The sequence below is a fragment of the Clavelina lepadiformis genome, chromosome 6, assembly GCF_947623445.1.
Source record: "Clavelina lepadiformis chromosome 6, kaClaLepa1.1, whole genome shotgun sequence".
NCBI lineage: Eukaryota > Metazoa > Chordata > Ascidiacea > Aplousobranchia > Clavelinidae > Clavelina > Clavelina lepadiformis.
This window is the reverse complement of record NC_135245.1, coordinates 13,708,715-13,823,430: the sequence shown is the minus strand read 5'-3', so window position 1 is coordinate 13,823,430 and position 114,716 is coordinate 13,708,715. Positions and strand designations below refer to the sequence as shown.

General features: G+C 34.6%; 9 protein-coding genes across 24 annotated transcripts in view; 3 read left to right on the top strand and 6 right to left on the bottom strand.

Annotated features, from left to right (window-relative positions):
• Window positions 1–7,009: 7,009 nt before the first annotated feature.
• Window positions 7,010–23,517, bottom strand: LOC143463297 (alcohol dehydrogenase-like). Of its 6 annotated transcripts, none has more exons than XR_013118284.1 (11): window positions 20,986–22,772; window positions 19,198–19,275; window positions 15,195–15,328; window positions 14,453–14,624; window positions 13,743–13,881; window positions 10,291–10,451; window positions 10,035–10,144; window positions 9,707–9,883; window positions 9,354–9,503; window positions 7,989–8,198; window positions 7,010–7,793 (listed from the first exon to the last, which is right to left on the bottom strand). XR_013118284.1 is itself a non-coding variant. In XM_076961751.1 (11 exons), the coding sequence occupies exons 4-11, from the start codon at window positions 15,288–15,290 to the stop codon at window positions 8,070–8,072; spliced, it is 1,134 nt and encodes a 377-aa protein (XP_076817866.1). In that variant the 5' UTR covers window positions 15,291–15,328; window positions 19,198–19,275; window positions 20,986–21,143; window positions 23,383–23,493; the 3' UTR covers window positions 7,010–8,069. The 6 variants fall into 6 exon arrangements, 5 of the variants coding, with proteins under 5 accessions (XP_076817866.1, XP_076817867.1, XP_076817870.1 ...); XM_076961751.1 differs by adding an exon at window positions 23,383–23,493 and having other exon boundaries at window positions 7,010–8,198; window positions 20,986–21,143; XM_076961752.1 differs by lacking the exon at window positions 20,986–22,772 and adding an exon at window positions 23,383–23,517 and having other exon boundaries at window positions 7,010–8,198.
• Window positions 15,771–36,553, top strand: LOC143463295 (lysosomal Pro-X carboxypeptidase-like). Of its 2 annotated transcripts, none has more exons than XM_076961746.1 (11): window positions 15,771–15,922; window positions 27,937–28,077; window positions 29,135–29,239; window positions 31,045–31,226; window positions 31,349–31,525; window positions 33,366–33,516; window positions 34,926–35,071; window positions 35,310–35,416; window positions 35,828–35,924; window positions 36,003–36,144; window positions 36,263–36,553. In XM_076961746.1, the coding sequence occupies exons 2-11, from the start codon at window positions 27,973–27,975 to the stop codon at window positions 36,326–36,328; spliced, it is 1,278 nt and encodes a 425-aa protein (XP_076817861.1). In that variant the 5' UTR covers window positions 15,771–15,922; window positions 27,937–27,972; the 3' UTR covers window positions 36,329–36,553. The 2 variants fall into 2 exon arrangements, with proteins under 2 accessions (XP_076817861.1, XP_076817860.1); XM_076961745.1 differs by lacking the exon at window positions 15,771–15,922 and adding an exon at window positions 25,346–25,534.
• A 3,717-nt stretch (window positions 36,554–40,270) lies between these two features.
• On the bottom strand, window positions 40,271–51,623 carry LOC143463293 (E3 ubiquitin-protein ligase synoviolin A-like). The gene is made up of 15 exons (XM_076961742.1): window positions 51,470–51,623; window positions 51,013–51,171; window positions 49,835–49,927; window positions 49,554–49,706; window positions 49,098–49,146; window positions 48,780–48,883; window positions 48,450–48,576; window positions 46,904–47,069; window positions 44,449–44,570; window positions 44,000–44,118; window positions 43,656–43,728; window positions 43,254–43,449; window positions 42,855–43,013; window positions 42,529–42,668; window positions 40,271–40,709 (listed from the first exon to the last, which is right to left on the bottom strand). The coding sequence occupies exons 2-15, from the start codon at window positions 51,145–51,147 to the stop codon at window positions 40,600–40,602; spliced, it is 1,746 nt and encodes a 581-aa protein (XP_076817857.1). The 5' UTR covers window positions 51,148–51,171; window positions 51,470–51,623; the 3' UTR covers window positions 40,271–40,599.
• LOC143463298 (beta-1,3-N-acetylglucosaminyltransferase radical fringe-like) lies at window positions 51,558–56,413 on the bottom strand. The gene has a single exon (XM_076961756.1). The coding sequence runs from the start codon at window positions 53,564–53,566 to the stop codon at window positions 52,523–52,525; it is 1,044 nt and encodes a 347-aa protein (XP_076817871.1). The 5' UTR covers window positions 53,567–56,413; the 3' UTR covers window positions 51,558–52,522.
• Window positions 56,414–56,547: 134 nt separating this feature from the next.
• On the bottom strand, window positions 56,548–64,391 carry LOC143463296 (zinc finger-containing ubiquitin peptidase 1-like). 3 transcript variants are annotated; one of them, XM_076961748.1, is made up of 10 exons: window positions 64,260–64,381; window positions 63,513–63,530; window positions 63,291–63,438; window positions 60,932–61,127; window positions 60,550–60,701; window positions 60,313–60,423; window positions 59,110–59,296; window positions 58,517–58,614; window positions 57,902–58,059; window positions 56,548–56,881 (listed from the first exon to the last, which is right to left on the bottom strand). In XM_076961748.1, the coding sequence occupies exons 3-10, from the start codon at window positions 63,385–63,387 to the stop codon at window positions 56,723–56,725; spliced, it is 1,158 nt and encodes a 385-aa protein (XP_076817863.1). In that variant the 5' UTR covers window positions 63,388–63,438; window positions 63,513–63,530; window positions 64,260–64,381; the 3' UTR covers window positions 56,548–56,722. The 3 variants fall into 3 exon arrangements, with proteins under 3 accessions (XP_076817863.1, XP_076817862.1, XP_076817864.1); XM_076961747.1 differs by having other exon boundaries at window positions 63,291–63,530; window positions 64,260–64,391; XM_076961749.1 differs by lacking the exon at window positions 57,902–58,059 and having other exon boundaries at window positions 63,291–63,530; window positions 64,260–64,391.
• A 109-nt stretch (window positions 64,392–64,500) lies between these two features.
• Window positions 64,501–67,562, bottom strand: LOC143463294 (putative cysteine--tRNA ligase, mitochondrial). The gene is made up of 2 exons (XM_076961743.1): window positions 65,741–67,562; window positions 64,501–65,605 (listed from the first exon to the last, which is right to left on the bottom strand). The coding sequence occupies exons 1-2, from the start codon at window positions 66,624–66,626 to the stop codon at window positions 64,908–64,910; spliced, it is 1,584 nt and encodes a 527-aa protein (XP_076817858.1). The 5' UTR covers window positions 66,627–67,562; the 3' UTR covers window positions 64,501–64,907.
• An 8,552-nt stretch (window positions 67,563–76,114) lies between these two features.
• LOC143463292 (spermatogenesis-associated protein 7-like) lies at window positions 76,115–93,019 on the top strand. Of its 6 annotated transcripts, none has more exons than XM_076961739.1 (7): window positions 76,115–77,110; window positions 79,708–79,797; window positions 82,169–82,278; window positions 85,084–85,640; window positions 90,190–90,279; window positions 91,682–91,807; window positions 91,941–93,019. In XM_076961739.1, exons 2-7 carry the CDS (start codon window positions 79,722–79,724, stop codon window positions 92,734–92,736), a joined length of 1,755 nt encoding a protein of 584 aa, XP_076817854.1. In that variant the 5' UTR covers window positions 76,115–77,110; window positions 79,708–79,721; the 3' UTR covers window positions 92,737–93,019. The 6 variants fall into 6 exon arrangements, with proteins under 6 accessions (XP_076817854.1, XP_076817853.1, XP_076817852.1 ...); XM_076961738.1 differs by lacking the exon at window positions 76,115–77,110 and adding an exon at window positions 77,170–77,574; XM_076961737.1 differs by lacking the exon at window positions 76,115–77,110 and adding an exon at window positions 77,587–78,044 and having other exon boundaries at window positions 91,685–91,807.
• A 9,596-nt stretch (window positions 93,020–102,615) lies between these two features.
• LOC143461556 (E3 ubiquitin-protein ligase pellino homolog 2-like) lies at window positions 102,616–112,895 on the top strand. Its single transcript, XM_076959312.1, has 10 exons — window positions 102,616–103,765; window positions 103,837–103,969; window positions 104,463–104,561; window positions 106,961–107,073; window positions 107,756–107,849; window positions 108,415–108,612; window positions 109,349–109,447; window positions 109,543–109,758; window positions 109,861–109,976; window positions 112,083–112,895. Exons 1-10 carry the CDS (start codon window positions 103,578–103,580, stop codon window positions 112,207–112,209), a joined length of 1,383 nt encoding a protein of 460 aa, XP_076815427.1. The 5' UTR covers window positions 102,616–103,577; the 3' UTR covers window positions 112,210–112,895.
• Window positions 112,896–113,037: 142 nt separating this feature from the next.
• LOC143461557 (damage-control phosphatase ARMT1-like) overlaps window positions 113,038–114,716 on the bottom strand; it is a 4,487-nt gene continuing 2,808 nt past the window's right edge. For 2 of the 3 annotated variants that reach the window (XM_076959314.1, XM_076959313.1), the window contains 5 exons: window positions 114,656–114,716; window positions 114,430–114,525; window positions 114,197–114,362; window positions 113,931–114,101; window positions 113,038–113,708 (listed from right to left, as the gene is read on the bottom strand). The exon at window positions 114,656–114,716 is cut by the window's right edge and continues 79 nt beyond it. In XM_076959314.1, coding sequence (XP_076815429.1) covers window positions 113,118–113,708; window positions 113,931–114,101; window positions 114,197–114,362; window positions 114,430–114,525; window positions 114,656–114,716 — 1,085 coding nt within the window. In that variant the 3' untranslated portion in view covers window positions 113,038–113,117. The remainder of the gene's footprint in view (window positions 113,709–113,930; window positions 114,102–114,196; window positions 114,363–114,429; window positions 114,526–114,655) is intronic. The other variant, XM_076959315.1, reaches the window with a different exon arrangement.

The following is a 114,716-nucleotide window of genomic DNA, read 5'->3' as shown; positions in this document are numbered from 1 at the left end:
AGCCTGGCAAGTTAATTCACGACGCCACCATATTGTTACGAGACCTTCATGAAAACGCGTGTCCTCGCGACTAGAAGTGTCTGTCTGTTTATCTCGATAGACTTTTAAATGGCGGTCGATCCAATAAATACCTTGGCCATTACTGTACTATTACGTGACGCGACACCTGATCGAAAGACACTTTATCGAACGACACTTAATCAAACGACAGTTTATCGAAAGACACTTAATCGAACGACAGCTGATCGAAACGACACCTGATCGAAACGACAGTTGATCGAACGACACTTTATCGAACCGACAGCTGATCAAAGCGACAGTTGATCGAATCGACTGTTGCTTCTCCCGCACACAGTCATAGCAAAACGTGGCGTACAGTTGCATTGTTTGCTGTAGAAAATTGAAATTTGGTGACTTTTCATAAAAAATGTTAAGCTATCTGCCCATGTTTGTTTGATAAAGTTGGATTTTGTAATTTTTGAGATATTGTGATATTTATATAATTTTGCTCTGTTTCCGCATTGAAGCGTATTACTCATTTACGCACCAATAACTTGACTAACTATTCTCTTTCGTTCTCTTCTCACAGCGGGGGCGCGGCGTAACAAGAAGAATTTCTAGAAATGTGTCACTTTTAGAAATACCTAATTTACACTAAATTCACTTTCTTTAGTTTTACAATTATGATGTATACAGGAAGCCAGATGATGTTTCTACTAACCTGTAAAAATCTCATCAGTCTACGACGCATAGTTTTCTAGTAATTAACGATTGCAAATGTGTGTGCGGGGTTGGCCACATCGAAGCCATTTATTTTGCGCTGTCGGTCAAGCTGGGATAAAGACTACTTTCAAGAAGCTACTTTGTGTAAAAGTCAGGCAGCGACATGCCCCTTGCTATAAAATTTTGCCTTCAATTCCTTACTCTTTGTATCTATAATGACTAGTCTAGTCTACTGTACAGACAATCTCGTACTTAGTAATTCTCGTGCGTATTCTTGTGATATCTTATTAATATGTGGGCGGGCCGGCCGCCATGCGAAATCGAACACTTTATGATACAAATATAAAATATAGATATAAAATATAAATCGTCAACTTTATGATATATACATCACAATTCATTAATGCACACCATTACAAAGACCGCACATCACAATGGCTCATTGTTTCAATGTTTGAGAAACACGCAAAAATCTTGCTTGAACTGTCGGTTCGATAAAGTGTCGTTCGATCAACTGTCGTTTTGATTAACTGTCGGTTCGATAAAGTGTCGTTCGATCAGCTGTCGTTTCGATAAAGTGTCGTTCGATCAACTGTCGGCTCGATTAACTGTCGTTCGATAAAGTGTCTTTCGATCAGCTGTCGTTTCGATCAGGTGTCGTTCGATAAAGTGTCTTTCGATAAAGTGTCTTTCGATAAGGTGTCGTAGTACCTGATATACGGTGTACCGACACTTAATCACGCGACACTTAATCACCGACTCATAATCACTTGGATATTTAATCACGCGACACATAATCACTTGGACATTTAATCACGCGACACATAATCACTTGGACACGACAGCAATTGGACGGCGCCTTTGTCTAGACTCTATAGCCTGTCGCTGTTGTGATTATTTTAATTTAGCGGACATTACTATGACTAATAAGACAGTGCAGTTTAGCTTAACATCGAAAGGGAAACAGTCGGTGCTGCACAAACAGTACGAGTTTGTCAAACACCGTGAGTACGCAAACGGAACGATTCAGTGGCGTTGCAAACTCTACCAGAAAAGTCGGTGCCAGGCTCGTCTAACAACCGAAGGAGACCAAATCATAACTGACGCTGATGCTGAACATAACCACGGCGGCAACAAAGAGTGGGCTTTGGCAACACAGGCTATCAGTCAAATGAAGGTGAATATGGGTGAACTGTCAACCAGTACAAGCAACGTCATCGGGTCTTTAAGCAGAGACTTGGAACCAGGTGTACTCATGGCGCTGCCAAAAAAGCAATCTTTGAAGCGGACCTTGCAGAGAAAACGTCGCGAACTGCAGACTGCACACTGTACGGCCGCTCTACAGTCTCCGATGGATACTAATTTCACAATACCAGAAACATTCCAGCACATGATTTTTCGTGTGTAGACATACAATTTTCGATACTGTAAATGTGTGATTAAATGTCCAAGTTATTATGTGTCGCGTGATTAAATGTCCAAATGATTATGTGTCGCGTGATTAAATGTCCAAGTGATTATGTGTCGCGTGATTAAATGTCCAAATGATTATGTGTCGCGTGATTAAATGTCCAAGTGATTATGTGTCGCGTGATTAAGCGTCGCGTGATTAAGTGTCGCGTGATTAAGTGTCACCAAACCCGATATAGGGCAGAGATATAATCATTAAAGTTTAAAAAGATTTCTAATTTCACAATATACTGTGCAGACATGGTAATTAGTAATAACAAATGCACAGTATCAGAACTACAGTGTACGCACAATTACAATAAGTATAGCGCTTTTCAAGAGGTTCTTTCCATGTGACCTGAACATCGACGCGTTATGTGCGTTAATCCGCCATGATGTATTAATTCAAAGGGTTGGGCCATGCCCGAAAAGTTGCCCAACGTACAAAGCAACTGAAAATTCACACCTATTCGCTATGACTCCTCGTCGGAGCGGTACTACGACACCTTATCGAAAGACACTTTATCGAACGACACCTGATCGAAACGACAGCTGATCGAAAGACACTTTATCGAACGACAGTTAATCGAGCCGACAGTTGATCGAACGACACTTTATCGAAACGACAGCTGATCGAACGACACTTTATCGAACCGACAGTTAATCAAAACGACAGTTGATCGAACGACACTTTATCGAACCGACAGTTCAAGCAAGATTTTTGCGTGTTTCTCAAACATTGAAACAATGAGCCATTGTGATGTGCGGTCTTTGTAATGGTGTGCATTAATGAATTGTGATGTATATATCATAAAGTTGACGATTTATATTTTATATCTATATTTTATATTTGTATCATAAAGTGTTCGATTTCGCATGGCGGCCGGCCCGCCCACATATTAATAAGATATCACAAGAATACGCACGAGAATTACTAAGTACGAGATTGTCTGTACAGTAGACTAGACTAGTCATTATAGATACAAAGAGTAAGGAATTGAAGGCAAAATTTTATAGCAAGGGGCATGTCGCTGCCTGACTTTTACACAAAGTAGCTTCTTGAAAGTAGTCTTTATCCCAGCTTGACCGACAGCGCAAAATAAATGGCTTCGATGTGGCCAACCCCGCACACACATTTGCAATCGTTAATTACTAGAAAACTATGCGTCGTAGACTGATGAGATTTTTACAGGTTAGTAGAAACATCATCTGGCTTCCTGTATACATCATAATTGTAAAACTAAAGAAAGTGAATTTAGTGTAAATTAGGTATTTCTAAAAGTGACACATTTCTAGAAATTCTTCTTGTTACGCCGCGCCCCCGCTGTGAGAAGAGAACGAAAGAGAATAGTTAGTCAAGTTATTGGTGCGTAAATGAGTAATACGCTTCAATGCGGAAACAGAGCAAAATTATATAAATATCACAATATCTCAAAAATTACAAAATCCAACTTTATCAAACAAACATGGGCAGATAGCTTAACATTTTTTATGAAAAGTCACCAAATTTCAATTTTCTACAGCAAACAATGCAACTGTACGCCACGTTTTGCTATGACTGTGTGCGGGAGAAGCAACAGTCGATTCGATCAACTGTCGCTTTGATCAGCTGTCGGTTCGATAAAGTGTCGTTCGATCAACTGTCGTTTCGATCAGGTGTCGTTTCGATCAGCTGTCGTTCGATTAAGTGTCTTTCGATAAACTGTCGTTTGATTAAGTGTCGTTCGATAAAGTGTCTTTCGATCAGGTGTCGCGTCACGGTTTTTTAAGGTGTTTAGAGGAACCAAAACGGTCTCTCAAATTTTTTCAATGGCATCTTAAAAGACTTAAAATATGATTCTACTAACGATATTAACAGTATTTCGATATTTTAGTTTTTCAAACTTTCTTACTGGTCACTAGAGTCAAACCTTAAAAAAAAACACTGTCCACGACAGTGTGTCGAAGACAAACATGTGTCGAAGCACAGGCATAACTCGATGTGGAGAGACGTCTTTAACGAGCGTTTGTGTGCCTCCATATGTAAACAAAGACTAAATCAAAATATGAACTGTGAAAAAATAGAAAAATAAAGACTTTTAGTCCTGCCGTTATTTAGCAGACAAGATGAGCAACACTACAAGGGAAAGACGAGATAATAAATGAGAATCAGAAGATAATAGTTGATGGTGACTCGTAAAACTCAAGTACAGATTTAAACAAAGTGGATTTTTCCAAACAGGACAAAAACTTGAAAACAATTAATGACATAGACAAATAGTAAGCTAGAAAATATATAAACAAGCATAAAAAAATTTAGTATATTTTGTGGTAAAAATGATGGCAAAATTTCCAACAGAGTTTGTCAATGGTATTGTATACGGTAATATGGTGTCATAATCTTTATTCACGGACTGAGGAAAGTCACTGCACGACTTAAACCCGGCAACGACTCCTCATCGTTCAAACCCTGTTTACAATGTGCAACTTCCGACTGTCACACATTTTTTTTGTTTTTTATTGTATTGCCCCTAATTTGAAATTGTTCGTCAGGACCACTGAACAGAAGTAAGCCTCGTTCATTCCTTGTCCATGGGTTTTACAAAGGTAATACCACTGGATATCGCCAACATATCCTGCTCGTTAATTTTGCCTGAGCATGTGTTTTATTGTGATGTACCGTAACTACAACGGTTGGCATCGTAACTTTTGCAATAAACAAGACAATACAAAAAACACGAGTCTTGTTAATGTAAACCCTGCCCTCTAACCAATCGGCTACCACACAGACAAACCAGATAATTCCAAGCGAGAAAATAAAAAGTCAGAAGTCGCCAGAACAAAAATTGATCCATAGGAATATTCTAAAACAATAAACCAGTAGGAGAAAAATGTTGGGAAAATTGAGTAATTCTAAGCCAAAGCAGCAGAGCCAGAGTATAGCAGATGCAACTATTTTAACTGGGGACCTTTGAAGCAGTGTTTTTGCTGGGAAACTATGAAATTGATTAATTTCATTACATGAAATTTCAGGGCACTGTAAAATACCGAAAAAGTGTTAACATATAAAATGCAAACTATAGTTTGCTGTCACTTTAAGAAACGTTTGACTAACCATCTTTTTACACAGACGGGTCAAGTCCTGACTTAAAAAAAGCGATGTTATTCCACTTCTTTCAGAAATACTGTATTTCATTGCGTAAATTGCGACCCGACAGAGAAAAGTAGCTTTGTGAAATTTCCCGTACGTTTAAATATGAAAATTCAATTCGAGGCGTTTATAAGCATTGTTTTTGGGTAAAGTCACGAAATCTTTGGACTCCTCTCCTCGACGCAATCCTTAGCGTGTGTTACACAATACAGTAAGAATAAAATAAAACGCCAATCTTTGTGTATTCTTATGAGGCATATTCACTCATATACGTGTGGTTTATTCAAGGACTAAGGAGGCACGTAAACAGTTACAAAATTGGGCCCCGTAGTATGTAACACCGGCCCTGGTTACGCTCATTTCTTCGAGTATCCTTTGCTGACATTCATGGCCGCTTTTAACGAAATAACTGCCAATAATTGAGCAATTTTTTTCTTTTGTCTTTTTGTCACGTCTGTATTAATGCACCATAAAAACAGCGTTTTTTTGCCTTTCCAATTTATTTTCGTTGTCGATTTATTTCCAAACAATTAAAACTGAAACTGAGTCGTTTCAAGTTCGCACAAACTGTTCAGATTCAAGCTGCAAACTTAACCGATATCTTACTGCATTAAAATCGTTCATTTTTTGAAACAGTTCTTAAAATAATGTGGCACTTGATCGGAAATCATTTGAATTGACTTCACATAAATGTAAAATCCTACACGTTATATAGGATAACTTCTCCCAATCAAATGTTAAGGCTTGTAGTCTTTATGTACTGCAAAATGAGTTTAAATGCAGGATAAACCAGAACACAAACTAAAGGACCTCATCTCGCCTACATGGTCGCCAACAGACGCTTAGTTATTGCGCTGTTGGAATACAATCGATAAAAACATAAAAAGTCGTATTTCTTGTACATTACATCTTAACTTTTGTGTAATGCAGTGGTTCCCAAACTTTTTCAGCTTGTGGCACACTAGAAAAATTAGAAAACGCTCGCGGCACACTTACAAGAGAAGAAATGTTGCTTTAAAAAATTACCCTATACTCTATCGACAATGCCATACTTGGTTTCATCGTCACATGTGCTTATTTCTCAGCTATTGAAGCAGCTAGAAAGCTTTTAAGTCGCATATGCTTGTCTGCATGCCTTATTTTAAATATTTATACAGTTTTTTTCCAAAATTCCAAAAAGATTCGCGGCACACCTGAGAATCTGTGGCGGCACACAGTTTGGGAATCACTGGTGTAATGGCTACATGCTTCCTTTATGGTGGCGTGACAATCAATGTGATTTGTAAATAAATAGGCCCCATGAAAAGTCATAGGCCCGACCCTTTTCAACTCTGTTTACGTCCAGTGTTTTTTTGGGGACCAAAAACAAAGTTTTAAATTTCACTAACGGTTCCTTAAAGTTTATACTTCTGCCACAACATGAAAAAAATTGCAGTTATAGTATTTAAAAGTCGCGGTCTTTTAAAGTTTCTTACCGGTCGCTTAAGCCAAATCTTAAAAAACCTGCTCACGGTCTCTCGTAATATTCTCTGCAAATGTTTTTACTTTTATCTCTAACATTGTAATCCTTTTTGTGGAATAAAATGTCTGAGAATTCAGCTATAGGATGCTATGTTAGTGTATTTGAATTATCTAAAGCCAAAGGCGTTAATTGTCCCTTAAAATTCCTTTTGTCTAAAAACTTTTGACTCCTTAACAAGCACAACATTCACAAAAGCCCAATTCTTATATTCCAAAAATATAGTCGTACTAATTAGTAATTACATGTTACAAGAAATCATGCATGTAGGCTACAATTTCCAAAACATACTGTTTAGAAGCGACATTTTATAAGAGCACTATTAGGCCAAAACCATTTGTTTTTATCGCCGTATGCTACAGCCAATCAGATTAGGCCGCCTGTTAAACGTCACATAAATGTTTCATTTTTATTTCTTTTTTAACCACTAACAATCTGACAACACTATTACGTCAGTGAGAAATTTCCAACAGGAAGACATACAAAATTCGTAACATTTTAAGTGTACTACAAACACTTCCCAAAACCACATATATTGTCTGAAATTCAGCAAACTATATAACTTTTCAGGAGTTATCGGATATATAACAACGTAAAACTATATATAGATGTTTAAATGACACGAATCTAGCCAAACAAAATACAACTTTCTTAATAACATGAACAATTTGTAATTTAATACGTCATTACAAATGGCACATTGGCAAACAATTTTATAGCATTTGAGTTACAGTGAAAATTAAAAAATCTGACTAAGTTTCACAACCTTCGCCTTCCATCTACATATTGCTGTGTAGCTGTAACATCATATTACTGATTAATTAATTATTTAAGAGAAGCTTGATTTCAGGAATTTGTATTCTTGAATGATTTCAAAATAACAACATCAGACAATAGTGTGGAACATCTTAACAAATTCAATCTTTCAGTATTTTATTTCATAGTTGCAATTCCACAGATTTGATCAAAAACCTGTTTAATAAATTTTTAGGTTCACTTGATTTTATATTTTACGACATTGCCGGCAAGTGAGGCAACTGTTTAAATGTCCGGAATGACATCTAATCTTAGAAGCCAATTAATGTTCCAGCATCCAAATGATAACAATGGTTCATAGGTTGTGGTAAAGCGTATGACTATTTGCACACAAAAAATTACAAAACTTACATTTGGATATAGGTAATTTACAAATTATGGCAGTAATCATCACCAATAAATTGGTATTTTTAGTACAATAAAACATTGCTGTTATAGGTGATGTGATCCAGAAGAACTGAAATTTATGATTCCACGCCCATTCAACTTGCCATCTTTTATCAGGTTTAAAGCATCTGTAATTTCTTCGAGTTGGAAGTATTTCATGGGGGGTGGGATTAACTGCAAATGCAAAATAACAAATTTAATTAACATGTTAAACTACTAAATGAAAAAAATTTTTTTACTAAGATAGAGGACATATAATATCAGGTAAAATACTAAAATTAGCACTATGTAAAGATTTGTAGGAAAAAAGAATTACATAAATGTAATTATTTGTAGGCATATTTCTGTAATGCCAAATTAAAAACTTCACAAATAACAGCATCAATTTTTTGGTTTCGATAAAATGTTTTGTAAAATCATACTACTGTAGGATACTACCTTAAACGTTCAGCAGCAAGGAATGTGCCTTTGCAAAGAAAAGGTTTAATAATAATCGTTGCTTCAACAATAATGCAACTGAACATTGAGGGCATAACTTTAAGCAAACTGAATGTTACTGAGCATCTCGCCCACAAACATTGGGCCCTTGTCTCATGTCACGTTGCCTCCATAAAAAAAATGGCGGGCCTGGTGGATTGAAGCTGGGACTGCTTCTCTACACACAGCAGCTCTGGCCTTAGTTAACACCACTACTGAGTGCTGCATGCACGATGTAGCAGTATAATAGTACAGGCCAACACCAAATGGAAACTGTTCTAAACGGTGATTTGGTACTGAGACTATATGTCACCTTTGTCAGTTAGTTAGTCGAAATAAAAAAATGAAGGACCAAGGTTTACTTCTGCTGTAACATGCTAGTAAGAAAATATTCATTTTCCAACCTTGCTAAATTATTGCAAAATCTACAATGAGTTAATTAATTATATTATTGCATTACCAGAATGAAGTGAAATTCACTATAGACATCTCATACGTAATTGATTTGGCAAAACGGAAATCATTATTTCTGGTTTGCAGAGCATACTTAAATTCTTCTTCTAAATCATTACCACTAATAAACAGAAAATATGAGACAAATAGAATATGTAAAACATAGATAGACGGAAGTTTTCCATGAGCTACTAGTCTAGTGTACAGTCTTGCATCGAAAAATCAAGTTGAGCAAAATCTTTTGATAGGTTGACGGCCACCTTGAAATACGAATAATGTTTATGGGAATCTTAATCGGAGTTTAACAGCTAACTTTGGCAAATAAACTCTTTTAGTATTAACCTCTGATTAACAATTATTTGACTTTCTGCTGCGAACAATTTGCTTTTGACCCATTACCTTCTCTTTAGCTACCAAGTTGATCATGTCTTTCATGGTTTGCAGTGTCCCCACAATAACACCTTGAACAGTTTTTGCTCCAAAAATCATACCTGGCAATGAATAGTTAGCTTGTCCACCAAATAATCCTACCATCACAAGCTTTCCTTCCTAAAGACCACCAAATTAGTAAAAAATAATTATAAACCCAAAAATTTTTAAACAGCAATACTCGTGCTTGTTTGTATGACAAAAACTTGTAACACTTATTTCAACAGCAGACATCATGCAAGTTACATATACAACTGAGATGTACATATATTATAAAAGAACAGTCATTAAGATAATTAACTGAAAGTGGTTACACAGCTCACCATTCCTAAACAACGAAATGCTCGATTAGACGTTTTGCTTGTGTTGACGAAATCAATTATGGCATCATAACCACCAATTTTCATGGCTTGTGCAATGGCTTCATTGTCTGTCAACGATGAGGGCCAGCACAATGTTAAATGACAACCATGATCTCTTGCTATTTGCAGTTTCTCTTCCTATTTTCAAAACAACTTAAAACAAACATACAAACAGTGCACATCTGTAAAAGTTACTTTACTGAACATTGGTCACAAAATAATCAGACTTTGAAAAAGAAATATAAATATATTAAAATTATTATCAACCAGTTTATTAAACTTTTCTTACATTAATGTCAGCCACAGTAATTGTGGTTGATTTTGGTAAGATATGTTTAGCCATTTGTATGCTCCATAATCCAAGGCCTCCAGCACCAATAATGAGAACGTTTGCTTTTCCTAGATATAAAGAGTTTAAAAAAGACAAATTCTCCGTACAATATCCTGTTGGAAAGTGCTGAGAATTTAAAAAACGCTGTTATTACTATGTCTTCTGTTAAATATAAAAATCTTAGATTTTTTAAACGTTGAATGCACATATTTACCATTGCGTGCTGTTGCTTTTTCTATAGTTAGTTTTGTTTTGATAACAGCATTATATGTTGTAAGGCATGAACACGATAACATACATGCTACATCTAGAGGTATAGATTTAGGAATTTTTATGGCAAATTTTCTCTCTGGAATAACAACAAAACTGGCATATCTGAAAAAACGAACATGCAATTTTGTGAGTGTCAAATAGATGTAAATTTATCGGCATTTGCTTCAATATCTACAAAAAATCCAAAATATTTTAAAATCTATAAGCTAAGTCAAATATATTTTTCTATAATTATGGGGAATTTAATTATTTTCATAAAAGGTCACATGATAACAACAAGGTTCGACCACATAACGTTGTTGCTCAATACACAAAAGCCAAAACATAATAGGTAACCATCAAAAGCTAATGAATGCATTTCAAAACATCAAAGTCAACCTAGGAAAGACAATTGACATCATTTGAAATTTATCAAAAAGGTCACATGATATCGAAATGATAATAATCATTGTAAAATATCAAGTATAAGTCACATGCTTCAGCAGAATTTAAGACATTTAGTTAAGTGTATGGTGAATATGCATGGGATGACCAAAATAGAGTCCAACTCTTTAAGGTCAAGTAACTGTCCTATCATACTTTCAGTTATAATTACCTGAAGCAACGTTTCAAACAAATCAATTCATGAATAGAAAACATTATCATTGTTGAATATTACACAAATAGCTGATGTTTGTTGTACTAATCTTGCCACTGGATAAGTCAATATTTCACCTGATTTTTCGGTCTATTTACTATATTTTTTTTGCGGTAGCTCGAGTGAAAATGCATTTTTCAAGATGTCATTTAAATCTCTGTCTAACAAGACATACAATGATAAATAATATAATTATTGTTACTAATCGTATTTTGTATGTGAACATGTGGTGGCTTTTGTTCTCCTTACTTATCACTGTGTGGAAGTAAATGGGTAAGTAAATTTGCTAATTATTTTAGATTTCGTGACTTTTTATAACATTTTTTTGTTGTTATTTTAGGATAATTCACGAAAACAATGTGGTAGTAAAATAAATGTCGGTTTCATGAAGCTTTGTCTTCTTTCACGTATTGGATTTGGTTTGGAAAAACATCTTGAAACGCAAATGTTATGCATACAGTTTCCTAATATGTTGGATAACAAACATATTTGCCATATTTATTCAAAACTAATATGATAAGTTGATAACATAGCAAAAATTGCATGTTTCTGTCATTAAATTATTATATCCCATTAAGGCTAAGTATAATGAGCTTTGTTAACCATGACATGAAGATAGCATGCTTTGGATATGCTATAATTTATGATGCAGCACTAATTTTTAAGATTTAGAAATTCAAGTCAGGCGGAGACTTAAAGAAAATGTATATACAGTGAGACCTCGTTAATCCGGACCACTTCGTTTCGTCAAAAAATGTCGGTTTAGCGGGGTATCCGGGTTATCGGAAAGTAAAAAATCAATCAATCTTGCAAATGCAGTACCGTGTTCAAAACGCAGTATGCACCTTACTCCAATTCTAAGTACCGAGTTTCTGGCTGGACAGCAACTAAAATAAAATTATATTTTTTGTATGATCCGACCCAGTGTCGAACCCCAGAACCACCGTATTAAAGACGAATGCTCTAAGCCAGAAGTGACGAACATGCGGCCGCAAATCGGTTTGACAACCGCTCTTGCATGGCGAAGCATTCCGGCGGGACCAGCAGTCTTGAACTTTCTTTGACCTGTTTCTAATCTTTGCGCAATGCGATATCAAAAGCTGATAGCACGATTGAGTTGCAGCAGTATGTCTTCAATAGATTGCCGCACTCAACCGATGTACTGTAGATGGTGGCTCTGATGCAAGCATACTGAATAGCACAGCTAAATTTTTTTACAAAGCGCAATGCTGTACAGTACTGTACTTTTGAATCAATAAAGACCGCAACGTTATTATGCGTAGATAATCGGCTATTGTTTCGTCAACTAACTACATACTGTATTAGGACAATCGTGAATCATTTTCGCTTAACTGTTAATATATAATTAATCCGGTTTATCGGATTTTATTGCTATTGATTTAGCACATTTGTTCCAAAACTTTTGTGTCGGAGTCGGACAGCGGGGTTTCCGGATTAAAGGGGTAAAATGCATAGGAAGAAATCCGTTCCCGGCAGTTTTGTGTCGGATAGCGGGGATTCCGGTTCATCGGGGTCCGGATTAACGAGGTCTCACTGTATAACAAGTGATGCACACAAAGTCTGATAATACAGGTTGACCTGTATAACCTGATGTTATGGAAATCATGGGAGCATGATAAGTATGCCCGTTTTTCGCTTGACTAAAAGCGCATTGAGTGGTGCATGATTGAAATACTTAATTACAGGTACACTGCACACATGTGGGTTGGCACAAGGTGATGACTTTTTGTTAATTCAGCAAAAAATCAATGGAAATGAATGATTCACAGATAACAAAAATAATTTTACAGGATGCTTCAAATGTATATGAAATGTGAATACAAACTACAGTAACATAGTCTAGTAGTTATAACAAACTTTTCAAATGCAAATGTAATTGCTCTGATTCAAATGCTAATGTATTTACCGACTATTACTGGTTTATTGCTGTTTTTCTCAATTTATTTCTTATTGCATTGCATTTTTATAATACCCTGCATATACAGTACATTCTCTTTGAAAAACTTAAGCAGCCAATCAACGCTTAGCTATTAATTAAACTAATTACAGTAACTAAATTGACATTTAAATAGCATTTGTTTTATCTAAACCACTAATTGAAAAAGTGTATTAATTAATCCAGTGGACCTGATGACTTGGCATCTAATTTTTCATTCATCTAGACAGAGCTTAAGTTAGATACAGATATGCTAAACACAACAACACTAAGCATGATGCTGCAATAGTAGTCGATTGAATGCGAGTGTTGGAAATCTGCCCACACTCGGTCAAGTAAGAATACTAGAGCGGTTTTTAATCGAGTAAATATGGTTGGTAATACATATCCTACAGATAAAAAGTAAGTTAAAATCTCAAAAGACATCAAGGAAATGAACTAAATTTAGTTATGTTAAGAACCAGAAATCACCAAGCATGATGAGTCACTCTAGCCTTGATTCTTCACCACAAGTGACATTCAGACTTTCAAGTCTCTAACCCTAAATTACCCTAAAAAATAATGATAAGATAAAACAGGTTCAGATTATCTGCATGCAGTGAGATTATCTTTATGGTGTGATTAGGTAAAGGATAGCCTAGATTGGGCAACAAAAGGACATGGGAAGTGATGGATTTCTTTAAATCACAAATGAAAATTTTTTACACTAAAACTCTTGTTTGGAAATTACACCCGACTTCATTACACAAACATTTTTACATAGTGACAATGATAACAACAAGTGACTGTAAAAACTTACCCTCCAGGTCTTACGTTGCCAAGCCACAAATGTTTACTCAAACAAAGATTGTTGTCTCCAAAGTTACAATAGTTACAATTTGCACAACCTATCCAAGGATATATGACCACCTCATCACCAATTTCTAGTTTAGCATCACCTGTTACCACACAATGGTCCATCATTGTTCAACATACAAGTATACACAACAAACGATATTTATACTTTCTTTAAATAACTATTTTACGAAAATATTCACATTACACAACCTAAGGGAGAGTTGATGTTGCAACGCACATTTATTGCAGGTTTTGTGCTGCAGTTTGCTTACCCAAAGCATGATTACATTACTCAAATAGGCTAATGTATGTATGTATATTGTTTGTTTGGTAAAGCAACATAGCAGTATTTGATTCGAGTTTTGGAAGAGTTTTCCTTCGAAGGCGCAATCTTTCAATGTGCCATCACAATATATTTAATATGAGGTGTAACTGCTAATTTACATAGTAAAATATGACGGCACAATAAAAAATATTGGCGGAGTTGAAAGCTTATTCAAACATGTATTCAAACACAAGTACAAAGTTCCATTCTTTTCTAATAAGACTAAATGCAAAATCAACATTGCTTACTGTGTCATGGGTGTTAAATAATAAATTTAAAACCATATAAACCACAATCTTATACTTTCCGAAAAAGTATTATGACGATCTATAGTAATGCTAGAGTACCTGTTTCACTTTCACTGCCCATTGAGTGCACTACTCCAGAAATTTCATGGCCTGGAACCACTGGAAGCTTGTAAAATGGGTTGTCTGTATATCGCAGTACACCTTCTGAACCTTGTCTAATTTCATTCTCCCACTGATGTAAGTCAGAATGACATATTCCACCAAATGCCGTCTAAGAGTATAAGTTTGTCATGATAATTATTGATCATGGGATGAAACAGATTTTTTTATTGCAATGATAAACTCTGTTTTCCACTAAAATTTACCAAAAATACTTGCTTCCATTTGACTTAAGTGGTCGTTTCATCTCAAAATGTATATATTTAAAAAGATGTGTTCAAAATAAAGTGGAAAAAGTTTCATGTAATAGAAATGTGCGATGTTTTGTTCTTATAATTTGCTGATTGCAAGTTCAGGCTAAAGTTTATCTCTCGTGTTGAAGGTAAATGCGAGCTTTTTAGCTGTTTCCCTTGATTTTCACATAAAAACAGCTGTAAATGTCTCAAATGTGTTCCCTACTTAATTGTTTATTTGAGTTAGAATTAGATAAGAAGGCAGACTTAGACTAAGTTTAGGTTTCTAAGTTATAAAATTTAAGTTAGGTTAAGAAGAAACTGTAAAAAATAGCTTGAAACGGAAGATTTTTTCTCAGTGAAATAGTGGCAGCAATCAGAAATCAAACTCATTGCCAGAAAATTTGGCTAGACCAGTGATATAGGTATCCAAAATACTGTATAGTTACCTTCACCACTAAGCCTTTTGGAGGTGCAACAGGAACCGCAACTGTATCAATAGCTAAAGATTCGCATGGCTTCAAAATCTGTGCTCGCTTCATCATTAACTTAGAGTTGATACAAATACTGTTAAGAGACCAAACTGAACAAAAAATACACTTGCAATAATTGCTGTAACGTAAATTGTTACAATATTCATTTGTTTTAATGACAACATTTACAAATTCCTTTTGACGAGACTACATTCCTACTAAAAGTGTTACAAAACTGTGTAACAGTGTTTTTGTGCAGAATTACTCGGTCTGCAACTTAAAAGAATTTTTTTAAAAGTCCAGCAGACAGCTCTAAAACACATATTTGCAGAGCTAAACACCATGAAACATTAGTTAATAATTCACGAAAAAGTATTTTAAGTTTAAACATTGTCTATATTATGAATTTTAACTACTATTTGTAATTTGCATTCTTAATGTAGCATTATATTAAGCTAATAGCAGCAGCATTTGCCATAAAGCTTAGCCACTGGAGCCACTTCTTTATCTTGATGTTTACAAAGTTTCTATATATATTTAATCTATCTATTAGTAAAAATGAACTATTTTTTAAATTTCCATTTGGCCCTAGTAACACCAGGATGTGGTATATTGGGTCAAGTATGAAGTATTAAAGACAGATTATTTGAACAACTGTCTGTGGTCGAGTGAAGTCAGTGAAAGTTCAACACACCTTTTACCAGGTCGGTGAAAGTTGTTTTAATTTACTTGTATTTGTTTTTGAAATTCTGTCTTTTAAACACAAAAATTGATTTTGTTTTATACAAAATGCCAAAAATTTAGATAATGTAGACGACATCAGTAGTTTTTTTAACTTGTATATTGAAAGTAATCAAGTAAATCGTCATAAAACACAAGAAGTTTTGAGCACATTAAAATTATATTTGAGATTATAAAATCAAAAAAATGTTGAATACAGACGAAATCGGCTCATCGCAATTTGCTGCGTTCCTGCCGAGGCACTGTTTAGTGTTTACATTTGTATGAAAGCAATCAGTGTAAAAGGTTGAAAAAAAAACAACAAAGTGAGACATTCTATCTTATCCTAATTTTTTTTGTGAAGAACGTTCAAATCAAATTGTGTAGTTAATATGACTTTCATCAGTATTTATGAACCAAACCTAAATATTAATAAACTAGGAATGTTACAATGTAACTAACAGGAGCTGAATATTGTCCAAAAAGTGTTTTAATATTGGTATACATGCTTCTTGAAAACAAACTAAACAGACTGTAACGATTAGCCTAAATTCACATGTAAATTTCTTTGATTTTTTTTGTTTTAAGCATAATGACACATGCGCTGTATTTCAACAGATAAGACATAAAATGTCTGAAAGTCTGGGGTATATGCCTTCTCCTGTTTTTCGGCCCGATTGCTTTGTTTTTAAAGGTATCCACGAGCGCATAAACTGAACACACCGGTTTATCTGGGAGTGACGTTTGTGTGGCTTTGTCAGAGAATAGTTTCATAGAATACACAGCCGTCTGTTCATGGTAAACCTTTTTTCTGGAGCATATCACTTAAATACATTTTTCGGATAATCGCATAAAAATATCTGATATAATGGATATGCGATTAATCAATTTCATCTGCATAATCAAAAAACAAGTTCTACAGTAGAAGTGCCTAACATGTGGCCCATAAGTGGCCCGTTGAGTACTTCCGGGTGGGCCCACAAGATATTTTTCAAAATTAACCTATACTACCATAGTGCCATATAAAATTTAAATGAAAAAAAATTAATTTTTTCATCAGTGTAGTCAGTCAGTTATAGTCAAAATGGAAATGAAAGTAAAATGTCCTTTGCCACATTGCCAACAGTCACAATTTATCTGCCATTGATTGAACAATTGCAGTATTACAGAAGAACTAGCTTTGAGTTTATTTGAACCTTTGTACATGTGCTGTGCTAAAAAATACCGTAAACAACTTGGGCATAGTACTACTTTCGTAGATGCAAGTCCAAAAATAGGTTTGGTTTACATGCGACTCTAGATTACACAGTTTCAGAATTTCATTGGCCACACCTACAACGCTCTTCCTATTCAAAACGTAACAGTCAATGAATATTTCAATTCTGTAGCACCCCACTTTATGATACAACTATTAATTATTGGTACCACAAATAAGAAGTTATCGTAACTACCAGCATATAAGCCATCTTTAATATGTTTCCATTCATGATATAAAAACTTTATTTATAAATGTATCAAACTTTGTGTCCTAGGTACCATTAGTTCAAGACAAGGGCGGATCTAGAAAATCATTTGGGGGGTGGAGTTCCGTTCATCTGAAGTTTTTAAAATGGGGATTCCCCAAGAAACGTGAATTTTGCCAAGTTTATTTGCTTTCATATCACCATCCTTGGGTGTATTGGTTAGTGAGCTAAAGATATATATGTTCTTTTTGTTAGAAGATTAAATCATTCTTAGCCTAGCCCATTCCACTGCTTGCTTTCCCTGTTGAGTTACCCAAACACCACCTGCAAATCTACAAGAGTCCATGGTTACCAGGGGTAACACGTTTCATTGAGTGCGATGCTTGTTGGTCATTGATACTTTTGCAAAAAAGGAATGCCTTTGTTAATGATGCCTGGATACATTATTCGAAAAGCAATAATTACATTACAACTCAAAACACTGCTTCAGTGCACACAGACATATCTAATTGCAAGGCTATATCTGTATTGCCCCATAACCTTTGATACAACGTGATTAACAAAACCAGGAAATAAGATAACGCAAAGGAACTTGTGTAGGAAAATCTTACTAGCAGAAAACAAAACACAAGAAATAGAGAGTTCCATATATATTGTTGTATGCATTATTGGTATTTGAGCAGCTTTTCTCTATTTGTGTTAGTAAGTCATTGTCTAGCTTAACCATGATGACATACACAACAATGATGCAAACTGTGAACATTGCCACTCTCGTTTATTAGCGCAATTAAAATGTTTCTTGTTATAGTTACACTCTGTGGACATGTCTAGTTTCTTTTCTTTGATAGTGGTTAGTGAAAACAAAGAGATGGCCGCTTTTAATACCATCAAGCGAAGTTTTTAGTTGAGAAAATCAAATAAACTTTTGCCCAAGTTATCATCATTATCTGTTAATTGATCGTGGGCAGCAGGCCAGATATAGAGGTTAATCAAATTACACAGGCACATGTAGTATCATAATTAAGATGGCAACACCAAAATGATATAATTGTAATCATTATATACAACGAGTGCAAAAATAGACATATTTTAATAATTAAGTGAAATAACCATGATACTAACTACTAACCAGATAATTGTATGGCAAAATGCGACTAATCGTGCTATTTTATTTCGTTTGTAATGACGAGTGCAGTTGCCAAATCTGATATATGTCTACATGTCCAGTACCACTATGTATTGTGTTTATCGTTTTTCCTGAAAAGTATTTTCTAAAGCAAAAACACGACCCAATGTGTAGAAGACAACATGGGCCACTGACATGCTTTGTGCAGAAAAATAAAACTTTAACTGCATTTCCGCCAGGCATTGTTGATAGCACCAATGCGGTTTTATTTGCCGCTATACAGCGCTTAAAGAAATTGCGAGCATTTCAAAGATACCTAAGAGAAAAAAATTGTGAAATTGACAGAGAGAAAGGTGAGAGGAGAAAACTGCTTGCTTCTTGCCATAAAAGTGTTTTAGAAAACGTGTTGTGTTGCATGCTAGCGTTGGAATGCATACTAGTTGTTTTTAACCAGCAAAAAAAATTTTAAGCAGTGTGTGAAAAAATTATTTTAACTGCTGAAGGTGTTGTTGCAACATCTTAAAACCCCGGCTGTATCCGCCCCTGGCACAAAGTTATGCAGCAAAAGGCATTAGTAAGTAATATATTAAGATCAGGTCACCCATTCAGGTAAAATAATTTCTAAAGTTTATTTCATATATATATATACTGTATATATATATACACATACCTTAGGAACAAATTCTTGAAGTTTGTCAGATGTTTTCACTATTACAAGAATATTGCTTTCAGTAAAACCTCATCTGTTCTGTAAGGACATGATCATTATTAATGAAAATGGCTTCCAAAAAGGAGGGTGACAAAACAAGCACACTCCTTTTTTTTTATAAAAGAGCAAAAGCATGAGCACACTCAATACTATCACCTATCATCTTTCTATGCTAAAATTTGACAATAAATGTCACCCGCAACTAAACACCAACTGGTACTTATGTTCATTTCACGATGTTACGTCATACTTTCTGCCATTTTTGTTATAATTAAAATAAAATTTGAGATTTGGTTTTGGTTTTGGGAATATTAGAAAATTAATCAATCATATTTTTCGTCATAAACAAGATGGGGATGTAAAAATAAAGCTGACTGTTATCAGCATGCATTCATAATGGGAAAATTTACAAACTGAAAGGTTTAAAATGTACAGGAAAATAATAATGGTAATTACTGCTGATAACAACTACAACAACCACCAAACTCGAAGTTAAACATGCACTGCTTCACTACCTGATGTAGTGTTTCTTCAACATAATTACTGACAAGTCTTCTGGATTTAAGCATATGTGTTGTTACATATAGTGGAGGAAGTGATTGCACTGTCACGAAAATTGTCTAAATTACTCACTGGTACAGCATTATAATCTTTATTCTTGGTCAGAGATCAAACGCATTATTAGCCAAATGAAACAAAAATCAAATGCTGGTTTGGATGAAATATCTTCTAAAGTGCTAAAATTATGCCCAGACAATATTTTGCTTGGGTTAGCTCACATTTTTAATTTTTCTTTGTCTAAAAGTAAATTTATAGATACAATGAAAGTTTCAAAGGTACTTCCTTTTTCAAAAACTGGAAGGCTGAAGACAGCAACAACTACCGACCCATAAGTCTATTGTCTTGCTTATTCAAAATACTGGAAAAATTGATGTACATACGGCTAACCAGTTTTCTTGACAGGCAAAATTTTTTCTATGATAATTTAATCAGTTCGGGTTTAGAAAAAAATATACTACAGCATTAGCATCCATTTTACTTATTAACAACATTACAGAAACTTTTGAAAAAAAACAGATCACTCTTGGAATATTCTTGGATCTTTCAAAAGCATTCGATACAATTGATCATGAAATTTTACTATGTAAACTAGAGCATTATGGTATTAGAGAACCAGCATTTGATTGGTTTAAAAGTTATTTTTACAACGAAAAACAAATTGTTCAATTAAATAACACATACTCATTCAATGAGTGCAACCTACAGCACGGAAATCTCCAAGGCTCTATTTTAGGCCCATTACTTTTTCTGATCTACAAAAATGATTTTGTAAGGCGCTTACAAAATGCGAAAGCTATCATGTGTGCAGATGACACGTCTATTTTTGTTCAAGGGAATTGCATAGATAAGCTAATTAAGAAAGCAAACATGGAATTGGCCAGAATAATTGATTGGCTTCTCACCAACAAGTTAACTCATAACGTAAAAAAAAAAAAATTTCATCATTTTCTCAATGAAACCTAAACATTCTAGCTCAATACCTCTAACAATGAATAAACAATGCATTGAACACATTAGCATAGTAAAGTTTCTTGGCATTCACCTGAGTGAAAACTTATCATGGAAATGTCATATGACCTCTATACTACAGAAAATAAAAACTGAACATGAGTGCAGTGATAAAAATTAAGCAATACTTAAATCGTGGCTTACTTATATTGTATCATAGTTTGGTGGAATCTCACTTACCTTACTGTATCTCTGTTTGGTGTCATGGACAAAATACTTTGATAAAGCATATGCAAAAAGCATGTGATAAGTTTCGTAGAATGATAATGAGTTTATCTTCTAATATCAAACACTCAGGCACAAGTCTTGATATTTGGTCAATAAATGGCTTGTTATCTCTGGAAACCAACATGTTTATGCACAGATACATCAATAAAATCTTGCCATCTGTATTTGACAACCACTTTAAAATTAACAAAGAAATTTACTCAATTGGCACAAGAAACAGAAATAAACTGTTTTTACCATACCCATACTACAGCCAAAGCACTATGCAGCAGACAATAAAATTTTTTGGTGGTAAATTTCGGAATGTTCTGTCTGATCCAATAAAAGGTCGTCATAAATTTGCATGTACTTTAAAAAGCCACTAACAACTACAACCATAAGCTGTTTTCTATTTTTTTAGCTTATTTAACATTGTTTATAGCCTATAATCTAATATAGCAACTATATACAGGTTAGCAAACTCCTTTTGAACGTTGACTGCCAAATTTTTATTTGCTTTCTATTGTTAGTTTTCATTCATTGTAGCTGCATAAAATTTCAATTGGGATGAAAAAATTTGTCTTCACAAGCTGGCACGGCTTTTTTATTATCATCGGTCAAATTTAGAGTGATCGTGGTCTCTGGTCGCTCTCAATGCTGGTTGTGGTCGTTCTGAATCGCGGATCTCTTACAAAGATGTTCTTTGAGCAAAATTGACTTGTGACATTTCTTTTTTCTGTAATTGTGTATTTTAATATGCTATTGTAGCATAGTTATCCTAATCACTAGTGTGTATACGCCATAGTCGGTGTATCCACTATTTATCACAAATACTGTAGTTGAAGGGAATGAAGAGGCATGATTTCCTAATGACATTATTATACTTTTGTTTGATTTGTACTGTCTATCTTTTAGTGCACTTGTAGTCCTCAATATCGTGCCCTCTCTTGGCCACAAAAACGGGATTCCGGTTCTTAGGATGGAGTTTCTTTTGTGCGGTTTTTTTAAACATCCATTTGTTTTGCACTTAAGATATACATTGTCATTTTAATCTAACCATGTCAGTTTATATATTTATTTCTGCTATTAATATACTTGTTTTTAATGTTTGGGAACATGTCCTCTACATTTTCCAACAATGTAGTTGTTTTGTTGTTTTTGTTATTTTGGCCCTAAATTTGTTAAACTTAAGAATTATTTTGTGGGTTTGGTGGCCAAACTAACCCACCATCTTATAGCACAATTGTTTTATTGTTATCTTGCATGTTTTAATCCCTTGGGCTTTGTCCCTATTTTCTGCTTGATAACTGTTCATGAGCATGTTTTTTATTGTGCTATAACTACAACGTTAAGTATCGTAACTTTCGCTCTGCACAGTTAATAACAAAAAATAAACAATACAATAAGTATAATTATACCTAATACTCTTTATTTGGCTGTAAGAGGAGTGCAGGAAACATGGTATTGGCGTTTTTTGCCACTTATTTATGGTAATAATTGCTTAACCAATGGATATTCTTAAAAATTCTTTCACCAGTAATATTTACTGACAACCACTCTTTGATTTAAGGCCAACTTGCTTTTGGACTTACCTCCCACTTTGAAGTAAACTTTATTTCATTTGGTCTATGTTAGAGAAATCGCCATAAGACAAATTTTGTATTGTGGCCTTAACCATAAGATTAAAACCGAAAGCATGAAAACAAGCAAACAACTTTTTAGAATTGTATGAATTCTGAACTACTCTATCACGTTGATCTAGTCATTCATTGCATAATATACTAGACAACCTTGGCTTACTGGTGTTTAGTTTAAATTGACTAATGACTAATAACTAGGGCGATTATTTTTTGACCTAAAAATTGAAACTTTTGACAAATTTTGACATTAAAAAACTTTTTTTTGACAAATTTTGACGTATGAAGAACTCAAGTAGTTAATTACGCATTGTTGTACAAAAATTTAAAATTTATTGTAGTCTAACAGAAGTCTAACAGAAAGGCAAAAATCTGAACACAGACCTAGCCTATTCTGAAAGGGGAAATGAGCTAATTACAAATCACTGCCAAAAAACTGCAGCTAAGACACAACAAAAACTGTTCAATAGGTCTACACTAAACTAAAGATACATGAAGTATCTAAAGCAAAACCGAAGCAAGAGCTGCACTTTACCTACAGCTGCCGCAAAATGACTTAGAACCTACCAAAAATTTTACACGTTTTGAGGTGTGTTGAGCATCACACCATATCAACCTAATTATTAAACTTACCGGTAATGGTTTATGATTCACAATAAGTAGACAATGGGCCATTTACAACAGTATAAAGTAGGTATTTTACTACAATGTGTAAAATGAAAAGTTCACTGACCTGAAACCTCTACGACACCACGACAATGCAGTTTGTAAACAATTTTGAATTGGTAAAAAATTTTGACAATTTTTGACTTAACGCTATAAATTTGACAAATTTTTGACTTTTTTTGACAAGTCAAAAAATAATCGCCCTACTAATAAATAATATAGGTTTTGGCTTAGGGACGTACCCTTACGTAAGATTATAGATATCCTATAAAACAAGGATATCTATGCGTAAAACAAGATTCAACCAATTCATATGATTCAACCATAGAATACTAATAACAAAGACTTTGTGTATATTAAGTATTCTATGGGTCAGCCATAGTCAAAATATTTTTTAATTAGTTCTAGTTCAAGCTAGCGAAAGATATGTAAGTATCAAAAGAGTGGCTCAAAAGGGAATTTTGCTATTTAAGGTTTATAAACGTTATGACGTTATTATCATTGTTGCTAATACGTTTAACGTTTTCGACCGTCAGTGTCAGCACAGTTTTGTAATGAATGAATCTTTAAGTATTTGTAGACAACTTCATAAACAAAGCTCAAATTTGTTTTTTCTATTCATATAAGTGATGTTTGACAGATAAACAAACGCTGATGACGTTTCTCAAAATTCCTAAACTTGTCATTGTTTGAAAGTATTGGATGGCATTAGTTTATTTTTTCAAAGTGTCCCACAACCAAAACAAAAGTTAAGTGTGCGGTGCACTCTCTGCATCTAGGCGTACACTGTTGGTGGTAGTATCTATACACCGACGTGAAGCTAGTTCCCGGTCCCCTGGTTACTTATTCGCAGTTCAAGCTGGTTACCGGTTCCCTGGTTTCTTGCAAATGATGGGTTTGCAGTTCATATACGTCATCCATAAAATCTTTTGCTGCCTCTTGTACAATTCATAATTTAAAATAAAATCATAAAAATTCAAGTAAATTGGAACAAATTTATATCGCCTTGTTTAAATTTATGTCAATTAAAAAATATACAAACAAATCAAAAGAAAGTTGTTTTATAATTTTATAAAACTTATATGATTTTATAAAAAAGTTAAACTTTTGGAATTGGAATTAATTTACGTCAAAGTAACTGACGTTGAAATAAATTCAAATACATCTAGAAAATCAAATACATGTAATTTGATATGATGTATATATAAAATGAGGTTGCAATAAACAATTTCTACACAGCCGAGAATATTATATTGCCAGCTATTTGCTAATACTGACTTCTACTAGCCCCGTCATCGAGCTCCGGATCGCTTCGCTTAGCACTACAGCTTTACATGGATGTGATTGACTTTTATTTACTCCCCTACAGAAGAAAACTTGTGTTTCTTGTATCAATAGTTGGACAGACTTTGCGTTTGTGGTACATTTGAATGTTGTGCTGGCAAACAAATCGCCCCACCTGTTGACACATATTGTAATTGCAAACCAGACGGTCTAGATGTTAAACTAATGAGCTATCAAAATGTTATGAGCGATTTCATAACGATCACTGATATGGTATGCTGTAAGCATTGTTACTTTCTATCCATTGGGTTTCCCTTAAAGTTTACACATGATCCAATGCATTTAGGTCTCATCGTGTGATACCTTTTCTTTTTGTAAGTTACGTCACAAAACATAGTGGGTTGGTTAACAAAGGCTTGTTAACAAATTAATTCCAAGTTATTGAGTTTAATTAAATTTTTTATAATTGCTTTGAATATATGTTTTTTTCAATTGACATTAATTTAAACAAGGCAATATATACTTGTTCCAATGTACTGGACTTTTATGAATTTTTTTTAAATTATGAATTTTACAACAGGGAGCAAATGATTTTATGGACAACCCATTCGAACTGCAAATATATAACTGAATAAGTAACCAGGCAATCGGTAACCAGCTTCATGTTTTTAATAAGTAACCATGGAATGGAACCGGAAACTAGCTTTACGCTGATTATCCATTCTGAAAGTAACTTAACTTTTGCAAATAAATAGACTTGTTCTTTAGTGATATAAGATTTTTACTTTTCCGAAAGCAATCTGACATTTGCAATGAATACTGGTATCCAACTACTTGGTATTTTAGTCGTTTTTTGTCCTGTGTTGATATCATGCTGGAATTTGCCAAGAAACGATAATTACACTTATCCAGAATTGCATTTATTTGAACAAAAGGTATTGAAGTATATCAATGTTTAAAAGTTTTTTCTTTTATTCTTGAGTAAACATATCTTGATCATTTGAAGTAGTGTGTGAAAAGATTACGTGTCAAAGAAATAAATGTAATCAATTGTTTGTGGCTAAATTAGGATATGGGCATGACTGTGTGTGGTGATACTAAGTGAAAATATAAGCTAAGAATTATTATAATTGTAATAATGTACAGGTAGCTATATAATTTTGCATATAATACACTATTAATTTCAGCTATTAATATTTTGTCTGCTTTTCTAATCAAAGTCTGGTTCAGTAAAGCATAAGATTTACAAACTTTGCTGACTTGCTTTTTGAGTTGAAAATAATGAATATAATGATAATAATTAATGCTTGATCAGAATTATAACCGATTTACCTGCTAATACCTAAGACAAAGCATATTTACTTACGTCCAACAATTTTTTGGCCTCAGTTGAGTTTTAAACTATTCTAACATTACATAGCACTTTTTGTAATATCACAACGATTTTTATGTTTGGCATGGATGATATGGTTAAACTGGGGCAGGATAGGCCTACATTCCTTTCAAAATGAGTAACATGCTGTGATTCATTCCATTACACTTGGAGGAGTGAGAAGTGTAAAGGATTTTCCCCGCAATGTATTTCTTACTACAGTTTCAAAATTTCAAATTTCTTTTTGTGGTGGCCCTCCCCTACTCCCACTTAAAAGTAGCGTTCATATCTTTCAGAGACAGTTATGAAAGACTGCAGTATGTACATTTTAAAAGCCAAGATAATTTTAGGAACTTAGTGATGCATGAGATAAATGTTCTTAATCCTGTAACTTTTTAGAGATTAATAATTTTGATGTGAAAAGTGAAATTATGATTTGATTTTTATCTCTTGATGTAGTTTGGAAAGCTTTTATATGTTTGCATATTGGGCATGTGTAAGTAGTGCAATCCAGTTACAATAGATGTAGGAAAATAGGGATGATGTGCAGGGATACACTTTGCACTTAGTTTACAAACTAGAATAATTTTAATGTTATGACTATGAGTATTTCCTTTTGTAAGACTGCTGTACCTAGGCTAATAACGTACTTGACCATAACAAACCCATGGTTTAGGACCCTTAGTAATATGTGACTAATCACTTATGTATGTAAGTTGCGAAACAGGTCCCTAATTTTTGGCATAGATATGTAAAATGCACAACACGGAAATATGTAACTACTTAGTACCACATAAATTGGCGTATAACACCCCATGATAATGGTATGTTGCAATCTCCCAAACATTTTTCACACCAAAATATATGTCTAGTGTATGAGCATAAATGTCCCTCCATTCGGTGTCGAAATTTATTACCCATGTGATATATTTTGTACTTATCTTTCAAGGCAGGAGAAACAGGTTTGTCCGTCTTTTTGTCTCTGTTCTTCTTTTGTTAAACCAGAACCTGTGGCCTTTAAAAAAATAAAGTATAAATGTCATTAGCATTGTTACCCCATCAACAATAGTAGGTTACTGTTATTGCTGTTGGTTAGTTTGTTTATCTTCAAATAGCAAACTAGTCAAAAATTATTTGCATTATATATTTGATAAAGGTTTTATTTTATTGTTTTATATTTTGGTAAGTATATATTTTGATAAAAGTGTTTGAATAGCTTTTAATCATACAAGTAGCAGTATACAAATAATATAGAGCTACAGTCTAGTTTTGATTATAAACCCAGGTATGTGCTTAGATGACTACCAAGGTAAAGATTTAATAGCTGCCAAAATGCATGAACAAAACATTCAATGATCTTTACATTTGTTAAAGCTAACCCCTGAGATGCTTGATTAAACCACAACCTTTTTGTGCAATTTGATAAACAGTGCTTTGTAGGATGTGGTACTTGTAATGGCCTATGCAACTGCTTGGTTTCACTGTGGTTGTGTCGTATATGGCCACATTATTTCAAATCTTTATTTAGTTGTATAATGCAAAATTGTCAAAACGACATGAGTAACTTTTTCACATGACGTTAATGTGAAAGTTAAATACAAAGAAGGCCAAATATAAGAAGGCAATGTTAAACTATCTTGAGGCAGTGTATGTACGTTATAATTACTTGATTTCTCTTGAGTCATAAAGTTTGATTTAGTTACAGCGCTAGTAATAATAGTTAAAATAATATCATACCGCCTCAAACGCCAGTCAAACTTTACGTTTCTGTTGTTTAGAATAAGACTTGGTATTTTGTTTATAAAACCATTAGTGCAAAAAAGCCTGACCGCAAGAACAAAATAGCTTGTAATTTTTAAAGTATTTTAAGTCTTGTTGGGCTATTAATGTGTTAGTTATACATTAATTTAAAATTGTACAAAAGCAAGATGGGTCAGTGATAAAAATTAATGTTTTTCAATTCAGCTGGATCACTTTAATCCCACTGTCAACACAACATTTATGCAACGATACTTTGTGTCAAATCAGTACTGGAAAAAAGGAAAAGGACCAATTTTTTTCTATACAGGGAATGAAGGTGACATCACAGCTTTTATTAACAACACGGCAAGTTTAAACTTACATTCTTTATATAAATTTGTTATTAACAATTCTTGGTATTGCAGAGGCTGATGCAGCAGCTGCACAGCTTATCTGTCTTAACTTGTTATTTTGACTTAGTATACCTGCTGAATTAATTGTCTGACTCTGTGGTTGCGTGCGGTTAGAATTCTCTAACCTCTTGTCAGCCGAAAGCTTTTATATTACAACAGATACCGTTTACCAGAAAAGGTCTTTTTATTGTAGGTACTGTACACGTTCCGAATAATACGCATAATCACAAACTTAGTAAAATCAATGCTTGAAACAGGTCTCATGAATTGCAATCACCATGACTAACGTAGTACGATCGTACAATTCTCTGTATCTCTCCGTCTGACCGTTTACTCGCGTAGAAGTTCGAGCTTATAAAACGTGGAGCGATGTGAGCGGAAATATCCGACAAAAAAACACGAACATTTCAGGACGTGTGAACGATAAAAACAATGCGTTGGCAATGGGGATTACATTCAGTTAAAACTAGCGCGTTATGAAACAACCTGGTAACGTACTAAACGGAGTTTTCAAACGAAGTTATTTAGAGCAAGTTTCCAAATATCAAACGACAATTGAAATGTTATCATAAAACAAAGTTCAATCAATAACTGGAAAACGCTTTTCCAAAACTAATGTGATGGTATTAAAAAATGCCATCCCGGCCGCTACAGTATAATACGGAGATATACATATGATGATCATCGTTTACTAGTCAATCGCAAAAAATGATATGTGCGGATTGCATTGTACTCCATGATTTCTATTTTTCTTTGCTTGGTATATCATAGTTTAGTTACAGTATAGGCTATTGAAAACATTAATTTAATATTGACGTAGTTTATTGTTCATGTAAACTACGTTTATAGTACACATGTATCCAGTTGAATGTGTTTATGGCTTTTAATACAAACGGATTAATTTTGGCTTGGTATAGCTCAATGCACAAAAGTGAAGTGACCATTATTGTAAGGACCATGAACCATGCGCGTTATTCTATAAGTTGTAAACAATGTTTATTACCATGTAGGGTTTTATCTGGGATATTGCACCTGTATTTCAAGCAATGGTAGTGTTTGCTGAACATCGTTATTATGGAGAATCCAAGCCATATGGTGACATTCAGCCTTCAGTGGTGAGCAATTTGTCCTTTAATTTGTGTTTTGCAATCGGCAAAATTGTTTTTCAAAACTTTTAAAAAAATAAAGTATTTTTTTGTATTAGTGGTTTTGCACCTATGTTTACCAACCGGTTTTTGGTTAAATTTTGCATTACAATTTAAGTGGATTACTTGTCTTTAACCATTCCCCTTTCAGTTTACATGGTTTACCTGGTAGTTTTTGCCAAGACTATTGCAGCGGTTTATATCATGCTTATTTAAACTATTAAATTTCCTTGCCAATGATTACTCACACCCATCATTATTTTTTGCTTGCATTGATATATCCCTTCTATATAACCAACAAGCTTTTCATTTCTGTAAAATTTGTTAAGCGTGAGGGATGAGTGTGTTACCGACAATGATAGCACTTTGCTTTAGCTTTTATTTATGTCTCGTAAACAAAATTTTAAGTTGCATGTTCATCGCAGCGCTTGTTAATAAGCCAAATTAATTAGCTGCTATGTGGCTTGTTTGTTCAGAACCTCCTTATTCAGAGAAGGAAAAAAGCAGAAGAGCAAAGACGTTTTAACTGATCGTCTAACCAGCAAAGCTTAGGAAGTTTGATTGGTTGCTTGTAATACATGAAATAATAACTTAAAATTGACATGACTCATCAAAGAAAAAACAAGCACCACATAAACTGTCACCGAGCTAATGTATAAAATAAAAACCTGAATAGTCTAGTTCATGCAAAAATCATGCCAAGTAGTAATAATGAAACCTGTGGTATAGCACCCGTTTTTTGTCAAGCACCACTTGCCATCTTTTGTTGGTCTTTTACCAAACATTTTGTCAGTCAGCATGCTTGCCAACTTTTCACGCCAGTTTGAGCGCAAATGTTTTCATACTATTGATTTTAGAAAGATTGAGGCAGGATTTCCCGTTCAAAAAGCTTTTGCTGCATAAAGCTGATAATTGCAAGTTCGTTTATGAACAAACTTTAGGCAAAAGAACTTTAAACACTTTAAAATGGATAAACAAATTTTTGTACACACAAAATTGCAGTTGCATTGTTGTGGAGCAAGCTTTCCATAATTGAATAGCTGGTGCCTGGTGTCATTAAAAATTATTTCCTGCTATTGTATTTTGGTAACTGTCTTGCCTTAAATCATAATTGTATTGCTGCTTGGAGTATTTTTGATGGTAACTTAAACGTGTTATTAAGGTCCTAATTTGACCTAATGGTATTTGATGTCATAACTTGCACATAGCATCCAAGATACAAAATTCCTACAGGCTACAGTAGTAGTCAAGTGATTGTGTTATGTAATTAGTTTCTACCTTATTAGTATTAGATAAAATAGTGGAAGAAAAAAGCTTACATAAAATTGGAACAGCCTTTCTTCAACGTTGTATAAATATGAATACTGTGTCATACACATAAGTACGTATTAGATACATCTCCTGGTAGGTGAGAAATTGATGTAGCCCTCACAATAAGCTGAGGTAATTTTTAGGTCATATGTTTACTAGTGAATAGTTCCTTTGATAATAATAATCAACAGTTAATTGTGAATATTTTCATACCCAGACTTAGTTTGTTTTCAGACTACTCAGTATTTATAGAAGTCTTAGGTCTTCCAAAGGGTTACTTGTTAAGAAAAAGGTTAAGAACCACTGGTTTGAACTCTGTCATACATTTAAAGACTACTTTATCATATTAAAAATGAGCAAAATTCCTTTCTTTTTTGGGGGAGAATAGAGCTACTACTATGGATTTTTGAACACAAAATAACTATTAGTTTAGTATTTGTTCACATTGTTCATATATATTGCAGAACACCACTGCACAATATGGGCAACTTACAGCTGAACAGGCTTTAGCTGATTATGCAGAAATTATTACTGAACTTAAAGAACACCTTGGTTATAATAGTATTCCTGTTGTAGCATTTGGTGGTTCTTATGGAGGAATGTTAAGCGCATGGATGAGAATAAAGTATGGCCATATTGTGAATGGGTAAGGCAAAGTTTTAGTATTTGGTAACATGTTGTGTGCAAAAATATATAGTCACAAAATAAAAAAAATATATGCTCATGTATGCTTTCCAGAACTATTTGAATTTGTTTTTATTTTTTCAGTGCTATTGCATCATCAGCTCCTGTAAAATACTTTCCTGGATTGACCAATTGCGAAAAATATAATCAAGTTGTAACGTCTGATTTTGCAAGCACTGCACATGGACCACAATGTGTAAAAAATATTAAGATGGCTTGGTCTGTTATCAATGAAACTGTTGCACAAACAGGAGGTTTGAGGTATTCTTATAATTAAACTCTAGTAATATCTATAGCTGAATAGCTGAATAGCTGGGCACGAGCGCGCTTGAGATTGAACGTTTTTAGAAGCTGTTGTTGGTGTGGCACTTTTCTTTAAAGCCAAGAATCGATTCGCAAGCACGCTATTTAGAAGTGTTATTTGCTAGTTGCTCTTTGTTTTAGCACAGACACACTCTGAATGCACGAGGCATTGGATAAAAAAAATAAAAAAGTTTTGACTGCTTTGCGATTAATTTAATGTAAACCAGAAAACAATTTGAACAAAATTTCTCGAAAACTGTAATGCTAATGAAAGAATGGGTGAGCAGTTCTGGTAATCTAATCTGCTTCACGCTGTGACTGGTTGTCATTATTTTGATAACTTAATTAATCTATTTGTCAAATGTGAAGAATGTTAATTTGTTAAAGTGCAGACAAGTCCAAAAACAAGTTGATATTATATGAAAGAAAACTATTAACTGAACATTCTGGCAAAATATTTTTGAAAAATAATTCGTGGTTAGGTAGTTATCGGCAAAAGAAAGTTGCAAAACGTCTCAGTTTTTGGCCTTCATTGTGACGTAGATGAAGGCTCTTGATATGTGATAGATTAGTCAGATTGCTTGGCAACATGCTGCTGTTGCGGTAGTCAATTGAATTCAGAAGGGTAGCTAATAGGAGTTTAGTTTATAAATTATAATTGTTTCAAACAAAAAAATCTGGTAGCCTAATCATATGCTTCCATGACATTACGATATCCTTTGGACCACATATGCTATCTGTCAAACCAAAACCGAACTGGTTGTTGTGGTTGGGCTATAGGCCGTCACCTATCAAGATTTTGGCAGCTATTTTAACAGATACATACATGATATACAGTAGATATTTGTGATTAGTTGATTACCTATGACATCACAACAGCCTTCATCTACGTCACAATTAAGGTCAATTTTGTGATTTTCTTTTGCTTATAATTACCTAACCAAGAATTTTTTCAAAACTATTTTACCAGAATATTCAGCGAGAAGTTTGCTTTCATAAAACATCAACTTGCTTTTGGACTTGCCACTCGCTTTAAATTAATTACTGGTGTCTGCAAATCTAGACGGTTTTTTATAGCCTTAATCATTTTTGGCAACTTGAGACCAAAACATATTTATCAACTGATTCTAAATCCCCCATTAAACAAACAGACATTCGAGAATGGCACTTCCTTCTTTTTAAAAATTTACTAAAATTTACTAGAGCCCAAACACAATATCTCGTCATATCTGCACCATGCGGTTTACAGCTTTGCATGTCCCTTTTTGTTTAACTACCATGTCCCATGAATCGTTACAGACTCATTGTTTTCCTGCCATTATCTCTGTCTTCTACACGCAGATAGTTCATATTTCTTATTTATAAATTTATCCCTTTTTCCTTTAATATAACATTGTAGAGAACTTAAATCAATAATCAACTACTTTAATAATTTCCTGCTTTGATAAAGAATAAATGCTGTTCGAAATATGTTAGCATTTTTTTAATAAAATGTTTGTACCGACTTTTGTGGCTTTTATTGCAACCACTTGGTGTGTAAAATGGAGCTCAACCCTACCATAGTTCTTCTAGTACGGTGTCTGAATACGAATTCATGCTACTAGTTCTCCTATACAGTCTCACTAACAAAGATCATGTTACTAGTGAAAACTGTGTATGTGACCCCAGAAGCGGCGCTCTCTTTTATTGAGGAGCTGGAGCAACGCTCTTTCAAAAAAAGTTTCCACCCAGCTTTGCGTAATTGTTGTACGTCTGTAACACCTCAGAAATAAAACTAACTAACTATATCAACTTTTAGGAAACTTTCGGAGATATTCCATACTTGTCATCAACTTAAGTCTGCTGAGGAACTTACTGATTGGATAAAAGACTGTTGGTCTAATATGGCAATGGTAGATTACCCATATCCAGCAAATTTTCTCAATCCTTTGCCTGGATGGCCAGTAAATGTAAGGTGCAAATTCTGTTCAGTGATACTTGTTGACAAATGCATCAGTAGCCTGTCAACTATAAAGTAAAAGGTTACTATTTTTACTTTTGTTTTATCCGGTAAAACCGTTTTAACGCATTGTCTGCAAGGGGTCAGTTGACAGGTATTTCCCAGACAATAGTTATAATGACTCCGGTGAGTGATTGGAGTCGAGTCGCATTTTTTTGTTGACTCAAGCTTCTTAATAAAGTTTCAAAAGCACTTCACCTTCAGGAAATAACTGGACTTGACCAGAGTGAGAAACAATTTTGGATAAATGACCCAGAGATTTATATATGTAATCGTATGTGACTTATAGTTAATGTGAAGGTCAACTGCTAGAACAAGACCGTTATTGGCTGTAGCTTTTTGGAAAATATTTTTCAATTTTATTGAACTAATTTATCTGAAATTTTGTACGAATAACAAAATCCACTTGTATAAGAAAGCTTGAAAATGTTAGTAAGATAGCTAACTGAAGGAAAACTGAAACTGGTGAAACATTGTGAAGTTAGGAAATAATGGGTTGTAATCAAAGTTTGTGATGCATCTCTTCGAACAGAACTATACTACCTTGGTATGATCATAGGCACACATGTAAAACTACTTTATTGTTGTGGTAGCAGATTAAAAAGCTGCTTTGTAATCACGGTGTATAAGTTTAAAATTTTCTCATGACTCAAAGTAGAAGGTCCTGTGTCCCACTATTTGTCGACTTGACTTAACTGAGTTACCAATGAAACGGCATAACTTCATTCAGATTCAAAAATGACTCAACTTGCGATATGTAAATCACTTGAACCGATAGGAACCTGGCTTTGATTTCATTGATGGTAACTTGTAACAGCGCTAGATAGATACCAACATTTAAAATAACATTTTATGAGTTTTTTTCTGGACTTTATATGAACTTTTTGCTTCTAAAGTTGTTTTCCAGTCATCAGTTGAACTTAAAATATGTGTTTTAGATATCAGTACTACGATTGTTGATTTGTATAAAAATATCAAGTAGATTTTTGGTTAGAACTCTGAAGTCAAGCACAAAATAAGGAGTAACTCATTGCAGGCACCATATAGAAAGCAGCTCACAATGGTTAACCTCATGTTTGTTTGTCACTGTGTTAAATCTGTTTTAATCTATTTGAGGAACACAAAATAAGTTCCAAAATTGCATTTGGAGCGTGGCAGTGGAAACTGCAAATCTTAAAAAAACAAGCCCATAAATGACAGAAGGTCTGTATTCTTATTTTCCTAATTAAAAAATTTAGTTGATGCAAAGTTACGTTTTTACTTCAGACAATTACATTTATTGTTGTGTTCACATCGAACTATTATTTCTATGGTAATACTCGCCTTTGTTTCAATATCTAGTGTATTTTGGCTTTGCAGGTAACTTGCAGTTATTTGTCAGTTCCATTTGAAGGTTCAGATTTGCTAAAAGCTATGTATGAGGCTGTAAGTGTTTACAATAACTACACTGGAAAAACTCCATGTTTTGATACTACAAGTGCAATATCATCTTCCATATCTAACAGGTTTTTTTTTAGTAATAACTGATATAGATTATGTCTAATGTAAATATGATTATGTAAATAAAATTTAAAAGTAGATTATAAATAATGTAATAGTAAGTAAGGTATCAAGTATCAAGTAAACTGCAATTTTTAATGGGAAATAATACATTTTTGTCTGATATACTTATTGGCAAGTAACATCTGATTTGGTTTAAGGTCAACTAGTTTCAGCTAAATTGAACGTCTTGTTTGTATGTAGCCTGTGGGATTATCAGTGGTGCACAGAAATGACAATGCCATTTTGTGCCGATGGAGTCAGAGACATGTTTCTTCCTCAGAAGTGGTCTTATGAAAACTATGTTAAGAGTAGGAGAAAATTTATTTATTTTTATCAAAGTGGCCTTTATGAGTATTACCACTTGCAATTAACATTTCTCAATATTTGGTAATGCATATTGGTCATTTTATGTCATAGCCTAAACCTATAGAGTATAGATAACCTCAAAAAAATAGCATTATGAGTTTTGGTTGCCTCTGCCCTTACGCATTTGCATTGTGTGTTGTTAGTTTGTTGTACCTCAGGTATGTTACTCAAAGTGCTTCGCAAGCTGTTCATATCATGTACTCAAGTTAATTACTTGGAAGCTTGCAGCTGAGCTTTGCTGTTACATTTGACTTTATTTTGTATGTAACAATCTGTTTACAATATCGTTTAATTTAAACTGTAATAAAGTCTGTGGTTATGATGTACTTCAAATGTTTTTCCAATGATTTTAGATTGCAAAGCAAAATACGGTGTTATACCAAGACCTCATTGGGCTATTGTCAACTTTGGAGCAGGCAACCTTAAATCTGCCAGCAACATTATATTTTTGTAAGAGCTTTAAAAGCGCCATAATTTTTAAAAAGATGTTGTATTATATTTATTAGAGTATAACATTGTTTTTAAAAGGAATGGTGATTTGGATCCCTGGCATGTCGGTGGCATTTTAGAGGATGTATCCCAAACAGTGATATCAATTAAGATGTGGGGTGCTGCACACCATTTAGACCTTCGACATGGCAACAAACATGACCCGATATCAGTGATAGAGGTATGAATACAGTTGGTCCAAAGCTTGCTCATGTAATAAGCATTTTGAACTATTTTAACTGAAACAGAACAATACCTTATTACTGTTATTAGTGATTATATTGTTTAATTTGTTGCAGGCACGCCATACTGAAATGATGCATATTAAGAAGTGGATTGCAGAAGCATCCAACATCATCGCATAGATTATATTAGTATGTTAGGCATTAAAGTGCAGGAAACAGCTGTACAAATATGTAGACAACACTATAAACAAAGACTATTAAATATAATGACAAAAGAAATATTTGATTTGGCATGCATTGCATTTTAATGGTTGTTATGAAAGTACATGTCAGTGTTATTTGTCATACTCGCACATTTCCAATTTTTATATTGCAATTGTCTAGTAAAAAGATATCTCACTATAACTTTTCGCCTGTTCACATGGTTGTTACTGGTACTGGTAACCCTGCTAGAGATGGGGTCCAGTGTCTATAGTCGATAGCGTCTTCCAGACTAAGTAATTGGGCGTTGTTAGGGACGGATTTAGGGGAGATGGGGGGGCAGGACCCTCACCATTTTTTGGCCAGCTACAATGTTATGTTTTTACCATGTTACTACAACCTACTTAGCAAAACATATAAGAATAATAGAAGGGTTTACGGTGTTGCAAAGTCGATGTGTAAGGACTTGCAAAGTTGTACACGGCGTCTCAAAAGTGAAAACTATAATTTGATTGCTGTATTGGTATTGTACACATGTATACATAAAAACACATTTCGTTTATGGCGTTTTAAAGCGGTATTTGAGGCGCAAAAACACAAAATTTTTGCACTTTGCCCATTTTGGGCGGGGTGTACAAGCTCGGGAATTTTAAAACCAAGTTTTAATGCTTTTTGGCTTCCCTCAACGCTACATGCAAACTATACAGTTTTACTTGCTCACGCAATATTACGGTGGTGGTTATCGGTATTTTAATATTTTTATGTTGACGCTGTTATTTTAAGTATAGGCTAGTTACGCAATTCGTTATCGATTGAACAATTACTGCTGCTGGCTTGTCTAATTAGACCTACAAAAAGTTTTTGGAGTTCACAAAGCTAAACTTAGCACATATGTGCTTAAATTATAAATTGAAGGACCCCGACCAATGCTAATTTATAAATGTTTTAGTCATCCCTTCATATGTTTAATGTGATGGATGAGATTGGCGTTGCTTCAAAAGTAAATAAATTTTGGAAAGTGGTTTAGAAAGAAACACGCGTAAGTCATGTTCAGCTGAAAGTCTGGTACAAAATGTGTTTTTCATCTTACACAGTTGAAAAGGCTTGCTCACAGTCACAACAGTAAGTAGATCGAAAGAGCAAAAGACTTCCCACACATTTTTTGGACACCAATGGATATGACTTCACCATGGATGACCGAAAGTTTTGCAGAGATGACGACTCAAAGATATCTTTCGATGTTGAATCATTCAAAAGTCCAACAAATTCACCTTGCAAACTGTTTGGAAAAGTTCTGGGATCAATTCCAAAAGTATAGCAAATCAGCTTAAAACCAAAATCGTTCAAATCAGGGAAATACTTCTCCAAATGATGATGTAACGACAAGTAATTTTGCACTAACTTGCTAATATTAGTATTTTCGTCATTCAAAGCTTTCGCTCATGCTCTCGAATACGTCGTATCGACCGCACATCATTTTTTCCTTCCACAATATTAGTTTCATTCAAAATGATTTCAATATGTCTGTAAAGTCTATGACGGAAGCAAAGTTACCTTGTAATGATATGTTGATTTTGTGGGTCGAAATGTCTTTCAGACAGGCTAGTTTTGCCAGCCAATTGTCATCAGCGAGTTGTTGTGCAAATCTTTTTGCTTTGTCGGCTAGATTTCTAGCTAAGAATTCTTTCAACTCAGTTTGCAATGATGCTATTCGAGTTATTAATTTCCTCACTGGATACCAAAGCTAAAACATCAACAAGAACGGATTTGAGCGCAGGAGGTAACGTCTTTGTACACAAAGCGTATCTATGAATCATGGAGTGAAGCTTCTTTATGTTGATTTTAGCTTCTGATACTCTTGCTGCGAAACCGGATCTGCAACCCAACATAGCAGGATCTCCATCAATGGTGCATCCAAGTACCATTTTCCATAAAAGACCTTCTTTTTTAAAGAAACGAGATACAACATCGAAAATATCTTCTCCTCTAGTGATGCTTTCCGTGGACTTGCAAAATAAATATTACTTTTTTAAATTGAAATCCTTCACATACCTTACGTAGGCTATGCGAGTAGCTGAACATCGGCTGATATATCTGCATTTTCATCAATTTGGATAGTAAAGAAACCAAGGGGATCCTTTTTGATCTCAGAAATAACTTGGTTTTGTACGTCTTCGGACATTTCCGCTATCCTTCGACGAACGGTATCATTCGAAATAGGAATGGTGTTTAGTTTCATTGCAGTCTTTTTTCCGAGCAAGCAATCAGCAATATCTTTGCAGCCTAACATAATTAAAGTTTCCGCAATTGTGGTTTTCCAAAATGTTTCCACAAGTTTTCCACAGGTTTTCCACTTTTTGCGATTCTTAGTGAAACCATATAAGAGGCACGAAGGCGATCAATATTTTTCTGACTCAGCAGCCTTACGTTGAAAATACGAAGGATTCTTGTTGGCCAGTCCAGAATGATTTGTCAAAAAAATTACTCTTGAGGTTGGGCTTCATCGATTAGGTTGACAAAACTTTAAAATAGGCTACTCAACACACTGTGGTACATCTTTCCCATTGTCTTCTTTATTGGTAAATCCAAATTCAATGTATAATCCTTTTTTAGGTTTGGATGCCATGACTATCTACATTAAAAATAAGTTACGTAATTCCACTATAACTTTATTGCAATAATAAGCTTCCTGATCAAGCCTTTTGCTAACTGGAACTATTACGAACGAGTTTAAACTTAAATGAAGTCTATAGGCCTCAAGAACCTCAATTAACAGTAAATCATCGTCTTGCAGTCTTGCCTCAACTAAGCAGCATTGCATGTGCGGCACACATTCCTGCATGCTTATGACACCACTAGAATATTTCAAATGACTTTACAGTATAACAATCTAATACAGTAGCGTAGTTTTCTGTCGAAAAACGTTCAGTGCAAATACAAGAAACTTATTCGCGTACCCACAAAATTTCTCTCGCGTACCCCGGTTTTAGAACCCCTGTGACCAAAGCAATGGTGGGAACCTTGTAAACGCCAGAGCAAAATTGTTGTTGACCAAAAATGTCCCATTTTTAAAGCTGGCCCTCACACAAAAAGCTGTTTTTGGAAGCGACCATGCGAACAGGTTTAATAAAAACCGAGGTTTACAAGGTGAAGTGTAAGTAAGCAAGCCAACACAATATTCCTACATTATTAACATGGCGAGTGTAATAGTGAAGTGCAATAATTTACATAATTCACGTTTTTTTTAGTAAGCAATTGTGTGTTCTCCAATTGAGAAAAATGTGTGATTTACAATGTATGCTTGTTGTATTAGGCCTACGTTACTTCATATTAGCTGTCCAGTTTAACTACGACACAGATCCGTATGGTAGAATAACCTGCTTTTCAAGTGCTTGTAGTACGTTTAGAGTGTTACGAATTTAGAAGTGTTCTTGTGACATAGTTTTGTGATGTAAATAGGTGGCCTTAGCTGATTGGCTATAGCAATCTTTGGTTTAATCGTTCTTTTCTGACAAAAAGCTTTTTTGGAAAATCTGGTTTCATGTAAGGTCTATCTACAAAGTGTGTTTGTGAAAATGACATGATAATTTTTTCTGATGTAATTGCGACTATATTACAGAATATAAGAATTTGAACTTTATGAACGTAGTGCTGACTTAAAGAAACAAGAAGAGATAGCAATAAGCAACGGGGTCAAAAGTAAAATAGACGAAAGGAGTTCTAAACGAACAATTGTCATTCAAAAACATTAATATAGCCTCCTTCATCGCCACATTAACATGGGATTGTTCATGTGCAAACACATTTTAATATTTATCACTAATTCATTATATTTGTCGGTATCTCTCACTGCATTCTAACAGGGCTAGAACAATTTTTTCTACCATCGGTTTGTATGAACTACAAGTTCCCAGTTAGTAATTACTGTTTACGTTCAAACTTTATTGTACTTGTTCTGTCTACTACTACATAATACATTAATTTCAGTTTATTGTATATAACTTCAAAGGCTTTACCTTTTTACAGTAATGTATACATAGTATTTCAAATTTAACTATTCCATCATACCATATCTAAATTTTCAGGTTTTTCTTAATATATTTTTTCAAGTTTTTTTCATGGCATTGCCTCCACCATGCAGACTTCTATCATATAAACAACTGAACCCATGAAGCTATAAGCTACTCCTATTGGCAAAGCTCCAGCAAACACAATAACATAAATGAAAGTTGATTGCACACAAAACGCGTTCATTCGGCAGCATTTGTTTCTTTTGGCTGGTTGAATTTAGCAAGTCTTCGTTTACGCAGTTCATTGGCATCTGTAGGTGTTGAATCAACATCATTTTCTAAAGATTCATCTGCAGGTAAGGTATTATTAAAAGAGAACAAAATGTAGCAGTGTTAAAATAAACAGCTTAAAACACATTATATCACTATGTAACAAAAAAAAAAAATTCTTTGTCCTTGGGAAATAATTGCTATATTCTGTTTGCTTATGCCGAAAAAACATGAAAAATCTTAGTTATACCACCATAACTTCGGTTGTTGAATCTTTACAGATTTTTTAATTCTATCGCCATTATTAAAAGTGTGGTATGGCTCGCCGTGGTTGCAAGTACTCAGCAGATTCCTTCTGCTATGTGTGTGGTGAGTTCTTTGCAAAAAAAGCAAAAAAGCACTGTCTGGAGAGTTGCAGGCGTGCGAAAGAAGCCTATCATGCATACTTTCGCATGCCAGTCGGTGACCAAGATAAACATTGGGCACCACACGTCATATGCGAATACTGCCGTCGTACTCTAGAAGGTTGGTTTAGGGGAGAGAAGAGGGCAATGCGTTTTGCTATCCCCCGTGTCTGCCGTGAGCCCACAAACCATCTCACAGATTGTTACTTCTGTATGGTGGATCCAAGCAAACAACGGAAGGGAAAGAATGCACCTTCCATCAATTACCCTGACATTCCATCATCTATTGCACCTGTACCCCATAACACGACTGACATGCCTGTGCCACAACCACCCTTGAGAGATGAACATTTCGTAGCAGATGCACTCTCTACAGATTCAGAAACGGATGCATCAGTTGCTTATCTTCAACACCGAGTTGGCGGTGAAAGGTGTCCCCACTACCCCAACCAAGAAGACATGAACGGTCTTGTCAGGGAACTGTCATTGACAAAGTCGAATGCTGAGCTACTCATTTCCAGACTAAAGCAATGGGACTTACTGGATGAAGAAGATGAAGTGAAGCGACTGATAAATTCCATCAATTTTCCAGAGATGCTGTCTGAGGTTGAACGGAGAGCTTGGACTTCTTTCGTTTCTGTAGTTAACGGGTTCCTGGGCAATCACAAGGCAGAGAATTACAGGGAACTTGTGGATGCGTATTGGAAGATGGGATGCAGGATGTCGCTGAAACTACACGTACTACATGCTCATCTTGATGAATTTAAGGATAACATGGGGGACTACTCAGAAGAACAAGGTGAAAGATTTCATCAAGATATCAGGTATTTTGAGGAACGCTATCAAGGACAGTACAACGAAAATATGATGGGGGACTATATATGGAACCTTTTACGTGAAAGTGAACTCACATATCGTCGCCAATCTCGAAAAAATGTTTCTTTGTGATTAAGTTATAAGTTTTGAGTGCTTTAAGTGACAGCGTAGGTTTGCTCTGTAACAGTTTTGAATAAATACCTATAGCACCAGGCCTTAAGGCTTTTGTCTCGTGTTTGTGTAGCAAAATCGCCTTGCATACATGTGTTTTTCTTCTTTATGTAATTTTTTAGAAATAGATTCTGGAAACAACATTTTCCGTTATTATTTCATTATGACAAAGCCAACAACAACAACTAAAATTAGATTTAACTCCATTCTATTGATTCAAAAAAATATAGTGGGAGCAAAGGCATTAAAAAAGCAAAACTAGTCAAAAAATTCCAATAAATTAATCTCATAAAGTCAGAACCAAAGTTTGAACTTTTTGAATGCTCATTTTTATTGATTTAGACCATACTAAATCAGAAAATAATAGTTTTAACCCATGGACAAATTTTGTATTACATTATCAGAGATACTGGTAGTGTGTTAACAAAAATTATTAGTTGCCATCACATGAAGGTGTAAAGCAGAAGAGTTTCAGACTTTATTTAATCCAAAATGTGACGTGCTTCACCTGAAATAAGACTTGACTGACTAGGTCCAGGAATTTCATTCTGTGATTCAGGATTATCAGTAGGTAAAACTTCTGATGACCCATTGCTTGCTTGAGTTTGCAAGTTGCTTGCAAGATCAGATTGGTTGGGTATTTGAAAGCTAAAAACAATTATGAATTATCATTGATAGCATCTTGCAGAAATTTATATTAAATTTAATGTACATTGTGTAACACTATATTTAATAGTAACCTTGCTTATGCAATACTCAGTAATAGTTGCGTGGCAAAAAAGTTTATCAGCAAAAGTAAAGCTGCATAAAACTTAAATTAGTTAAACACTTCACCTAGTTCCGTCTTGAGATTGGACTACAACTGTGTATTGCATTATTTGTTGAACAGCTGCATCAAGCATGTCTTTGATATTGCGTAAACATTCAATTCTTGCTTCCACGTTTCGTCGTTCCTGGCCTTCCAATGCTCTTAATTGTTCATCTGTCATACCTCTAAAAATCAGTAGGAATTGCAATTATAGCTTTCATCCAATCACAGTACAACTAACCACCTGCTTGCAGGAAGCCTATGTCTGACACCCATTTTCCAAGGGCCTAAATTCCAAATTTGGCAAGCCATGTGCCATGTATAACTAATTCTTCTATGTCGGAACTCAATCAAAACTACTTTACAATTGATTCTAAAGTTAGTGATTTACCTAGAAAGAAGTATTAGTTTTAATGCACATTCACCTGAAGTCAGCCGGGAATGGTGGCGGGGGTATAAAAGGCATAGGGGGCATGAACATATTACCAAAGCTTGGAAATTGCTGAAAATTTGGAGGTGGTGAAGCAGCAGCAGAATCACCATTTGGTGAAGATTGGGGGGGAGGACCTGGTGGCCCAGGAAATACACCAGGATGCATAGGTGGAGGAAACATCGGAGGATCTGTTAAATTGAGTTTAAAGAAATCTGTAACTAATTTATTTGATTCCACAATTTTCCCCATATCGAAATAAATACTTTTAAGGTTATTTGATTTTTTTAAGTCATAATCAATCCCTCCTAACTTAGTATCAAAAATAAATTACTTTTCATGAAATAATTTCCTATCAGTCGCTGTGATTATTCAATATACACAAAATGTAACATACAAGGCGGAGGAGGAGGTGCACCAGCCATCGGTGCTGGTGGTGCAGGTGGGTCTGGTGCAGGTCTAGTAGGAGTCTGATTTACAATGCAATGTTGCACAGGTCAAGTCGACATTATGAGAGGTTAAAAAAAAACATAACAAAAAATTAGGTTACTCATGAAGGTATTTTCTATTAATTAAGTAATTAATTATTTATTACCTATTAATAATTTTTAATTTTCTAAATACTTAAACTTAAAAGTTTTAGACCTTAACTTATCACTTAAGATTACCATTCCTAATTTATATTAACTTTTGCGCAGAACACCTGAAATAAAACATAATAAACAATAATAAATTGATCACCGGAATTCTAGCTTGCAAAACATCTAATCGGCATGTAGGGCAAGTTTGCTGACGCTGAAACCAAGATCGCAAACAAGATGCATGGAAAATATGTCCACAGGGCAATTTTTTATTGACTCCTATATGTATATATTAGTTTTATTAAAAAACACAAAATAACAAACAAAAATAACCAACCGAAACAAGACAGCTCATTAAATATACTATGGTTTCCACCAGAATAATCATCAAATATAAGGTTCAACTGGTGAAGAAACAGAACTTGATTTTCTGCCGACGTTTCAGTTAAAAATTGCAAGACACAATAATTACTGAATCATCAACATAGGGATTCGCAGACTTCAAAAATTCTATAAAGAGGTCTATGACTGGAAAAAGGTTGTACTTGGTAACTGCTGTATTACAGTGATGACAGAGTGTAAGTGGTGATAATAATCTAAACTCATTACCGACATCAGAGTTTCCTCTACCAGCTGGAGGGGTTTCTGGGTTTGGAGCTATCATCTCTTCACGGCAGATGATACAAGTGCTGTCTGCGCTTGACAATTCTTCTGTTGTAGCGTCGGGATATCTGTAAAAGATAACCTGGTTTATCAAAATCTGAAATGACATGGTAGGCTATAGTATCAGATTACAGTCTTCACCCTTAGACTGAGTAAGATTATTTTATGGCTTGAACTTGGCAAGGACATTTTACCAAGCTTGTCTTAGTGCGAGTTTCGATAGTTTAACTATGTGAGCAATTTTTTCTGCCCGCCCTGCAAAGATCTCACCAGCGATTGCACCGGGCTGACTCATTTTCAGATGGCTGGGGGTACTTGCATTTTTAATATGTGAACCCGCTTCTGCCCCGCACTTGCGCTGGTTCATTTGCAAGTGTCTGCAGGTACTTGTATTTATTATTAATTTCTGATTGGTTCTTCTTGGCAGTTACCATCATTTTTGTAAAATGCAATGTGCCTAATCTTTTCGAATAAATGAAAGTAAGTTTGCTATATGCTTGTAAATTCTCTTACAAAAGTTGTTACAACAACTGTTCGCTTTAGTCTTGGTCACTATTCCGCTGTATCTGATAAGGGTACAAAGTCTATTACTATAGATGTCAGCAGGTGTTTTGTTATGAGTCGAGAAGAACAATAAAAATCAACATGAAGTTTCCTAATAAAGAATATCTTTCTTACTGCGACTAGAAACTGTAACAAAACAACAAAAGACAACGTTTGACCTTTAAACAAACATTGTTTTTAGTCTATAGATCACTGTTGCGTTTTTTCTGATTTTATTTATGATAAGGCCAAAAGTCTGAGACAACGCTTGACCTTATTTGGTATGTGGATGTAAGTGGCTTTATTATCGTGCATTAAACAAAAAGTAAATGATGTCATTGTAGTTAACAGAAGTGCAGTTATCTTATAGATAAAACCAGAAGTGATTTCAATGCAGACAAAAATTTGTATTTTGCGGGAACCCACACCCCCCCACCGCATTTTAAAGCCTTACCCATGACCACAGCGGAGCTCTTGTGGGTGCCCAGGTACCAGCAACCTGGGGAGGGCATATCCGCACAGGGCTCTAATAGTTATACATATACTGTGCAGGTATTTTATTTGTTTTCATATTGTAAACCAATATTAGAAATTGCCCTACAGCTTCACTAAATCAGGGCTTCTCAAACTGTGGGTCGCGACCCCGTTTGGGGTCGTGAAACAAAATTAATTTTTATAAATTGAATTGTTGTTTGTTAATTTTGTATTCACTTTACTGTTTCCATGACGAGATTCTTTTATTAATGTAGGCTACAGTCACTGTACTTCGGTGGATTTTGTGCACTTGTATGGTTTTGCCAGAGACAAAAATACCACTTGAGATTTGTAATTGGACGTTTATTGTTTAACATCATTAACGTGTAGGCTACCTCTCAAGGGGTCGCATAGAAATTTCTTTTCTAAAATGGGGTCGCAGAACCAAAAAGTTTGAGAAGCCCTACACTAAATAACCTCAACAACAGTAGCGCAGTTGTGCATAGAACCAAGATCACGTAATTGCCTGTCTGATACCACTGAGTCAATGATATGTGAAAAGGAAAAGCTGATTCAAATTTATTTTTGGCACTTAGTTAGCTTGTTGACAGAGTCGTTTAAAATGTGAAAATTTTGTTGAAATTTGCACTTGTTTGAAAGTGGCTTTTAGGTTTTGTGTGTCAGATTGCAAAGAGGGATTAATGGTCAGTCAAATGCTGGCAAAGGCCCATGTTAGGTATTTAGGATATTTAGCAGGTAACATTTTTTGCAAAGGTATAATACGGTGCCTCTATACGTTGAATTAAAAGCTGCATCGCTGTAGCCCTGCCCTATAGCTTACAATATCTTAGGTAACCTAATTAGCTGAGTTGTAGGTTGGCCAACAATATAGCTGAAAACTTTTAAAACAGTGCGTGGATTATGCTCAACTATCAACCATTTCACTGCATTCCATAATAAAAGTTTTCCTGAACTGACTACAAAGTTAGGGTCACAGACTGACAAGTTATCTGCTTGACAGGTACCTTTCAATCTTGGCCTTGTTGACTAACATGAATAAATAGATGTATAGCGTAAAAATTTGGTTACTATGTATTAGTTAGTTAAATTCAATTCAATTTTTAAAATGGTCATGAAAACAGTCTAATTAAATACTATTCTCAAAATAGGTTTAAAATACAGAAAACATCAACCACTGATGAAATTATCATCAGCCATTAACTATTGGAGCTGGACTTCATATGCTATTTAGATTCTCTCAGTGTCAGTACGCTGAAAAACTACTTATCTTAAGATATTATATTAATCAAATCCACATTTGATTCACACAAATTTTCAACCATAATACGATTATGATCCAAGGCACATTTAACTATATACTTACAATGTGTTCATATTTCTGATTGCTCGTCGAGATAAAATTATGTCAGACACAGCTTTCTTGAACTGTCGCATTGTAAGATACATCGGTCGGACTGAGAACAATGGAAAAGTATATATTTTCATCATCAGCGCAGTGAAGCATATGTACAAGGCCACTCTGAGAAAACCTAAAACATAGATAAATTTGGGGTTTAATAAGGTAAGCAACAACAAAATAGAAGCAATTGTACCATCAATCTGTGACATTTGATGGTTATGCAAATTCATACAATGCGCTTAGGCTATATAGTCCAATACTGTACATAATATACTGATACACGCACAAAATTCCAATTTTACAGTATAGAGTTATAAAGATTTTGGTTTTAATTATATCTTTTCGTTGATGTTTCTATGACAAAGTTTTACTTCTAAATAGTTGGTATGATCATGAAACTGTGTGTAAAGTTTATGGAACTTTACAAGTGATTTTGAATTGGCCAAGGGCTTGGGCTGCTTACTGGGGTGATTTTGACAGATTTATAGAAGGGAGTGAAAATTTCTACAGTTTTCTGATATTTTCAACACATATGCAGAATTGTGAAATGTATTTCATTTGAATATAAAAGTATGCAAGTATTCTGGAAACATTATTTTCAAGCATGTTTTTAAAACAATATTTTCCGCAAATGAACATATATTCGGCCGATATTACGGCTAATCCTCGAGTTAGGTATGAACTACATGCTCTATAAAAATAATTGTATTGTACCCAAAAACCTCCGAAAACATCGTAAATATACCTAGAACAACTACAACGGTCAATTGACCGGTAAATGAAAATAATGGCTTAAATTTTCCTGCAAACCTTAACGTTTACACATAACAATTTCAGAAGAAAATTTCAGAAAAAGGTTCAGTCAACGTAAAGAGGGTAAAAAGGACGATTGTATAGAACAAGAATAGTCATTGTGGCTTAACTACAAGTTTCGTTCGTAATCCAATAAAATCAAAACAGCAAGGTGAACAGATGAAGAGAAAACGCCGATTCTGCATATTTTTTTTATATGACCGTAGCGAATAATCAAACTCAGTTGATCACATCTCTGACATTAGCTTGCTTATAAATCACAAATGAGCAAAATTACCTTAGCAACGCCTGCAAAGACCGCTATCCTTATCTAGCGGTCAATTGACCGATACGGTCGTTTTAGGGTTAACACCATTTAAAACAATGTCAATGATTACAAGCACACTGTTTTGCACAATAATGATTACCATTTAGTACTTTCGTGATTGATTGTATGAAAGTGAAAGATCCTATTCGTTATTTTGTATTTTCTATGTATCTTCGTAAGCTGTATGTTGGAATTCAACCCTATTTATATATAGTACAGAGCAAATACCACAGAAAATGCGAATGCTAATAGTAATAGTAATAACCAAAAAAAATCAAATGCAGTTTCATGACTAGAACGGAGCATCAAGGATATATTTACAAACTTAGAATAATCCAATTGAACTAAATATTCCCCAAATCATAACTTGTAGTAGGAAACATATTTCACCTGTAATCAATTCCACATACAGCATGTAAACTGCTTTATTTTCCCATGGGTTTTCACTTTGTAAATCAATGGCATGTAGAACATATTTCAGGAATACAGTCAGCACAATAGTTGCAAGAATAGCATACTGAATATTAAAACATTATTAACTATCAAAACAACGAAATATTAAGAGTGAAACAGGAAAAGTTGCAATGTTCTGATAAGTCTTGTCTGCGCACCGCTAGTACTAACTTGTAATTCAGGCAAATATTATCAGCAGTAAATTACTGTTGGTGGTCGGTATACAATTACAAATTAACAACAAATACATATCATTTTATCACCAACCTCAAAACCAAATACCAACTGTACAGTTGCTCCTTTGGTAGTAATACTGTTATACGAGACAGTCACAAAGAAAATGTCACTTGCCAGCAAAATGGATAACAAAGCTACAATATTAAATTACAAAGTTGAGTAGGGTGTATAGGTATTACATAAGTACCATTAACAATAACTGACGGAACTTCTATTTCAGTTGGTAGATTTTTGTTTTCAACAAGCAATATAGTATACCAGTAGTCTGGTATAAGTTTATATTTCATGTTGACCATAAATTTATACGAAAACAGCAACATAAGTAATCTTACATGCAAAACCACTTACACAAAATTCGAAGTTTGAAAATGAAAGTTATGACTGGACTTCTTTCCATCTAAAGTAAAAGCTTAGTTGAATAATCATCCATATTATATAATTACTTGACAAGATATCATAAAACATTCTCAAATATGACGCTCCATATGATAACAACATTGTTGTGCTGAATGGTGTTGAATTGTTACAAAGACATATGGGCTATATTCCCACCAATTTTATGTAGCATAGCTTAGCATCAGGCCTTCAGAAAAGGAAATATATTGAGTGTTGTTACCATTAAAATAACTTCCTGGAGTGGAAGAGAATTACGATCTTTTTTATTTTACTCAGTTATGGGTAAGCTGTGGTGACTGCAAGTTTATTTTCAGGATGAAAAATATTTGTTCACTAATTTATAAGTGAAACACTATTTATAAATTATCTTTAAAACAAAGTCACAAACTTATATCATTTCTAACTTACATAATCCACCCTATCTTCAAGCAACCAATGAAAACATTTAAGAAAGAGAAGAAGTGTAAAAGCTGATACAAAAAGTGGACTAAATTCATTACGAAACATTGTCAAAGCAAGACATGTGTCTGTCACAGCATACCAAGCCCTTTCAATCAGATGCTGTAAAAGCAGAAGTTAATAATATATATTAATTCACAAGCTAACTAGCCAATGTACAGTTTACTGTTATTTTTATTCAATAGAAATAGAATTTCAATAAAAAAATATAGAAGTATCAAGTAACTCACTTCAGTTTCTATTGCTCGTAATTGCCCAAAAAACGTTTTTCTCATTAATTTTGCAAACAATAGCACGAAGACAAAAGCTTGAAAGTACAAAACCTAAACACAATGAAATAAATTTTGTAGTCACTAATTACTATGACAGAGTAATCATATGGAATAAATATGCTCTTTTGGCATGAAAGCGAATTTTAATTTTTGATCAACATTCTAATAATTGATGCTAGCGTTCAATATGTCTGTCCGTATGCTCGGTGGCGAGAATAGTATAGAGCAGTGGTTTTCAATTAAGGGTCTGCAACCAGCGCTTAGAGATATATATATCATATATATATATACATTTTACACATTTCGCGTTCAGTGATGTTGGCATGTAGCCCTGAATGAGATACTTGTTGTGCATGTAATCAATTTCGTGAGTTCATTCAACCCATAACAGTCAGTTTGTTTTGCATTTTGCACCAGTCCAGAAAGCATATTTTCAACTATTACTGGTCCGCAAGCATGAAGTAGTTGAAAACCACTGGTATTGGCTAAACCTAAGTTGCAGCAAGAGTTCTCAAACTTTACCCGTCTTCATCATCCAGGACCATTTTTACTATACCTAAGCACTTGGCAAACCTCTTTACCCCGAATGTACCCTAAAATGTAGGCGTTGATTAAAAGATGTAAAAATTGTTCTCCCTCAAAGATATTATGTTTTAGCTGGCATGTGCTGGTTTGCTTGTCTGTTTCTATATGTTAAATAACATACTTGGAAAATTATTCACCATACAAATTCTGACAAAATTTTCATATTGGCTCAGCAATGATTGCAAAGTTCAGTAAAGGAACAAATTGCATGCCTTTTCCCCTACACTTTTCTGTGGCAAAATGCAAAGAAGTTGCAAACTGATGATATATGCCAGCAATAAAAACAGGGGATGACATTTGTTGTGCCGTATATGATTACTCAAGGTAGGCTTAATCAATTGTAAAAATAAAATTTTTTTAATACAGAAAAATACTTTTCTACTTGCCACAACAAACTTAAAACATTATTTACACGTATATAATTAACTTAAATTTCATTCTTTGTAAGTTTCTATTAAAATCCACTGAAAGCAACAGTTTGAAAGAACAGCAATCAAATTTGTCAAGTTTTATAAAGCTGTGGAGAGCTTTGTGATATGCAACAAACTTACAGCTAAGCAAGGACTGGATTTAGTGAGATAAACAACAGTCGGATAAAATTGCTTCTTCTGGATCCACGCATTTGCCACAACTGCTGAGGTCAACGTAAAACTAGCACCGGTTAAAACCAATCCTCTCATTTTCATATTTGTCTTCAGACAGAAAAATTTCTGAAAAAAAGATACATCATGTAAACATTGAAAGTGTGAAGAAGAAATGACCTGTAATTAGGAGTACTACATCATTACCAATGCAGTAGAGAAAAATAAAAGGTCCACAGAAATGTATACAGATATGTCATACATACTATAAAACCTGTCAGGTAACTTCCAAAAATGTGAAAATTTTTTAACTATAGTTAGATAACAAATTAACCTACAGCAAGATTTAAATAAAATGAAATCTAAAAATTAACCGGGAAATAAGGTTTCTGAAAAGCACTATTTACTACATATATTACCACATTACCTTCTGGTTAAGGTTTATACATCAACAAATAATTATAAGCAGGCAGAGTTCCATTCATTCAACTGAATTTCAACACCTAGAAATAGACCTTGAAAAATCGCAAACATGTTCTGTGTAATAACACATTTTGAGAAAAATCTAAATTAAATCAGAAAATATTACAAGCAAGGTATAGCCTGGCAAGATAATGACAACAACGAAAATAAAATAAATTCATAGCAATTCACTTCCATCCTAAGAGGTAACTTACAGTGTATAGCCTAACAGAAAAAATAGGATTGCTTTGACCAGATAAGGAACAAAATTATTTAATAATAGGTTTAGAACAAATCAAAATAACACAGTGTGCATAATGACAAAAAAGCAATATAAACAATTATTAAATATATATAAACTTCAGATCTATGCAGGAAAAGACACCGTATTTCATGCAAGGTAAGTAACAATGATAGTAAAAGATACGCATAATGCATATATACATGTACGTAAAGCTTAGACATAATTTGTTTGAAAAATATTTCTTATGGCTACAATGCTTAGGAGGTATTCAAAGCAGTAATGTGTAATTTAAAAACATACTTATAATAACACTTATCTCTTAAATATACCAGCATCTATGGCAAGAAATATATTATAAACCATTGGCAAAATTAACAATTTAACCATTGTACTACGAAATGAAATTCTAATGTTTCCATCCAGTGAACTCAATCCATTCCCTTAAAACATATACCAACTTTATTTTATGTGTACTAGAACAAATTGTTCACATCTAACCATTGCTAAAACGCATTGATTATAATTTCATGATTTGAATATGCGAATTTATAACAAGATTAACTTGTTTATTTCAGCTGACTCGTGATTATGCATAGTAAGAGGTCAGCTTATTTAAGCAAGTCATAAACAGCCGGATATGCCCAGCAATTATTGTAACACAGAATGTTTAATTCAAAATATGACAGTTTTACCATATATATTACATATAGTAAATTTTATACACACAGTTGCAAATTGTGATGTTTTATTTTTATTATTTCTTGAAGCGTTGTGTTATTTTGGGCAGAACTGAGTGCCAGGATACAATAAACAGTGTAATGAGAGAAATCTTGTTGGATCATATGTAACATTAAATACATGACTACCTGATGGAATCGAAATCACATTAAGGCCATTAATACCTGTATTGTAACTGAATGTTACTTGGTCTGCAAACGTTCTTGGATTAAGGTGGTTCAAACGCTCTAAATGTGAGTGAAAAAGTTCTGAATGAGTTAGATGCACAGTGAGCCTGTTTGTGATAATAAAACCTACAGTACAGTCATCGGGTAAATGAAGATCTTTTGATGTTTCACTGAAGTTTCCGTGACGGCACCATGGTGACATTTTTGTAGCCAACGTATTTGTGATGCAAAAACCGGCACCACCAGTAGCAAACCAAAAGTCCACAACTTCCCCTCTGAAAGTAGATCGAAGTGATTTTGACATGCTTGGTTTTCCAATATACATGTCATTCTTCCAGTGATACTGGTTCAGAACAGCCACTAAACGTTTTATATTTACATAATTATCATCATCAAAATGGCACCACCATTTTTTGTGTGTTTTCATGTAAGCATTGTATTCAGCCTCCATTTTGCAACTCAAACCTTTCCTGGTATGATAAGAGCTGCAGTTGGTATTTATAACATGGCCATCTGTTGTTTTGTTTAAGAATGGGTCATCATAATCAGTAAAAATATAAGTTTGCTTGGCTGCTTTCTTGAACCATGTGCTATAAACAATACTAAGTCTACTGCGATGATAGGTTTTTGTAGATTTGACACTGATAAATACATCCTCCAGAGTTATTTGCTGAATTCTTGAATTGTTTACTTTGTTGGTTATGTTGGATGAATGTGTCAGGACATGGTGGTTTTTTTGAAAAATGTTTTCAGAGAATGCAAGATGTGGCCGCTTATTTGAATAGGGCTCAGTAAGTTTTGCAAAACCCTGAAGATGTGTAAACATGAGCTGATGAAAAATACTAATAATTGTAAAACAAACAAGTATAAGCAGCCATATGTTCACAGTATCACCAACTTTCTTTAAACACATGTTTCAGTGCTCATCAGCTCCACAGCATCTTCAGAATGGAAAATTTACACCTGAATTGCTTAATGTCACATCTGCCAAATATTTATAATACATATAAGCATTAATAAATACCAACAAAATGTTAAAGCTACATTCAAAAACTTAGAATATTTTCATTTTAAAGTAAGCATTGATAAGGGAGGCTATGCCTTTATTACCGGTACCACATGTTAAACTTCATTTGTTGCCTGTCTGTTAAAATAACTACTCCAAAACCTGTTATTTAAATTCAATCAAATTTTAGGGATATGCCAGCTATCACACAAAGAAGAACTGATTAAATTTTGGGGTAGATAAATTCAGTGAGGACCACATTATGGGCCAAAAAACAGTCACAGGGCATTACCTGCTTATCCTTCTCTGCAACAGAATCAAGGAAAAAACTCAAATCTATCGAGAAAAATACCAATGTTGTGTGGAGTTTGCCGTATAACTGAAATTTTTGCAATTTGGTCAAACGTGACAAAGAAAAAAAATCTACTTTTTCTTACACATTTTATGCTTTTTGTACTAGTCTTTTAATTATTTTGTTGATATCCATTTTATCTTATACTATCTTATCTTATACGTTACCACTATGTCACCGGATAAAATCGTGCATTCGAAGCTTTTTTTCAGTTTCTTGTTAAACTAACTTAAATGAACGATATACTAACCTAAACCTAACTCAAATCTTCCTTCCAATCGAAATCAAAGTTCAATCAAGTGTCTGTCACAGGTAAATATACTCGTATTAAGATTTTTAATAACATGTAGTGGTTAAGAAGTTATTGCCAAAATTGTATTGCAAACTTGGTTTCTTATGATGAAGCGGGTGGTTATTATGATTTAACAATGAAAAACAATATGCCTGATGACTGGGGTTTGCATTAGGTATGATAAGCTAGCTCAGCGTGGTCCAACTGCAGGCCCGCGAACTGATAGTCAGCTTTGATAGTCGCTATTGTCGAGGAAGAACCTCGACCGCAGATGTCACATTGATCAGCATTTAAATTTTATCAGCTAAATTTTGAACTATTCTAATTTCAGTTTCAATAAAAAAGAGAACTTTTTTCAGTTCTAATATCAATGTCACATTGCTCTTCAGTTTTAATTTAAAAACATTGGCCCGCAAGATAAAAAAACTTCAGATTTTGGCCCGCGATGAAAAGAAGTTGGACCACGCTGAGCTAGCTAATGTGTTTTGGATGGAATACATCTCCGTAAGTAGGTGATTAGTAGCAAGTATGTTTATTTTCAGGGTAGGAATGTCACAAATTACAACACATAAAGTGATAAAACATTCTTGTTTTTACAGCGGTTACCAATGCTGGACTAGAGAGAGCTAAAGCGAACAGCCAAGACTGAACTGTACTGTAGATTAGGATTTACATTAACCAGTACAAACATACCAACAGTAAGCTTGTTTAGGCATATTTAAAGCAAAATGTTCCTGTTGCACACTTTTATTATACGCAATAATTTTAACTTGTCTGTCACAGAAAACTTTCTATTCCTACTTGATCCAAATATCTGAGTTATCCGTATTATTTCTGTTATTGTGACATAATGAGAACCACCATCCTCGTCATAATTAAATGATAAGTTTACGTTTTTGGCACTTATTTAAAGCAACAACTGCTTAACCATGATAATGAACTGATAGCTTAGCCGGCGTGATGATAGAAAATTTTGGCGTGCACGTTCATGAACGTCGTGCGTGCAGATGCCAGAATTTGCATTACTGTATCTGCTGCAAGGCCTATAGGCTAGTCTAGTTTGTTTTTCATTTATTTTAGTTGACAACTTCACATCGAATTTTGGAAATGTCAGTCTAAAAATACTAGGATACTACAAGAAATAATCCAACTAATTATTTATTTATAAAGTACAGCATAAGAATTTACTCGGCACGGTTACTGCTAATTTTTCAGCTCCTGGAATGCTTGACTTCGAGCAGAGCTTGTTCCAAACGATAGGTTTCCAATCATTTTGCTATGGTAAGAACACGTAGCTTTGTGCATTCAACCATGACCAAATTAAAACTTTGATCAAAATGGGGACTTTTTTGTAAATACAGTGGTAATTACTAACCCTAACGGGTAGCGGTTAAAGTTAATAGAAAACTTTGGTAGCGGTGAGAGTGGTACGATTTTATCGTCGGATTGAGGAAAATTTCTGCACTACTTAAACCCGACGGTGATTGATTACCGATTGCCACACAATTTTTATATCGTATTGCCCGAATTTAGAACTCTTTATCAGGACTAATGAACCGAAGCAAGTGTCGTTAATGCCGGGCACGAGGGTATTAGAAGGATCTGTAACGGGATAAAATTTTTGTTTAAGGACGAAAATGGGGCATCGTCAAAAAGAATTATTTCATCGTAGCCTACAGTATATGTGCCCCACGGAGTGAGATTTTATGTAGGCATTCAATTTGTATTAGAGAAACTTTCCATTCAATAACATTTTCATCAAGTGCTAATAAGTTTTTAAGTTATTACTATAAAAGCCTATAGGCCTACCGACATAAAAATAAACCAAAAGCAATAATCTTTTTGTCTTTACATAGAGAGGGGGTTAGGCCCGAGCCCAGAACTTTTAATGGGGCCTATTTTTTGAACATTCATCCTCACGCTTCGATAAAGAAGCATGTAGTAAAACCCAAATTGAAAAAGAATGACTTTTTCTGTGTTTGTCTGTTATATTCCAACTACACCATAGCTAAGCATCTGTTTGTGCTGGTGTGGCCCCTCAAATTGTGTTCTGTTTTCCAACTTAACTCTTATTAAGGAAGTTCTTCTAACTAAATCCTGCAGCCCGGGCACACGTTGCACACATCTCCTGCTTACCACTAACCAGTTTTTGACAACATGCTTCAGATTATAAATAAATTCAGCAGGCTACAAAAACCTCCGATATTTGCTTCCAAAAAACTATAAATACCCACAAACTCACGATACGTTGCTTCATTTTTATTGTGTAATCGCCCTTTGTACAATTTGATTAATGTCCAAATGTCGTTTCTGATATCTGGACAGAATGAGGTTAATCTATACCTTCGATGATTGTAATAGTGAAAAAATGATGGTAAATTGATGAAAACTGCCTGAAGTAATTCCTGAAAAAGGATATCTAAGGAATCCTTTCCGATAGCGTATCGACATATTTTTGCCTTTCATATTGCTCTGGTGAAGCAATTCCTTCAACCGCCACTATCTGATATTGCGACTTCTTGAAGGAAGACAAGGTCCGCATGAATGTTGAAGATATCTTCCGCAAACTGCCATCGGTCTAGAAAAATAAGTTTTCCATAAAACTTATGGCAATAATCCCATTAAAAAATTCAACACTGTCCGAATCTCAAGTGAAGTATTTATGTACACATGATCACGGTAATTTAGGCTATGGGAAACCCTAAGCTATTGGTTTTAAAACTTTGTAAATTAGCGACACACAAATCTGCTTGTGACATGAATTAATTATTATAGTTGCACTTCTAACAACAATTTAGCAATGAGATGGGTAAGCACCAAGAATGCAAACAATTTTACGCTATACCAAATTTAAACAAGGCTATCACATACTCAGTGTACGCGAAAAATGTTCTTTATCTGCTAAGTATGGCACTGTCTGTCGATTGCCATATTTCTTACGTTTTGCTCATGCAACACCGTTACTGGTACCTCCAAACGTTGATATCAGAACAACCATAAAAGACATGACATGGAAACTACAACAAGCAATAGTTGACAAACTACTGTAAATGACTGCATGTTGAAAAGATGTTTATGTTAACTTCATTAAAGGAACAAGATTAATATGGTAACAAAAAGGGATACACAATCTTCGGTTGAAGAAAACCAATGACACATTTGGTTATATATGGAAAAGATACGAAAACTCATTGCTTTCGTTGGAATTATTTTGTTTTGGTAAAAACACGCGTACTGTTGAAAACTTGCTATGCCCCTGCTCCCTGGGAGAACTAGCGAGTAGCGACACAATGTTAAGGAACCTCTGCTCAAAGCTCAAGATATCTGTCACTTGTATTGAATGTTAAACTGCATCGTGATGCTATGACTTGTCAAAAATTACATTTGAATATTAAATACATAGTTAAAGTGAAAATGTTCTTGCATTTTATCAAGCAGTTAGGTTTATATCACATCGCATCCAGACATGTCACTGATTCTAAAGCATACAATTGTCACCACATACAGGAATCGTTAAAAGCTCACTTCACAATCTCCTTAAGCCAATTTTCTTGTCTGTGATCATGTTAGTAGTTTTTAAGCGTAATATCATTGGTACCTGTAATGAAGATAATTGACTTTTGGAATGACTGGGGTCAAATATCAACAATTGAGTGATAACATTCCGTTTAATATTAACTTGGACTCCAATTATACTACGACTATGTCCTTGGTGCTGAAGATACAGAATAGGTAAATCACATTTGTGAACCGACCCTGAAATGTACAGAAGAAAGTCTTTATCTCTGCACAAGTGCAAGTTGTTCCAATATCCAGAATGTGGAACCAACTCAACTTCCGCATAACAAAACACAACATGTCAAGCCATTGAAATTGAGATAGTTGATATAATGTTGAACTCTAACGTCACCGTTTAAAAAAAATCTCAGACGAATTAGAAGTTGGTATAGCTAGTGTTGTTTTTAGCCAAAAAAATTAGCAGGTTTATGAGTTTCAAGGCACATGCAGAAGGTAGCTAAAAATGGCCATGAAAATGAGCCAATTTGTAATTTTGTCACAGAATTCTTATTCTTGATTCTGGGAAACCATTCAAGATACGTGATTTCGATAATATTTTATGAAATTTTACCTAAAACATTGGGTTTGGTCCGAAACATAGTAACTATTCACTCTGATACTTATATTTTTGAATTGTCAAACATTACACTCTCACCTGTTTTTACAGTTCTGGCTTGCTCATGCCTTTTTTGGAAGTATTTAGATACCCAATCAAATAAAGAAGGATGACATTTACCAGCATTATCTGAAAATCTGAAAATAATTAACTCAAATAAATATGCAAAATACACAACTGGTATGAGTAGGCTACCACCAAAGGTCGTTCTGGTTAATCAGTAATCAGTCATTTTTTCAATAAATCACCACTTTTTATTTGGTTTTAATCTGTTCTAATTCAGCCTCTTGCAAACTTTTTATCACATGAATATGTCTAATACACATTTCCAAAATTCTATGATTGTAGTTCTAATTGAAAGAATGCATTTTCTTACCATGTTATCAAAATTTAAGTAATTGACGCTGGTTAATCAAAATTGTCTAATATTACAAGGCTGATAAACTACTAACGAGACAATTTGTTCAATATCAGGTGGATTCGTAAGCACTAAAAAACTTGAAGTTTTAAACTCATTTTGCAATGACACAACTTCCAATCTGTTGTATTTTACAGTAAAACAAAAAGAAGCCATACTTAAAGACATTTATTCAATAACTTAAACAAAGCCACATTACAACCATATTACTTACTTATGAAAGTCAATGACTCTACAGTGAAGGCCACAAAATCCCAATAATGTAAAAACTTCAGTGGCACCAATCCATTTACGAGTTTTAACCAACTTTCCATTCAATTGCTCCTTGCCACTTTGATCAAATCCTGCTGACCATGCCACTTCAATCAACTCCTGCAACTTTGGTATTGATGGCATCCCATCTAAACAGACATTATTCTGTATAGTCCACTTGTTGTTAATCTACTAACCTCACAAACTCATTTACATAATTTCACTGAATTTAGCAGCAAAGTGCGTCAGTGCAAAGTGGTTAACCCCCATTTGCAGTTCAGGGTATATTTTTTTGAACTTATGAAAAAAACACAGTAACGTTAGATCAAAAGATATTCATTCTTATTTTCCTTAAAACGCAATGATTGAGGAATTCCTAGGGTTGCTACTCAAACATTTAAGAATCCAAAACGTAATCAATAATCATTGATATTCTTCTGTTGGGGTCAGATTTGACCCCAATAACCATAGCCAGTATGCTCTTTGATTTATGCAATGGCTCACAAGGACCTTTCTAGAAATAACAGTTTCCTTTATCCTAATCCTGTTTCTCCACCTCATCACATGATACAAGCACATGCAGGTACCAAATAAAATACTGTAAAAGTTGACAATACTCTACCTGGACACTATGCTGTAATTTCATTAACAATTTTTATTATTACAACCAGTTTCAGTAAAAACATCTACTTTCACACTAAATTATATAAAGTGGTTTGTTCTGGTGTTTGCAATTAACTGACGAATGTAACAAACTAGGGACTTAACTTTTGCAACACTAGAACGTGATTACAAGTGTTGGCGCAATAAAACATTGCAGCTAGGGATTCACATGTAGAAAACTTTGGGAAAAAACTGTGCTATAACAAAGAAAACTTCCAATAACAATAACAATCTTTTTACTAGTTTACAAGTTGAAACTTCACGAAGCGTGTAAATGTTTCTGTGAACAATGAGACTATAATATTGTTATTAGAACAACAGGTGTTTTTCTAGTATATTAAAATATGTTAGTAGGTGTAGCGTGTATATCAACAAAATTGAAACCAAAATTTACATGAGCACTTGGTATACACATATTACAGTAAGTTAAAAATATATCAAGTTTGTGCATGTCAGGTCAAAGCAATACAAAATATTTAGAAAGACAACCTTGTGCTTGTACCTTTAAAACGGTGCAAAACATCCTTAAATTCTTCTAATGAAATAAGTGAAGATATCATCATCTGAAGATTTCTGAAGCCACATCCCCAACCAGAATCTCCAAACCCTTGGCCTACCAAACCACAACAGTAAACTAACAATATCAAGGTTTTTGAAATGTGTATGAAATAGAGTAATTATGAGTTAGGCAAAGAATTGGATTATGCAGTAACCAACACTTAAAATCATCATAAAATACCATAATGATGCACATGGGATGATATCCACCATTCACAATCTCGGGGAGGAAATTCTTTGAATTTTTTGCATAGAAATGGGAGAATTGAATTGGTACAAGTGAATTGGTCATCAAGGCCAACTTCAAGCATTTCCAAAATTTCAAAGCGTTTGCTAGTTAGAAAATACAGTGAGCAATTAGAAAATTACACTAAATGAACCGTAAATTAAAAATGTGTGTTTACCAACTTCATAACAATAAACTTTTGAAACACAGGAATTAGGAACCTATACCTACTTCAGTGCACAGGAAGGTAGCAGTACACTAGTATGATTAATGTGAAGTTTTTACATCAACAAAGCTTAATCCAATATTGTTTTGTATGTTTGTACTGCTTGTTTACCTGAAATACTCTGCAGTTGATAATTGATGTCTGTCAACAAATTTTTGCATATTCTTAAATGATTGAGACACAAAATCATCTTTGTCATTAGAAACAATGTTATGTTCTTCCTGCAATAACTGAAATTGCATTTCTTCCGCTTTTTGCTTATTAATTTCATCATTGTGCAATCTCCTGATTTCTTCTTTCTCAATTTCTGAATGTACCAATGTTTAAGACATAATGTTGTTATTTTTTGGTAAAATTTGTATTGTAGTTTGAAATTACGTAAGACATTCGGCCTTGGGTTTGGTGGTTGTGCTAACTTTTCACCGTTATAAGTTTATAGCACTGCACTATGGTTAGCATCCTGCATGTTTTAAGGAATCAGGCTTTACAAATTTTATTTTGCTCATTAATAGTTTGTGAGCGTGTTTGCATTATATTATGCTTTAACAAAGTTAGCACCATTTTCTTGCTTCCCACAGTCAATTGCATAAAAGAAATGATACAACAGACAAAACAACATACAATTAGATCTAAAAAGAATAAAAAATTTTCTACATTGCTTGAGACAACCAAGTACATAATAGTGTTAAGTGAAAATGCATTACAATTTTGCGTTAATAGTTTAATATTTAAAGGTATTGTGTTGAAAATATTAATGCAGCTTTAACTATTATCTATTTGTAATGAAATCTTCAAATTTACAAAGAAAATGCCTGCAACGTATATACATACATTATACTGTATAACAAGAATAAGATATATGACGCTGGGAAAGTTATCCGAAAGATAAGTTCTCAAAGGGACCACTAATGGTTCGTAGAAATTGCATAAATAAAAATTCTATACAGTAAACCGAAATTTTGCATTTAAATCGCAAAATATAATTTGAGAAATACTACAGGTACTACTACTACAAATACTCATATATATTAGTGTTACTATAGTACCGCAGTACTTGGGCGGTACTTTTTCAGTACCGATACTGGTACTGTTGTTACTTTGAAAAAAAGTATCTAATCTCTGTACCGAATGACTTTTTTCAAGAAATTTTAGTCAGTCCCGGTACTTGGTACTTTTCGTGTGATAATTTCAGAATTTTAACAAGTATGTGTTCAAAAACTAATGTTAATTAATCCTTAATACCAATTTTAGCATCTGTTGATCTTTTTTAATCTAGAAATGTTAAGTAAAATTGCAAACGAGTAACGTCACATATGTTTTGACTTGGAGTAACCTTTACCGGGGCATAATAGCAGCAAATATTGCATGTGCTGCAGCATCATTTACACAAAAAGTACCGGTACTGACAAAGTACCAAACTACTTTTTTAAAACAGTATCGCATACTGAAACCGTCGGTACATTTTTTGTCAAGTACCGGTACCATTACCGACGGTACTTTCAAAGTACCGACTGCCCACCTCAGAGAATAGTGTACTTCTCAATTACATCTAATGCATTTATGAACAATAACAAATAAAATTCCAATATGCATTGGATAGTTGCAAGCCCTGCTCTATAACTTATTTTGTCTGTTATTCATACAAGTGTGTTGTATGATTTTGATGATTACTTTTAAAAACAGAGCTACTGGACCCAAAATTATCTCAGCTGAAATAACCATTTTATATGGTGTTTCTATGTCATTTATTTATAATCTTGCTTATTTTCTTGAAAAGTAGGTTTGGTGGGTAGGAGATATATCGATTACTGTTACATAGTCAATTTTTACCAATCACCCTGGTCAACAAAGCAAATTGATTGAGCACAACGCGAAATATCATGGCGCATCATTATATTTTAATCATACTGACCAAGCCTGCGGTGAAAAGTGAATTTTTTCCCTTGGTGCAACCCGCCATGGGGTACTACCTTAAATTTAAGAGAATATTTATTTATGTCATCACAAAGCATTAAATGGTAAATTTAAATATCTAAGTGTATTTTAAATCGTAACTTAACACATAAAAGTTTGACACTATTGACCTAAATATGCCTGGGAATATGCCAGTGGGAAATACTAATCTAAAATGACAAACTCTCTTTAAGTTTATGATACAATGAGGGGCAAGTGCTGAAACAAGTTTTAAAACCTTCAAAGAAAAAATCTCCATAACAATACTAAGCAAAAAATTTTTGATAGATTTCTTTGAATTTTAAAACTTCTTTGTTCGGTATACTTACCGATAGCTCTGCTCTGATTTAAGAATAACTTGTCTTAACAGTTGCTCCTCACTTTAATTGTAATATGCTTGGTACTCTTATTAAGACTGCACAAAATTATGTAAATAAAACCAAGTCAAAATGTTATACCTCATAGTACAATTTCAATGAAAAAAGTGGGATGGTTATTTCAAACATCTTTACAGTACCTTTTGCAAGAAGAAAATCGTGGTCAAAAGATAAACTACCATAAAGTGGTGTGCTTGCATTATCAACTCCTGCATTGTTTGACGAACTTGCATGCATTGAGGGTCCATTTTTTTCATAAAAACAGCACTCTCCACAATAAGCTTGAACCTGATCATCAAGCATATAGAACTGCAATGGGTTACTGCACGAAGTACAGATATTTTCATCATTTTGGGTGATACCTGCAGGTGCTGATTTTCCTGCATAAAAATTAAGCATTACTAAACAAACACGATACTGCATTGTATACAGTTCTAGATTCCCAATTAAATCGATGTCAAATAGTTGCGATAGCAGGTTAGTCGTGTCCGTGAAACAAAAGGTTGTAGATTGCAATAGAATAGAAGATGTTCCGGACCACATTTAAGTGGTTGTGATACTGGGGTCTGGGGTGGTCGTTAACCGGGGTTCTACTGTAATAACAAATAGTAGTGCAGGGATGAAAGTCACTTATGATTGAATAATGTATTGAATTGTTGGCGGAAGATTTCACAGTAAACTGCAAGACATTTTGAGCTTTCAAACAACTTCTGCAGCTTAGCTTTGGACACAGCTCTTTCTGCTTCACCTTTGCAAGTAGTCAATTAATGGAGATAACCATGGAGCTATATTCAAGTTCATGGTTTTGATGGAAAACTAAATGTCCGTAGAACCTTATAATTTACCAATGGTTTGTGTCCAATTGCATTGGGCAAAAAACGTATAATTTGGAAATTGGAAACTCCAAGTCATATATGCACTACTTTGAACCATAAAACATGAAGTATAATAACTAATGTAAAAGTAATGTTTCAAAGAAACATATGACATAACTTTGAAATATAATGGATATCTTTGTAAGGGGGGGAGATAAAAAGAGTTGGAGGATGGGGACATTTAGTATATTTGTCAATTGCCAACAAGGAAATATAAAATGTTTAATGATTTACTTTTTTTAGGTGTCTTCAATTACTCAGCATGCTTTGTGATAACATGTTCTTGTAAGGTATCTACTTCTAAAGCAGAAAATGGGCAGAAAGGACAGGAGTTTTCCAATTGCCAATGACTGCTCATATGCTCAAGTAGGTCTGTTTCATTTAAACACTCCTTCTCACAAAGAAGACAATGCAATGTGACAAAACTTTGGGAGCAGGTCATTTCAGTTTTATCAAAACTCTTGAAAGAAAATGCCTGTAACGTGAGCACAGAAGAACTATAACACATTGCAAATTTTGATATTTAACTGCAATCCACACAATGTATAGCATAGGCAATTATTTCACTTTTGCAACAATTAGATAGCACTAATATAATTATTACACTGTTGGTAAATAGCTAATAGGTTAATATAACTTTTAATGGGGCCAATCAGCCCAAAAATAGTTCAGTTAATTTAACACAGGCACACGCTCTCTGTTTATGAATGTAACAAAGCAAAATTTAAGAAACTAACAATTCAGAAAAGTGCCAGCGTCGAGTCTTTTGTTTTCATAGTATTTAGTAATTTTATTTTACTAGCCAATAAGCAATAAATATAAAGAACAGTTTTATATTTCTAAACGAATGCATAATGTACAATAGTTAAAATTTAAATATAGCTAAGTTTTTTTAGAATCTTTAATCAAAACGTTTCTTGAATACATTTTGTCTCTAATATTGTCACAGAGTTGTAACAAAGCTTTTCCACCTGATGCATCATGCTTTTGTAAATCAAATGCAATCTGCCGGACAGAACTTCGAAAACTAAACCATTCATTTAACAAATCTTGGTCATTATCGTTACTATTGCTGCTTGGCTTCTGGCTAACTTTATGCTTATTACCTATTACATATCTGTCATCCTCTATCGGCTCCCATGATGCATTTAAGGTAGTGAAACCAAGTTTAAGATAAATTTGTGACATGTACTTATATACATTCATAATGTCAATCGGGTTTCGTATTTCAAAGTCAGGATCCCAGGAATCATGTTCAATTTCAGTAAAAAACATTTTGCTTACATTGTTTCGCAACTTTTCAAGTTCAGCTAGGACGGCTGCAAAGTCTAGATCATTAGCAAGATGTGCATTGACTTGATTTCTACATTCATTCAAATGCTGGTGTACAATGCAGGCGTTTACACGACCATGCATGTTGCCAAGGACATATTGCTGACAATGTCGTAAAAAATTTCTGACTTTTTGAACTTTCAAATGAGCCTTTTCGATAAATTTTTCACTGTACTGAAGACTGGAATGCCAGTTGGTTTGTAAGCAAAAATATCGCAGACCATCAGCGGTCCATGTTTGAAGATAATCTGGAATACATACAACATTGCCAAATGACTTGGACATTTTTACGGTTGACCCATGCAACTCCAATGCTCCAGCATGTAAGAAGTAATTAACCCATTGCTGGCAACTATGGAAACTCTCTGATTGTAACAACTCACATTCATGGTGCGGAAAGCATAAGTCCTTTCCTCCAGTATGAATATCAATTGTGTCACCAAATAATAAACTGGCCATTGTTGAACATTCAACATGCCAACCAGGTCTGCCATTACCCCATGGTGCTGGCCAGTAAGGTTCTCCTGGCTTGGCAGCTTTCCACAACGCAAAGTCTTTTTTACTTTGTTTGTCACTAAAATAATCAACATCAGTTGACTGCACCCAATCTTCATTAAAAGGCACAAGTCGTCCAACTTGAGTAAATTTATCCACATTAAACCAAACATTTCCTTTTGCAGTAGAATATGCATCACCATTTTTCAGAAGTTTGTTCACAAATCCCATTATTTGTGGAAGAACATCACTAACACGGATATACAATGTGGGAGGAAGAACATTTAACTTCTCCATGTCTTGTTTAAATCTTTTTTCATAGTGAGAAGCCATTGCAAGAAATTCTGTATCTAGTAGTTTGGCTCTTGAAATTATTTTATCATCCACATTGGTAATTCCCATTGCCATAACAATTTCAAGATCAAAAAAGTTTGTTAATGCCCGTCGAATTGCATCAAGCCTAATATAAGATGAAGCATGCCCTATGTGCGCATCATCGTATACAGTTGGTCCACATGTATACCATGTCACACGCTTGGGATTTCTCACAATCAGAGGAACACGCTCATGTTCCCGTTTTTTCCCCAAACATCTGAAGGAATTGTTTACTTTTACACCAGTATCATATCCCTCTGGCATTTTCCATTCAAAAAATTGCTTCTTTGATTCCGAATGTTCATGTTGTCCAGGATTATGACCTGTGATAAATGTGGAAAATTGAAAATGTCTGTATGCGTGAAAAAATGCCAGATTCTTGGAAAAGTTGCATAACATTTTTATTGTAACCTTTTAAACCTAGCAGGCTTCACATACATCTGCAAGAACATGAACAAAATGTTATGCATTTGATTAACATCTTATTGTATTATAAGTTAAATATTCATGAATTTATTTTATTTTCGTCATAGTTGTGGGGAACGAAACATGCTGATAATGATGGTATCGAAAGTTCTAACAACAATAATTAATAATATGTGGTCAGTTACAACATATCTTAAGCATAAAAATGTGGCAAAACCTCGGGGGTAAAAAGTGCATCACAGTAAAATAAGTCTGATAAAATACTATAACATCAGCATGGCCATCAAACCTAAATAGAAATAAGTACACAATTAAAACATATTAATTTAAAGCCAAAGTTAAGTTGATATACTGGCATCAGGATCATAGTGATTGTACCACAATCAGAACAGCAGGAGGGCAGAACAAAACCCGGGCAATAAAATTAACTCCATCCGAGGAACCGAAGTCTCGTTTAAGTAGCCTGCTAGACTGCGAGACAGTAGTGGTATCGGTGGCACGTGTCTTGGATACCGAGTGGTAACTGAAGCATGTGTCTCCATTAGTGTGTTGCAATTACTGCATGTTTCATTTTACGAGATAAAATGGTGAGATTGACGGTACAATAAAGCAATATAGTCATGTAGACAAGTTGCTGTGCAGTGTGCGCTTGCCTGATATTTGTAGTTGGAGATGGTAACCAAGTTACGGTCACTTAACCTATTATAGTTATCTGTAATTTGGCAGTGCTTGGGTACTGCGCAGACTAGCCTAGCATAATATCACCAATCTATGATGGGATAGCCTAGTGCTACAGCCTACATGCTGTTGTAGTTAAGGTTCTTAATACTGTGTAAGCAGTTAGCATACTACAACATTTATTAGCTCCTATTGTTCTGTTACCTTTAATGACTCTGACAACAAGTCTTTAAGTTCGCTATATCATGAATTCTGTGCTATTGTAGCGGCCGTTGTGTGTTTTGTTTGTTTGTCGCTGGATGGCGCTCTCACAATGCTCCCAGCACATGTTTATTTAAGCACTGTTAGTTCGTTTACCGCTTTTCTTTCCGCTTTGCACCGCTTGCGCACAGGACGTGTGAGTTTTAGTAAAGGTCAAACTCAGAACCTCGTGTTAATTTACTTTAATATATGAGCGAAGGAGAAGGAACAGGGATAGCAACCTTCTGTGACAAGGAGTCAGCAACAGATCAACAACGCAGCATCGTGACAGCAACGCAACAACCTACAAGCACAACCTTCGCCATACTATCGCCAAATCAAATCAAGCTGGGAAAGAAATTTATATTTGATGTTTTGAATCCCTTACTGGTTTCCAGAAAGGGCGTCCGCCCCATTGTAATCAAATTTACGAAAAGATGAATTCGAAATGAGGCCTTTTTCAAAAATAAATTATAAAAAGGCTCTGGAATGGTTGTTACTGAATCCTTAACTAAAAGACGATTGATGATATTTTAGAAAGCAAAAAAAAGACTTTTGTCCTTACAATGCTTGGTCATGGTATGGAGATATTACCACTATTCATCTCAATGAATAAAAAAAACAGGTCAGAAATAACTTGGAAGATATTAATAAATTATGCTCTAACGTCTAACCCCAACTAATTTTCAATGCTCTTTCTTGACTGAGATATGATACATGGTATTTAAATACACATTCTCTTCTTGTTCTAAACACTTTCTGGTAGCTGTTACGTTTTTACGTTTTGTAATCTCATGTTAGTATTAATATTTCTCACACTTACATACAAATGGCAGTGCTCAACTGCTTTGTATTTTCCCTTCTTAGCTGCTCAGCCACGTATTTTATGGTACTGCATGAATTATTATTATATGATTTGCAAATTAAGTAAACTAGTTGCTCTTAAGCACACCATATTTCTTGTTTCGCTTTCTACATCAGCACTAAGTTTCACTATGTCATTAGTTTCTATTGTTATGATAACCGGTATGTTTCTCTTTGGTTTCAACTACAGAAACTTATCAACATATTTTTTCTCCCTCAATCTATTAATGAACCTTTTGCTACCTGATTTGCATAATGCCTGAATATATTTTTGCAAACTAACTCTCAGAGACGTCTTTGTTAGATACATGCATTTACTCTAATTCCTTATTAAATATCACTTGCCTTGTATTTCCGTTGGGACAAAAGCCTATTTTACTATACGGTAATCCTGAACTGTACTTTAAAAGTAATGCTAACTTCTTGTACTGCTTAACCAATGCAAGGTGTAACTGTAAAGCGTTCTACATTACACCAAGAAAAATGTAGAGGCCATGAAAATATCCATTTGAGCCACTTTGTGGCTCTATTAGTCCAGCATTGGATGTTTGTTTTGTTTCAATGCATTTGATCCTTTATTTTTCTGTGCTGTGTAATTCCTATAGGCCTATGCCCAGGAAAATCACAAATCACTTTTTTGTATAATGCTGTAAAGCTGTTAGAAACAACCAATCAGCCATCTTTTGTAAAATTTGTCATAAATGGATTCATTTCAAATATAGCAACTTAAGTCTTAGTGATTTTAAAAATCTTTGTAATGAACCTGATGACAAACCCTGTTTTTGCCAACTGTGCCTTGCCGACACACTTTCCTTTTGTTCAATATCTAATGACCAAATCAGTGAACTTTATTCTACTCCTGAAGCCACCTCTAACTTAATATTCAATCCTGATATACTTAATGAAACCTCTACTTAATGAACATCATCATCATCATTGCAATTTAAGTAAGATGTAGTTAATCAAAATGAATTTCAATCGATGAGAAGCTGACTTTTATGATTTTCGACAAGGTGAAGATGGTGCAAACATTTGCATAAACGATCATTCAGTCATTAGATACCTTAGTCATTAGTTTCGTTATTTACATATGTGCTATAACTACAACGGCTAGCATTCCAACTTTCGCTCCGCACAGTTGATGGCGAAAAATAAACAATACAATGTTCTTTAGTTCATTAAAGTTTTAAGAGTTTGATGTATTTTTTGTGTACCGCTAACAGCTAAAATTTTACAAAAATTCTTCACTATTATCCAAAGTTTGAGTAGTCATATTTCCAAAACCATAATGTAGAAAGAGTTACTATTTCACCAAATGCAGGTCACGCAGACCATATTTAAAGATAGGCGGTTAGGTAAGACGAACTAGTATACAAAAACTTGATTTTAGTTAAATTTAGGATTTAATAGATTTGTAGCTGCCTGGATGGTATTTTTTAATAACATTACATGATTTTTTGCAAAAGTGTTTTCTAGTTATTGATTGAAGTTTGTGAAATTGTTTTTTGATAAAGACTAAAAATGTCGATTGATATTTGGAAAGTTGCTCTGAATAACTTTATATGAACACTCCTTTTAGTACGTTCCCAGGTTGTTTTCCAGCATCTATTATGATAACTGATAAGAAGTTTTTATAGTAAATGGCCGCTTCTTAACCTTAACTTAATTAACATTTATCTATGACTCAATGTGTCAACTTTGGCTATATGTATCTCACATTGTCAAAACTTTGTTTCGCTCGCTGCACCTGCTACGACTTGCTGCGTTTTTCATGTCCAAAATTTGAACTCCCATCGCTTTCATGTTTCATAAGCTCACACTTCTACCAGAAAGAATTTCGAGACCCCAAAAGGGGTCGCGACCCATAGTTTAAGAAGCCCTAAAAACCTAGCCATAGTGATTGCAATTCAATAAACATCTTATATGCAGTAGTATTACTTATGTTCTTGGTTATTCATAAAATTGAAAAAATGTACAGCACCGGAGGTGGGCAGTCAGTACTTTGAAAGTACCGTCGGTAATGGTACCGGTACTTGGCAAAAAAGTACCGACGGTTCCGGTATTCGGTACTATTTTAAAAAAGTAGTTCGGTAATTTGTTGGTTCTCGGTACCGGTACTTTTTGTGTAAAAGATGCTGCTACAAATAGACAATGTTTGCTGCAATTATGCCTCGGTAAAGGTTACTCCAGGTCAAATCATGTTTGATGTTAATCGCTTGCGATTTTACTTGACATTTCTAGATTTAAAAAAATCAAAAAAAGGTAAAATTAGTATTAAGGATTAATTAACATTTATGTTTGAACACATACTTGCTAAAATTTTGAAATTATCACGTGAAAAGTACCGAGTACCGGGGACCGATTGAAATTTCTTGAAAAAGTAATTCGGTACAGAGATTCCATCGGTACTGAAAAAGTATCGCGGTACAGTAATTCGGTACTATAGTACCGCGGTACAGTAATTAAGGGTAGGCTACTATAGTAGCGTGTTTTGCTACTATAGTACAGCGGTACTGCCCACCTATGTACAACACCTATAACAAAAACCTTTTCTTTTAAACTATTTCTGTTGTAATATTAAAACTTTTCGGTCGACAAAAGGTTAGAGTATTCTAAACGCACACAACAATAGAGTCAGATAACTCAACAGGTAAATAAGATTAAGATACCCTCATAAGTCCAAGCAGTTCTTCAGACTCTTTCCAAGTTACTGTATGGGTGGCACGATTTTTTCCATCGTCTGTACTTAACAATGGAAACTGTCGACCCACTTCGATTGTTTTTTAAATTACAAACGTTCTGAGCATTGGATTGTAAAGATTTCGCTCATGTGAGTTGCATATGAATTTCTTGACGCAATAAAAAGTTTTTTGAAAATATGTTTCTTAGTTCTTATTTTACAGTGCTTTGAATCTGTAATGAAATGGTTGTTTATCGTTCCTTATCCTGTAAGGGCGACCACTTCAATTACAATTTTCTCTGTTGAATTGTTTAATGTCCTCGAAGTGAATGAGTCTCAAGGTCGTTGTCTGCTTTTCTTAATCTTAGAATTAATTGTACACCTCGACAACTTTATATTCTGGTTATATTGAAGCTTCATTGAACGAATACATCAAGATAGAACATTGTGACAGCAACAGCATAAAGTCATGTTGCGGCGTTGAACGTAATAGCCAAAAGAGACTGATAAGTGATAACTGATAAGTGATAACTCGTAATGCACGCACAGTAACAGGGAAGCAATCGATGACGTCACAAAGTGTTATGCTTCGCTGATTCGATAGACGAGAATTCTATGTCTTACACAATCTTATATTACATTAATTTATATAATTATCACAAATCCTACGCCCTGGACTAGTTCGATACGAAGTCACGTCACGTTACGTGGTCAGCATAGCATGAGATGAAGAGTGCGTAATTCGGAAAGAGCCTATCTATTGGAATTAGAGTTAGACTGAAAGGTAGTTTTAGGTTGGGTTTAGGTTACTATGCTGTAACATTAACTTTAGGTTAACAAAAAACTGTGAAACAGAGCTTTGAACGCACGATTTTTTTCAGGTGAAATAGTGGCAGGCTAATATAAAACCATAAGGTAAGTAAAGTAACTGTAGTGTGGCATAGCTAAATATACCTTTATACCTGTGGTATCCAAAGTGGGCGCCAGCTCCCCCCTGGGGGCGTTTGCGACCGTGAAAGGGTATTGGTCAAAAACTGGGCGATTGGGTGGCGCCGATAGTTAATCGGGGCAGTTACAAGTAGGGATGTGTCGCGAGGAAGATTATTCAGGTTCGTGCGAACCCGAATATCATGAAGGTCGACACGAACGAATCCCGAATCTATTCGTATTAGAACCAAACAATAAAATTTCCTCCAAAAGTTGTCAACTCTTGCTTCTAAAATGATGTAATCGATAAACAAATCGCTTTCTTTCGAAAAATAGTGTTTAAAAAACGATCGAAAAAGCAAAATCGTTAGGAAAACGACCTTCATTGTAAGTACTGCTGACTCTAGTTTAGCATTGTCGGGAAACTAGATCATCATTTTTTACGAAAGTCAGTTAATTTATAAGTAATATTGTATTCGGGTTCGCCATTGTTGGTATTCGTGTTCGCCCGAATCTTCCATAAAGGCGATATTTGGCGAATCTATTCGGGTTTGGGTTCGTATCGGCCCATCCCTAGTTACAAGGACAGGATGACGAAGTGACTTTTAGTCAATTTTTGCTTCAAAAATAATACGAAGCTTATATAGATGATGACTGTATGAGCTCTATGAAAGATAATGTGGTAATTCTTGTTGGCAACGTTGCTTCACAGAGTGATTCGTTTTTGAACAGTGTATGTTCGGTCATAGTGGTGTTTATGATGTAACAAAAGCTTTGTTAGACTTGAATGGTGGATGGTGTAATAATCCTTGCTACCTAGTTTAGATGGCATCAGCAGTTAGGATTGTAAATGTTCGATTTATTTGCTTATCGATGTAGTTAAACGAAAAGCAATTACAAGGTTTGAAAGAGGAACGTCCTGCCGAGTCAGTAATGTTTTAGTTGTCAAAATTGACCCATCGTACGTCGAGAAATTGTAAAAATTTCAGGATAATTTTTTGTGCCGGTTTTGCAAGCATGCATGTATTTTTTTTCCGCTTCTCGAATGGATAGTAAATTCGTTTTTACTTTTTTGTTGTATGGGCGTTTGATAGTCAGTAAGTTGTCCAGGAGGGCGCTATCGGAAAACACTGCTTTAAACGAAGTAACTAATTTTTACGCACCATATTCACGTCATTGACCCATAAGTATGTGGCGCGTGATCGTAACTGCAGTTGGCCATTTGGCTTCACAATAATGAAAGACATTGATCTCCGGTCCTACAAAAGCAACGTTGAAACACTATTATATATCGGGCTTATTTTTGCTGGAAGCATTGCAACCCTTCTTTTCACCATCTAGCTGCACTAATCTTAACCAATTTATTGTCTGTTGTTGTTATCATGTTACTGAAACGTATTTCTACTGTCAGCTTTCAATTACCACGCTGTGATCCTAAGTTTGTTTTTCAGTGTCCAAATTGAAATAACTGTATCAAATATTTTTTCGCTTGTTTTATTGTTATTTGCATGTTGGGTTTAGTTACCGTGTTAAACATTATTCGTCTTTATCATCTGTTAACATCATTTTTGCACGTTTTAACCCCTTGGGCTTTGCTGCTTTTTCCCGTCATTGTCTGCTGGCTGTATTGTGATTTTTCTAGGTTATAGGCTACTGATTAGCATTTTATTTTTTGTCCCCCACTGACGATGACGAAAAATAAACGATGCGACCCTCCTCGACTATTAAATTACCAGTGTGATAAAAAAAAAAACAGTTTTATAACAATATTATACATACGTAAAAGCAAATTACTGTATGGGATTAGGATTATATGTAGCGTATATACCATGCATTTTAGTAGTAGTAGTAGTACCAGTACAGTATTACTTTTGTTTCGACATTGCGAAAAGTATGGTGCTAAAGTACGTATTATAGTTTTGTGTTACCATACGAGCAACATTCACACGACATTGGCGCCTGAAAGTTCGTGGCGCGTGGTCCATGCCTTGTTGGTCCGTAACTGGTAAGTATTGTTCACTACTTTCGGTGACAGTTTTCGCTGCAAAATACCAAAGGCAAAAACATTTGCATTTATTGATGATCGATTAGCGAGCAGCTTATCGTTGCTACGGTGTTGCTAAGGAACCCCAAATCCATCAGAGTGTACGAGTTCGGAACCGGGAAACCATAACGGAACTTGAACTCCTTAGTATAGAGCGCTAGGCTATGTTAATGTTTTAGGAGCCAGACCGAACCTGAATGAAAACAAAACAAAAAAACAACCAGAGTCGCTGGAGGCTTTCTCTGCTGTGAAAGTGACTACCTCTTTCAAAGTGCTGTAACTTTGCTGCATCCTAAATGTTCAAAGTTATTAATAACCTGTTTTTGATTATTACCAACTAGGCCTATATATTTGAATGTAAAGTCGGCTCCGTAGCCGAGTGGTTCGAGCGCTGGCCTCACAAGAAATGTGGCTTGTGTTCCGTATTCGATACTCAGTGGCGCCATACCGTTATAATGACATTGGCATCCTTAGACAATGCATAAACAACACTTGCTCCTGTTCAGTGGACCTGATAGATAGTTCTAAATTCGGTCAGTATAAGACTACTAGCTTACATAAAAAATCAAAATAACACGATAAAAAATGTGTGACAAACTGAACTTTCACAAAGGCTTGCTCGATAACCAGAGCGATGAGGAATTATCACCACGTTTAAGTTGTACAAAGACTTTCCTCAGTCTAAAGATAATGATTATCATACCATGCATACCAAGTCATACCTGATAAAACCATCTGACTGGACATGAGTGACGTAGCTGACCATCTTCTACTTTCGCTCACAACCGACCTATGTAAAAAATTCTTATCGCGTACACAGGACTCCAGTTCCATGAATGGAGTTCATTCTTGTGGGGTTTTCCTCTTCCATCCAGACACACAGATCGGTTCCATCTTGGCGATGACAAAACGCTTTTGTCCTGCCAAACTATCGGCGGAACTTTTGTTTTATATTAAATGTGTTTAAATTCACCCGATTTGTCTGCTTTCCGCCCATTGAAATGGGTGAAAATGCGGTAATATTTTCCCATTCGAATGGCAGGAAGTATGCCTTTCTTACCCTAGAGCAGGGGTGGCCAGACCTTCTTCATGGTCGAGCCGCATATAACATACAGTATTCCAGTTTTACAAGAGCCACAACACAATAAAAAACACGAATTTATTCACTCACAAAAAAGTGTAGCTATTGATTAACATTAGTGCTGCGTGGTGATACTATGAGTCTCCAACTGGGCTTCACCCACTCTTTTTGCAATAATTATTATAACCGTAACCAAGACTTAAAAATAGGTCAGCCCTGACGTACAGCTTCAATCTGACAGTCTACTTAACTACAGTGTACAAGTTAGCACACTTCTGTACAATAATCTACTTTTTGGAGTGTAATTTGATTATTACTAACAATGAGTCCATTGTTACTACGTGTGATAGAACGCATTGTTTCATAATCTGATCAAACAACTCGTCTAGACCGGGAAAATGCATGTCTAATTCATCAATGCTAATAATTTATTAAAGAGCCGCAATCAAAGGCTCAAAGAGCCGCAGTTTGGCCACCCCTACCCTAGAGTAAGATATATGTATTTGGAATGGGGAGATGTTTACTTCGGCAGAAATATGGTTTGTGGGAAACCCCATTGCTGAAAGCAGGTCCATTTTCATGGGCAGAAAAATAGACGAATGGGGTTCACAAACCATACTTGTGCCGAAGTAAAATTCTCCCCATTCCGAAGGCATATATCTAACTCTAGGTTAAGAAAGGCATACTTTCAACCATTGGAATGGGAAAAAATTGCCGTACTCTGGACCATTTTAATGGGCGGAAAGTAGACGAATGGGGTGTTAAATTACGTGTTTTTGTGTCAAATTATGTTTGTAATTTGGGTTTGGTAGCCGTGCTGACGCTAATAACCTTTTTACATTCTCTTATTGGCTCGCAATGCACGTTTTTGCCCTCGATACCTTGTCACATTTGCTCGTCCAATTTGTTAAAATTATTGTCATTAACTGCTAGTATGTCTGCAACCACCTGCGTCAGCACAATTTTTTGTCCCCCACATTGAAGACAAAAAATGAGTGAATAAAGTCCTAAATTAAGCTGTTGGTATAACTGAGGAAAAGATTTTCACGACTTAATCTCAAGAGGCAGTCACTCAATGATGATTTCACCAAGCTTGTTACCGGTCTCCAGTTACCAAGTTTGATGGATACACACATTTTTTATTTGTTTTGATTTTTTGTTCAATTGCCTGAATTTGGAACTGTTCATCAAGAGTCAGGTACATCCAACACTAGCAAGCATTGCTCATACCTTGCTCGATGACATTACAATGGTTGCACAACTGGGAATCGAACTCGACTTGCATATTTATTAACCGCTCTTACATCAAGTCAAAGAAATGGCCCAATCACTTCAAATAAAATTTCTTATTTCAGGCTTAAGGTGTGGTACTTGGGAAACGCGACCAACTAAAGAGATTTACCAGTGGCAAATGGTTTGAATGTATTCCATTTGAACCCAGAATGAACTATGTACACACAGATTTGCAGAATCTGAAGCCAGAATGAAGTTATTGTGATCAACCAATGTTAATCGAATCAAAGTAGAATCAGCAAAACAAAATATTCAAAAATCTGAATGGGTCATCACTCATCAGAGATAAATTGTTTTTGAGGTTCAACATCCTGTATGAAAAGAATATTGTGTCAGATAGCAATTGATTGCTTTATTTTTTTGCAAAGAAGGATGGGTTTGTTATAAACAAGTGATTTTAGTTTGCTATTGATCTAAAGTTGATGCTGACCTAGATAGACAATGCTAAAACAATTTGCATAATGTTTTTTCAGGACTTCAGCAATGCATCATCAATGACTAACATGGTTATCGACAATATAGTAATACCATGTAATTGCACACGTTTGATAGGACATAAGGTGGAATTATAGATTAAAAATTTGCTAAAGAGCTATACAAGTAAAGTGGGAGAACAAAGGCTGTGGACGTTGGTGTTTATAGTTCTTCACGTGAGATTGAACAATATTTTCTGCACTATTTTGTAATTTTAGATCCTTTGATTTTTGTGTTTTGTGTTTTGGTTTATTACAAAAAGGAGAGTTCACCCAATTTAAAATTTTTGCCTCGCTTAGTTTAGTTTTATAAAGCTAGCGCACAGTGTTCACCAGACACTGTATGACAGCTTTACTCAGGTCACTAAGTACTAAACATCCAACAATTGCACTTGCTTAAATAGACTTTTGTTTATTAGGTAGTTATATGTTTAGGTTCTATTCTGGTAAGGTCTAAGATTAGTTTCTGGCATGTGTTTAGTAATTGGTAATAAATGTAACTTTTCATATTTTATTTCTCTGTATAAACTAATCTTACATGAAGGTAATATAGAACTAAGTTTTTGTGATTGGTTTTGTGCTTGATTTATTTCCACTCAAAATGGCTTCAACCAAGGGCCACATGGCTTTAAACAGCAGTCGTAAGTGATTTTGCTTTCTCAACAGTATGTTGCTTTGATTGTAAAGCAGGGGTCGGCAACCTTTTGCTAGTCACGGGCCAAATGTCGAGCGTACAACTCTTTGGCGGGCCGGAATTTTCATTAATACTATAATTCACACTCACTTGAGTATATTACGCCACATTGCTGCAATCTCAATCATACCAATCACAAAAAGAACAGAATTTATGTATTCACACTTCAACAACACAGCATTAATGAGACACTTGATGCTGCTTGCTTTGTGAAAGTTTTTCAACATCTGGTGACAAGTCAGATGAAGCAAGAACCAGAACATTTTCTAAATGGGCGTCAGAAATTCGGGATCTTAGCTTGCTCTTCGTGAATTTCATTGATGAAAACATTTGTTCACATGTGTACGTGCTACCAAACATCGATGCCATTTCTTTTGCATTGTTGGTCAAGCTGGGATAAAGACCACTTTCAAGAAGGTACTTTTTGTAAAAGTCAAGCAGCGATATGCCCTTATGAAATTTTGCCTTCAATTCGTCACTGCATTGCATTTCAATAAGGTCCATTTGAAATTTTTCGGGAATGGTATTGGGGTCCACATCAAAGGGAGTACTGATAAGCCTGAATTTATTTTGTAGAGAACGAATGTCGGCAAAGCGTGAGTATAAATTAAGTATTTCTAAAAGTGACACATTTCTAGAAATTCTTCTTGTTACGCCATGCCCCCGCTGTGCGGGAAACCAGCTGACCGCGAGAAGGGAACGAAAGAGAATAGTTAGTCGAGTTAGTGGTGCGTAAATGAGTACTCTACAGACAATCTCGTACTGATTACGTCATTACGATACTAGTCTACCGCCTTCTCACCAGTTTTATGGCGTAACAATAGACTAGTTACTAGTACGACGTACTTATGGCGTAACAATACCACAATTTTTTCAAACAATGCTAACACTACAGTTTGAAACTCAATAAGACACGCCGGGCCGTATTCTTGTGATAACTAATTAATATGTCTCGGGCCGGACGATTTCGCATGGCGGGCCGGATCCGGCCCGCGGGCCTTAGGTTGCCGACCCCTGTTGTAAAGGATGCAGTGAAAACTTCTCTACTTTCCTTAACTTGTTTGTATTCAGAGTTATTAATTATATCACATATAATGGTTGGCATTTTATTTTTTACGACACGAAACAAAATCAAAATTTCTATTTACTCAAGGAACCCAATAAAATGCTTATATGCAACACCAGCTTTGTATGACATAATTGGATCAAATGCACAAACTCTCATTTATCTACCTCACTTAAAGCATCTAGTGTGGCTCCTAAGCAGCAGTGAAATAGCATAAATTTTTTTTGGTCTATTGCCAACTTGTACATCAGTATTAAACGCAAGGTAAACAATTTGGTAATTGCCTTTTCTTAGCTTTATTTCCTTTGCCTTTTCTCTACCAGAAGCAGTAGGTTCTCTTTGATATTTGTTTGTTACTGTAAACACTGAAAACTACGATTACTTAAATTTCAAACCAGAGACCCGTCTGTAATTGAATTTTTCAGCAAGAAAATTACATTTTGTAAGAATTATTGCATCATCAGTCTCTGACATACAGTTGTCTTCAAGCTAAAATTTTCAATGCAACTGCTTATCAAATGGTGATGTAAAAAGCGAACGCAATAGAACAATTACAGTATGAAAAAATAATCAAAAAAATAATATGATGAACACAAAGCGGTAAATAGCAACTTACGCAGAAGCAACACACAATCAGAATATAACTTTTGTAGATTTGCCCAAAAAGGGTTAATTATTATTATTATGCGAACTTTGTTGAAAAAGTTTAAAAAGTACCTGGCGAACTAGTTAAAAGGACTTGACTCACTGGTCGTAGTTTGCCCAACATTGCCTTAAATGCTATTATACTGCAGCTGAGGACTTTCTGAATGGATATCTGAATACGATGTAGTTGCACTTCGAGTTTAATCTAGGATTAGCTATTAACTCGAGTTTAGTCCAATTTTCTGCATTCAACTCTAGATATTTTATTGGGTACCTTAAGGTTCAAGTTTAAAAACTTGCGATGTACAGAATTTATGTTATGCTATCATTTTGAATTCATTCTCTCTAATGTTTTGTTATTTATTTCAGCTTATAAGCCCAGTATGAACAAGCTATCTTCACAATATCTCATTCAGGATCAAATGACCAGCCATTACTACAATTTGGCTGCTATAAAATGTAAGTTATTGCAGAAAAATGCCTGAATAATAAAGCTGTTTGAAGTGATCTGTTGTTGTGTGTTACTCCAAGCCTATCTAGCATGTTGATAACTTACCTTGTGATTAAAAAATTTTCGGGATATTTACCAGCATTTTACTTATTTTTGTTTTGTTATGGTGAATAGTTACAATAATGAAACCCCAAACTTGAAAAAACTTTTTTTCCATCTCTTATTACAGCCGACGAAGCTAGGTGATGCTTGCAAAAGCTTGTGTTGAGAAAAAGAAAATAAACTTAATGTGAATAAATAATGGTGTTTATTAGTGTCATAATGTAATAACGTAATGCGTTTGTCTGATTATTATTCAGAATGTTTTATTCAGACGTGGAAAATCATATATAAATACTGCACAGTGATTTTTCGCGGGCATAATACGCATGGCTGCTTGCCACTCACGTGATCCTAAGTTTGTTTTTGTTCGAGGTCACATGTCTTGGATGTTTGTCTTTGTTTGGTGACTATGCAGATTGTCGTCGTTGTAGTGATAATTTTTCAGGATAACTACTGAAAATTTTATGGTTAACTGTAAAGCATTAGTTCGAATTATATATGTAGCGTTAGGTTTTTTGTTTTAAGTAGTCAATTAGGTGTTGTGGCTCAGAGTAGGTTTTAGTTGGGCGGAAACGACACCAAATGGCTCTTTCAATGCTAAAGTTTGCCGACCTGTGGACTAGAGTGTTAAGAACCTTCTAGAATTGTAGATTCCTAAGTTCAACAATTTAATATTTTTCACCTTCAAATATTGTTGCACATAATTGACAATAATTAGAAGCTTAGTCTTACTTGCTTAAGAAGCTCTAATGGACCTGCTGTTACAAACGTTTGGTACATATTACATTATTACGTATATTTTATGCACATAAAACATCGAAAACTCTATTTTTATCTGTATGCATTCTCTGTGTAAACGCAATTGAAATGCTTGCGATATCTGCACTTGTCTCCTGGCCCACAATAATATAAGTCCAATCAATAACGACTATAATAAATAACCTTTATTTACACTTCAACAATTTAATAATTTCCTTAATTTAATATAGAACAAGACAAAAAGATGATTTTTTATGGGGACTGCCATCAAAAAGAAACGCAATTTAATTTTCATACATAGGTTTTTAACTATTTGAATGTTTATATACAGTTAAATGATGTGTACAAAGAGAGCTTGTCAACTTTCTCCGGACTCTTTTTGTTATGTCTGTGGTTATTATAATAACATATTAAGCCCAAAATTATGCCCGAAACTAAATTTTTTGTCATATATGGGGCATATTTTGGCATGAAAATGGATGACCAAGATAAACCTTAGGCACCACATTTTGTTGCGAAAATTGTAGATCCACATTAGAAGGATGGTTGCGAGGCAGTCGCAAAAGCATGCCGTTTGCCGATTGTTATTTCTGCATGGTGGATATTTTCAAGTATAGAAAACCAAAAGACAGAAAAAAGATTTTTTATCCCAATATTCCCTCATTCATTGCACCTATCAGTCATACTACAGATCTACCTATTCCTAGTCTACCACTTAGACAAGACAAATCAAATTATGCTTTATCATTCACATCATCTGTGTAAAGTAGATGATGTTAAACTTGAAGATGAAGAAATGAACAGCAAAACTCTACATTTTCCTCAGTGAAATGAAATAGATGATTTAGTTAGAGATTTGGGTCTTACAAAAGCAAAAGCAGAACTTCTTACTTCTCGACTCATAGAATGGAATCTGCTGGATAATACCCACATCGAGGAAGAGACCTTTGCAATTTTTTTTCTGTATCTGAACATATTTGCTATTGTACTAACATGCACTGGTCCTCAAAGTGTTAGGGAAACATCCAACATCGTCATTAACATTCGTTCTCAAATGGCGAAAAAATATTTTTCCAACTTGCTTTTTACCAATAACTATTCCAGTTAATCTAATGCATATTTCATTGCAGGAAAAATTTCGTTATTTCAAAAAATCAGTAATTTGCAAATTGCAAATTACATGAAAACGGTTGATACTACGAAAAAACTAAAGTCATTTTTGGGCCCAGCGCAGCAAAAACCATAAAGAAACATCAACAAATCAAGATAAACAAAACAAAACAAAAAATTTGTTGCCCAATGTAATAAACAATGAAATTTATTCAAAATTTAAACCTTGGTTTTTAGTAATTTTATCCCACATTTCATGGAATGGTCTTTTTGTTTTTATTCATATTTAATTGAAAATGTTAGGTTAATCGTAATGATTTTCCAAACCAATATTTTATGTTCTGTTAATGAAATTTTTTGTTAATAACATTTTTTTATCAAATGTTTGTTTTTTTTTATTGTTAACAGCTGCAATTGACAACAGACCACCGGAGTCAACCAGAAAGAGTATAAAAAAGCAAGATCAGATGAAACGAAAAGCATTCCTTCAACAAAATGTACAAACCAATAGTAAAAAGGTTGGAAAGTTCTGGAATATTTAATGATTTGTTGGATGTAAAGCTTAGTGTGTTAATTAAGGCTACAGTTTGTTTAGACTTTGTTTGTTTTGGAATATTTTTGGTCATTTGTGAAGGCATCTACCAAACCCAAAATTTGTTTTTTAAAACTGAATACCAGCATTCAAATGATGTCATTGAATGTTAAAACACAATTCACAAAATATTGACTTAATTGCTTTTGTTTTAAATGTAATTAATAAATAAGGCTGATTTCAAATGACTATTTTTAGTTAAGATATCAGTTTTGTCAGTTTTTGTGATAAGGCTCCTTCATTAATGACTTAAAAATACGAATATTAAATATTAGCTGTTTTTTCTTGGTTATTCCTATCTTTTTGGCCACGACTCTTTTATCTTTCAACATTATGCAATGTATAAATTTGTATGGTTGGGAAACAGGTGAGTAAACGGCAAGTCCAAAAGCAAGTTAATCTTATATGAAAGAACTCTATCAACTGAACATTCTGGTAAAAATAAAATAATCGTGGTGAGGTAGTTATCGACAAAAAAAAATCCCAAAAAGTCTCAGTTTTTTGCCTTCATTATGACGTAGATCAAGGCTATTGTTTTGTCATAGGTTAGTCAAGTTGCTTGACAACTTACTGCTGCTGTTGCTTTCCTTGCACGGTAGTCAATTGAAGTCAGAAGTGTAGGTCATAGAAGTTTAGCCTATGTACAATTAGGCGTCATGTGAAGAAATTAGCAACGTAAAGCATTGTAATTGATTAAATTATGTTTTTTAACATAAAAAATCCTGTAACCCAATCACTTGCATCTGTGAAGTTCAGTATCCTTTGGAATAAATAGGCTACCCATCAAACCAGAACCATACTGGTTGTCGTGGTTGGCCTATAGGCTGTCATCTATCAAGCTATTGGCAGTTAGAGCAATCTATACAGCTGTAATTGATACACACGTGATATAAAGTAGGTATTGATAAATCTATGAATTTTTGTGACAATTGACTTGACAATTAAGGGTAATTTTACTATTTTTTATTTTATACTGTTATTTTTCAAAACTATTTTACTAAAATATTCAGTGAGTAGTGTTCTTTCATATAAGCTCAACTTGTTTTTGGTCTTGCCTTTCACTTTAAGTACACAAACGTGTCTTTGTAGGTATTTGGTTTTAAACATTTAATCCATGGGTGCCCGACCTTTATTAACCCAAGATCTACTTTTCAAGTAGCCAACCTCCAGCTGTCTACCAATCCAGTGTGAACATCGCAAATCCAAACACATCATTTCCTGTGTTTCTTACTTGCTAATTTCAAACGTTTTCAAGTCCCCCCAACATAACCTTACACCTAACGTAAAATACATTGTTGTGTCACAATGAAATTTATATAGCAAACTTAACTCGGACGCAAAATTCGAACGAATGAAAATGCCCTCAAAACCTTAAAAGAAAAGGTTAAATTTCTTTATGAAACAATGACACGTTTAGCGTATTTAAAAATGCCATTACCGCGCTGGTGGTTTAGCGGGTAAATAGATTTTATTATTAAGACGATATGGTCGCAGAAGCGATAAAACTGAAATTCTCCCCATTTCCTTCATTGCGTCCTTGCATTGAATTTCTTTTCGAAATTTAAATCTCTCCTTTGGTGCAGGTAGACATCAATATCACAAACCTAACCTCTTTCAAGTGCATACATACAGTAAACCTTCTATAAATAATTAATCTGAATTAAGGTGATTCGTTTTTGGTAAAGTGTAAGTTAGTCATTCGTTAGCATTTTTAGTAACCAAATTTTATTCGAATAAATTGATCAGGGTTCACCATTGGAAGTCAGTTGGTTGCTGGATTGTTTAGTTACCAAAGACATAGTAGTCGGCTGATTATTCAATTTTAAGGTTAAGTGGTTTTGTGTTTAACACAACAACTAATGAAAAGTTGTGTTGGTCGCACCGTCAACGTAATAATAGTAACGTAATGTAACACTAGTCCACAACTACTATTAAAAATTGAATGAAACAAGTTATTTAAGTCTTACTCGATTAATAGATAGACGAATAGTTGTCCCAAGTCACAAAACAAACTGTTACACACAAAAAACTTTATTTTTTCTAATGGCGTCGCGGTAGACTTGGGATCTGTCCGCAGACTACTGGCAGAACGTGATCGACTGGTTCAAACCAAACTGCTATACCTACAATAAACAATACAGCTTGCTATGTGGCATTTTTATATCCTGTTTTGTGTGCCCTAAAAAAGGTTGAAAATCGTTGTATATTTGATGTGATTATTATTGTTCCTTTGCTTCCACCTTGAACTAATATTTTTCTCCCCACATCACAGTTACGGCTTTTTAAAATGGTAGTTGCTTAAAAATGTATTTTAAATACTGATTCAAGAAAATTATGGTGAAATGAATGAAAATCATGCAAAAATGCCTTTTAAAAAACTTATTGAAACAGCAACAAACTTTAGCTGCATATTCTTGTTGCACTTTTTCTGCACCAAGGAGCTTGAAATCAACAGAACACACAGTCCAAGTACTATAATCACATAATAACCTTCACTCCTTCGGACTAAAGCTTGTGCAATGACACTTAAAGCAATAGGCAACAAAAATGCATTGATGCAGAAAAAATCGGCTTGCATAGCCTTACAGAGTTGAACTGCTAATTGGTCGTTAACCAGTAAATCCCTTGTCCATGTCTCCTTGGATCCAAGGCTTTCATTTCTGCTAGTTATGTTGTCCTTAAACTTTCAAATGTAATTTATTTTGTAAAGGTGTTTATATTTTTTGTTTAGATGGACAATACTCAGAAACGACATTCAGCAGAAGCAAATTCTACAACCGCAAACCATGACAGTTTTCATTATTTGGAGCAAAGTAGAAGTGCAAAAGAGGGGGACTGTAAATATCGTAAAGATAGAAGTCATTTGAGTAGTAGTTACTCTGAAACAAACTTGAGATCGTCCAAACTACGTTCTTCTGAAGTAAGAAGTTATAGTTCATTTGGAAAAGGTTCACCAAGAAGTTTTCAGGGAACTTCAAGTTATCGGGATTACAGATATACGAATTTAAGCTTTAAAGGAGGAAATACCACTAAACCTAGTCCAAAAAATGTAATGGAAGTAACTTACAGTGGAGACTATTTGAACAAACATGAGAATCGTTTTCATAATTCAGAAATGCTTCCATTTACACCACGAACCAAGAAGAGAAAAGGCAAGTCATTTCTTGCATCCTCTGAATTTTATGCTCCTCCAGCAAGAAATATGCAGAAAAAGAAAAATGAAAAGAAGACATTAGACCAAGATCATGTAACTGTGGACAATGTCAAAACTTTAAATGACACTGACAGGTAAGAATAGTAGAAATGTTATAACAAGTTTATCTTAATTTGAAGAAGAGTTGTTCATAAAAATACCAGACAAAATTTTTAATAATGTGTTGTGGTTAATGAAGTACCGGTATTGATAAAAATTCGTCGAAAAATTTGCCTATTATGGCTTATGGCTAAGTTGGTGGCATTTGTGACGTCATCCTATAGAATTCATGTGCGTGTTGGTGGAACAAGTGTATCTTGTCTCGTATCTCAAGTAACAGTGAACATATCAATATTTTATACATACTGAAGTACATAGCAGAAATATGTTGGGCTATTTAGGCCTACCCTAACTTGTAGTTGGTGTCTTTATACAAATTCTTGTCATGTGTCACATTGTCCTAGTGCATCACAAAAACAGTTGCGCTGCTGTTGAAATTTGCTAAATCTTTGACTGTGCATCTCTCTTCTAGGCTTGGGTATTACGTTAGATAATGCATAGGTTGGGGATGATGTCCACTTGTAAACACAATCGGTTTAGTAGGTGTCTTGGGATAGTTTCAAAATCTCGAAAGTCATCTGTACCAGATGGTAGTTCTTCTGCTGAAGAAAAATCCATGCAACATGCTGTAGGATTATTTGCAAAAGTTTCTTTTCCTAGCCAGTGTCTTTCTTGATTGGATTGGCGCTGGTAAGGAAACTCTTTCTTGACATGAGGCCGAAGTACGTTGGAGTGATACAATATATATATGTTTAACCTTTGTCTTACTGCATAATTTTACACCGCTAAAAGGCGGTATGGGTACAATTGTACCCACATACATTTTATATTGAAATTCCCAAATTAGTTATACTTTTTGTACGGTGTGCCGTATTTATTGGTCTGAACGTTTAGCTTCTGTGCTCTACGGAAGTATCACACGTGTTGTTAGGCCATGTAGACACCGGACAACCCTATATGATATGTTATCTTTGTGACCTCGATTATACTCAGATAAACAGCTCATTATGCCGATTATACTCAGATAAACAGCTCATTATGCCGCTGTACTCTACTCCCATAAATTTCCTCTGATATTTCATGGCATCTCACTCAGTCGAAATTTAACATAGATTTCGAATGAGATAGGTGTGTAGAAATTTCTAGCCTACATTGTTGCTGTTTGGAGGCTAAAAGTTTTTTGGAAAGTTAATGAAGAAATCATGGGTGATAGTGATGCTGGATCTAGCATTTACGATAATCAAAGGACACGACAATTGAGGTTAGTATAATTTTGTGTCCAGCCATTGCCAATGTTCAGCCTTTTGTAGTATTTCACAATATGAGTATGAGTATTTCTGAATATGACGAAGGCACATATGTGGCATCCGATGACGAAAACTATTTACCACAAGCGGATGGTGGCACTGAAGAAGCGTCCGACATTGAAGTAGAAATTGTGATAGAACAGGATGAAGAATACGAATCAGACGAAAGTGTTGAAGATGACCCTTTTGTGTCTCAAAATGTTGGTAGCATTTGGATGGTGATGAGAAACCGTTTCCTTCGAGCTGCAGTGGAAATGGTTCTAGGACGGCACACTGCGACACCGCCAGAAGGGACTGCAACTAACCCCAAAGAACCCCATGGAAGTCGTGGAGCTACACTGATTGTTGGTAACTGCTATGTTGCAGACATCAGCAACGAAAACGACGTAAGACCAGGAAAAGCTGCGTGGCTTGCGTTCAGCCTGTTTGCGACGAACACTCAGTGACAAAAACAAAGTGTATTACTTGTGAAACGGACTAAAACCACCTCGATAAAGTTTTCGTTCATATTTCGTATCAAATAAATCATTTCTGTAATCTGTTTCATTCAAAATTGGATAAATTGTCTTTGGGTTATGTATTCTGGCGTCATTTCAATACAAAAAGTGTAAGGGTACAATTGTACCCATGCCGCCTCTTAAGGGTGTAAAAACAACTCGATCCTCAATCTCGGTAACGTGTAAAGAGTTTTTGCCGAAAGTTACTCTGCATAATCTAACACAAAGATGTAGAGATGTCAGGAAATCTCAGGTCCCTCAGGTTTCTAGAAAAAAGACTGCCTTAATTTAAAATTGAAAAGGTTACAATTGTACCCATGCAGTAGGACAAAGGTTAATAGCGCAACTGCTAACGAGACATTCCACTATACTTTTATTTCGTTAAACAGATCCTGGTCCACAACAGAGGCTAACTTGAATTTATTTTATTGATAGATAAATAATGTATATCAAAGTACAGGTATAATTTGTTGTAGAGAGACGTCTTTAAATAACATCAGTGTACCTCCTTGTCGAAAGGGCAATTTATACAAAATTTAGCTTAAAAAAAAGAAAAACACAATGACAGTTTTTACTGCAGGTAAATGTTATGCCCTGCCGCCACTTAGTGGTCAGAATGGCGTACGCTACCGATTCCATAACACATCAAGCTTTTACATGCCGTCTGTCCAGATTTTAGATCAAAAGCACAAACTTAGGTTTTAAAGGGGTTGGCTCCAAGATGATTTTCTGACTTAGCATGAGGAAATCCTACCAAATGCATAGATCTTTGAATGCTTTCTCTGTTAACCTGTAATACTTGCGTTGTGCATCTATGCAAAAATCATCAGCATATGATAAGCTCTTTGTTCCTAGTAAGACTGCCTGGTTGTTGGTGTATGTTGTACGGGGTTGGTATGAAACTGCCCTGTGGTAAGCCATATTATGCATTTATACTGATGAGGGTAGATATTAGGCTTCAGCTCAATGAGCTCAGTCTTGGTCACTCTTGTTGGCGCTAGCCTGGTCTGGTAACGCTATTTCGATTAATTGGTATGATAAAATCCTGCTTAACCTTGCACTTTTTCATCAAGTAAGTGAAAGCTGTCAATCAATATACTGAGTACAATTCTACTTAGCTGCTTATGACATCATAATAAGCTTACATTGATGGAAGTTAATGTGAAATACAGCCAAATATTTGCTGCTTGATAAACTTCAATAATGAATGAGGACAATTCTATTGGAAGTGTTCCACGAACAAGGCATATAAAAAAGCTGGAAGATTGTGTTTGTAGAAAAACTAACAAAAAATTTCTTGCTGAAGGCCTTCTGAGGGGATTATGTAGTGCTACCACAAAAAGAGTACAATTTTCTCTCTACCTGCAGTTAATAGATTACCATGTACGGGATAAAAGTATTCCCCCATGTCTTCAATTAAGTTTGAAACCACCAGGAATGTCGGGTGAAAGGAACTGTGTGTTGAATGAAAAGTGGATGAATGGTGTGTACAAGTGTTCAAAGACTTTATTACGGAATTTGCGTGTTTACTATGACAGGAAAGTAAAGCAAAATGTCTGGCTGGAGAATTGCTTATGGGAACAGGCTGTTTTTGCTCTGCAACATTCGAAGTGCTGGACCAAGCAAGCATCCAGAAATAAAGTCAATAAAATCATAGAGAAAACTAGCTTAGAAACTATCTCCAAGATGATGGGCGCTGACAGCAACAGAAATATGTCATCGAATACTGTCAGGTTTGTTTTCTATAAAATGCAACTAATATTGTTCAAAAATTATTTCCGCAACCTCTCTTGAAAAAACTAAGTATCTTGCAGTAATATAAGGTTGTTACATCAATATCATAGTAGCATACAGTGATACTATCGAGCTTATTTTTGAATTCTTTGCACTCAGCCTTTTTGTAGTTGTAAGTGATGTCGGAATGGTGTTGATGTAGTATAGGCTGACTGCAGCAGTTACTTGGACAATGTAGGGTTTTTGGTAGTGGGTCAAGAACAAGTTTGTTACTGGTCCGTGTTATGACTCACGAAGGCAGGATCAGGGTTATAGCCCCGTTTCCACCTTCCGTGGTTGAAGGATTATGCTGCTTCAAATTGTGGATGAGGCTCAGCTGTCTTGCTTTTGCTTGTAGGTTGGCGGCGTCCCCATCTGCCATAAACTCAATGTACCCCCAGATCACACTGCGTCTGTTAAAATCTCCAAGTAACTAACTACTTGTAGCTTTTTAGGAAATATTTTTGGCACCAGAAAAAGGTCGGTAGGCAGCTTAGGCAGTATGCAGGTTACAGCTGCTTGACTAATGCTGAGGGCCTCAATGTTGTTTTCATCGGTGCAGGAGGTTGCCTTGATTGTTGTTCTGGGTTTAACATTACCATGTTTCTTGCATCGTCATTCAACAACTAGTCCCATACCACACACATTTGGCCTGTTGTTTTTTGGCCTCTGTGGGTTTCCTGCATTCAGAGTATGTCACAGTTATGGTTCCTGCAGATGGTAGCAAAGAGATGTTCTTTTGAATTGACAGATGTATAACAATCAACGCTGGTCTTTATTGTTATTATTATGATACAAATGCTATCTTAAGGCATTGCTGATATTAAGTCATGTCACTACTTGTCACACTGTTCCTTGTATGTATTGTTGTGTTGATGTTTATATTTTGTGCTTATTTTATATTTAAGTGAGGCCCCCAATCCTACATGTAATATGGAATTTTTTTCATCAATTGGCAAGAAATTCTTTATATTAGCAATAAATTTACCTCCCAAATACATTTGCAGGGATGAAGATCACAGACGGTGGTTAGAAGAACAGTCTCAATATATGCAACATTTGTCATTGCTGGAAGATCAAAAAGACTATACTAATATGTAAGGTTTGCTGATCACAAGTTCATAACATGATAAGGTTGAAGTACCATTATAGCTAATCAAAGTTAACCCGTCAAATATTACGTACTTTGCAATTTTGTTACATCAGCCAATTTCAACACTATAAAATCTTGCTAGATTTGTAAAATATGATATTATCACTTTGAATACTAAAGTAATAAGGGTTGTTTGAAAATGATGGCGATCGACAAACGACGATAATAACCAGTGTTTTATTTTTAAGTATAAGTTTGCTTGTCATTGGTGGCAACTCTCCTCAATGATAATTATGAGCATGGCTTGGCAAAAAGTTTTATTGTCATTTTGACAATGGTGTTACGTTAACGAACCATTGCTAAAACATCACCAGTATCAGAAGGTTTCGATTTATGACTAAATAAGACTTCTACAAGATTGTTGCAACAATAACAACAAGTGCAAAGAGTTTCATTTTTTATTCAATACTTACATGTGTTGGACCTTCCATTTGTCCTTCCTCATAGTATGAAATTGGAAATGCTCAAAGTGCAATATATAAACCCCAAGGTGCGATACTGAGAGAAACATGTCATCCACAGAGATAACATAATACCACAGATAGTGTAACATGATAATAAACAATAAAAATGCAACTTAAACAATGATAAGGTGAACGTCAATCAATGAAATAAGATGGGAATTTGAAACATTGAACAGTAATACAGAGAACAAATACGTCAAGCCCATTATCATAAATTTGTTTGTTTAGGCTGTTTTTGTTTTGCTTAATCACTTTAGCCTCATAAGTTTTGCATTCATAATTATTACGGCAGTTTTTTTTATTAAAATTAAAGATTGTGTTCTACACTTGGTTAATCAGCGTTCACCACACCCTGCTAGTAACAGTAGTAGCCCACTTTTTCACTTGAAAATGATATGAGTTATTTGTCAATCTCAGTTTTAAAGATATTAGCAGTCAGATATACTCATTCATTGGTATCTAGCTTAGTAGCAACTGAGATTTTGAAATTGTGTTTGTGTTATAACACCATAGTTTGCAGTGACGTCAGCGCGAAAAAATCATTAGGAAATGTATTAGGAAGCATAAGCTACCTAATGTTGTTACCTAACCTTGTTCAGTACTTGCATTTGTTAATAGTAAAATTCTCCATTTTTATTATCATTTGTTAATGCCAAGTTTTAGTCTATGATAAGCCCAATGTTAACTGAAATGGATTGTAAAGTGTTTTTTTTTTCTTTTCATAATTGCAGTCTTGTACCAAATAGAATTTTTCATTTTACGATTTTTTTTAGCAGTGTATCTTAATATCTACCAATATAAAAAAGAAACAACTTCTCTCTAAGTATTCCCTACTTACTTGCTTGCTTTTTTAATCATTTGGAAAAACTGTTTTTGCTGCAGTAGACCAGAGAGTGCACGATCAGACACCAGAAAAAGGATAGAAGATGAAGAGGAAGAACTGCGCTATCTCACATTTATCAATGAAGTTACCAATGACATTTTATCCAGAGGAACGTATTCAGACAGGTATGTATATGAAAATTTTTCTTTATAGTGTTTTACGAATTTTGTAATTATAGATAATTTATTTCATATTGGCATTTATATGGTTGTATTTGTGATTACATTTTGATTTGTATTTTTTGCATAATTATTTTAGCGTTATCAATCAAATAATGGAAAGACACATAGAAAAAAATGGAAATGAGCTTGACATTACCAAAATGAGGCTGATGTTACAAAAGTTGAAGCATGAGCTTGGTGTGCAGTCAGCTATGAAGAGGTCAACTTTGTTGGATACTTCTGTCGGACAAAATTTTGACATTGACAAAGGGGCAACTACTGGTGCTGATTCGTTGCTAGAATTGAACAGTCATTCCAAACTTTCTACTTCCCCACCTGTACAATCAGTAGAACATCGCATAAAGAGTGCTTCTTCAAATTCTTCAGTTGTCAGCAGCAAAATGTCAAAATTATCTGATCAAAATTCTTCAGACAGCAAAAAGTTTGTGATAACTGAACCTGCAAATTTTCCTTTGGAAACCAAAGCAAATATATACGAAAGCAGCAAGGGTAATATAGTAGTTAAACAATCACTTCCAAATGCTGATTCCAATGAAATTCTCCCAGAGCGAGATAGCCATAGCGCAACTGAGGAATCTGATTATGAATCAGTTGCTGCTTTGTCAATGGTAATAAAGCCACCTGACAGCAAAGAAAGTACATTAACAAAGGAAAGCAACCACGAAGATGGTTCTACCATGGATCACTCGCAGAAGTCAATCCATGACAGCAATGAAAGTAACTTGACAATAAAAGGCAGCCAAGTTGATATTATTGCCAAGGCTCAATCAAAAAAATTGAATTATGCTGATGAGAAGGTACTGGTAGAATCTGATTCTGATGCAGTTTATGATGATGATTTTGATGATGAAGATAGCGGTGATGAATTCTAATACCTTACTCAATGTAAACATTTTTAACTCTATTTATTTTGAAATAAGGTAATGTTTGTGTTATGGTATTGTTTTTTGCAAAACACGTGCACACGTCACTTTAATCCACTTTGACTATGATAGTCGGTAATCAGATTTTGTATAGATGCTATTTATTTCAGTAGTATTAGGAAAACTTTTTTTTTTGCTATTTCACGACATGTTGCCTGGAAAACGATAGAATGGTTTTACAACTGGTTTTAACTTTAAATTTTGAAAAAAACTATTATCTATCTTTTTTAATGTATTACTACGTACTGCTTTGTTGGGAAATGTAGCATTTGTAGAAAAAATGTGTAATTAAAAGTTATCTTAATTTTTCCTATCATTAGAGACTATTATCTTGTAAAAAGGTTAAAGATCTTAATGTTTAAGTTTTAGCTTTTCTGTTTGTTCTACTGTGCGTTATTTAATTCAATATTTATGCAAAGTAGTACTAGTACAAAGTTTTTACACTGTATGATATGTAAGAAAGTAGTCAAGCACAATATTTGGAAAACTGATTTCACAAAATTTTGTGCAAAGTTTTACTTGTATTTTTCCACTGTGGGTTTTACTCAATCTCATGAAAATTTTCCTTCTTTAAAAAACATTGAAAATCAAAGTCTTATGTACTCGTGTATTTTGTTTGTCGCTCTTTGAATTTTAAATTATCAAGTAATTTGTATGCATTTCCAACTGAATATTGTCAACGTGTTTATGAGCAAAATATATATGAAATGAGGAAATAGGCCTGCTTGCACCAACTACTTTGCTAACAAAAAAACATAATATTAAAATTCTTTTGAGAAATATGTTCTGTGGTGGTTTAGAGCCTTTCCTATTATTATCGAGACACGCAAATCACCCTACTACTTTGGCATTTCCATTTTAACTTTTTGCTATACGTTTTGATAATTAAGTACCGGTATTAAATTTTAATTTCTTTAAAGTTGAACGCACTACTGCACTTATTTATCGCCAAACAGTATCTCTAAACCAGAAGTTTAACACACATTTTTGTGAAAATGCGCCACCTCTTTGAACTTTTCGCTTGGGTTTCGTGTCGTTTTTTCTTACCATTGACTGTTGAAAGCGAAAAGTATGGTGCAAACCTTTTTGTATATAGCACAATATAACTAGAAATTTGCTCGCAAAAAATCAACCAACAGGAAAAAACCATCAAAGCCCTGGGTTTAAAACTTGCAAGATGTTAATTACAAGATTGCGATAACGATAAAAGGTGCCATGTCAACTCAAAAACATAGGTGGGCAGTACCGGTACCGTTGGTACTTTTGAAAAAGTACCGAATCTCTGTACTGAATTACTTTTTTCAAGAAATTTCAGTTGGTCTCGGTACTTTTCACGTGATTATTTGAAAAATTTAACAGTATGTTTTCAAAAATACATGTTAATTAAACCTTAATACCAATTTTACCATATGTTGCTCTGTGTAATCTGGAAATGTTATAATAAAATTGCAAGCGATTAAGGTCACGTGTGTTTTGACCTGGAGTAACTTTTGCCGTGGACATAACAGCGGCAAAAATTCCATTTCCAGCAGCATCTTTTACACAAAAATTACCGAACACCGGGACCGTCCGTACATTTTTTACCAAGTACCGACTGCCCACCTCTGCTCAAAAATCGGTCTGATTTTTGTCAATTCTCATCAATCGGAGGTTGCTGGACAACTGTTTTCAACTTGTTTTCATGATACAAAATATAAATACAAAATAACTAGCGCTTCTAAAAGCCTCACAAAACCTGAATGGCCCGAATTACACACAAGAAGGATGTGTGAATACTCGAGAAAGATATAAGTCGAGTTTATGTTCAAACCGGGCCAAATCTCCAGTGCTTCTCCTGTCAAGCGAGTAGAGAGTCTCTCGTAGTAGATGTAATCGGGAAAAGTCATTTCACTTGAACGTTGAAATAATTGAAGCAGAAATATGACTTCTTTTGTGGCAAAGAAATAAAACGCTGAGATTTCCAATAATTGCTTACAGTGATTCATCTAAAATTCTAAATCATTGCTACTCAACCATTTTCTAACTCACAGTCATTTCTGTTCACAATTTTTAAATTCTCTATAGTTTATCTGCCTAAATTTCACTGAACTACAAAGTATTTCGGTCACAGAATACACTTGAATTAAAAACAATCTACTTCTAAATTGCGTTTGCAATAACCTCCAGGTAATCATAATGGTTCACTTCACGAAATTAGTTTTGGCACTGAAACATTTTGGCAGGCTTCGTGGCCCACCGGTTGAGAAGCGTTGATTTTCGTCAATCGACTATCGTGATAAAACCAAATCATATGTTCATCATCACTACCGCATTTTGATTAACTATACATCCAATATCCAACACGGCACAAGAAAACAACAAAGAAAAATAACAACATGAAAAGAAAAAGTACTCCCAGAAAATTTCACAGCTCTAACTAAACTCAATGCTGGGCAACCGCTCTTTTAAAAATAACTTTTGTCACGCTTCCGCTCGTCAATGAAAAAAGAGCGTCAATCGTGATTTTGATCTCCCATTTAAGAGTCGGCTTGTGCTGCCGCTCACGTTCTTATTAACAATTAAAAAGATCTTCACTCCAGGACATTTTCGAACACCAATCGCATGTCGCAAGTTTGCATTAACGAGGATGAGTTGACCAATCCTATATACTTCAAATTCCTGTGAACATAAATTCTATAATAGGTTAACATGAGTATAGACGCCCAGATTGCACTGACTATATAACATATATACAGTAATATACATTAAAGGTAAAGCTGTCAAGGGATTATATTTATGCACCCGTTTTATAGCCACCACATTGTTTGTTCGGACAACCCTTAGCCTATATATTAATTTAGTCAAATGTGTGGGTCAGCTTCTATTTTTATTCGCGTGGTGTCTTTTGTAAGCATGCTTGTCAGGTTTTATGTTTGCTCACGTGCTGCCGTATTTTACTTATTTATATGTACACGTGTTTTTAGTCGATCTTCTGTGATATCTCTAATCGCGACCCCTAGGGCCTAATTGGTGTTTAGCGTCCCGCGTTTATTTCCTCATGGCGTGACAACAATGGAATCTATGTTTTGGTGTGGTGTTGCGCTCGCCAGGCCGAGGGATAATTCAAGTAACGTTTAGGTTTTATAGAAGTAAGATGGATGTTTTTATCGAAGAAAATTCTATTAAAAGATAGTGAGACAAAAGAGCTAATTGACTAGCGGGAAGTTTCCTGGTTACAAAGCCGACGCAAAAGAGTTAAATTACTTTGTGCCGGAATTACATGGTGAAGCGCCCTGGGGCACAGCATTGGTGGCGACCCTTTCAATAATAAAATAATAATTTAAATGCATATGTGCTAACTTTAGCTTTATGTACTCCAACATCTTTTTGTAGGTCTAATCAAACAAGCCAGCAGCTGTTATTGTTCAATCGATAAAGAATTGCGCAACTATAAATACCGTAAACTCTTCTATTAACCTTATGTTTTTTGTGTAAGTTGTGGCGGATATGTAGTCGCAAACAAGGAAATGTAATAAATGAAAAAGATTGAAAACGTAGATGGGCTATCTATAGGGTTTAGAAACGTTAGGTTTATGAGGGGTTATGGTCCATTGCTCCATTCCTAAACATGCTAGTGTTAGGAGGATAAATGACGGACTCTGAAAATATTTTAAGATTTTCACGTTTTTCTGAACGGCATTTTTAAGCAAATTTGCTGAAAAAGATATGTCCCAAAAATACTTAGAAAAGACCTACAATTCAATAGTAGGCTACACCACGATTAGTGACATCAACGAAATTGCTCTCTTGACCAATTATATTTTAACAAAAAAATCTGGACAAAACTCAAAAGCTTTGTGATAAACGAAGCTTGTATTGCATACAAGCCATAGCCGTACTCACTTCACAATGAGTTTTTTAATACCATTTCCTTTCAACATCTACTGTAGAAAACGTAGATAACCTTATTTTGCTTATACAACTCGATTAACGCGTGAAAAACTCCGTATCAGCAACCAAAATACTCAATTGGCATAGTTGGAAGTACACTGTCTGGAAACTTTCTCTCTTGGTAATCAGAACGACGAACAATATGTCATGTTTCACGACGAACCAATTTTATTCTTGAATCTAGGTCATTGCTTTATAACAATGCGATCTGATTCATGTCATAGCACCGTACTTAATATACATAGGCCTACAGTATTGCAGTGGTAATTATAGTATTATACAGTAATTTAGCCGATGAAGAATCGTAAGGTAAAAATAATGAACAGAAATATCTATGCTCCCCCAAAAATTGAGTCCGTTACGGGGGGGACTATATCCCAGTTATGGTCCCTTCCGTAGCCTGCATACGTTAGTCTTAACATGTCTTTTTTGAGTCATCGACGTATGCATTCGGCTTTCAATTAGTTTTATTTAAAAAATATAACATTTTCCAGTGCAGTTTGAAGTTATTAAAACGAAATAAACACGCAATGGAATTTAAATATTGAGAAAATTAAAGGCTAAATTTGGACAAAACTGTAATTCGGTGAATATATTTGCATTATACATCAGTTTATATTCCCTCATTTGTAACACAATGTAGCTGCCAAAAAAATTGGTGTTAGCACGTGCACCTCTAAATCCGGCCATGTGTTAGAGTAGCATGAAAAAAAATCGACGTTTCAAAATCACAAAATATCTCCCTTTGTTGAAATCGCCTGAAACAACTTCCTTTATTTGGCCATAGTAACCTAAAATAAAATGAATAAGAAATACCTTTCGGTATTTTATACCATGTAAAATGGATTCTTAGAATTATAAAATCTAATTAAAGTTATGTTGGCAAAATTGAAATTATATTGTATTGCAAGATTATAAAATTATAGATTGTAAAATTATATATTGTAGCGGTGTAGTCTATTGCATTTACAAATTCATGGTGGCTTAAGAGATATGTGGAACCAACGAGACAAGGGGAATTAAAAAGTTAGAAAGAAAAGGGTTAATTTTAGTCTACAAAATAAAAATTGCTAGGTGAATTGTAATTAATAAGATATTTCCCAAGATTGGCTTAGTTTGTAATTTTACATTTTAAAAAGTAAGCACAGTACAACATGTTCAGCTTGAACTTTAACAGAAATTGTTTTATTTGTTGCTTGTCTCATTGAAAAAATTATTCCTTTATTTATCACTTTCCTTAAATTATTATTGTTGGTATTTTCCTTAACTCCTCACTTTCCGTAAATTAATGTCCCGTTCCTCAATTTACCCAGTCCGAAAACTGGTGTTGTCTATGATTGACCAGGCTGCCTGATCATGCGATGGCCGTCCTATATAGGCTACGGTGTCATTCATCAATCATCAGACTACAAGGAGTGAACGGATCTCGCTAAAAGCCTAAAAGGCTGCAATGAAGAAAATAGGCCTTGTTGGGAAACATTTTTTTTATTTTCAGCCCTTTAAGATTTTGAATGTGTCATCTTGTTGGTGTTCAGTTTGTCGGATGCCAACCTGATCATACCTCGTCACCTCGATCTAGTCGTATCCTGCTAAGGTGGTAGAGTTCAAGAAAAATAGGCAATACAGTGCAAAATATTTTAAAGCTGGAAAACGGCAAGATCTTTTGCAGAAATTTAGAATTACATACAGTGAGACCTTGTTAATCTGAACCCCGAACAACCGGAATCCCCGTATCCGACACAAAACTGCCGGGAACGGACTTATTGTCTTATTCCCATACATTTTACCCCTTTGATCCGGAAACCCCGCTGTCCGATACAAACTTTGGAACAAATGTGCTAAATAAATAGGCCTAGCAATAAAACCCGATAAAACGGATTATTAAGGGTGAAGAGAAAATCATTCACGATTGTCCTAGATACAGTAGCCTAGGTTGTTGACAAACACAATAGCCGATTTCCGCATAATAATGTTGCAGTTTCACTCTTTAAAACTCCTACGAATACTTTAAATTAGAGTAAGATGCGTACTGCTTTTTGAACACGGTGTGACATTTGCAAGATTGATTGATTTTTTGTTTTTTGATAATCCGGATACCCTCTAAACAAGCATTATATGACGAAACAAAGTGGTCCGGATTAACGAGGTCTGACTATACCTGGCATTTGCGTCAAACTAAATGAGTTTATTTCAAATAAGCAACATGTGTTTAACGAAGTTTACTTTGTTGTTGTTATGTCAAAAAAATTGCTCAGCTCAATAGTTTTATTACGTAGTTTACCTGAGTCAAGCTAGTAAATAAAGGCTGGCAAACAAAATATTTTAAAAAGGGCGAATTTTTTTTTAATATACCAAAAAAAATCAAAATAGAAAAACAAAAATATCTAAAATTACAAAATAGCCTAGTGCAAAAATTATTATTCAACCTTACACGAAGAAGTTCGCTTATCTTAACTTTTTTTGTTCGCCAAACACTTTAAACAAACATCTGGGGCAACTGACCTGAAAGACCGTGAGATCTTTTCGCTGCCCCAAACCAATCAATAGTATTGAATTGTATTTTGATACTTTAGTTTTACTTTGAATCGTGAAATAACTTCTGTCTCTCTTTAAACTTTGCGAGATTATAATCAGTCACTGATAATGTCCAATAGAACTGGCAGCACTGTTCTATGGCGCCACGCTTTTTTCTCAATCTCCAACAGCTCAACAGGGTGAGACCAGATCGTCTGACATCGAGCTGACTGAAACAGGAGCAAGCATTAGTAATGCCTTGCCCAAGGGCTTTACGATGGTAGCAGTACATGGATATCAAACATTGGTCCCATTATTGCGATCCCAGTGCTCTACCCATTTATCTACCTAGTCTACAAAACTGTGATTTGTGTGGATAGCAGATGTGATAATAGTTGGATGATAGGTCATATTGGTTTAAAACATGGTTTGTTTTTTTTTCAAAATGTGTAGCTACAGAGTTTTGTTCCAAATAAGTATGACAGCAATAAAGATCAATATGAGCCGAGATGATTATTTCTCCATGTCTTGCAAACTCTTCAGTTTATTTATGCCAGGATATCTTTGCACTTTATGAGAAATGTGCAAATTGCCCTTTGAATGGCGGTTTTTATTCTACCATAGGTTTTGGAAAGAAGAATGGGGAAAAAGTTTCCACATAGTGCTACTGGTTAAAACACAGTGCTTCTCAAATGCTCTTGCTTAAATGTCCTCACTCGTCAATGAAAAAAAAGCGCGAAAAATATGTCACTCACGCTCTTTTTAGCAATTAAAAACAATTTTTGCTCCAGCTCGTTTTCTAAAACCTGTTGCATTCATATGTTGCAAATTTGCATTATAAAACGTTTGTCTAACTGCAGCTGTAATTGCCCATCGTATTTGTTGTAAATGTTGGGAAATTTCATTTCATCTCCATGCTACATTGTTCCATTTAACAGCATGTTCAATCAGTGTTTCTTTGTTTTGCGAAATTCTGCATCTATCTTTTCAGTTAAGTTTGTTTGTTTTTTTAAATATTTATTTTACTTAGGAGGTTAATAAATCCGTAATCAACCCACTTGAAAAATTTCTATGTTTTTACAGTTTAGTACAACTTTATATGTGACCACTATTTTAATTGCTACCAACAACGTTTGTACTGCGGTTTTGCTTAAAGTGAGCAATGGCGCTGGGTTATAATATGTATGAATTGTATGTGACTTAATTAAGCGACGGCGTGTGTTGGTGGCCAAAACCGAGAATCAATTAATTCAGCAGACATTATTCGATTGATGTGTACCTCAGTTGACCAATTTTCTAACTCCAGAGACATGACTGAGACAAATGGTGTGATTTATATTGACGAACTTAGCGGATGATGCCATTGGCCGAGATCAAACTATTCAGAATATTACTAAATTTATTAGTTATCTGGTGTAAAAGACAAAGCGTCAACCACAGACCAGCTTTAAAAATGAATCTTTTTCCACCGACATTACAACTTCCATTAAATGCATATTTATAAGGGTATTTTTATTGAGACTAGTCAGTCACTATACCTTTTACTAATTTTGACTTTAACAATAGTCCAGTTGTTCACATCAAGTGTTTTGAGGATAGCAACACATATCAAGTGAGCAAACAATTAGAGAGTAAAGATTTTAAAATTTTGCCAGTGAAGCCGACTCTAAATTGTAAACCTTGAAACTATGTAGTTGCCAATGTAGAATTTCTGCATTTTGCATATTATATGTCTGTAGCATAATGCTGGGTCTTATTTATTACTGAGTAGAGAATTTGGGTCATTGTAATAAAAGTTTGCTGCAATTGAAACTTTTTATACGCACACTTGACGTGATATGTTTGTTGACCTACATCTACCTACAGGGATAAGTGGAGCGAGAAATGACAAACAAAAATAGCCTTTGTATTACACTAGAATTTCCGTAACTAATCCAGGTGCTTATTGCATTCACTTTAGATGCAGGACAGAATTTTTACACATAAATCATGCAGGTTTATAAATCCAAGCTCTCCTGTAGAGATCAATTTGCATTCCTTGTTAACAAAAAAGAAATTAATCTGAAGAAACTATTGCTGCTTGTCAACAAATACTCCACTCACTCACTTTGCCGATTTCATAATGTGTTCGACTCTGAAAAAATAACAACCATTTTTGAGCGTAGAACCTCAAAACTATTCTCACACTACGTAAGTGTTTCTTCCAAGTGAAACTTACCTATCAATAAATGAAAAGTGAACTTCACAACAAATAAACCATATTTATTCTTATGCTATTTTTGTCGATGTAAAATATGTCGTTTAAAAAGTGAATTTAACCTATATAGCATCAAAACAAAAATATGGAACGTTGCAACAAATAAAAGGTTGGAAACCACTGCAGTCAAAAAAATCATGATTATTTTGATTAAGGCTATTGTGCGATCAATAACTTTGAAAATCTTATGGTTAGATCTTTGCTGGTTCCTAAAGTGTACTGCTGATTGTGACTGCATTATATAATACTAGAAAGTACATTCGGCTATACAACTTCTTACTACTGTACAGTATTTTGTTCTTGTAAGTGTCTTACAGAGGTGTGCGTTGGCTCTGAGCTTTGTGATTTTCTTGCCTCAACTGAGAATATGTAGAACAGTTTATAATTAACAGTTAATATAAAAATTTAAATTACATGATGTTTCAAAAGTAAACTTTATATGAGTACAAATGGCAGTCACATTTGTAACGAGTTTTGTTTACTTTTAGTTTTTTGCCTGAACAGCAAACTGTGCTATTTCATTATATTTGGCATACTTTAGCTCTCGATTACAAGGCTTAATATCTTACTACTGATGCTCAGCATGATGTGCTTCCTTATGCTAATTTAATCTGATGGTATTACCAAGGTTTCAGCAATAGAAAAATAAGTGTTGTAGAAAATTGTAGTTACAACCAAGGGTATGTTGTAGCTAGCAAACTTATTTATTATTTATTTTACCATATTTATTTCTTGAAGAGAGCTCTGTGGAGCTGAGCTGCATTATACGTATACAAAGTCGTTATAATGAACACCACAAAATATTGTTTTAATTTAAAAAACTAACATGTTTCGAAAAAAAAAAGTTCTTTGTTAGAGTGAATTAATTAACTAAACAATTGCATTTTGGCGTGTTAATGATGGAGATCAAAAGCCAAACTCACATAAGTTTATACTTGAGCCTCTAGCGCTGTGGTTCCCAAACTTTATCTACTGGCATACCATGTTTTTGGTTCATGCAGCGTTCTCGTACCACCTCAAAAAACTCAAGAATTCACAAATAAACATTGATAGGCAAAATGTTTCCTAAAGGCTCATGAATATTAAACAACAATTAGTCGAACTTTTACCGCCCTCGCTACAGTGCTACAGCATAACTAACGCATTACAAAAACTGACTTCAAGGATTTGTTATGTAGTAATAAATGATGTTCTATTTCGTCACAAAGAAACCCTGTTTTACAATCCAATGCGTCAATACTCTAAGGAATTAGTATTCAGTAGGGAACATAGCATGAAATTTCACGCTCTACCTAATTTATGTGAATTAAAATAATTCCGACCACAATAAAAGATCATTTGTGATCGTTTGGTGTGAACTTGATAAGTTGCTTGTGTACCACCTGAAAAACCTTCGTGTACCACTAGTGGTACGCGTACCATAGTTTGGGAACCACTGCTCTAGGGTTACTTCACTAAGTCGCCATCAGCAGCCAAGCTTGAGAGCAGATAAAAAAAAACTTACTGCGCACTTAGTACAGTTGCATTTTAAATTTTTACAAAATGAAAAACTGAATACAAAAATATAACATTTTATAAATTTATTTATGGTAGCTGTGAGATTTATGGTGTAAAACAAGCATGGATACGCAATTGCTAACCACAAATTTGTTCTAGTTTTGCACCTTGAAATCATTGTTTTGGGCCAAAAGTTTCACATTATGTTCTGCTGCTCACTGTTTTTCGAATGAAATTTGTGAAACTTTACACCAAGTATATAATGCATATCACAAACATTAAAACGTACCATTTCATAGTACGTATGTTTTACTTCATATATATTATTACAATTTAAGCATGCTACTAATTTTGGAATAGGTTTACAAAACATGTGATCTTAACTTAATAGTCTATTTGTATTGCTATTGAAATTGGTGTCGTCATCAAGATCGTTGTTGCTTTTTGTCTAAACTTTTTTGGTTCTTTAAAATTGATTTTACATGATATTCTTGTTTCCTCTTTTACATGCAGCTATTGTATTTATATTGATTTTTATTCAAGCAACTACTTAATAGCTCATGTTAATTTCGCTGTTGGTGTCGTGGGCTTAATGAAGACAGAAAGTGAAATGGATGTAGCATCTCCAGCTGAACATCTAGCTGGGATGGAAATGGACACTTCTGGTACAGCATATCAAAATGTGGCAGAATATCAAGGCAATACAGCCCATGAGCCTACTTGTACTCCACCAGCTGATGAAGATGAAGCGATAATTTACGGAGAACTTATTGTTCTTGGGTATAAATCAAGTAGCTTATGATTGGTGTTTTTATAAAGTATTAAAACATCTTTTCACTTTATAATTTCAGAACAAACGGACAGCTTCCAGGTGGTGACAGAGGACGGCGAAAAAGTTGTTTTACTTTACGAAAGAAAAAGGAAGCGACAGGAGTCAAACCCTCGGACCAACATCAGGTTTTCCCAAGAGCATCTCAATCTCAAGTAATGTAGTTCTAAGCATCATTGATTTGCTATTCAGTGAATTTTTTTCTGCTAGTAGGCATTACGATGCATTGATTTGGTGATTAATTTCTGTCCATCATTTTGGTATGGTACTCTTCAATTGTGGTAATTTGCGGACTTTATCTATTGAACTAGAAAAGATAATAAAACATTATTTTTTATAATGTATTGTTTTGTAGCATATTATGCAAACATTTTTGCGTACATGCAAACTATGCTTTGTACCACTGATTAACACTTTTCTTATGCTGTCTTGTAAAAATATTGTGAAGTGCTTTGTGTATGAAACGTATGATATATGTAGCAGTTGTACAAATCAAAAATGATATTATTGCTACTTTGGAAAATATGGTTTTGCAACTCATTAGATCTGAATTTTCTATGAATTGCAAGTTTCAGGTTTTTCCATGCCTGTGGTGCATGTTCATGCTTATGTGTGAATACTCATGAATATTTCCTGCTGTATTTTTAGACATTCAACAGCAAAGAACATCACAGTGTTTCATACACATTACCACGGAATGTTGTTGTTGTGCCATATGTCCATGACCCTGGTACTGACATGTTTCAGGTAATTAATTACCTTTAACATGCTTAAGAATGTGTGTATGGCTCCAGAACGTTTTATTGACACCACAAAGACATGTACTTACTGTAAAGAAACTGAAAGTCAGTTACATAGTTCTTTCAGGTGAATAGATTAAATACATCTTTGTGAGCTACAGAAATAGTGTATTTTATTGCCTAACAGGAATGTAAATGTGATCTGTTTTCTGTTGATATGAAACATTGTTGTAATATTTTTTTTGTAGTAACCCAAAATTTTTAGTATTAACTGGGGCAAAGCTGGCATAACTCAGTACATGCCACTGCCAATATGTGGTCTATGACAAGAACAGTGTAAATGAGGAACTCTCTTGTCTTTGTTAAAATAGTTCCTCTTTCTCAAACTGTGTGAAACGAATTCTGAAACTAAGTTTTGAGTTAAAGAGCTGGTGCAAAATGAACAGTAATATCTCGCAAAACGAAGTCAAGTTGGCTGAACTTTTGAATTGTTTCATTGAATTTTTGTTTATTTGAAAGAAATTAAAGCCGGATTGTAAATAAGTTACATCAACAGTTTAAAATTGGCCTACGTAAAATATTATGTTACTAGTTATTTGAAAGCCATCATATATATACAGTATAACTATTTTAAATACTACTGAAAAATGTTGTGACATGATAACGGTATTCATCTGCTGAGTAATGCAGGCTCGTTTGGGCTAAACCGTTTAACACCAATGTAATCCCGGTACGGTATATGTACTTGTCGTCCACTATACTACTTGAAATCGCATCAAACCGGTTTAGTTTTCTTCAAAATTGCATACTTTGTTGTGACGTTTTAAGTGTTACGCCAGTAATTACCAGAACTGAAAAATCGGTAACATACAACTCGAACCGTGTGCTCAATGAGTCTGCAGTTGCTCATAAATTCACGCATCTATGTCATAATGAACAGGAATTTTCAAAATATATTGATTGAATACCGCTTTGGTACATTGGATATTTGATGGCGGCATGCCAGTGTTTTCCTTGTATACTTCTATGCTGCGTTATTCACGAGTTTCAACGAGGGATATTCAATCATCATGTCAAAGCAAATAAGCGTGACGGTATCGAGTGCCGAAACTGAAGTTTACTAAATCTATGCCGCCCACATCGCGTTTTGCTTGCTGTTGATAGAATAGTGAAACGTTGGCTCATTCCGGGTAACAGCAACACGGAAGGAGGGTATTGTATTCATCTCCAAGTAACTATGCTCAATTTTCGGACACGACTACTACTTTAGAAAATATTTTTTTCATTTTCGGTACTGTCGGTAACGTATAAGACTTTGCATTCCAATTATCACCAACATTGCGAAATTTTGATATGAATACCGAACGAAAGTTCGTGATTATGTATTATGTATTAGGTGAACCATCTTCTGTGGTTACCTTTTCCAGTACTCACTTTTTCACAGTAATGTGCGTTGGAAAGATGTTTTTATTCGTGTGCTGTGTGCGTTATGACGTAATCGGTTTTGGCTGACATTTACTGCTGCTTTGTCATGGCGAGCCACGATGTTTCTGCGAGTTTCGGTGCCGTGTAAACGAATAGAAATTGGCAAGCTGACTGTTATGCGTTGTTAAAGAAACTGAAGTTTCCCATTTTTAGCTTTTATACATAATATAAATGTTTTTGGGTCAATATTTAATTGTGTGAAACTTTAGTTGATATTAATTGCGTACTCATTTCCAGACATGCAGGTTGACGTATTTCTGCCACGAAATTACACAGCAGTTAAAATATTAATCCAGGAATTCCACGAGTTAATAATATTGTAAATTTTGTCGGTTACTTTATTCGTCACAAGTTAACGTTAATGTGATCACCGCTACGAATTAAAAACGCCAGGAAGTACTGACGAACAAATAAGGATTCGGCGGGAATAAACGCACCGGTCCTTTTCTACGCCGGCTAAGTCAATTTACCAAAACATATCAGTAAGCTTCGCCGCCTCGAGGCAAGCCTGGACTTGCCCTGGAAGTCGAAGCTAACAGAAAGCGCAGTGGCAGATGCGAAGGCGAGAACACTTATGTGGGTTTCGCATAGCAACACAGGGCCCGAAATATGCTCTCAATAGATCTGCAATGTACCATTTCCTCTAGTGGTTGTAGGCCAATACTGTCAGTTGATTGTTACCATTTTTTATAGCTACTAGTTACAAAAAATTTGCTCGAATGACTTGTATCTTAAATATTTAAAAGATCTCCTGCCTAAGGATAATATTGTTTACCTTTAAAAATCACTGGCTTGTATTTAAACAATGTAAGATACAATTCTTGTTAAGTTATATTATATTATGAGTATAGCGTTCAGGCATATGCCAAATTGAAATGAAGTTTTTTCTGAATAAATGATCAATTATTTATGTATACACAGATTGGAAGGTCTACTGAAGAACCCATTGACTTTGTAGTCATGGATATATTTCCTGGTACATCTATTCCTACCCATCAAAGAAGCCAGCAACCACAACAGAGCACAATATCCAGGTATTGCTTTATTTTTGTTAATGCATTTGTAAGTCATTTTGTTACTTTCAACAAATTCTAAAAAACTTTCACAATAAACATAGTGACATAAGTGGTGTGGGCTTGTAAATATGTTAACCACACAAGTAATTACCAGCACTGAATAGCTTCCTTGTCTCGAAATGCTGGAATATTTAGTGTATTAATTGGAAACCTTTCTTAGGGTTAATGAAAGTAAGTTACGTGTAGATAAACTTGTTAAGTAATTAATTAATCAATACCATAATTGTTTTATAAGTGGTTATACACTGCAGCACTTGTACAATGAAAGTCTTTCTAAATGATACAGTTCAATTGACTAGGTTAAATGTTTTTAACTGCTGTTTTAGACTTTGTTTAAGAAATATCAATTAAAAAAGTTACAATGGAAACCTTAAACAGGTTTAGATTTAGATTTACTTAGCCCATTTTCCAAGACAATTTACATTAAAATGTTAGGTAACCCCCTGCACTAGAAAAGATGTTATGTCTTTTGGAAGGATGATATCATTTTTACATCATCACACATGTTCCAAATTCTGAACAACCAGCATTTTTAAGTCCAAAAAAGACTTGAATATTGTAGGATTTTTATTGTATGACCTAGGATTTGTGATTGGTGCTGGAGAATCAGCTGACTCACTGATGCTTGTATTTATTTCAGGTTTGCCTGTAGAATAGTTTGTGACCGAAATCCTCCATATACTGCAAGAATATATGCTGCCGGTTTTGATACATCAATGAACATAGTACTTGGTGTAAGTAGGGACAATATTTTGGTGCTTCTACAGTAAATGTTTCCCTTGTTGCCAAAGTTCCTATACTGTGTTGCTGGCAGTACTGAGAACACCAGTATCACCGGGTATTTTAATGGGACTCACTATTTAACAGCATGGTAATGGAAAAGTATAGGAATACTGGTCTTTATAAAATCTTAAAATATTTGCTGTTGTATATATAACAGTACCACCAAAATTACCAAGTAACCAAAATTTATAACGTAAAAGGACATGGGAATTAGAAGTTAAATTATGCTCCTTTAACCTATGGTTTTAACTTTGGCAAAAAATTGACTGTTTTACATCCTATGTAACACTCTCTGAAAGGTTAAACTAAGCCATTTTTTGTATCTCGTGTATACACTTTCGCATTTCTGTAATTAATTGCGGTCTGTGTTCTTATCACATTTGTTGTTGGTTGGTTTCAGGCAACCTTAATTTTGGTTTGTCTATCTTTTTTTGTGTTAGACTAGCATTTTAATATTTAAACTGAAAACTATGCTTGCCAACTGTATGGAAGTAAAAAATAACTGCTGTAATGCAGGAAAAAGCACCAAAATGGACCATTGATAAAGATGGTAAACGGATTTTTGATGGTCTGACAACTAATGGTGTTCTAATTATGCAACCCAAGAATGGGTTCAGCCAAAGTTCCGAACCAACACAATGGAAGGAAACGTCCGTGTGTGGTGATATATATCGATTACGCGAGTCACGATCAGCACAGATGCCTGGAGCAAAGGTTAGACATCCACATAACATTTCATTGGTAGGACATAGTTTTATGCTATTTTTTCAACATACACATGCAGAGTTGCTGGAGTGCTCACTTAAAGTTTAGGATTTGTCCTACACCGGGGTTTCATTTCTGACTAGCCCACACCTGTCCCATCCATCAGAACACATGACATATTTGCTTGAATAAACAGCTCAAACAAATAGGCCAGTCACCTTTGTGTCTGATGTTACTTGTTTGCATTAGTAGTATGGCAAGTACATGCATGTTCTAACTTGCCCCCAAATGTTTGAGATTTTTAACGTCACAGTTACTTTGGTAGGCAGCCAAGACAGTTAAAATCATAAATAATTAGCTAATATTTTTGATGCCCACATAATGAAAGCTATCTTGCAATTTTTTTATCATTTCAGATATTTCTGTTTAAAACACATTCATGTGAAGAATATATTTCATGTATTCCTTGTTTGTTGGTATCTCAATTAGGCAATTAGAGACTAGAGTAAAGAATTAATTATGGGATCAAGTTATTTGTTTGAGTGTACAGCTTGTCTTCTATATGTTATTTTGTCTATTTTTGCCAAAAGCATGAAGCTATTTGTAATGATCATCATCTTCTATAAAACCATGATTAAGATTTGAGTTTAGAATATGCTTGACTTTCACTGAAAATCTCAAATGATTATACTTATACAAATAGTTTCTTGATCAGTAATGTTCCTACTCAAATTACTTGTTATAGGTTGATGGTGATAATAATGTTTTAGTCAATGGTACGTTAATTGATTTGTGTGGGGCCACCTTGTTGTGGAGATCTTCTAGCAATGTTGATTGCATGCCGGTAAGCCAATATATGCTGCAATGAATGTTACACCAAAACGTTTTTTTAAGCATCGTTTAGGCTTATACATTTAAATGTCAATTTTTCCCACTCAGACGCCGAGGCATATCGATCAACTAATCCATAATCTTAATTTGGGTCGTCCTCAATGCCCTGTTGGTCTCACCACCCTTGCTTTTCCCAGAAGAAATAGAGCAACAAGAGAAACTGAAAAGCAGCCGTGGGTGTACTTGGAATGTGGTCATGTTCATGGTAGAATAGAGTGGGGAAATCGAGGTGAAGAAGAACGGATGTGCCCTCTCTGTCGATCAGTATGTTTATCTTTTCATCTATAAAATTGTTTTTATTAGGGTCTTTATTTTGTTACTCGATTAGCATTATTTTTTGTAAGGATAATGTTTTCTGCTTAACAGGTTGGAAAGTATGTGCCATTGTGGATCGGCAATGAACCTGCATTTTATGTTGACACTGGTTCTCCAACCCATTGTTTTATTCCATGCGGGCATGTGTGTTCTGCAAAGACTGCACTGTAAGATAACAAGTTTTGCTAACCTTTAGAAAATTATATAACTTGACAGGTCATCCCTCTGCAGATAAATAGAGAATATTTTTAAGTCTAACGCCTTTTGAATTAATAATTTAAAATAACATGCTTGGTACCAAGCAGCGGATACGTAAAGTATTTGCATCACACTAATATTTAAAAAGTTGTGCATGAATCCACTTTTTTATATATTTATTTTATTATCTTCTGATATCAGACATTAATTGTTCTATCTGAAAGTAGAGTTATATGCATAACTCGCATAAGTAGATATGCCAGGCTTGGAACTTGTGTTGTATGTAACTCTAAATTTGGTTGGGTAATTTACCATGCAGCCGTAAGTAATTATAATTAATTTTTGCATTGTTTTATGGAAATACTATTGTACCATTGTCGTTTCTTGGCAATACTAGAACGGCAAAAGTAAATGCTTACTTTGGGTGGTAATATTAATCATTACATTGATATTACGTTTTTGTCTGCTATTGCCTGGGAAAACTGCAGTGCGGGCCAAGAGTCCACAGCAAATTGCGCACAAATTTCAATTGTGTCTACAAAGTTATGTCAGATAAATTAACAAGCTAGTTAGCAATGTTTTGTGAGGATAAAATATACCCAAAATAATTCAGGTAGGCTACATAATTGCGACAATAAAGTAATTGATGCCATACGTTCTTAAAATAGAATTGTTTGTAAGTTTCGTTATTATTGTCAGTTACGTGCAACGCACTCGGAACAATCGTTCAGTTGTAAAACCTTTGATACATAAAGTTATTTTCATCAAACAGAAATGAATGGGTGCATAAAATATAGTTACTATCGGGTTTGTTCGAACACCTGTTATCGTAATATAGTCACTAACCAGTATACGAGTGAATAGCTGTCTTATAAGTAGTAAGAAAGTTTAGTAAAACCTCAGGAGGTATTGGGTGTATCAGGTGTTGCTACACTCAGCGTTTTTTTTAAGGTTTGACTTTGGCGATCGGTAAGAAGTTTTAAGAGACCGCAGTTATGTTATCTAAGTGTGAAATTAACCATAACTGCTTAAACGAATTATATATTGTTAACATATCTTTTTAGTGTCGAAATACAGTACCTACTAAATATCTTTTCTGATGTAAGTTAAATCTAAAAAACTAAACACTACGTCGCTGAAATCAACGTTAAACATAACTGTTCTTCTGGCTATTGTAACCGCCTAAACTTACTATTGGAATGTTTTACTTGCAGAAGGCAAAGTAGTTACTTTCCAAAATAATCGGTATGCGTTATGACTTGATCGTTGTGTGTGATCGGTTAATGTGTGTTATTGTGCTGAAGTGTTACTGATTGAATTGCGGTGTAGCTTGAGTTGCATAAATCTGGCATACAAATTGATAAATTTCACACAAAATATACTTAGGTACAATTGTATCTATGCTGCCTTTCAGCGGTGTAAAATTTGCTACCGGACATAGGTTGAACGGGACGACAACTCACCGATAATGAATTTTTAGTCAGCGGCTTGTGCAAGTTTACTAAAAACTAAAATATTTCCCTTGAGAATTAGCGCCATTCCAGGCGATGCATTCCTTTCACACATAGAAATTTGGTTTGAAATATGTTTTCCCAAAAAATGCTGAGATGTCTAGCCAAAACTATCTTGCCAAACGTCATAGCAAAGTTCGTAAAAACGCTAAATTTGAAGGATTTGGATTTGTCAACCCTGTGCATGATAGGATTGCATATTACCATACGTCATCGCTTGTTTCTTTTCTCTCCCTCTTATGTCTGAACAATAATTGAGCTTGACGTACATGAATAGTCAGTTCTCACGATAAAATGCTTGTAATAATAACACCAAATGACCGATACATTTAATTAGAACAAAGAGTAAGCTTCTACGCCAGCATATACGGTAATTGTTGATTTTCTGCTGTAGTTGCAGAAAAAACAATTTTTGAGAGACGTTGGAAAAATTCAAGAAACTGTTTCGGTCCCTCAAAACGCCTTAAATATCACTGACTACACTTGTTTTAAATCGTGTTACTACTCAATGTTATCTAAGTATGGCATAGCCTATCTCAAAGCAAACCCATGTTTTTTATTCAGGTATTGGTCTCGGACAGCTTTACCGCATGGAACGCAAGCATACAACGCCGCTTGTCCATTTTGCGCTACGCCATTAGAGGGTGATCCAGGATATAAAAAGTTAATTTGGCAACAACCAGTTGACTGACACATCTACAATGCATTAAAGCAAACTGCTGTGGAAAATACGTTTTTGTAATGCAAGTATGTGTTGCTGTTGGTCTACGCTCCCCATGTGATGTACGCAGTGAGAAAAGGGAACGCTCATATGAGCAGTGGGACCATGATCTGTTTTAGGCCAAAATCTTGCCCATCAAGAAAGTTCATATTGAACTGTCTACCTGTCCTACACAGACTAGAATGATGTTGTTAAGGAGATGGGTTAATTTTGTCTCATTGTTTTTATAACATAGCTGTACGTTATATTTATTCGGGCTACTCACTTAGTTTTCTTAGTGTTCTTGCAATGACTGGTAGTCAATGAATTAAAAACAAGTTGTAAAAAAGCATATGGTAACCACAAGATCATCATTTGGAAATATTTTGCATGATGTTTCCAACTTGCAAGGCATCGTTTTCATGTGTCATATTAATGTTGAAAATAGGTTAATAAATTTATAATGTTGTTTTGTACACTGTGATATTTTCTACATACTTTCATGGGCTATCAGGAATTGACTTGCTGTCGATGTGCATACTGTTCGGAATTCGAAATGTTCATACTGTTGCTGCTCAACACATTTGTCGTAGTCTTGTGAGATGTTTCTTTTCTTTACGTTGTATTGCTATTTTTGACTTTGACTGACCGAAATATACCAGTTTTTATATATGTAACATGTTATTTCTCTTATTGTGTTTTTAAACGGTTGTTGGGTATTTAAATGATAAATCTATGTAAGGGTGACATATTAATGCTTCTCTTGTGTGGCAAACAAATTCTGAAGAAAAATATTGAAGCTTCCACAGAAGCAAAACATGACGAGCAATGCATTTATTGAAATCATTATAGTATTGATAAATGGCAAAAAGATATACGTGAACTGCACTGTCATTACATCAACATATAATATTACTCTCTATGACAGCATACTGACCGTTGACCATCCATTCCTTACATTCCTTGGCAAGCAGTTTAGCCTGACCTGGCTTCAGACCAACAACTACATCAGCTTTCAAGGTTCTCAAAGAACAAAGACTGGTTGGAGAAAAATGTCTCAAAGCCATCTTAAAAGAGGTATCATGGGGCCAATCTAGGTCCCCAACAAGTTTTCTATAATTCAGGTCCCCTTTGAATAGAACAAGATCTGAAGAAGAAAAGTATTTATACAGCTCTGATGATGATTCATTCATTAAACAGAATGGATCAGGTAACGTCCAGAAGTCGTTTTTCATCAGCAACATGCTCCCATCCTTGAACCTTTCCTGCAACTTTGTAGATAACTGAGACACTTCTTCAAAAGAACAGGATGAAAGATAACTGAGCATCCAGTTTAGATCGCTTGCATTAACATCAGAGACAAACCATGGAATGCATTTCGGATGAATAATTATCACATCAGCCAAGTTGAAAAACAGCAAAAACTCACAGAGAACCAAGTCAGTAAAAAGTTCAAAACCAGCATTGTCAAGCACAACATCAATGCGCACCTTACAACACATGTAACTTTTATAAATTTCAAAATGTATTGTGTTAAGCTTTTTATTTAAAAGTTATTTGCAAGATCATTTAACTTATAGGTTACATAAATATTAACATCATATTTTAACCACAACGAGCAACTTAATATTTTCTTTTAGAAATTATGAGATATCATGCAGAGCTTATAGCCTACTGTAATATTTTTGGAGAAAGTTACACTAAAACATTACCTGGTCTTTTCGTTTTTTTTGCTTTAATATTAAATTCCAGACATCATTGGAATAATCAATTAAAATAAATTTTTTTAGTGCCTCCAAGTTTTTGTGAGGTTCGCTCACATTCTGAGAGTTTTCTTCTCCTGCTGATATTGACAAATCACACTTGTTTCCCCATAAAGACACCTATTTCATTTCAAACCCCACAGTTAAAATTAAATTTATTTTGGAAGCTTAGGTTGTAAAACAAGAAGAAAAAGTCAGAAAATAAAAGAAAATACCTGTAAAAAATCAACAAAGAACTGTTTTAGCATGGCAGTATCATTGACCTTTACTGACTGCTTAACGGAATGAAGAAATGTTGCCAAATTTTCTACTGCTGTCATTGACTGCATCAATGACTGTTGCTTTTGCTCAGCAAATGGATCAAATGTTTTCAGGTATGTGCTAAAGAACCATGATCAATGAAAGCTCAAAAGCCTTATTGTCTCTTAAAATGTTAAGAATATTATACCTTGAGTTAAGCACACCAGCAATTCTTCTGTACATAAAGCACTCTACATACAGCCAAGGTGCAGTGAACCATGAAGCTGGGCTGTCATTACTGTCTCTATGCAGTAAAACTTGGTTGAAGAATAACTGAGCTTTTAAACATCAAATAAGATGACAGGCAATATAGATAGAATAACAAGAACTGAATATAATATAGTTTGTGATGATATTGAAAGTACAAACTCTACCTGTATTGTTGCAATCGCTTATTCCAGGCTTCTTTGTCCTTCAGTTGGTCATCCAAAGCAA

What these genes read in the sequence shown, in the direction of transcription:
- LOC143463293 (XM_076961742.1), bottom strand. Translation starts at nt 51,147, where the DNA reads ATGAAAATGAGAGGATTGGTTTTAACCGGTGCTAGTTTTACGTTGACC. An exon ending in AATCCAGTCCTTGCTTAGCT is followed by an intron (nt 49,928 to 51,012) that starts GTAAGTTTGTTG and finishes CATTGTGTTTAG; the next exon opens with GTTTTGTACTTTCAAGCTTT. An exon ending in TACGAGCAATAGAAACTGAA is followed by an intron (nt 49,707 to 49,834) that starts GTGAGTTACTTG and finishes CTGCTTTTACAG; the next exon opens with CATCTGATTGAAAGGGCTTG.
- LOC143461556 (XM_076959312.1), top strand. Translation starts at nt 103,578, where the DNA reads ATGAAGACAGAAAGTGAAATGGATGTAGCATCTCCAGCTGAACATCTA. An exon ending in CAACAGAGCACAATATCCAG is followed by an intron (nt 107,074 to 107,755) that starts GTATTGCTTTAT and finishes TATTTATTTCAG; the next exon opens with GTTTGCCTGTAGAATAGTTT. An exon ending in CAATGAACATAGTACTTGGT is followed by an intron (nt 107,850 to 108,414) that starts GTAAGTAGGGAC and finishes GCTGTAATGCAG; the next exon opens with GAAAAAGCACCAAAATGGAC.
- LOC143463295 (XM_076961745.1), top strand. Translation starts at nt 25,412, where the DNA reads ATGAATACTGGTATCCAACTACTTGGTATTTTAGTCGTTTTTTGTCCT. An exon ending in TGCATTTATTTGAACAAAAG is followed by an intron (nt 25,535 to 27,936) that starts GTATTGAAGTAT and finishes TTTTCAATTCAG; the next exon opens with CTGGATCACTTTAATCCCAC. An exon ending in TTATGAAAACTATGTTAAGA is followed by an intron (nt 35,417 to 35,827) that starts GTAGGAGAAAAT and finishes CAATGATTTTAG; the next exon opens with ATTGCAAAGCAAAATACGGT.
- LOC143463292 (XM_076961736.1), top strand. Translation starts at nt 77,948, where the DNA reads ATGAAAACATTTGTTCACATGTGTACGTGCTACCAAACATCGATGCCA. An exon ending in TAAAGACCACTTTCAAGAAG is followed by an intron (nt 78,045 to 79,707) that starts GTACTTTTTGTA and finishes TATTTATTTCAG; the next exon opens with CTTATAAGCCCAGTATGAAC. An exon ending in TACAAACCAATAGTAAAAAG is followed by an intron (nt 82,279 to 85,083) that starts GTTGGAAAGTTC and finishes TTTTTTGTTTAG; the next exon opens with ATGGACAATACTCAGAAACG.
- LOC143463298 (XM_076961756.1), bottom strand. Translation starts at nt 53,566, where the DNA reads ATGTGTTTAAAGAAAGTTGGTGATACTGTGAACATATGGCTGCTTATA.
- LOC143463296 (XM_076961747.1), bottom strand. Translation starts at nt 63,453, where the DNA reads ATGCTTGATGATCAGGTTCAAGCTTATTGTGGAGAGTGCTGTTTTTAT. An exon ending in TCAACTGCAGAGTATTTCAG is followed by an intron (nt 60,702 to 60,931) that starts GTAAACAAGCAG and finishes TTTTCTAACTAG; the next exon opens with CAAACGCTTTGAAATTTTGG. An exon ending in GTCAATTATCTTCATTACAG is followed by an intron (nt 56,882 to 57,901) that starts GTACCAATGATA and finishes TTATTTTTCTAG; the next exon opens with ACCGATGGCAGTTTGCGGAA.
- LOC143463294 (XM_076961743.1), bottom strand. Translation starts at nt 66,626, where the DNA reads ATGTTATGCAACTTTTCCAAGAATCTGGCATTTTTTCACGCATACAGA. An exon ending in ATGCTTTCCGCACCATGAAT is followed by an intron (nt 65,606 to 65,740) that starts GTGAGTTGTTAC and finishes TATGTATTCCAG; the next exon opens with ATTATCTTCAAACATGGACC.
- LOC143463297 (XM_076961752.1), bottom strand. Translation starts at nt 15,290, where the DNA reads ATGATGAAGCGAGCACAGATTTTGAAGCCATGCGAATCTTTAGCTATT. An exon ending in AAAAGCAACAGCACGCAATG is followed by an intron (nt 10,145 to 10,290) that starts GTAAATATGTGC and finishes CTTTATATCTAG; the next exon opens with GAAAAGCAAACGTTCTCATT. An exon ending in ACTTGGTAGCTAAAGAGAAG is followed by an intron (nt 8,199 to 9,353) that starts GTAATGGGTCAA and finishes TTGCATTTGCAG; the next exon opens with TTAATCCCACCCCCCATGAA.